At 52.0% G+C, this 136,289-nt stretch overlaps 7 protein-coding genes, 1 long non-coding RNA gene and 1 pseudogene across 30 annotated transcripts; 3 read left to right on the forward strand and 6 right to left on the reverse strand.

Moving 5' to 3' along the window:
- The first annotated feature begins 3,934 nt into the window (after window positions 1-3,934).
- On the forward strand, window positions 3,935-30,764 carry PRC1 (protein regulator of cytokinesis 1). 8 transcript variants are annotated; one of them, XM_072737330.1, is made up of 15 exons: window positions 4,002-4,173; window positions 14,380-14,512; window positions 15,166-15,288; window positions 17,272-17,505; window positions 17,582-17,752; window positions 18,558-18,695; window positions 19,227-19,374; window positions 20,273-20,409; window positions 22,611-22,706; window positions 24,223-24,369; window positions 24,565-24,675; window positions 26,427-26,537; window positions 27,502-27,678; window positions 27,995-28,036; window positions 29,618-30,764. In XM_072737330.1, the coding sequence occupies exons 1-15, from the start codon at window positions 4,163-4,165 to the stop codon at window positions 29,687-29,689; spliced, it is 1,851 nt and encodes a 616-aa protein (XP_072593431.1). In that variant the 5' UTR covers window positions 4,002-4,162; the 3' UTR covers window positions 29,690-30,764. The 8 variants fall into 8 exon arrangements, with proteins under 8 accessions (XP_072593433.1, XP_025856600.2, XP_072593431.1 ...); XM_026000810.2 differs by having other exon boundaries at window positions 4,014-4,173; window positions 18,558-18,707; XM_072737332.1 differs by lacking the exon at window positions 27,995-28,036 and having other exon boundaries at window positions 3,935-4,173; window positions 18,558-18,707; window positions 27,502-27,601.
- An 8,588-nt stretch (window positions 30,765-39,352) lies between these two features.
- On the reverse strand, window positions 39,353-46,149 carry RCCD1 (RCC1 domain containing 1). 2 transcript variants are annotated; one of them, XM_072737337.1, is made up of 8 exons: window positions 45,740-46,149; window positions 44,622-44,826; window positions 44,097-44,529; window positions 43,864-43,985; window positions 41,706-41,804; window positions 41,244-41,414; window positions 40,720-40,749; window positions 39,353-40,201 (listed from the first exon to the last, which is right to left on the reverse strand). In XM_072737337.1, exons 2-8 carry the CDS (start codon window positions 44,794-44,796, stop codon window positions 40,050-40,052), a joined length of 1,182 nt encoding a protein of 393 aa, XP_072593438.1. In that variant the 5' UTR covers window positions 44,797-44,826; window positions 45,740-46,149; the 3' UTR covers window positions 39,353-40,049. The 2 variants fall into 2 exon arrangements, with proteins under 2 accessions (XP_072593438.1, XP_072593437.1); XM_072737336.1 differs by lacking the exon at window positions 45,740-46,149 and adding an exon at window positions 45,173-45,311.
- A 494-nt stretch (window positions 46,150-46,643) lies between these two features.
- On the reverse strand, window positions 46,644-64,621 carry UNC45A (unc-45 myosin chaperone A). Of its 10 annotated transcripts, none has more exons than XM_072737318.1 (23): window positions 64,357-64,621; window positions 60,906-61,068; window positions 60,536-60,746; window positions 59,668-60,038; window positions 59,307-59,468; window positions 59,034-59,070; window positions 58,561-58,736; window positions 56,713-56,805; window positions 56,223-56,390; window positions 54,776-54,944; window positions 54,303-54,473; window positions 52,830-53,001; window positions 51,953-52,253; window positions 51,113-51,207; window positions 50,736-50,877; window positions 50,227-50,367; window positions 49,937-50,064; window positions 49,682-49,748; window positions 49,152-49,265; window positions 48,850-48,965; window positions 47,911-48,028; window positions 47,655-47,810; window positions 46,644-47,501 (listed from the first exon to the last, which is right to left on the reverse strand). In XM_072737318.1, the coding sequence occupies exons 4-23, from the start codon at window positions 59,671-59,673 to the stop codon at window positions 47,220-47,222; spliced, it is 2,814 nt and encodes a 937-aa protein (XP_072593419.1). In that variant the 5' UTR covers window positions 59,674-60,038; window positions 60,536-60,746; window positions 60,906-61,068; window positions 64,357-64,621; the 3' UTR covers window positions 46,644-47,219. The 10 variants fall into 10 exon arrangements, with proteins under 10 accessions (XP_072593419.1, XP_072593425.1, XP_072593416.1 ...); XM_072737324.1 differs by having other exon boundaries at window positions 58,561-58,882; XM_072737315.1 differs by having other exon boundaries at window positions 59,623-60,038.
- On the forward strand, window positions 62,397-64,056 carry HDDC3 (HD domain containing 3). Its single transcript, XM_026000798.2, has 4 exons — window positions 62,397-62,528; window positions 62,829-62,884; window positions 62,997-63,237; window positions 63,564-64,056. Exons 1-4 carry the CDS (start codon window positions 62,417-62,419, stop codon window positions 63,692-63,694), a joined length of 540 nt encoding a protein of 179 aa, XP_025856583.1. The 5' UTR covers window positions 62,397-62,416; the 3' UTR covers window positions 63,695-64,056.
- A 57-nt stretch (window positions 64,622-64,678) lies between the features above and the next one.
- On the forward strand, window positions 64,679-71,650 carry LOC140595472 (uncharacterized). Its single transcript, XR_011997103.1, has 3 exons — window positions 64,679-64,870; window positions 68,255-68,418; window positions 70,876-71,650. It is a non-coding gene; the product is annotated as an uncharacterized lncRNA (long non-coding RNA).
- Window positions 70,520-70,611, reverse strand: LOC112923524 (U6 spliceosomal RNA; annotated as a pseudogene).
- On the reverse strand, window positions 71,106-90,387 carry MAN2A2 (mannosidase alpha class 2A member 2). Of its 4 annotated transcripts, none has more exons than XM_072737311.1 (25): window positions 90,073-90,198; window positions 89,117-89,318; window positions 88,144-88,293; window positions 87,370-87,627; window positions 87,155-87,299; window positions 86,864-87,035; window positions 86,278-86,405; window positions 85,889-86,062; window positions 85,295-85,481; window positions 83,069-83,246; window positions 82,554-82,756; window positions 82,172-82,354; window positions 81,901-82,015; window positions 81,596-81,663; window positions 81,267-81,432; window positions 80,511-80,747; window positions 80,166-80,288; window positions 79,753-79,867; window positions 79,374-79,507; window positions 79,077-79,218; window positions 77,145-77,278; window positions 76,825-76,899; window positions 75,171-75,365; window positions 74,897-75,007; window positions 71,106-73,679 (listed from the first exon to the last, which is right to left on the reverse strand). In XM_072737311.1, exons 3-25 carry the CDS (start codon window positions 88,273-88,275, stop codon window positions 73,527-73,529), a joined length of 3,528 nt encoding a protein of 1,175 aa, XP_072593412.1. In that variant the 5' UTR covers window positions 88,276-88,293; window positions 89,117-89,318; window positions 90,073-90,198; the 3' UTR covers window positions 71,106-73,526. The 4 variants fall into 4 exon arrangements, with proteins under 4 accessions (XP_072593412.1, XP_072593411.1, XP_072593415.1 ...); XM_072737310.1 differs by lacking the exon at window positions 90,073-90,198 and adding an exon at window positions 89,602-89,792; XM_072737314.1 differs by lacking the exon at window positions 76,825-76,899 and having other exon boundaries at window positions 90,073-90,387.
- Window positions 90,388-97,947: 7,560 nt separating this feature from the next.
- FES (FES proto-oncogene, tyrosine kinase) lies at window positions 97,948-107,611 on the reverse strand. The gene is made up of 19 exons (XM_072737325.1): window positions 107,393-107,611; window positions 106,832-107,047; window positions 106,464-106,637; window positions 104,799-104,895; window positions 104,492-104,675; window positions 103,009-103,146; window positions 102,815-102,934; window positions 102,528-102,650; window positions 102,215-102,401; window positions 102,009-102,092; window positions 101,263-101,472; window positions 100,823-100,945; window positions 100,373-100,426; window positions 99,810-99,928; window positions 99,430-99,524; window positions 99,205-99,328; window positions 98,879-99,036; window positions 98,670-98,792; window positions 97,948-98,290 (listed from the first exon to the last, which is right to left on the reverse strand). Exons 2-19 carry the CDS (start codon window positions 107,036-107,038, stop codon window positions 98,148-98,150), a joined length of 2,463 nt encoding a protein of 820 aa, XP_072593426.1. The 5' UTR covers window positions 107,039-107,047; window positions 107,393-107,611; the 3' UTR covers window positions 97,948-98,147.
- A 795-nt stretch (window positions 107,612-108,406) lies between these two features.
- On the reverse strand, window positions 108,407-120,050 carry FURIN (furin, paired basic amino acid cleaving enzyme). 3 transcript variants are annotated; one of them, XM_072737326.1, is made up of 16 exons: window positions 119,871-120,050; window positions 116,005-116,341; window positions 115,504-115,602; window positions 115,300-115,395; window positions 114,823-114,951; window positions 114,638-114,714; window positions 114,254-114,342; window positions 113,564-113,736; window positions 112,741-112,953; window positions 112,178-112,278; window positions 111,955-112,058; window positions 111,749-111,866; window positions 111,466-111,645; window positions 110,935-111,059; window positions 110,715-110,825; window positions 108,407-110,546 (listed from the first exon to the last, which is right to left on the reverse strand). In XM_072737326.1, the coding sequence occupies exons 2-16, from the start codon at window positions 116,179-116,181 to the stop codon at window positions 109,957-109,959; spliced, it is 2,382 nt and encodes a 793-aa protein (XP_072593427.1). In that variant the 5' UTR covers window positions 116,182-116,341; window positions 119,871-120,050; the 3' UTR covers window positions 108,407-109,956. The 3 variants fall into 3 exon arrangements, with proteins under 3 accessions (XP_072593427.1, XP_072593429.1, XP_072593428.1); XM_072737328.1 differs by having other exon boundaries at window positions 110,719-110,825; window positions 119,871-120,011; XM_072737327.1 differs by lacking the exon at window positions 119,871-120,050 and adding an exon at window positions 118,632-119,321.
- Window positions 120,051-136,289: the final 16,239 nt, after the last annotated feature.

Below are 136,289 nucleotides of genomic sequence, written 5' to 3' on the forward strand. Positions count from 1 at the left end.
TCCCGCATCGGGCTCCCTGTGTGGAGCCTGCTTCTCTCTCTACCTGTGTCTCTGCCTGTCTCTCTCATAAACAAACAAACAAACACATACATATGTACATACTGAATATGTTTCACCTGGGTCCCCTTTTTAAAAGTCACTTTGCTCCCCATTTGTCAATTTTTATTTGAGACACTGGTGGGGAAATCTGAAGTGAGCCAAATATGCAGGCAGCACCCAAGGTGGTTCAGAAACAGGATCAGAGGCAAAGTTCAGCCAGAGGCTGAGAAAAAGGATTCCCAATGCTAAAGGTCATCCACTTGGACAGGTGAGCTAACGCCATGTTCTTCCACCAATGAGTGGAATGAGGCAGTCCCTGTTAGGCCAGAGAAGACAGGGAATTTCCCCGAAACAAAAAGCGTAGGCAGCTGCTTGGGAATATTCCTGAAAGTCTCCATCCTGAGGTAGACTAATCACCCTTGGCTCCAATTATAATCATTAACCTGGGAAATGAATGAGGGAGAAACTCCTCTCCTGTTCTCTGCAGATCTAACTGGTAGATCCCAGTGAGGCCGTGCAGACCTACAGGAAATCAGTCCCTTCCTAAATTTTGTAATCCAAATAGTTTCCAGTGGGTTAAAAGGCACACCAAGGGAAAGTCCTCGGGAACTTTAGAAGAGACAGTGCCTTGCTGTAAGAGTCACACGTTATTTTACCTTGCCTTGAAGAATCTGCTGACTTTAACCCATGGAAAACACTAGAACAGTTTTACAAGGGGGAAAATACTCAATTCTGCAGTACCAATCTAGAGAAGTCCCCAAGAAGGATGGTTTGTTTCCCACGCCGTGATCCTGGTAGGAGTCTCTTGCCCCATTTCTGTCCTTCTAAGCGTCAGTGGGTCAAATTTTTTCCCAATTTTTCAGAATGCAATCCAGAGGCGTCTCTGCTGAGGATGGTTGGTTTCTCATCTCGATCTCTTACTCTGTATCTGTTATAGAGAGGTTGACTACGAAGGTGTCCCTACAAGTCAGCTCTTGCCTAAACCAAGGTGTCCCTTCATTCACTGCCTACCCAAGGTGATAAAGTGGCCTAACATCTTGGGATCAGGAGGGATCAGGCCAGTGGGAGTAGTCACTCTTACCCACCTCCTCTGGATTTCCCTGAAAAAAAGGGACCTAATCATAGAGCTTAGAGAGATTAATAATTTAAATATTTTATTTATTTACTCATGAGACAGAGAGAGAGAGAGGCAGAGGAAGAAGCAGGCTCCATGCAGGGAGCCAGAGGTGAGACTCCATCCTGGGTCTCCGGGATCACGCCCTGGGCTGAAGGCGGCACTAAACCGCTCAGCCATCGAGGCTGCCCAAAATAGTGATATTCCTTTAAGAAGACTGAGAAAGCAAGCGAAACACCCAGGATCTCTCAGCGGGAGGCATGTGCTGCTCAGGATGAGGCTTCCTTGGGGTGTGACCCCCCCCCCCCCCCCCCCCCCGCCCAGTTTCCATCCTTTTTTTTTTTTTTGGTTTCTATCCTTTTATGTGTTTCAGAGACCCCAAGGCCACCAGTGGTAGCCCAAGGGCAGGTTCAGAGGGCTGGATTGCCAGTCCTTGGATAAGCCCTCCAGATTAAATTTCAGCTAGCAGGGAATCCTATAAATGACCTTATTCTTCAGAGGTCTCTTGCAAGAGCCCTCATCTTTGGTCATAAATTTGCTTGCATTCCTAGCCCCATGGAGCCTGATTAGTCAGGCCAATTTCAGTTATTTCCCCGCCTCACTCTTGAGGCCTTTCTGTTCCAATACCCGAGGTTCCATTTGCAAGCAAAGCCCTATCAGAAGCAAAACCCCTGAGTCAGGGGAAAAGCCAATTCAGAGGTCAAAAAATGGAAAGTGGAATTGGTTAGGGTTAGGACAACATTCTCTTTCTTTGGGGAAGGGGGATTGACTAAATTTTTCTCCAAAAGCCTGTCACCTGAGTCTTAAGACCAGCAGCCGCACTATTCACCTTTAACTGCCTGACAGGTGCCCGGTTCTGCTGTTTGTTACAAAAGGTTACCCGAAGGAGAGACATCTTCCAGAAAATACAGGATAGAGCCCACATTTACTCACCCTTTGATGGCAGGTCCCAGGTTTTGGCACCAAAATGATACAGGAGAGCTTGGTTCTTACGGAGTTGAAGAATGAATCTCCAGGACAACAGAGGGAGCAAAGCGATAGAGGTTTATTAAGCAAGATAGAAAATTCTCAAAAGTGAGAGGGGTCCTGACAGGGTTGCCACTAAGGGCTTTTATTTATTTATTTATTTTAAGATTTTATTTATTCACAAGAGACACACAGAGAAAGGCAGAGACATAACAAGAGGGAGCAGAAGCAGGCTCCATGCACGGAGTCCCATGTGGAACTCTATCCTGGGGACTCCGGGATCACACCTTGAGCCAAAGGCAGAGGTGCAACCACTGAGCCACTCTATGGTCTGTCTTTTATAGGGAACTGGTCCCTATGGTCTGTCTTTTATAGGGAACTGACCAGGAACTTGGTAAATTTCTTATCCATATCAGGGTGGATTTGTATACATTATGTCTTTATTTAGAACAAACATGGTGGATTTGTAACAAACAAGATGTTTCTTTGTAAACATCATGAGCACATACAAGGTGTTCCCTTCTCTCTGGTTAAGAGCTCCTCCATATTTCTCTACATCTGGGGTTTCTATGAGCCTAGTAGCCATTAAAGGGGAACACCCCCTAACATTTTGGAACTGGGGAGCCAGGATTTTTTGTTTTTTTATCTGTTTCCTTCGGATGGGTAGGAGCCTCTGGGGCCTTTTGGTGTCCTTGGGGTTTATGGGAACCCACAGATTCCTGGAAGCCTGACTCTAGACCCTTCCCTTATCTTTCCTACCTAGCCCTGTCTGCTCCTAACTTGTTCCTACATCAATATCATGCAACTGTGAATCACTGAATACAAAGTTTTATGTAAACATTTAGGGATGGAGCATATGTTCAGGGAAAAAAAGGATACCCTGTTGGGACCCCTCTCACTTTTGAGAGTTTTCTCTGAAGTGCTATTATCTGCTTAATAAACCTCTATCGTTTTGATGTCCATTTTTTTTTTTTTATTTTATTTATGATAGTCACACACACACAGAGAGAGAGAGAGAGGCAGAGACACAGGCAGAGGGAGAAGCAGGCTCCATACACCAGGAGCCTGACATAGGATTCGATCCCGGGTCTCCAGGATCACACCCTGGGCCAAAGGCAGGCGCTAAACCGCTGCGACACCCAGGGATCCCTTGATGTCCATTTTGAATTTTAACGTTTTCACCGAAAGAACTATGGCTAGCACATCTTCTTTTGTGTACCAATCATGTGACCTGGGCAAGTCCCTCAAGACTTCCAGAGACGGATCTCTTCCTACGTAAGAATGGCGATACTACAGAACGCGGCTGCTGTGGAGAGTAAATGGGATCGAGGTCTAGAAAGGTGCCCGGCCCGGGAGAGGGGAGCAGGGTGCGGCGTTCCTTCCCCTGCCCTCGAGGGCACGGCTTCCCGCACCTGGGGAGAGCTCCCAAATACCAGCGCCAGGCTTGCCACCTAACTGGGCGTGGGAAGCGACCTAAGCGCCAGGCTTTCCCGCAGCGCCAGCTCCTGCCGCAGGGCGGCCGCTGTCCCCACCCCTTCCCCGCGGCCTCAGGGGGCTGCGCGAACTTCAAAACCTAACTGCGCCGGACCGGGTGGGGTGGGCAGTGGGCAGGATCCCCGGCGGGGCGGGGCGGGGCGGGGCGGGGCGGGGCGGGGCGGGGCGGGGCGGGGCGGGGCGGGGCGGGGCGGGGCGTCCCTCGGGGCCGGCTCCACCCGGCGCATGCGCAGACAGCGACCTCCGCCGTCAGCGGGCGGGCCATCGCTTTCCACGCCCACCGCGGGAACCGCAGCTCACAGTCCCCGCGCGTCAGGACGCAGTGCGCGCCCGCGGCCGCCAGGGGGCGGGTCTTGGCGAGGAGCGACGGGTCTTGGCGCCAATCGCTGGGCTGCTCCGCCTTCGGGCTCGATTTGAAATTCCGCGGAGGGCTAACGGCTCGGAGCCCCGGCTTGGAGCGGGACTGTGGTGCCTGTGCGAGGTTGCTGTGCTCAGCTCCGCGTGGAGGAGGTCTGGGGCCTCGACGGTCGGCTGCTGGGAGCGTCCGCCATGAGGAGGAGGTGCGGGTTGCAGGAGGGTCGAGGGAGCGACGCCTGGCCCGGGAGCGGGGGGCCCCGAGGCGGCCCCGGGGCGCGGGGGGGTACGTGAACGGGCGCCGAGTGCAGCCGGGGCGCGGCCGGCGGGGCTGGGTGGCGCTGAGCTGGCGCAGGTGCGAGGGGCCCCGGCGCGGCAGGGCAAGGCCTGCAGTGCCCGGGCCCGGCGGGGGCCCCCCACACCCCGACGCCCGGGAGGCCCCGACGCTCCGAGCGTCCGCGAGCCCCGCCCGCCCGCCTGCCTCCCTCCGATGCTGCCTCTCGGCTCGGCACCCGCGCAGCCGCTCTTGGTGGGCCGCTCCCTCGCCTGTCTTTAAATAACGCGTCAGGTCGTTGATCCGCGAGTCCTCCGCGGGGTCGGACTGCCGCGCTAACGTCCCCGACTTGGACAGGGAGCCGGGTTCCCTTGGGAGTCCAGAAACTCCACTAAGGAGTCCCTCGCCACGCCGAATGTCCGCTGTCTCTTCACCGGTCTCTGCTCCGTTTTTCCCTCCGTAGCACTTACTGCCCTTTACTGGAAGGTTTGCTTATTTGTCACTTTTGTTGTTGTTGTTATTACTGTGTAAACTCCAAAAGGACAGAGATGTCAGTTCTCTAAAGTCATAATACCAAGGGTATAGGGCTTTTGTGTGGAGTGGTGAGAACGTTAGCCCTGCTTTTTGGAAGCGGTGGGTGAGGCACTGAGATGATTCATTACTGGTTGGTAGTTACTGGTCAGGCTGGTCATTCTGTGGCTGTAGAAGCTGCTGCTGCTGCTTCCCTGATTTCGAATTCTCATCGTTCTTTTTCAGGTGGCTTGCCTTCCAGAGAATGGAAAATGAGTACAAATCATGGTACCATTGTAAAAACAGCCAGGGTTTTTTGTTTTGTTTTTAAAGGTTTTATTTATTTATTCATGAGAGACGCAGAGAGAGGGACAGAGACACAGGCAGAGAGAGAAGCAGGCTCCATGCAGGGAGCTCCATGCGGGACTCGATCCCGGATCCCCAGGATCACGACCTGAGCCAAAGGCAGATGCTCAACCACTGAGCCACTCAGGTGGCCCAACAGCCAGGGTTTTATTTTATTTTAATTTTTTTATTTATTTATGATAGGCACACAGTGAGAGAGAGAGGCAGAGACATAGGCAGAGGGAGAAGCAGGCTCCATGCACCGGCAGCCCGACGTGGGATTCGATCCTGGGTCTCCAGGATCGCGCCCTGGGCCAAAGGCAGGCGCTAAACCGCTGTGCCACCCAGGGATCCCAACAGCCAGGGTTTTAAAATTAATGTCAGTAACTGCTGTTATTTATTTATTTTTAAAATTTTATTTATTTATTTATGAAAGACACAGAGGCAGAGACACAGGCAGAAGGAGAAGCAGGCTCCACGTAGGGAGCCCCACGCGGGATTCGTTCCGGGTCCCCAGGATCACACACCCTGGGCTGAAGGCAGCGCTAAACCGCTGAGCCACCAGGGCTGCCTAGTAGCTGCTGTTATTTCTATTAAAAAGAAAAAAAAACCCACATAATTTGCAGTTTTGGTTTGTGACTTAATTGAAAAACTTAGATATGTTTACTAATTAAGTTAGCTAAATTAGGAGCACCTGTGGTACCTGGGTCCTGGGATCAAGGGATACAACAGACTCCTTGCAGGAAGCCTGCTTCTCCCTCTGCTTATCTCTTGTCTCTGCCTCTCTCTCTCTCTCACTCTCTCTGTGTCTCTTATGAATAAATTAAAATACAAACTTAAAAAAATTTAGCCAAATTACTTTTTACAGAATTAAAGGGCATGAGATTTGTAGATTTCAGGCCCAATTAAAACCAAAAACCAATTATCTGTACAGCAAATGGACCACTAACCTCCAGTGGATAGGTGGGCCACTAACTAAAAGCACTCTGCAGATAGTTGTTAAAATGAAAAGGTTAACCACCCCTTGGATTCTGTTACTTGAACAAATCTTAATGGGCCAGTTGGAAGATGGGTATTTGGAATTAATAAATCTTCTAGTTCTCCAGTAGTTTTCAGAGAATTAAAAGACGTTCCACCCTTGACAACATTTATTCTGATTCTTGTATCATCCTGATACCTTTCTTTAATTCCTAAGATTAGCCTTAACTTTCAAAAGACAATTTGACTCTTCCCCAGCTCTACTGCCACCACCCTGGTCCAGGTCACCACCATTATCTCTTGTGTTCCACTAGCCTTTTTTTTTTTTTTTTTTAATTTATGATAGTGACACACAGAGAGAGAGAGGCAGAGACATAGGCAGAGGGACAAGCAAGCTCCATGCACCGGGAGCCCGATGTGGGATTCGATCCCGGGTCTCCAGGATCGCGCCCTGGGCCAGGCGCCAAACCGCTGCGCCACCCAGGGATCCCCTCCACTGGCCTTTTAACTGGTCTTCCTGCTTCTGCCTTGGCCTCCTGAAGCTTATTGTCAACACAGGAGCCACAAAGCTCCATGCCTTATCTTCTATTCAAAATCCTCCAGTGAGTTCATATTTTAGTGTAAAAGCCTCTACCTTTTTCAAAGGCCTCTGGAGTCCTAACTGTACTGTACTCCAGTCATACTAGAGTCCTTGCTCTTTATGGAACCTACCAGGCACCATCCTACCTCAGGCATTGGCATTTGCGGTTTCCTCTACCTAGATCTCTTCTTGCCCCACATCTTCCATGGCTTGATTCCTTGCCTTCTTAGGCCTTTGCTCGGAGATCACCCCAGGGAGGCCTTTCCTGACCAATCTTTTAAAAACTGCAACTCCCCTTTTCTATACCTTAGTACCCCTTTCACTATTTGATTTCTCTCCATAGCGCTTATTATGATTTAATGTAAGATTTGCTTATTTATCACTGTTGTTACTAGAATGTAAACTCCAAAAGGGCAAAGATGTCAGTGTAGAATCCCCAACACTTAAATGCATCTTACATATAATGAACTTTCATGTAGTTTTTTTTTTTTCCTAAGATTTTATTTATTTGACAGAGCCAGAGAGCATAAGGGATGGGGGATGGCAGAGGGAGAAGGAGAAGCAGGCTCCCCATTTAGCAGGGAGCCCCATGCAGAGCATGATTCCAGGATCATTACCTGAGCCAAAGGCAGACGCCCCTCTAGTATTTTTTTTTTTTTGAATTTTTATTTATTTATCATAGTCACAGAGAAAGAGAGAGAGAGGCAGAGACACAGGCAGAGGGAGAAGCAGGCTCCCATGTACCGGGAGCCCGACGTGGGATTCGATCCCGGGTCTCCAGGATCGCACCCTGGACCAAAGGCAGGTGTTAAACCGCTGCGCCACCCAGGGATCCCCCCTCTAGTATTTTTTTAATGAATAATGTTTCAAAAAAGTTGTAGGATACCTCCGTGCATTGTCTATGAATGATGCTCTTGGTGCAATTATATACTTACTGCCTATAGATTCAGGTAATTTCCTAAAAGGTACAAATTTGAGATTTTAGGTGACGCCTGGGGGCTCAGTGGTTGAGGGTCTGCCTTTGGCTCTGGTTGTGATCCTGGGGGTCCTGGGATTGAGTCCCACATCCAGCTCCCTGCAGGGAGCCTGCTTCTTCTGCCTATGCCTCTGCCTTTCTCTGCCTGTCATGAATAAGTAAATAAAATCTTTTTTTTTTTAAATGGAGATTTGGGGCACCTGGGTGGCTCAGTGGTTGAGTATCTGCCTTGGGCTCTGGTCGTGATCCCGGGATCTAGTCCCACATCAGGCTCCCCACCGGGAGCCCGGGATCAAGTCCCGCGTCAGGCTCCCGGCATAGAGCCTGCTTCTCCCTCTGCCTGTGTCTCTGCCCCTCTCTCTCTCTCTCTCTCTCATGAATAAATAAAATCTTTAAAAAAAAAAGATTAAAAAAATGGAGATTTTTGTTCTTATAACGTATCACCGAAAAGCTGAAGTTAGTTAAAAAATACCTCCCACAAAGGACACAAACAGATATAAAAAGGTCTAATTTAAAAAAAAAAAAAAAAAAAAAAGGTCTAATTTTTCCAGTCTCAAGAATCTGTCACTGGACTGGAAAAGATCTCAAATGGTCTTTTTTTTTTTTTTTTTTTTTTTTAAGATTTATTTTTATTTATTTATTTATGATAGAGAGAGAGGCAGAGACGCAGGCAGAGGGAGAAGCAGGCTCTATGCCGGGAGCCTGACGCGGGACTTGATCCTGGGACTCCAGGATCGCACCCTGGGCCAAAGGCAGGCGCGAAACCACTGAGCCACCCAGGGATCCCCTCAAATGGTCTTTTAAATGATTTCTTACCTTTTGCGTAGCATGCAGTTTGATGGATTTTAGTATATTCGTAGAGTTGTATAGTTATCACCACAGTCAGTTTTAGAATGTTTTTATCATCCTTTCCAAAACCCCACACCCATTAAAAGGTCAGTCCCTTTTCCCACCTTCCGTCCTTACCCCCCACTCCACACAACAGCTAATCTGTGTCTGTTTCTGTAGATTTGCCTATTCTGGATATTTCATATGAATGGAATCCTATGATAATGTCATTTGCGATTGGCTTCTTTCACTCGGCATAATGTTTTCCAGGTTTATTGCCAGATAAGATTCCATTGGATAGGTATATCACATTTACCTTATTCAGTAGTTGATGGCTATTTGGGGTTGTTTCTACATTTTGTCTATTGTAGAAATGCTGCTATGAATGTGAGTTTTGTGTGGGCATGTTTTCATTTTTCTTGGGTAAATATCTAGGAATGGAATTTCTATGTTAAATAGTAACTGTTCAATTGAGGAACTGCTAGACTGTTTTCCAAGGATATTTGCACCATTTTGTGTTTCCCACCAGCAGTGTATGTAGGCTTCTGTTTTCTCCACATCCTTGTCAATACTTGTTGCTGTCTTTTCTTTTAACGTTGTTTTTTAATTATAGTCATCTTGGTGCCTGGGAAGTGGTATCTCTTTGTGATTTTGATTTGCATTTCACCAGTGGCTAGTGATGTTGAGTGTGTTTTCACATGCTTATTGGCCATTATAGATCCTTGGAGAAATGTCTATTCAGATTCTTTTCCCATTGTGTTAGTTTTTTATTGTGTAGAAAAATGATCACTTTACCCTCTTGACGGTTTTACAGAGCTAGGCAGCACTGCTTATAAATCTATTTGTCAGTATGTGAGAGCTTATAAACCGAAGGTAGCTGGAAGTAAGTCATAATGAGCCTTTGTCAGGAACTTAAGGCCATTCCTTTTACATTTATTGAATAATCACTGTGCATTAGGGTCTAGTAAAATGAAGATGGATAAGATTTGGCAGTCCTTGCCCTTGAGTCTATGATCTACAGTGTGGATGGGGGCAGTGATGGAGGAAATGATGATGCGGAATCCATGGCTGTCCAGAGAAGGCGATGGCAGGTGGAAGGTAATGTATAGAAGCATGGCAGCATGGATAACTGAGTTCAGCAGTTGGTTGAGTGAGGGGCCTGTCCGGGGAATGCTCAAAAGTTGAGTTGGCTGGAGTATTAGGGAGTGAGGGGTGAGGGATTAAGAGATAAACCTGAAAAGAGGTTTTATTCTAATTTAACTTAATTTATTTGAGAGAGAGAGAGCACTAGAGAGAGAGCAAGCACGAGTGGGGGGTAAATGAAGAGGGAGAAGCAGGCTCCCCACTGAGCAAGAAGCCTGATGTGGGACTGGATCCCAGGACCCCAGAATCATGACCTGAGCTGAAGGCAGTTGCTTAACCGATTAAGCTGCCCAGGCTCCCCAGGAGAGATTTTTAGAAAGCCTTTCCTTTGAAGACAGTTGAACTGTTTCCTGAGGGCAATGGGAAACTTTGAAGGGAGTAATTTAGCAGAGGCCTGATTGGATTTTGTTTTCCAGAGAACCTATCTGTCCTGTGGAGATTGGCTAGGGTAGAGTGGGCCAGTTAGACTAGAAGAGACTATAGAGCACTCCCTGAAATAGTGACCCTCAGAGCAGTGCCCCAGGCTGGTCTGGTTTCACACCAGGGTTTTGCATTCAGATGGACTATGACATGACCACAGATTAGGTCTTGTAGGTTATTTTTAATAAAATACAAAGATTAGGATTTTGATTTATGCATTCTTTTTGTCTTAAAAATTGAAGTGTCTGGGGAAGCTCTGTGGTTGAACTTTAATTGAGATTAGAACAAAAGTTAATTGAAATTAAATAAATACCTTATTATTATTATTTTTTTTTAAGTTTTTATGTGTTCAAGAGAGAGGCAGAGACACAGGCAGAGGGAGAAGCAGGCTCCATGCAAGGAGCCCAATGTGGGACTCGAAGCCGGGAATTTGGCTTCACGCCCTGAGCCAAAGGCAGATGCTCAGCCACCGAGCCACTCAGGTGTACCGAAATAAATGCCTTAACTACCTGTTAACATTTCTTTTTTTTAAGATTTTATTTATTCATGAGAGACAGAGAGAGAGGCAGAGACACAGACAGAGGGAGAAGGAGGCTCCATGCAGGGAGCGTGACGTGGGACTCAATCCAGGGTCTCCAAGATCACACCCTGGGCTGAAGGCAGCACTAAACTGCTGAGCCACCTGGGCTGCCCCCGTTAACATTTCTAAAATGGAGTACAGTAGATTCTTTAAAAACACTTTGTTATCTGGGTATTGATATTGGCCATCTGGTATAGACAACTGGTGTTTGTGCCAAAACTTTTCTTCATCTAGGACAGGCAACCTTTAAATTGGGACTTTTTGGCTAGAGAAATGTCTTAGATATGAAAATATTAAAACGTATGAAGAAACTGCTGTTGTTGGAGATCTAGGCTGGTGGCTCATTGAACCTCCAGATAGACCCTGAGGCACAAAGGAGGCCAATGAGAGCTTCTAGTCCCCTCACAAGAAGAGCTTAAGTGATTTATTTGTTTTTAGGCTTCACTGCTGACTGGTGGCAAAGCATATCCACATTCTAGTTTCTCTGGTGCCAGAGCAGTGTCCTTGTTATCCATTTGTATCTATGAAAGGAGAGAAAATTTCTGTTCTGTGAGTGTTATGTGAAGCAGACTAATAGTTATCATTTTTATTTATTTATTTTTTATAACATTTATTTATTTATTTTTAATTTTTTTTAAATTTATTTATTTATGATAGTCACAGAGAGAGAGAGAGAGGCAGAGACACAGGCAGAGAGAGAAGCAGGCTCCATGCACCGGCAGCCCGACGTGGGACTAGATCCCGGGTCTCCAGGATCGTGCCCCGGGCCAAATGCAGGCGCCAAACCGCTGCGCCACCCAGGGATCCCCTAGTTATCATTTTTAAAGTAAACTTTTTTTTTAAATTTTTTATTTATTTATGATAGTCACACACAGAGAGAGAGAGAGAGAGAGAGAGGCAGAGACATAGGCAGAGGGAGAAACAGGCTCCATGCACGGGGAGCCCGACATGGGATTCGATCTCGGGTCTCCAGGATCGCGCCCTAGGCCAAAGGCAGGCGCCAAACCATTGCACCACCCAGGGATCCCTAAAGTAAACTTTTTTAAAGATAAAATACAAGGTGCCCAGTTAAATTTGCATTTCAGATAAAAATGTTTTAAAACTTTTTGTAATTGAAGAATAACATACAGAAAAGTGCATAAATCTAAGTGCAAAACTCAGTAGATTTTCAGTCAGCACACACCTATATAATCAGTGCTCCTTTTGGCCCTGTCCAGTTACCACCTCTGAAGACAATGGTGACCACCACCCTGACTTCTGAAAGCATACCTTAGTTTAGCCTGTTTTGAATTTTACATACATGGAATCACACAGTGATTGTGATTTTGATTTTCATTTCACCAGTGGCTAGTGATGTTGAGTGTGTTTTCACATGCTTATTGGCTATTATATATATTCTTTGGAGAAATGTCTTTTTTTTTTTTTTTTTTTTTAGATTTTATTTATTTATTCATGAGAGACACACAGAGAGAGGCAGAGACACAGGCAGGCTCCATGCAGGGAGCCCAAAATGGGACTTGATCCCTGGTCTCCAGGATCACGCCCCGGGCTGAAGGCATCACTAAACCGCTGAGCCACCAGGGCTGCCCGAAATGTCTATTCTTGATGCTCATCTTGCTTTTTTCATCCAAACTAAATTTCCTTTTCTTCCTCAAATTTTTTTGTTTTTCCATGTTTTGTTTTACCTCCTTTTTTTTTTTTTTTTAAGGTTTTATTTGATAGAATGCACGAGCAAGCAGGAGGGAGGGGCAGAAGGAGGGGTGAATCTTAAGCAGGCTCAGTTCCAAGTCGGGAGCCTGAGGCAAGGCTTGATCTCACAACCTGGAGATCTAGCTGAAAATCAAGTGTCAGACACCTAACTGACTGAGTCACTCTGGCGGCCCCTTACCTCTCTCTCTCTTTTTTTTTTTAAGATTAAGGTATAATTTATACAGAAAAATTGACTCATTTTACTTGTACTGTTGAATTTTGTTTTTTGTGTTCAGTTAGGTAATCACTAAGAACTAGGACCATTTTATCACCCTAAAAACGTTTGCTTGGTCCTTTGTGCAGTTGATCTTCTGCTCTGACCCCAGGCTTTCTTTCACTATAGTTTTGTTTTCCTAGAATATCATAAAATGGAATCATAGTATGTAGTCTTTTTGGACTTGACTTTTTTCATTTGGCATAGTTCAGCATAATGTTTCTGAGATTGATCCATGTTGTGTATTCATTGCTGTGTTACTCCATTGTAGGAATGTACTGTCTGTTCTGTTGATGTACATCTGGGTTGTTTCTACCCTTTTTTTTTTTTTTTTTTAAGATTTTATTTGAGATCGAGTGAGAGAGAGAGCACGAGTAATGGGAGAGGCAGAGGGAAAAGGAGAAGTAGGCTCTCCCCTGAGCTTGGGAGCCCAACGTGGGGTTCAATCCCAGGACCCTGAGATCATTACCTGAGCCAAAGGCAGATTTGTTTAACCGACAGAGCCACCCAGGCACTCCTGGGTTGTTTATACTCCTATGCTATTATGAGTAGTGCTGCTCTGATCATTCCTGTGCATGTCTTTTTTTTTTTTTTTAATTTATTTATTCATAAGAGACACAGACTGAGAGAGAGAGAGAGAGAGAGAGAGAGGCAGAGACACGGGCAGAGGGAGAAGCAGGCTCCATGCAGGGAGCCAGATGTGGGATTCGATCCCAGGACTCCAGGATCACACCCTGGACCGAAGGCAGGCGCCAAACCGCTGAGCCACCCAGGGATCCCCCTTGTGCATGTCTTTACTGCATACATGTACGTTTCTGCTGGACTTGCATGTAGAAGTGGAACTGCCAGGCCCAGCTTTAATGGAAGCTGCCAGCAATTTTTAAAGTGGTTGTACCAGTTTACACTCCAGACCAATAGTATATGAAAGTTCTCATTTTTAGATCCTCGTCAATACTTGATGTTTGTCTTTTATAACTTTAGCCACTCTGTAAGTCAGTAATTGTAACTTAAGAACAACAAAATTTGCAGGATGCCTGGGTGGCTCAGCGGTTGAGCCTCTGCCTTTGCCCCAGAGCGTGATCCTGGAGTCCCGGGATTGAGTCCCACATCAGGCACCCTGCAGGGAGCCTGCTTCTCTCTCTACCTATATCTCTGCTGCTCTGTGTCTCTCATGAATAAATAAATAAAAATCTTAAAAAAAAAACAAAAAATTGTAGTAAAATGCCAGTTTTATAGGAGCTTTTCACAAAGCATGCTCTTGTGTTAGGTGAGCGTTTATTTTGTCTGGTTTATCTTTCCTTTTTAACTAATCTCTACACCTAGCCTGGGGCTGGAACTCACTGTCCTGAGATCCAGAGTCCTGTGTTCTCCTGACTAATCCAACCAGAAACACCCTGTCTGGTTTTTCTTTTATCATTCTGTATTGTGCTATCATAGGTAGAATTGTTGATAAATCCCAGCTTCTGAGTATCATTGATACTGAATTTCTGGGGCATCTGAGTGGCTCAGTTGGTTGAGCATCTGACCTTTGATCTCAGCTCAGGCCTTGATCCTGGGGTCATGGATTCAAGCCCCATGCTGGGCATAGAGCCTACTTAAAAAAAAAAAAAAAGATTGAATTTCTACAATATAAGGTGATGGTGAATTTTACTTTGCCAATGTTGTGTTTAGGAGAACAGTGATTAAAGCTGAATGCTTGTTTTCAATTTGTTTTAGCCTGAGGCCACTGAGAAACTAGTATGTTTAGTTTCTATAAATCTTCCTTTTAGTCTGGAGGCAGTGGCTGATGTTACTGGCTTCTCTTTTGCTTTTCAGTGAGGTGCTGGCGGAGGAGTCAATAGTATGTCTCCAGAAAGCTCTGAATCACCTTCGGGAAATCTGGGAATTAATTGGGATTCCAGAGGACCAGCGGTTACAAAGAACTGAGGTTGTAAAGAAGCATATCAAGGTGAGTTGAGTAGTACTGGTCTCTTTCCTGTGGGACAGTAGTATGGATACTGATGTCTCATTGGAGATAGTTGTAAACAGACACTAGGATGTCACAGGCTCTTCCTGTTTGTTTTTTAAAAAGATTTTATTTATTTGACAGCACAAGTGGGGAGCCTGGCCGGCAGAGGGAGAGGGAGAAGCAGGGAGCCCAACATGGGACTTAATCCCAGGACCCCAGGCCATGACCTGAGCTGAAGGCAGATGTTTAACCAACTGAGCTACCCAGGCATAAAACCATCTGGTTTTGTTTCTGTTTAAGTTTATTCTTTTCTTTTTTCTTTTCTTTCCTTTTTTTTCTTTTCCTTTCTTTCCCTCCCTCCCTCCCTTCCTTCTTTCCTTGTTTTATTTATTCATGAGAGACACACAGAGAGAGGCAGAGACAGGTAGAGGAAGAAGCAGTCTTCCAGTGGGGATCCTGATGCGGGACTCAATCCCAGGACCCTGGGATCATGACCTGAGCCAAAGGCTTCGATACGCAACCACTGAGCCACCCAGGCACCCCCCACCCCCTCCATTTAAGTCCTTTCTTAAGAATTTGAAATTATGAAAGTTGGCTTGGGTTTTTTTCCCCTTTGGCCCCATACTTTTATGGGACTGTTTTCTCTCCCGTAGGATCTCCTGGATATGATGATTGCTGAAGAGGAAAGCCTGAAGGAAAGGCTCATCAAAAGCATATCCGTCTGTCAAAAAGAGCTCAATACCCTGTGCAGTGAGTTACACGTTGAACCATTTCAGGTATGTGGTGGGGCCTCTGGCTCCTGCTTGGGTCTGATATTTAGGAAGGAACTCTGACTTGGGGGTGCAGGTGAAAAGTTTCCTTATATAGAGTTCTGGCCATAAAAAGTGGGGAGAATATACCACCTAGTTAGTTCCAGCAGAGTAACTTTCACTTCTGTAAAGAGTTGCCCTCTTGAGAGATGGAGCCACTAATAAGTGTTGCAATGCTTTGATTAAAAAGAAGCTTCTTTGGGGCACCTGGATGGCTTGGTAGTTGAGCATCTGCCTTTGGCTTGAATCATGGTCCCTGGGTCCTGGGGTCGAGTCCTGCATCGGGTTTCCTGTGGGGAGCCTGCTTTTCCCTCTGTCTGTGTCTGCCTCTCTGTATTTCTCATGAGTAAATAAATAAAAACTTAAAAAACAATAAAAAATAAGCTTCTTAAAATTTTTTTTTAATTTTAAGGTAAACCTAGGTACAGATGGTACTATGCTATTCTTTCTCTGAAAGAAAATGAAAAGCATTACCTAGGAAGCAAAAGTGACTAGTGATATAAGGGAAAGTTGCCAAAAAACCTGCCTTTTTGGTTTTTTTCATACCACGGTTAGTTGCATACTACTGAACCAGCCAAACTGGCTACTTGAGAAGAAATGTCTCAAAAGCTGGAGTGTCTGGAGACTGTAGTTAGATTCCAAGCATGCATGACTGTCTGTGTACCAGGCTAAGAGGTTGGTATTTTGTGGTCCAGCACAAGGCAAGGTGGAATGAGGATGCCAGCAAGGATGAAATGAGTAACAGATAGGATAGAGGTCCAAAACGTGTCCCTGGTTAGAACCAGTAACACTAGTGTTGGGATCATAAAAATGAAAAACAGTGTGAAGCTTGGGGAAGTGATTAGAATAGCTGTGACTGCAGGGCCTCATGGCTCTAAGATTCTTGAGTCCCTCTCCCTGTTACAGGAAGAGCTGCCCAGGTATCTCGATGGAGTCAGCCTGGGAGGGAGGCCGCGTTCATTCATCTGATTTTAGTTACTTATTAGAGCATGAGTTGGGGGGTAGGGGTAGAGGGAGAGAGAGAAGCAGACTCCTTGCTGAGCAGGGAGTCCAGTGTGAGACTCAATCCCAGGACCCTAGGATCATGGCCTGAACCGAAGTCAGACACTTAACTGAGCCACCTAGGGGCCCCTGGGAGACCACCTTCAAAGGGTAAAGGATAATTCATACCTGGAAGCCAAGAGCAATCATTCAGACCATGACATCATAGGAATTTCTTGGAATCTACAGGAAAAATTATATATACATATATTGATCATATAGATAGATAGATTTTAGATGAATAGTTTCTTCAGTTTTTTTTTTTTAACTTTCAGTATGAAATTAGGTGATAAGTTAGATATACAGTGATATATTTCCCTTATTCATGAGAGACAGAGTGAGAGAGGCAGAGACACAGGCAGAGGGAGAAGCAGGCTCCATGTAGGGTGCCTGATGTGGGATTTGATCCTGGGACTCTGGGATCACGCCCTGAGCTGAAGGCAGACACTCAACCACTGAGACACATAGGCGCCCCAATACATTTTCCTTAAATTATGACAGTTTTTGTTCACCAATGTTGAATAAAATTGTGTAAATTTTTAAATCCTATAATTGCCACTTTCTCCCCGTTAATCAGTTGGAGTAGAGCAAGGACTATTAATTTTTATTGGTTAGGTGATGTTCTTAGGATTATTAGGATGAGCATCATATTATAAGCTAAATATACTACCCTGAAAACTCAAAGCAAGCTTTCCAGCCACTTTCTACCTCTTGCAAAAGTGCCCCTGGTACCTTTCCTTTTTCTTGACTTCTTTAGGAGATCCTCTTTTGTGCCATATTTTGTTGGCCATGAGTTGACTTATTTGTAAGTTTAACTAAAAGTCTGCCATCCTAGCTCTCTTCCGTTGTCCTCTTCATTTGAAGAAATCTACTTGGAACCTTATCACAATGGTACTTTGTCTCCTGCAGGAAGAAGGAGAGACGACCATCTTGCAGCTAGAAAAGGATTTGCGCACTCAGGTAGAACTGATGCGAAAACAGAAAAAGGAGAGAAAACAAGAACTGAAACTACTTCAAGAACAAGATCAAGAGCTGTGTGAAATTCTTTGCATGCCCCACTATGACATCGATAGCAGCTCAGTTCCCAGCTTAGAAGAACTGAACCAGTTCAGACAACACGTGGCCACATTAAGGGAAACCAAGGTAAGTGTTTGCATTCATACTTCATAAAAGTCGGTTTTAACTTTCCTGTAGGTACTTGTAATCATTTTTTTTATAGGCATCTAGACATGAGGAGTTTGTCAACATAAAGAGGCAGATCATACTGTGTATGGAAGAATTAGATCACACCCCAGACACAAGCTTTGAAAGAGATGTGGTGTGTGAAGATGAAGATGCCTTTTGTTTATCTCTTGAGAATATTGCAACACTACAGAAGTTGCTTCGGCAGGTAATGACTAATCACATTGTGGTCTGGGATCTCCAGTGTCCAGTGATTTGAAAAAACTTGACAGTTTTTTCCTTTAGTCTTAAATAAGCACTGTAAGTTAAAAGAGTGAGGGAGGATAAAGATATTAAATGAGGGGGTGCCTGGGTGGCTCAGCAGTTGAGCATCCCTTCAGCTCTGGGGGTGATCCTGCAGTCCCAGGACGAGTCCCACATCGGGCTCCCTGCATGGAGCCTGCTTCTCCCTCTGCCTCTCTCTCTCTCTGTGTGTCATGAATAAATGAATAAAATCCTTAAAAAAAAAAAAAAAAGATAGTAAATGATGCAACCTTTTTTTTTTAACATTTATTTCTGGCTCTAAGAATATGAAATTGAAATTTCGGATGAAATAATATTAGTCATATGAATGAGCTAGTGTTCTTTTTTTTTTTTAACATGTTATTTATTCATGAGAGACAGAGAGAGGCAGAGACACAGGCAGAGGGAGAAACAGGCTCCATGCAGGGAGCCTGACTGGGACTCAATCCCGGGTCTCCAGGATCACGCCCCAGGCTGAAGGTGGCATTAAGCTACTGGGGCTGCCCAGTGTTCAATTTTTTTAATTAAAAATCTAAATCCTAATTCTTGGGGTTTGAGATCCTACCATAATGATAGCTATACGGTTTGTGTTCCAAGTCATGAAAACACACCTCTTCACAGTCTAGTAAAAGTGCTTTTCTGTGTGGGTCCAGACATTTCTTTGCAGGAAGCTATAGGGCTGGCCTTTGTGTTGCTATCTTTGCCATAATCATTGGCTCTCCTTGCTATAGCTGGAAATGAGAAAATCACAAAATGAAGCAGTGTGTGAGGGTCTGCGAGCTCAGATCCGAGAACTCTGGGACAGGTTGCAAATACCTGCAGAAGAGAGAGAAGCTGTGGCCACGGTTATGACTGGATCAAAGGCCAAGGTCAGGAAAGCGGTAAGAAATCCAATGGGCAGAGGGTCAGCAGTCGCAACTAGTGTCACGTGTATTGTCTTTACCAGCGTCTGCCTCAAGTGAGCCTGTTTTTAAGGCAAGCATTAGACCAGGGTGGCCGTAGCCAGCTTATTATCTTCTCTCCTTTGTGTACATTTCTTAGGTTTCTGGCTCCCATGGTATCAGTGTTATAAAAAGTGTCTGTTGGGGCACCTGAGTGGCTCAGTGGGTTGAGCACCTGACTCATGATTTCTCTTCAGGTCATGATCTCAGTGTCATGGGATTGAGCCCCAGGCCCAGCACGGAGCCTGCCTGAGATTCTCTCCCTTACCCTCTGCCATTTCCCTGCTCTCATGCTTGCTCTCCCCACCCTCCACCTCCAAAAAACTGTTGATTTAACTCTGTAGCTTTGTGTTACAATTTTATTTGAATGGGTGGGGTGTGGGGCATGGACTTTTGAACTTTTGCCTTCCTATGTGAAAGCAAACTATGGCAAGCACCTTTACTAAGTCTCTGTTACAGCTGCAATTGGAAGTGGATAGGTTGGAAGAACTGAAGATGCAAAACATGAAGAAAGTGATTGAGGCAATTCGAGTGGAGCTGGCTCAGTACTGGGACCAATGTTTCTACAGCCAGGAGCAGAGACAAGCTTTTGCCCCTTACTATGCTGGTTTGTACAAACAGTGATTTTTTTTTTTTTTTTAAGATTTTATTTATTTATTCATGAGAGACACAGAGAGAGAGGCAGAGACACAGGCAGAGAGAAGCAGGCTCCATGCAGGGAGCCCGATGTGGGACTCAATCCTGAGTCTCTAGGATCAGGCCCTGGGCTGAAGGTGGTGCTAAACCGCTGAGCTACCCGGGCTGCCCAAAACACAGTGCTCTTGTGGCCTCCTCACTTGTCTTTATGAAGGCAGCCATTCACCACGTATTTCCTTTACTGAACAGATAGAGGCACCTTTTCAAGCCTTTTAGCATAAATTGCCATTCCTGTATAATTAACATTTGCAGATGCTGCTAGCAAAGGGTCTCTTGATTTCTGATATAGTAAATCATCACAGTCTGTAGTTGTGAGGCTTGTCTGTCAGGTGCTTACTCTGTGCCAGGCTCAGTGAATCCTCATGTCAAGAGGTGAGGACATGAAGGTACATAAATGTTCAGCAACTTAACCCAGAGGGATGTAGCAAGTGAATAGCAAAGCCCACATCTGAGCCCATGGAGTTCATTCCCAAGAGCTAAATGGAATTCTGGTCTGGCCTGAACTGAGTATGAGATTGTCTACTAAATTTTTAGACATTTTCTGTGAGCAGGATGGAAAGAAAGAATATGAAGGAGACCTAGAACAAGGTCAGAGATGCCCTAAAGCTTTGAGAGTCTTAGCCCTTAGTGCCCCTTCCCCAGGTTGATCATGTGATAGGGCTCGCTTTATCATCTGCAGTCTATACTTACTGCATGTGTCACTTTTACTATAAGGAAGAAGGAAGTTGAAATGAGGGACTAGTAAATTGGGCTACTAAACGCTAGAAGAATTTTTGTAAACTACAAACTACTGGGTCTGTATCTCGCAGAGGACTACACCGAAAATCTGCTCCAGCTCCATGATGCTGAGATTGTGCGGTTAAAAAACTACTATGAGGTCCACAAAGAACTCTTTGAAGGTGTCCAGAAGTGGGAAGAAAGCTGGAGGCTTTTCTTGGAGTTTGAGGTACCACCCCAGCTTCTGTTTCCGTGGAATCTATAATCAGTTGTTAAGGCCTGGCCTGCACAGAGCCAGGGTGCATTCTCCTTTGCTCTCTGCTAGGGTTCTCACACCCTGTCTTTATCACGAAGTCTCTGAATTACCACTAACTCCTCTGTATTTGTGAAGCTTGTACGTGGGACACAGAAGAATACCATCAGTGCCTTCAGGAAAGTAGCATTCCTTGCATGTAGGAAGTCCAGGGCAGCTATGGCTGTTTCACAGCCAGGGGTGCCCCAGGCTTCTCCAGCCCATGCATGGCTCCCCACCCACTGAGAGGTGGACATTATCCTCAGGTCCAAGGTGACTTTAGAACTCTTACTGTTGCACTTTGAGTATTGACCCTCCAGCCCCTCTGAGGGCTCTTCCAGCACCTCTGCCTGCACACCAGCTGCTGCTGAGGCTGGGGGAGCTGCTACCACAGATAAATTCAGGTTCTCCGTACCAAGGAAGGAGATAGTGAATGTTGGGGCCCGTAGTTCATAATATGCTTACATTCCAACTTCGTGGTCTTCTTAGAAAGTTGCCTTTCTAAGTGTTAGGGCACATTTCTATAGTCTGAATTCCATTTCTTCTGACAGACTTGGCACTCGTAGCTTCCCTCTGAACTTTTCAGAGCTAGGGGCTGGGACTTGGATAAGCCAGACGAGACTTGTAGGAGAAAGAAACTCACTCTGAGCTTGAAGAGGCCATTAGAGAATCAGTCAATCCCTTCAAAGTCACAGGCTAGAAACTAGGATTCAAATGGAGAGAGCTGTATGAGGTCTTACAGCTGCTTGAGAACAGATGTTCTAGCCCTCAGCTGCTCCTTAACTTGTGGTTGAAAGCAAGAAGGAAGGGTCTCATTGACATGCCAGTATTTAGGGAAAAATCAGAAACAAATTGCCATCCCCTTCAGTTAGTGTTTATAGGCATTCACCAATCAAGTGGTCTTGATGGGAAACAATTTCTTCATAAGCTTTGCCTCCAAATTGTCAAGATTGTTTCTGGTTTTCTGATTATTTGCTCTGCTTTTTGAGTGTGTAAACCTAATTTATATATACAAATTACAGGCTTAAATACCGTTGTGATACACTGTATACACGATACAGTAACAAGAAGTGGAAAAGAAGCCTAACACTTTACATTTTTACTTGCCCATTTTGTGAGTGTTGATTTCATAAAAACCAGATTATCGGCCTCTTAACTGGGCACATTTAAGCTGCACTGTCAATATGCCAGGAGTAAGTGGGCAGGTAGGGGTGCCACCCTAAGCCCTCCTGAGTGTATAGACCTCTCCCTTGTCCCTCCACGTCTCATTCCCTATAACTGACAGTCATCTTTGACATTAGAACCAAGGGAGGGAACCAATGACATTGTGCATTACACGTTAAAGCGTATATTATTATTTTTTTAAGATTTTATTTATTTATTCATGAGAGACACAGAGAGGGGGGCAGAGACATAGGCAGAGCGAGAAGTAGGCTCCATGCAGGGAGCCTGATGTGGGACTCGATTCTGGGACAACAGGATCGCACCCTGGGCTGCAGGCAGGCTCTAAACCGCTGAGCCACCCAGGGATTCCCTAAAGCGTATATTATTATTATTTTTTTTTTAAGGATAAAAAATATCCTGCTAGCAGGGAGCCTGACGAGGGTGTCGATTCAGGAACCCTGTGATCATGACCTGAGCTAAAAGGAGACAGTTAACTGATTGAACCACCCAGGCACTTCCTATCATACTTTTATTTTTAATTTTTTTAATTTTTATTTATTTATGATAGTCACACACAGAGAGAGAGAGAGGCAGAGACACAGGCAGAGGGAGAAGCAGGCTCCACGCACCGGGAGCCCGACGTGGGATTCGATCCCGGGTCTCCAGGATCGTGCCCTGGGCCAAAGGCAGGCGCCAAACCGCTGCGCCACCCAGGGATCCCCTTATCATACTTTTAGATTAAAAAGGAAACAGTACTTTTCCTACATGCCATTGGATGATCTTGCATATGCCCATAGTACTCACACCCCACTCTCTTCTCTTAGAACACCAGAGTTTCTCACCGCTGACAATGGATGGGAACATAAAACTGAGAGTCTCCTTAATATGTATTAGTTTGACAACTGGGAATCTTAGCAGAAGTAACTAGTCTGACTCTCTCAGGGCTTACTCTAATTAAAAGGTATTTTTCACAGAGAAAGGCTTCAGATCCAAGTCGATTTACAAACCGTGGAGGAAATCTTCTAAAAGAAGAAAAGCAACGAGCCAAGCTTCAAAAAACTCTTCCTAAGGTAATAACTGCCGCTGAGAGTTTTTGGTGCTTGGCTACAAAATACCTTTTTGTATATCCTTTGCTTTGAATTGTCTTGCCCCAGAACTGTCTTCTCTTCCAGTGCTTAGGCAGGGGTGGTAAGTATATACCGAGCCTTCCTGATGTAAGCTTTGAATATCACAGTTTATTGGCTTTCTATGGCTGCCATAGCAAAGTGCCACAGCCCGGATTGCTTAAACAACAGAAATTTATTTTTTCACAATCCTGGAGGCTAGAAGTCTGAGATCAACTATCAATATGGTTGGTTTCTTCTGAGGCCTCTTCGACTTGTGGATGATTTGCCTTCTCCCTGTATCTTCATACGGCTTTTTTTTTTTTAAATTTATTCATGAGAAACACAAAGAGGCAGAGACATAGGCAGAGGGAGAAGCAGAGAACCTGATGTGAGACTGAATCCCAGGACCCTGGGCCTAGGCCCTGAGCCAAAGGCAGATGCTTAACTGCTGAGCCACCCAGGCATCCCAACATGACCTTTCTTCTCTATGTATCTATGTCCATATTTTCTCTTAAGGTCACCAGTCATGTTGGATTAGGACCCATCCAAATGATCTTATTTTTTTTCCCCAAATGACTTCATCTTAACTTCATTACTTGTATGTTCAAAAAAGCCACATTCTGAGGTACTGGGGGTGGTAGGGACTTAAACACAAATTTTAGGAGGGTACAATTCAGCCCATAACATAGGCAAGCTTTTGAAAAAGTGCTGTGAGCTTCATTATGGTTTTTTTTTTTCTGTTTTTTTTTTTTGTTGTTGTTGTTGTTGTTGTTGTTTTAAGATTTTATCAGAGAGAGAGAGTGCACGGGGCGGGGATGGGGGAAGGGAGAGGGACAAGCAGACTCCTCACTGAGCAGGGAGCCTGACACAGGGCCCAATCCCAAGACCCAGAGATCATGACCCAAGCCGAAGGCAGGTACCAGCTAACTGAGGCACCCAGGCACCCCTCCTGTTGTCTATTTTAATAATAATTGTTAGCATTTATTGAATTAAGTACAAGATACTATTGCAGAATATTTTCCATTTATTTATTCATTTAGTTGTCACAACATCCTTATGGAATTGGTATCATTTCCATTTTTGTAGATGAGGAAATGGAGGCCCTGAGAACTTAAGTAACTTGCTCACCTTTTCATAGTCAATAAGCGGTAGATCAGGTCGGAACCCGGATAGTGGTGCTCTTAACATACACTGCCTATTTCATGCTGCTCATCTTCCCCAGTGCTGCCTCCAGCTTTAGGTGCCAAAACCCGAGTTAGACTATGGGTTCTTGCCCTTTCCCACCTTCATGTGTTATGAATAAACTATCCCTAGGCTTTGCTTCCTGGTCACTCTGACCTCTACCCATGTGGGTCTAGCAACCTGAAGTTCTTTTGGCTCATGGTGCTCTGGGGCGGCGTCTTCCTTTGGGAGAATCATTTCATTCAGGCTTTATATCAAAGAGTTGAAATAATTAGCATGTCCTTGTCTGTGGTCTCAGTTGGAAGAGGAGTTGAAGGCACGGATTGAAACATGGGAACAGGAGCATTCGAAGGCATTTGTGGTGAATGGACAGAAATTCATGGAGTATGTGATGGAACAATGGGAGATGCATCGACTGGAGAAGGAACGAGCCAAGCAAGAAAGAGTGAGCGAGCACAGTGTGGGACGAGGGGACAGTGGGATGTGAACAGCCCAGGGTCTCTGTCATGGGTGTGGGGTGGCTGAAGACGTAGCCCCGGGTATAGGGACTTGGCACTAGATTTCTGGCCCTGTTTTGTCCCATCTCACACTTGTTCCCTTCCTGAGATTTATCACTATTGCCTCTGACTTTGACACACAGCAACTCAAGAACAAGAAGCAGACAGAGACAGAGATGCTGTATGGCAGCATTCCCCGAACGCCCAACAAGCGGCAAGGCCTGACGCCTAACAGGCCTGGCAAAGTGCGTAAGGTAAACGTGAGGCTATGAACCGCTGTTTATGGGGGGTGTTGCTGAGGCTAGGACTCTTGGCCACATTTTGCCTTCTGCCCAACAGATGAGAAAGGGTTTCTTAGACCTTCTGGGTTGGATTCACCTAAAAGTATGAATGGAAGACTATACCTAAGGTATAGTAGCATTCAAAGGTTCATCCTGGAATTCCAACAAGTGACCATGGTATTCTGTGAAAGACTTTCTTGTTTAGAAAATGGAATATTCAGCACTCCTTAATCTCTAGAGCAGGAGCTTGGGGAGGATTTTTTAAACTTTTCTTTGATAAATGGAGTAAAGCATTACTTCCCTTCTCTTTCTTCAGCTTATATTTTATAACATATAGCTTAAAAATCACCTCAGGGGTACCCAGCTGGCCCAGCTGGCTCGGTCAGTAGAACATGTGACTCTTGATCTCAGGGCTGAGAGTTCAAGCCCCACATTAGAAGTAGTTTACTTTAAAAAAAAAAAATTGCCTAAAATAAACTCCAAGAGGATCATTGAAAATATCTGGTGTTTCCCCTGTTTTTTAAAAGTTTTTTTTAAGATTTTATGTATTTATTCATGAAAGAGACAGAGGGAGAGGGAGAAGCAGGGCCCTTGCAAGTAGCCTGATGGGGCACTCGATCTTGGGACTCTGGGATCATGCCCTGAGTTGAAGGCAGATGTTCAACTGCTGAGCCACCCAGGCACCCCTAAAAAGGCTTTTAAATAATGTATTTTTACAAACTAGAGATCACATATAATTTGTCTTTTCCCTACCTGGTATTGGTTGTGATTTTTTTTTTCATAGCATTAAACTGTCTTCAAACACATACACATTATTAGCTGTACATTCTGTCCTTATCATTTATTAAACCAGCTCCCTATCATTATTACATCGTGTTTTTTAGATTTTACTTAAGATTTATTTATCATAGTGTGTGCCCATGCTTTTGATCACAACCTGAGCTGAAATCAAGAGTCAGAGACAGTCCACTGACCAAGCCATCTAGGTGTCGGCCACCTAGAGTTTATTATTTTTTTTAAGTTTAGTTTTATTGAGTAAAATTGGCACATAAAGTATATGCTTTAATAAGTTTTGACGTATGTATACATTCTGAAACCATCATGAAACCATCACCACAGTCAAGACTGTGAATACAGCTATTGCACGCAGTTTCTTCCTGCCACTATGTGTTCCCTTACTCTCCCACAGTCCCTGGCAGCCACGGATTTGCTCTGTCACCACTGATTAGTTTGCATTTTCTAACATTTTATATAAATGCACTTATACAGAATGTATTCTTTTTTTGGTTTAGCTTCTTTCATTTAGCAAGGTTTTTGTGAAATTTACCTATGTTGTTGCATATTTAATAGGTCACTCCTTTTTATTGGGGAGCAGTATTCCCTTCCATGACTCAACCACAATTTGCTTGTGCCTGTGCATGGACACTTGGCTTGTTTGTGGTGTTTGGGCTATATTTATATACAGGTCTTTGTATGGATGTCTGCTTTCATTTCTCTTGGGTAAATCCCTAAATATGATAGATACAGAAACAAAACTGCTGTACCATTTTATAGTTCAATCCAGATAGAAATTGGCTTTGAACACTTACCATAGGTGTCCTCAAAGCTCTTAACCATGGAAACCTATATCTTAGACTCTTCCCTAATATTCCTTTCTCTGTAGTGTGGTGAGGGATGGGCTGCTGAGCATGTTATCACACCTCCATAATCTCTGTTCTTCTTAGCTAAACACTACTACCATGTCCAATGCTACAGCCAACAGCAGCATCCGGCCTGCCTTTGGGGGGACAGTCTACCGTTCCCCTGTGTCTCGACTTCCACCTTCTGGCAGCAAGGTTAGTATGCTCTGTGTACAAGGACATCCCCAACACAGCTCCAGCCCATTTATCCAGGTGTCCCACCTGTTGGTTCCAATTTCTAAGATCCCTGGAGTCTGTTTTCATTGAGATGCTGAGAGTGAGCTAGCTTATTTGAGAGGAAAAAAAAAAACAGAATGGTCATTCTGAACCCCATTAGTATCATGGGAATCACTGGGATGTGATTCTGTGGGCTTAGTTCAAAGCCTAATCTTCAGCTGCTGCTCAGTGTTGGCCTAGTGTGTGGATTCCAGTCCAGCGACATGACTGCTAGACAAAGTCGTGGTACTCTCACACAAGGAGAGGTGGGGAATATGTGCTAAATGTGTCTTTCAGGTATTTTACGGACTATGCTCAAAAGAAGAATTCTGCGGGATGCCTGGGTGGCTCAGTGGTTGAGCCTCTGCCTTCAGCTCAGGGCGTGATCTCGGAGTCACATCAGGCTCCTTGTATGGAGCCTGCTTTTTTTTTTTTTTTTTTTTTTTTTTTTATAAATTTTTTTTTTAATTTTTATTTATTCATGATAGTCACAGATTGAGAGGGAGAGAGGCAGAGACACAGGCAGAGGGAGAAGCAGGCTCCATGCACCGGGAGCCCGATGTGGGATTCGATCCCGGGTCTCCAGGATCGCGCCCTGGGCCAAAGGCAAGCGCCAAACCACTGCGCCACCCAGGGATCCCGGAGCCTGCTTTTCTTTCCTGTTTCTGCCTCTCTCTGTGTCTCTCATGAATAAATTTTAAAAATCTAAAAAAATTAAAAAAAAGAATTCTGCAAATCATTAAGAATTCTTTATTTTTTTTATTTATTTTTAAACCAAAAGTAGAAGATTTACAGACCCATGATTAATATAACGATAGTATCAGCCTTTGGCCATTTGCACATGTGCATGCACGTGTTTGTGGTCATTATAAGTATGATGGACAGATTTCTCTTTTCCCTCCAGCCAATCATCACTTCCACTTGTTTGGGGAAAAAAACACCCCAGGCTGGCAGGAACGGAGCCAACAAGGAGAACCTGGAGCTCAATGGCAGCATCCTGAGCGGTGGGTACCCCGCCTTGGCTCCCCTCCAGCGCAACTTCAGCATTAATTCTGTTGCCAGCACCTATTCTGAGTTTGCGGTAATTCACCTTTTCCTAATATCTACCAGTCTCTGGGGAGCACACAGTTGGGGCAGAGTGGGTATTTTCCCAAGGGCACCCAGGCTGTTAGGACAGCTGGAGGCTGAAAATCCCTTTCTTGTCTTGACCATGGCATGGGGTGGGGTGGCTTAAGGGAATACTTAAGAAGGAAGTTGGCAGCAGCAACTTGACATTTAACCTGGATCCTTCTGCCTAAGAAATACCATTCCCTGGCTGCAGGAGGTGACCCTCTGATCACTGGCCTGGTGCTCTCTTGGTGGAGTTCTTGGTAATTGTCGTAATTCTTTGTTCTTAGAAGGATCCATCCCTCTCTGACAGCTCCACTGTTGGGCTTCAGGTCTGTATGGCAACCCCTGCATGTCCCATGTCCATTTTCTAAACTGATCTGTCACGTCTGCTGGCTTAATTCCCGTCTGGGCAAAGGGCTACACTAACCAATAATCTCAGCTGTACTCTCATAGAGCGCTTTTTGTTTGTTTTTTTTACAAAGGAAGCAGGAATTCCTAATGTGGGCCTTAAAAATACTTTGACTCAAGTTCCAACAGCCTAACCTGCTGACTAATAAGATCACTTGTTCAGACTTGAATTGGATTCTCAGCCCTACATAAAGTCAGGCAAAGTTTTTTTTTTTTTTTTAATCACATATTTCACACTAGAAGACCTTCTCCCTCCCTAATTGTGATACCAGCGGCCTCCAATGTGCTGGAAAGGAGAGGCACCATCATGGGAGGGGAGCCCCAGCTGTGTGCTGCCTATCATGAGGTTCTTGGCCTGTGTGCTGATTATTTCCTGGAGTATATGCTTTACTAACCCCTTGGGGCTGAACTGCTAACTTCCTGTCTCCTGTGAGCTCACTGATGCTCGTTTCCTTGCCTCTACCTATTTTATACTACATTGAGCTGCTAAAGCATACATGTGCAGCACTGAAAGAGGTTTTTCCAGGCACTCTTTCCTAGTAACCTGCTCTGTCTTTACTAACACTTAATTGCAGTGCCCCTTTCCTAACTCCCTCAGCCTCTTCCCGTTGAGAGGCAAGACTGCTCCTCACCCATGGGGGGGTCATGGCCTTGAAGCCATCCTGCCAACTCTCGTTGCTGCAGTGACAGAGACTAGGGCACTTGCCCAAGACTAGAGTTTATTTTGAACGTTGAAACTAGCTTTATGTTACAGCACTTTTTTTTTTTTTCAAATTACATGATTGGTATGATTTTATTTAGAGAAGTGAATGTCGCTCTGGCTAGCTGACTGCTGGGCAGAGGGTCCGATGTTCTTTTGCTTGCTTGGTGAGCCAAACCCCAAGTGGATGCTATGGGGCTTAACTGTACCTGCTTATCTTTATGGCAAGACCTAGGGAGGGAGGTTCATCTGGTTTTGGTTGCTATGGCTGGTACTCCAGCAGGAAGCACGAAAGCCAGTAGCCTAACCTCTACTAACGTCTTTCTGTTTCTCTCTAATGGTCATGCATGCTTTACCTTCTTCTATTCCATGTGCTCCAGCATGAGATCAAATCACCAGCAGGTTACAAGGCCCTCAGCCCCAGGGATTGGTAGATAAATGGTCTGGCCCCTTGCTTTATAAAGGGCTCAAAAGACCAAAGGTTGTTGCCTGCCTAGCTTGACAACTCAAGAGAGTTGTGAAATGTAAGGGATTTCTCTTCTGTGAAGTTGTAACAGAATGCACTGGCTAAGGAAAGGGGTCCCAGGGTCCATGTGCACAGACTTAATCTATCACTAATAGAATGGTGCTCAAAGTCTCTCATCTTGTGTTTCTAACAAAACCTGTGCTGGAGAGGGACCTTGGTCTCAGACAAACAGCCCTCAGGGGACTTTGTGCTGACACTTAATTAACCCATGCTTACAAGGGTGGGGCATGCAGGAGAGGGACAGTATTCCCACTGACATTACTTATTTTTCAACAGCGAGAACTTTCAAAGGCTTCCAAATCTGATGCTACTTCTCGAATCCTCAATTCGACCAACATCCAGTCCTGAGAAGTCCTGATGAGTCACCCAGCTTGGCTTCCTGTGCCTAGACTAGATCTAATTATACAGAGGTGGCTTGATTTTTCTTGAGTTTAGGTGTGCTTAAAAATCTAGACAGGTTCCACTACCATGGGCCTAACTTTCAGAAGTGAATGAGTGTTAGAGATGAAAGTCCATCATAGGCTTCACGGGTCTTCAAAAATTTGATTTTGTTTTGACCCAGGAAATAACGTTAAAACCTAGTTTATAGCTGTCAGTGCAAATTTTAGCAGATGGAACCTAATTTCTCTCTCTACCCCATAATTCTACTTGCTGAAGCACGATCAAGGGCTTTTGTTGCATTTTCACCACTGTGTAGGAAAATGATTTTGCCCATCCTCAGGGTATGGGACGTGAAGTAATGTTGGCTTGTTGTACACTTATAATTGGTAATTAACATCTTTTTTGCTTAGGGATGTTCATTTAATGTGATAGCTATGATAGCTTTGCTCTCACCTGAGCTCTGTCTCCACCACACAGGATAGCCTTCCTCCTGATGAGGATGTGTAGGTGTCAGAAGTTGAGATGGCCTGATCTACTGCCAAAGAGGTGACAGGGAGGCTAGAAGCTCCTTTGTTAAATTGTGTACAGTTCTGTTATAGAGTGCAATGCCCTTTGTGGGGATGTGTGTACAAACACACATGCTTGACTGAACTGTTCCTTGAGTGTTCCCCCCCATCCCTGTGCCCACTGTGCTGGACTGCATCTACCCCCTGCAGGTGGCAGCCAAGTTGGGAGGCTGTTGGGTTGGGCCATTTCTGTCCTGGAGACCTGAACTTTGCACATATCAGTACTGGGGAGTTGCTCCTGCTACAGCATCCACATCTTCACTTTCCCTATCGATCACTACTGCTCTCCCCAAAGCACTATTTATTCTTACTCTGTCTGCCTGTGCCAGTACTACTGTCAGCACAGCCAGTGGTTCTCAAGAGCTTACCAGCATGGGTTTGGTCAGAATCAGCCATGCTGTTTATACATGTCCTGTTTTTAAAAAATATAAAATATATTCTTAAAAATAATTAAAGTGTATACTTACCTTTCAAAAGAATTCATTGTGGTATGATGAGTTTTTCCCCCCAATCACTTTTTGGTTGGTTTGGTCTGTGGAAAATAGGAAAGACTAAAAGAACATAGAAGAAATTTTTAGGAGTATGATTATTATATTCTTCCATGCATTTATTTCTAAATTTAAAATATTTATTTTGGGATCCCTGGGTGGCGCAGAGGTTTGGTGCCTGCCTTTGGCCCGGGGCGTGATCCTGGAGACCCGGGATCGAATCCCACATCGGGCTCCTGGTGCATGGAGCCTGCTTCTCCCTCTGCCTGTGTCTCTGCCTCTCTCTCTCTGTGTGACTATCATAAATAAATAAAAATTAAAAAAAATATAAAAATAAAATAATTATTTTGAGGAAAGTAGGAGAGAAATAAGTCCAACTCCTGATATATAAAGGCGCTGAAGTAATCCTAGGAAATTTCTGGTTGCATCGGTATCTGTCTTTAATAGGATTAGCTTTTATAGGGTGAGGCTGCCTGGCCTTTTGGTTTTTAAACAGACTTTATTATTTTTTTTAGAAAATAAACATTTAAAGTGTATACTTGGATACATTTTGGCAGAGTGTATACACCTGTGAAACACACAATCAAGTCCTGTTACCTTGATTTTTTAAAGGTCTTCTCCCAGTCTGTGGCTTCTCCTCATTCTTTTAACGGTGTCTCTGAAGAACAGAGATTTAATTTTGATGAATTCTGTTTTTCTTTGTATGATTTTTTTTTTTTAATTCATAGAGACAGAGGCAGAGACACAAGCAGGCACCGTACAGAGAGCCTGACGTGGGACTCAATCCCAGGTCTCCAGAATCACGCCCTGGGCTGTAGGCAGCGGTTTACCCCTGTGCCAACGGGGCTGCCCTGTTTTTCTTTGAATTGTGCTTTTGTTGTTCTAAGAAATCATTACCTAACCCAAGAGATAGTATTCTAGAAATTTAAAATTTCTTTTTATGCAAAAAGGTTTTGGATTATGTCTGTGATCCATTTTGACTTTATCTATGGGTACGGCTCCAGGCAAGACTTTAAGTTCATTTTCTTTGCACACAGATACTGAGTTGTCTAGCAACATTAGTTGAAAAGGCTGTTCTTTCTCCACTCCATTGCCTTTGTACCTTTGTTAAAAATCAAAGATGATTTACATCCATTTGTCCTATGTGGTCTTGATTATTGAAGATTTACTATTAATTCTTGGTTAACACCTGATTTCAATTTTATAACTTTTTAAAAAAAATCATTTAAGTAGGCTCACCCCGTGTGGGGTTTGAACTCAGGACCCCTGAGTTGCATGTTCTACCTACTGAGCCAGCTAGCTATTTATACTTTAAAAGTTACTTTGGCTGTTCTTCTAGGTCCTTTGCATTTTCTTTATTTGAGAGAGAACATGAACAGGGGAAGGGGCAGAGGGAGAAGCAGACTCTCCGCTTAGCAGGGAGCCCAATGCTGCCAGATGCCAGGCTCTATCCCAGGACCCCAGGATTATGACTCCAGCTGAAGGCAGATGCTTCACCAACTAAGCCACCCAGGTGCCCAGTCCTTGGTATCTTCATGTGAATTTCAGAATTAGCTTGCCAGTTTCTACAGAAAATCTACAATTATTGAATCTATAGATTATAATCTATTTGGGGTTTTTTGCCAGTATTTTATAGGTCCACGTATACAGATCTTTTGTACATCTTTGCCAGATTATTTTTGGTTCAAGATTTTATTTGACCGAAGGAGCACAGTAAGGGGAGCAGCAGGCAGAAGCAACAGCAGGCTCCCCACTGAGCAGGGAGCCTGATGTGGGGCTTTATCCCAGGACCCTGGGACAATGACCTGAGCCAAAGGCAGACACTTAACTGACTGAGCCACTCATGGGCCCTCTTAGGAATAAATCTGACAAAGTCTTTCTTTCTTTCTTTTTTTTTTTTTTAACATAAGACACAGAGAAGCAGAGACACAGGCAGAGAGAGGGGAGAAGCAGGCTCCCTGTAGGGAGCCCGATGGGAGACTCGATCCCAGGACTCCAGGATCATGTCCTGAGCTGAATGGAGGCGCCCAACCACTGAGCCACCCAGGCATCCCAAAAATAAAGGATCTGTTCTTGAAAAGACTTAATGGCAGGCATGTCTGACAAAGGCTTTAAAACAATGGCCTTACAGGTACTTAAAGAGCTAAAGGTGTGGAGAAATTCAAGAAAACGTGTGAACAAAACAAGTATCATTAAGGAGGTGGAAAACCTGAAAAGAAACTAAAAAACTTCTGGAGCTGTGAAGTCCAATAACTCAGAACTTCACCAGAGGGCTTCAGAGGCAGACTTGAGCAGACAGAGGAAAGAATCAGATACTGAAGAAAGGACAGTGGGGGTTACTGAGGCTGAGAAATAGAAAAAAAAAAAAAAGCACAAAAGTGAACAGAGCCTAATAGGCCTCCAGGACATCATAACCAGGACCAATATGAACATCATGGGAGACCCGGAAAGAGGAGAGAGAAAGGGGCAAAGAGTATTTGAAGAAATAATGGAGGAAGGGGCACCTGGGTGGCTCAGTCAGTGAAATGTCTACCTTGGGCTCAGGTCATGATCAGTCCCAGGATCCTGGGATCGAGTCTCGCATTGGGTCCCTTGCTAAGTGGAGAGTCTGCTTCTCCTTCTGCCCCTCACCTAGCTCATTCTCTACCTCAGAATATTTTTTAAAAAATGAATTTGCTAAAAAAAAAATGTAAAAACACTAATTGCAAGGGATACATGCACCCCTGCATATAGCAGCATTATTTACAATAGCCAATTATGGAAACAGCCCAAGTCTCCATCAGATTTCACTCATGTGGAATTTATTTTTTATTATTATTTTTTAATGATAGTCACACACACACAGAGAGAGAGAGAGAGGCAGAGACACAGGCAGAGGGAGAAGCAGGCTCCATGCACCGGGAGCCTGACGTGGGATTCGATCCCGGGTCTCCAGGATCGCGCCCTGGGCCAAAGGCAGGCGCTAAACCGCTGTGCCACCCAGGGATCCCTCATGTGGAATTTTAAAAAAAGCAAAAGAGGGCAGCCCGGGTGGCTCAGCGGTTTAGTGCCACCTTCAGCCTAGGGCCTGAGCCTGGAGACCTGGGATCGAGTCCCACGTCAGGCTCCCGGCATGGGGCCTGCTTCTCCCTCTGCCTGTGTCTCTGCCTCTCTGTATCATGAACAAATAAATCTTTAAAAATAAAGAGCAAAATATAAAAGCGAGAGAGAATTGAATCATCACAAGGCATCCTCAACAAGATTAATTAACTTGAAGCCAGCCATATGGAGAAATAAACCTAGATAGAAATAACCTAGATATAACCTAGAAATAACCTAGATAAAGGTAAATACATAGGCAATTATAAAAGGTCATATTGTACAATTAGCCTGTAACTTACTTTTTGCTGTGTGATTTAAGAGACTAATGCAAAGAAAACAACTATTAATGTAAAAGGTAGTTTCACTACCTTTGGTTTGTAACTCCAAATCTTGTTTTCTACATGATTTGGGAGACTAATGCGTTGTTCTGGGCACACATTGTATAAAGATGTAATTATAGGGCAGCCCTGGTGGCTCAGCAGTTGGACATCTGCCTTCAACTCAGTGCATGATCACAGGGTCTGGGATCAAGCCCCACATCAGGCTTCCTGCATGGAGCCTGCTTCTCCCTCTGCCTGTGTCTCTGCCTCTTTCTGTGTCTCTCATGAATAAAATCTTAAAAAAAAAAAAAAAAAAGAAAGAAAAAGTCCTAGAAACAGAAAAACTATGGAGAAAAATTCCTAGAAAACAGAAAAACTATGGAGACTGAATCTCAAAGATTTGTATTAAATCAGTAATCGAAAATCATCTCACAAAAGCCCAGCCCCTGAAGGCTTCACTGGTGAATTCTACAAAACATTTAAACATCTTTAATTTTAAGATTATTTGAGAGAGAAAGCACAGGAGCAGGGGGACCGACCGAGGGGGAGGGAAAAGCAGGCTCCCTGCTGAACAGGAAAGGAAGCTCAATCCCAGGACTTAGGGATCATGACAAGTCACAGGCAGATGCTTAACCTATGAGCCACAGATGCCTCTACCAAACATTTAAAGAACTACTACAATACTTCTCAAACTTTTCCAAAAATTGAAAAGGGGGGAATGCTTCCTAACATTCTATGAAGCCAGACAAAGATATTACAAGATAACTACAGACTGATATCCCTTTTGAACATGGATGCAAAAATCCTCAGCAAACTAGAAGCAAACAGAATTGAACAGCATTTCAAAAGGATTACACACCTAGGGACACCTGGGTGGCTCAGTAATTGGGCCTCTGCCTTTGGCTTGGAGTGTGATCCTAGAGTCCCAGGATCGTGTCCCACATTGGGCTCCCTGCATGGAGCCTGCTTCTCACTTTGCCTAATTCTCTGCCTTTCTCTGTCTCTCATGAATAAATAAAATCTAAAAAGTTACACACCATATCCAAGTGAGATTTATTCTTGGAATGTCAGAATGATAGAGGTAATTAATACACCACATGAACAAAATGAAAAAAAAAAAAAAAACCCACATGAGGGGATCCCTGGGTGGCGCAGTGGTTTGGTGCCTGCCTTTGGCCCAGGGCGCGATCCTGGAGACCCGGGATCGAATCCCACATCGGGCTCCCGGTGCATGGAGCCTGCTCCTCCCTCTACCTGTGTCTCTGCCTCTCTCTCTCTCTCTATCATAAAGAAAAAAAATATTAAAAAAAAAAAACCCACATGATAATGCAGAGAAATCATCTGACAAAATTTCATTATATATATATATAAAAAAACAATAAAATAGGAAAAGAAGGAAACTACTTCCACCTAATAAAAACTGTATATGAAAAATCCACAGCAAACATAATACTGATGAAAGACTGACTTTCCTCTAAGATCAGGAACAAGACAAGGATACCCACTTTTACCACTTCTACTTAACACAGTAGTGGAAGTTGTAGTCCGAGCCATTCGGCAATAAAAATAAATAAAAGGCACCCAAAATGGAAGAAAAGTAAAACTGTCAGATATCTTTTTTTTTTTTTTAAAGAATTTATTTATTTATTTATTTATTTGAGACAGAGAGAGAGAGGCAGAGACACAGGAGGAGGGAGAAACAGGCTCCATGCCAGGAGCCCAACGTGGGACTCGATCCCAGGACTCCAGGATCAAGCCCTGGGCCAAAGGCAGGCGCTAAACTGCTGAGCCACCCAGGGATCCCCAGATAATATCTTAATATATAGAAGATCCTGGAATCCACAAAGAAACTGTTGGAGTACATGAACTCAGCAAAGTAGCAGGATACAAAGTCAGTACAAAAAATCAAATGCAAAAAAAAAATCAAATGCATTTCTATATGCAAACAACAATCTGAAAAGGAAATTATAAAAACAATTATGTTTACAACAAAGTCAGAAAGAATAAAATACTTAGGAATTAACCAAGGAGGTGAAAGACCTGTACAATGAGAACTACAAAATGCTGCAAAGATGACACAAATAAATGGAAATATATCCTATGTTCATGGATTGGAACAATATCAATACTACCCAAAGTGATCCATGATTCAATACAATCCCTACCAAATCCCAGTGATTTTATTTGCAGAAATAGAAAAACCTATCCTAAAATTGTTATGCAATCTCAAGGGACCTCAAATAGCAAAACATTCTTGAAAAAGAAAAACAAAACTAGAGGACTCACACTTCGTGATTTCAAAACCTACTACACCAAGCTTCAGTAATCGAAACAGTATGGAATGGGCATTAAGAACAGACTATAGAGGGCAGCCCCGGTGGCCCAGTGGCTTAGTGCTGCCTTCGGCCCGGGGTGTGATCCTGGAGACCTGGGATCAAGTCCTACATCAGGCTCCCTCTCTCTTCCCTCTGCCTGTGTCTCTGCCTCTCTCTCTCTGTGTATGTCTCTCATGAATAAATAAAATCTTTGGGGAGAAAAAAAAAGACTATAGACAGATGGAACAGAGTAGAGAGCCCAGAAGTAAACTCTTGTATATATGGGTCAAATGATTCGTGACAAGGGTGTCAATACCATTCGATAGGAAAAGAACAGTCTTTTCAACAAATGGTGTGGGGGAAAACTGGATAATCACACCAAAAAGAAAGTTGGACCCTTACCTAATATCATATATGTAAACTAATTCAAAATGGATCAAGGACCCAAAACAATAAAACTCCTGGAAGAAAACAGAACAAAAGCCTTAGGATGACGTTGGATATGGCAACGATTTCTTTAATAGGACACCGAAGGCACATGCAACAAAAGAAAAACAAGTTGGACTTGATGAAAATTAAGTTTTTGTTCTGTTTTGGCTTTTTACAATAAGAGACGCTATCAACAGAATAAAAAGGCAATCCATGGGAGAAAATATTTCCAGGTCATCTATCTGATGAATATCCAGAACACAGGGAACCCCTACTAAAACGCAACAACAGGGCAGCCCCGGTGACGCAGCGGTTTGGTGATGCAGCGGTTTAGTGCCGCCTGCAGCCCAGGGCGTGATCCTGGAGTCCTGGGATTGAGTCCCACATCGGGCTCCCTGCATGGTGCCTGCTTTTCCCTCTGCCTGTGTCTCTGCCTCTCTCTCTAGCTGTGTCTCTATGAATGAATAAATAAAATCTTAAAAAAAATAAAAATAAAAAAAATAAAACTCAACAACAAAAACCAGATAATTCAAAAACAGCCAAAGGATTTGAACAGGCATTTTTCCAAAGATCTATGAATGGCCAATCAGCACATAAAAAGGCGCTTGACGGGATCCCTGGGTGGCGCAGCAGTTTGGCGCCTGCCTTTGGCCCAGGGCGCGATCCTGGAGACCCGGGATCGAGTCCCACGTCAGGCTCCCAGTGCATGGAGCCTGCTTCTCCCTCTGCCTGTGTCTCTGCCTCTCTCTCTCCCTGTGACTATCATAAAAAATAAATAAAATAAAAAAAAAAGGCGCTTGACATCACTAATCATTAGGTAAATGCAAATCAATACCTAAATGAGATAGCACCTTACAACCATTAAATTAGGATGGTGATTACTGAGAAAAACAGAAAACAAGTGTTGGGGAAGGATGTGGGAAAATCGGAACCTTATACACTGTTTTAGGAATTAAAAATGATACAGCCTCTGTGGAATACAGTATATAGGCTCATTGAAAAATTAGAATTACCATGAGCCAGAAATTCCACTTCTGAGTATATACCCAAAAGAACTGGAAACAAGGTCTCAAAATATCTGCACTATGTTCACAGCAGCATTATTCACAGTAGCTAAAACATGGAAGCAATCCAGTGATGGGGGGAACACAGGTATAGCTGAGGACAAAGCACAAGCCTGGGGCAGCACATTGACAAGTCCTTGAAACAGGCAGAGGGACATTTCTCTACTCTATGGACTCAAATGCCTCAATGTTAATACTTTGCTAAGTGCAAAAGGCAATCTCAGCCTGACCCCCAGGATCCTCTAAGTCTACTTTAACATATAAAAATTCCTTTAGAAATTTCCTTTATCTCTACCCCCCAAGATACTTGTTGGCGATCATCCCCCAAGCATATGGCTCACGGATACACATCTGAAGGGTCTCATGACTCAGGTTTTATTAGATGGTAAAAGTGACCTTGCCCCAACAATAGCTAACCTCCTCAAGGTCCTGGAAACTTTGCTTCCAAAATTCCTTAGAGAGTACCTATCCCCAAACCCCTCCCAACTCCCAGGGTAAATAATCAGCCACCCCCGCCACAGGCCTGGGGCAGCAGCTCTTTCTGTTCATGGGTCCTGTCCCCGTGCTTTAATAAAACCATCATTTTGCACCAAAGACGTCTCAGGAATTCTTGGTTGGTTGTTGGCTCCGGATCTCACCCCACCAAACCTCACCTGTATTTCAAAACTTCATCACATGCGTCCATCAACTGATGAGTGGATAAACAAAATGTGGTAAGTGTATGCAATGAATATTATTCAGGCCTGAAAAGGAAGGAAATTCTGCAATCTGCTACAACATAAATGAACCTTGAGGACATCATGCTAAGTAACTAAGCTACTGACAAAAAGATAATGTTTGACTCCACTTATATGAGGCACTCAGAGTAGTCAAAATCAGAAAGTTGGAAGGTATGACGCTGGTGGCCAGGGGGATTGGGGAGTTACTGTTTAACATGTAAAAATTTTTTTTGTTTTTTTTTTAATTTGACAGAGAGTGAGCAAGAGTACAAGCCAGGGCAGGTGGAATAGAGGGAGAGGGAGAAACAGGACCCCCGATAGCAGGGAGCCTGATGTGGGCTTGATCTCAGGATCATGACCTGAATTGATGGCACATGCTTCACCAACTGAGCCACCCAGATACTCCTAACAGGTAGAAAGTTTTACAAGATGAATTCCCTTAAGACGCCTGGGTGGCTCAGCGGTTTAGCACTTGCCTTCAGCCCAAGGCCTGATCCAGGAGTCCCGGGATTGTATCCAGCATCAGGCTCCCTGCATGGGGCCTGCTTCTCCCTCTGCCTGTGTCACTGCCTCTCTCTCTCTCTGTCTCTCATGAATAAGTAAACTAAAAAAAAAAAAAAAGAATTATTACAGGGGTCAATGGGAGTGTTGGCTGTACAACAATGTAAATTTATTTAATACTACTGATATACATACTTAAGAATGGTTAAGATGGTACATCGTTCTGTATATTTTAACTCCAGAAAAAATGACCAACAAAAAAAGAACATATAATGAGGTATATTCACACCACTGAATATTGCATTAACAGTAAAAATGAGTGAACTGCAGGGCACAGCATAAGTGGATCATATAGTGCTGAATGAAAAAGTGCCACAAAGGAGCATAAACAGAATGATGCCATTTACATAAAGTTGAAAGCAAACTAAAGTCTACTGAATACGGATGCATACAAGGGTGATAAAATTCCAAGTGAAAATAGGTAAGGAAGGATGACAACAATGACCCCTGCTGGTCCCCAATGTTGGCATGACCTCAATTACATTGGGTTGGGGGGGGGATGATTTAAAACCTATCCTCATCTGGGCCCCCCTCCCAGAGGTTCGGATTTCACTATGTCTGCAGGGCTGGCCTTGGGCCTTCCCTTCCAAAGCTTCAACAGGAAGACAGAACTGAAGATGAAGATGCACCTCTAAGGGGAGGCAAGAGAGCTGTGATTGGGAGGGGCAAATGCATGGCCACTGGGGTGCTCGCAGTGGTTTCCTTGGCTGGGGTGGGAGTGTCACTGGTGTTAAATGTTTAAGTTACTGTATTATACATTTGTGTTACGCCCTAGCTGTAGAGGTCAGCTCCCCTCTTTCTCCACAGCATACACGTAGGTGTTCCAGGGCCCACAGCTCACAGCCCTTACTTGGAGTTGCTTGTCTACAAAGTATTCCACACGGCAGGGCCGATCCAAGCTTGTTGTGTCCTTGTGGCCAAGCTGTCCATATTTACCTAAAGTGAAACAAGCCCCTTGGCCATCCTCCCCAAAGGCCCCGGGGGCTTCTCCCCTCCAGGAAGGAAATTCAGCCCATCAACCAAAGTGCAGGGCTTAAGCCACCCCTCCACTAGTGTCTGCTCTGGAAACTCAGGAGACCAGCACCACCGAGTCCTCATGGAGGCAATTGCCACCACCCACTCCAGGCAAGATACTCTTATAGGTTCTCTGCTCCTAATTCCAGACACTCAGAACAGAGATTTTTTTTTCTACCCAGTGCCAGACCAACAGATGTGTCATAAATGCTGCCTTATTATTCCCTTAAGACAATTTTTTAGAAAGATAAATGGGAAGTAGTAGTATCTATTTCTCTCCTGTGTGGTTGCTGACCTTTGGTGTACTTAGATCTGTTCTAGACAAGGAAATACACAGCATTTCCGTCCCAGACTTGCCAGTGGTCAGACCCAGGCCCCAGCTTCCACCAGGCCCCTTCCTCTCCAGGTCTGAGCATCATACAAGCAAACCTTCTACTTACCCCAACCCCAGGTGTAGAGCTCCCCAGTTCCTAAAACCAGAAGGACAGGAAGGGGCTGTCATGAGGCATTTATCTAGCAGGCCTGCCATAACCCATAGCCAGCATCTTTTAAGTGTCCTGAGCCCTGCTGGCTCAGCACCACATACTGTCTAACAACTGATCGCATCCGGGTAAAGGATCCAGATGGAGAAAGTTGACCTTCCTGTATGCCAACTGATTGGCCTGCATCTCCCAGCTACCAAGTTCGGGAGTCTGAGAAGCTGGACTGGGCAGGCCCCGACATCAGAAGAAGCAAACACTAGCCTCCCTGCAGGAGAGACCTTCAGGGCCTGACAGCTGGGGAGCTACTGTGAGAGCCCCATTGGGGTTGGGGCTGTTGTCGCTGAGGGAGGCGGCTGCTTATACTTGTCAAAGACACAAAAGAACTTTTTAAGGTAATCACACTCTTCTCTGCAGCACCAGCCCAGGAATGGGGTGAAGGGACTCCTGCTCCATAGTGAGCCAGCCCGCCTGGCCCCACTCACCGGTCACCACCGCTGTGTGCCGGGATCCACAGCTGGCCTTGACTGCATCTGCGCCCAGGGGAAGATCCAGTAAAGCTGGGAAGGGCTGGATGGCTATGAAGGGGGCCGGGGCTCCATCCTCACCCCTGGCTGTTCTCCTCACTTCAGAGCCATCTTCGTTCAGTCCACTGGCTTCAGAGAAGCAGTAAAAGTGAGGATGATAGTGACTGGTAACACGGAGCCCCGGCCAACACCTTAGCCACACAGTAACTCATCCCGCACAACAGTGGTGTCCAGTCCAAGCTGACACTCCCACCGGCGTCAGCCCTGCCGTACTCCCATCCATCCCCACAGCCCAGAGTGCTGCGGTGGGTCCTGGGGTCCCAAAGATGTCACACGCCCCTTCAAAGCACTATAATGTCTCAGGCCATCATATGGCCAGGAGTCAGGAAGGACAGAAACACGTGTAGAACTGCCTCTCACCTTCCCTCGGAATCGTCTTTGTATCCTCTGCCAGGCTCCTGGAGGGCAGGGCCAGCTGCCCTGATTCGTTCCAGCCCCAGATATAAATATCCCCAGTCTCTGAAAAAAAGAGAAAAGGGACCCATTAAACAGACCATGAACAGCACCCCCACTGTCCTAAGCCCCTGGATCCATCCAAAGGCCTGTAGACCCACTAGCTCCCTAGGGCATTAGTTAATGCCCGCCCTGTTCAGGTCAGTGGCCGCAGGCCCCCGCAGCTTTCTTGTCTCATAGGTTCCCTTTCCCCTCCAGTGCCTTCCGTCATCCTCTTTTTTTTTTTTTAATTTTTTATTTATTTATTTATTATAGTCATACACACACAGAGAGAGAGAGAGAGAGAGAGGGGCAGAGACACAGGCAGAGGGAGAAGAAGGCTCCATGCACCGGGAGCCCGACGTGGGACTCGATCCCGGGTCTCCAGGATCGTGCCCTGGGTCAAAGGCAGGCGCCAAACCGCTGCGCCACCCAGGGATCCCCATCATCCTCTTTTTTAAACCAAGTCTCTCGGACCTTCCCCTCCAGTTTCACTTTTTCCTTCTGTGGATAAATTGCCCCCTCCCCCCCTCCCACGAGTGAACCGGCCTAACACCATCTTGGACAAACCTGCCATGACCACAGCTCTGAGACCTGAATGAAGCCTTCTTCAGTCAGAGACTGAATGAAGAAGGAACAACCCCCAGACATACCTTCTTTTTTAAAAACCACACACATAATAGCCCTTAGCATCCTCGGGGCATAAGGTCCTGGGATTAGGAGATGGGAGTGACACAGAACTGCTCCCAAACATTCTCCTCCTGAGTGGTGACCACCCCCCCCCCGCCCCCCTCCCACCCCCTGCCCCAAGGACTCCCAGCCTACAGGGCTATAAAGGCAGGTCTGAGGGAGGGAGGTGCAGGCACAGGTGTCAGGCTGCATGTGGTCTTTGTATTTGTCTCCAGCTCCTTTGGAGATCATTTTGCATCAACTTCCCTTTCACGGCACACCCACCACACACTTCAGAAATGTACCCCCAGAAGTTCCTAAAGGCCTCCCTTTCAAGCCCACTGAGCCCACGACACCCCTTTCCTCAGGCCCCCTCACTGGTCCAGTTGAAGGCCCCTTCTAGCAGCTCTCAGCTTCCTTGCTTCGCACAACACTACATTTTGTTGGTTGGAGCAACGGCTCTCACGCAAAAATTCACTAATGACAGTAACTACTTTTTATCAAGTGTTTATGCCTGTGTTTTAAGCACTTTTCAAATAAAATCATTTAATTCTCCGAAGAACCCTACAGAGGGTTGTGGGAGGTTGTTTTATTCATGAGAAAACAGGAGGCACCGGGGAGGTTACATGCTTGGTCCAACCTGAGGGGCCAAGTGAGGATTTGAACCTTAAGAGTCTGCTCTGAAACTTCTGTGCTCCAAACACTACAGCAAACTTAAGACTTCACATTTCTTCCAACCTCGAGTGTGAGACTTCCCATCTGGCTCTCTTTAACCTTCTCCTCCCTTTCCTCCCTGTGGTTTTCAAGTCTGGCTGCCAACCCAGGTCCAATACGGGAGGCTGGGGGGTGGGGGTGGTGCAGGCACACCTGTTTATAAAGCTGCCCCCCCACCTCCCCCCTTGCAGCATAGAAGTGGCAGCCAGAGCCCCAGCCGCAGGCCCTCCGAAGACCCTCTGCTCCCAGCCCCAGCCAGCAGACTGGAAGCAGCCGCAGCTGGGTGGCCTGTGGGGGCTGGTGACTAGATCCCAAGTGAAGGTTGGCATTCTGGGCTCACCCTCACCACCAGCCCCCTCCTGTGGCAGCTGAGTGTCCTGTGTGAGCCACACGTCCCACCTGCCCCACTGCACCCTTTCTTCTCGGTTCTCCTGGGCTCAGCTGCCCTCACCCCTTCAAGCGCCCTTGCGGAGTGTTTTAGACAGAGCCTGGGCTGGAGGCCGAGGGTGGGACAGTAGGGAGCCCACGGTGGAGGACAGCAGACAGCGAAGTGACGTGGGAGTGGGTACCGGCCGGGCTGGTTAACGTGAGGTGAACCTGGAAGGAGGCCCGGCTAGGCTCCCTGCCACCAGGAGGGGAGAAGGGAGGAGGCTTGGGGCCTAGGAGGCCAAGGGTTGGTCGGCAGGGGCACGCGGTCACTCACCGCTCACACACACCGAGTGCCAGCCGCCGGCGGCCACCTCTGCCACGGGGAGGCCCTGCAGCGCCTCCAGCAGCCTCGGCTCCGGCTCGGCCTCCAGACTCCCGTGGCCCAGCTGTCCGTGCCTGAGCGAGGGAGGCCCCAGCACGTCTCCCTCCGGCCTCCCCCGGGCGGTCCTCTCCCCCGCCCCCTCGGCGCCACGTTACCGGCGGCCCGAGCCCTCCCCACCCCCTCACCTGCCCTGGCCCCAGGAGAACACCTGGCCCGCCTCGTCCAGCAGCAGCGCGTGCTCGGCGCCCAGCTCCAGCCGGCGGGCCCGCAGCTCCGGGGCCAGAGCGCGGCAGAAGGGCGGCCGCGGGCTCACGTAGGCGCGCGCGCCGGGCAGCAGGGGCAGCAGGGGCGGCGCGCCCGCCGGGGGCTCGCCGCGCGCCGCGCCCGCCGGGGGCTCGCCGCGCGCCGCGCCTTCCGCCTCGGCCTCCGGGCCCAGGGCGCGGGCCCACAGGGGCTCCCCGCGCATCGCCGAAGCCGGCGCCCAGGCCTGCAGCTCCGGCCCGGCCCCGCGCCCCGGCCCCGCGCGCAGCACCACGAGGAGCGCCTCCGAGGCCCACGCGTCCCTGCAGCCGCCCGCCGCGCCGCCCGCCGCGCCCGACAGCCGGACCTGGCCTCCACCTGCGGGGCGGGAGGGCGGAGAGTGGGCTGGGGAGCGGGCGCGCCTGGCACGCGGGGCCCGGGGCGGAGGGGGGCGGGAGGGGGGCGCTCACGGGTCACGAGGGCGGTGTAGCTCCAACTGGCGCTCACGCGGCGGACGTCGGCGCCCGAGCCGGGTGTCTGCAGCGGCTCGGGGCTGAGCACCTGGCGCCCGCGCCCGGAGCCCGGCGCCTGCCCGAAGCCGCAGAAACCGAAGCCGAACCAGGACCCGCGGCGCTCCTCGGCCATGCCCGGGCCGCGCGCTCTGCTGGCTGCCACCTGAACGGGGCGGGGGGGCGGGCAGGGTTAGGCATCCCACCAGACTCTGGACGAGTCTGGGCTGCCTAAACGGGGGCATCTGCCCCGTCCTCCCTCGGACTCAGGCAAGCTCCTTGGTCCGCAGAGGAGGCGCCGGCTAGGTAAGCCGCCCTGCCCTCAGCCGCCGTCCTAGGATTTGAGCCCCTCCAGCTCCCCGTGTCAGGCACGTTATCTCAGGTCATCTGGGGAACCGGGATTACCCCCATTTGGCAGACAGCACTCCCAGAGAAAGTAACCCTTATGCCATCACACTACTTAGGTCCAAGAGGGGCGGGGGGCTGAAATCTGGGCCACCGACTCCACGTACAGTGCTCTTCCCACCCGCGCAAAGCAGAGCGTTTGGGAGCCAGGGGCCGGGCGGGGTCCACGTTTTTGCCTCTGCACGTGGTGGTGCCTGTGTCCTTGGTCCGGTCACTTAAGCTCTGAGTCCTATTCACGTCGTTCGGTGCTGCAAAGGCTGGGAGAGGAGAGGGTGCCGTCTACTCTGTAGAACCGTGTGCAGCAGAGGGAAGCAGACGGTTCACACACCGGCGCACACCGCGAGAGGCGCAAGGTGAGCGCCTTGTGAAAGCCAGCACCTAGAGTTGATTTTTAAAAGTCCGGTGGGACTTACTGGTTTTCAAGGGACCTCACCTAATCATCGATTCGTTCTACAAGCATTTATCGATGCTGTACCGTCTGTCCCCCAGGGGCTCACACATAAATGGGGAGACAAAAGCACAGCCCAGTGGCTACAAAAGCAACGCCGCTTTCTCCGTGCAGCGTCCGGCTTTGAAGTCAGACACCGGGTCCCTCCTGCGGCCAAGGCGCCGTGACCGAGACCTGGGCTTCTAAACCGTTTCGCATCCGGTCCCAACCCCAGGGGCCCTCTGACCTTGACCCTGTGCCCTCTACCCTCCTCGGGCAGCTGCTCCGGACGGGTAGTCACGAAGGAGGAAAAGCGGGGACGCGGAGCAGCGGCCCAGGAATCGGCGGGAGGCCGCCGCGGAGTAAAGATTTGCAGAGCCGCGCCCGGTGCCAGGCGCCCATTTGCTGCCGCGGCCCGCCCTCGGCCAATCGCGGGCGAGGGCGGTGACGTCACCGCTCGGGGCGTGGGCTGGGCCGCTGCAGCCTCGGCCGTGAGGTGGGGTAACCTCCGGTGGGCGCGGGCCCGAGGCAGGGTTTGGACCGGACGTGGCCGCGGAGCTTGGGTTGGAATCCGAGCCGCAAGGCTGGCGAGGAGCGACTGCGGAGAGACGAGCACCCCGCCGTTCCCCGCAGCCCGCGACGACCGCAGCTCACCACCTACACTGGGGGCCGATGCCCAACCGGAAGCAGCCGTGCTAGGCGGGCCCGTCGGCGAGTCTGGCCTCCCATTGGCTCGGGACCTGTCACGCGTGCCCGCGAGCCAATGAACTTCGACCTGGGCTCGGCGAGCGTAAGCCGGCCTCTCGGCTCCGCCCCCGGGCGGTGGGGGAGCTCGCGCTCTCGCCTGGCTGCGCTACGGGTCTTTCCGTGAGGGAAGAGTAAGCCCTGGCATACCAGCCTCAAACGCAGGGCACCGCCTGAGTGGAGCCACTGGGAACTCTCAATATGAAGATGAAAGTAGGGGCGCCGGGGAGGCCCAGCCCCTTGGGAGCCGGCTTTCCGCCCAGGTCATGACCCCAGGCCCGGATATCAAGCCCCGCATCCAGCTCCCTGACGGGCGGGGAGCCTGCTACTCTCTCCCTCTGCCAGTGCCCCTGCTTGTGCTCGCTCTCCCAAATAAAATCTTAAAAAAAAAAAGACGAACCAGCATCTAGGAGTCCAAACCCATTTATTCCCATGCGACTGAATAGATTATTAGCTTCCTAGGTTTACCCCTGATCCTCCAACAGAAGTCAAAGCACTCAGCAGGCCCCAGGGTGAGGAATCCATTGGATTCCTTCCGTAGAGGTGGCTGTGCTGTGCTGTATAGCTCTGCTGTGCACTCAGGCCCGGCTCCTGCTCCAGAGCACGGGACCGTGGGAAATGCTCCTGCCTAGGGACGGGGTGCACATCTGAGTTCCACATACTTTATTTCCACATCAGTGCAGTCCTGCTCACAGGCTTAGGCGAAGCTCCTATAGCTGGTGAGAGTGCGTGACGGGCCCTTCCCAATGCTGGGAATGCACAGGGACATTAGGATGCACCTTCCCGGTTCCCAGCTGTCTATGGTGGTACAGGAGGGGGTCCTGCTGTGTGAGGCTGAGGCAGTGCTGGCAGAGCAGGGCCGTGACTGACCATGGTCCCGGGTTCGGCAGAGGACACTGAGGGGCAGCTACAGGGGAGAGGCCAGTGTTCAGCAGCCCAGTGCCTGGTAGCCGAAGCTGTTTAAGTCCTCCTCACTCCTCTTGCTAGCGTGTGCATGAGGCAGCCCCTCCCTCTCCGTCCTGGTTGGGTTTGATGAGCCCGTATTCCACCGCTTTCGCCAGGCAAGCCACAGCAGCTCTTGTGACAGGGCTCTCCTTGCCCTTAGCCAGCACTGACAGGATCTCCAGCACCTCGCTCTCCATGAGGGTGCCGGCGATTTCCTTGGAGGCCTCCACCATGTTCAGTGCCACCACGGCGCCCCGGTGTTGCAGCTCCTGGTTGGGGCTGAGAAGCAAGCCTTGCAGGATTTCCAGCCAGTGTGTAGTCTGTGGGTTAACAGAGCAGTGTCACCACTGAACAGCAGGCTCAGACCTGGCAGGAACACACTCGTGTGCCCTGGGATGCTCCCACCCCCCAGCCGCCACTGTGCAGGGAGTTCCCGGGCCATGTCCCCTCCTCCACCAAGAAAAGGCACTGACCACTTCGGGGATGCGGCTGCAGAGTGAGGGCCGCATGGAGGTGAGCATGGCCAGGCCCCCAGCAGCCGCCCGCCGCAGCAGCTCATCATCCTCTCCGCTGTACAGCACCAGCAGCTTCAGCCGGTCGTTGCCCTTGGCTTCAAAGAGGTCCTGTACCTGTGGCCAGATGAGGGGAGGGGACTGGGTGAGCTGTGGCACAGCCGGGCGGGGCACAGGTACTTCTGCGCGCCTGCCCATCACGACCACTTGCCCTCACCTCCTTGCTCATAGCTAGGTTACACATGCACTCTGTGGCTGCCCGGCGGATCATCTCGTGCTCCTCGAACATATAGCCCTCAATCATTGGCACAGCCTTCTCCTTCAGGATCTTCTGCCTGCAGGGCCAGGGTGGAAAGGCAGCACCTCAGAGCTCCTGCGTCCACCCCCCACCCTGCATCCCCACACAAACGAGCCCCGGGTCAAGGAGCCCTCTGGCGGCAACCAAAGACCCTCCAGCACCAGGTAAGAAGTACAGCAGTTTGCAGCAGGCCTAGGAGATAGCACGGGACGGTGGGAAATGCTCTAGGGTAGGAGTTTGGGGACCGGGAGGGCAGGTGACAGTGATGCTAACATGTAACTTTGAAGCACTTACTCTTGACACAGGACTTGGCACTGTCTACCTTAATCATCACAGCCCTACGACGAAGGTACAGGTCCACTTACTCTGACTACTTTGCAAATAAGAAACCAAGGCCAAATGGATAAAGAGCCCAGTGTCACTATGGGCACTTGGACACACTCCTGGGAGCCTGGTGCCATGTACTTGGTGCTTCTGCATGTATTTTCTCATTTAACACTCACTACCACTCCTGAAGAAGGTATGATACCCATCCGATCCACAGAGGGGAAACTGAGGTACAGAGCAGCACCTGTTTGCAGTTACACACTAGCAACCAGTGAAGTTAGGGTCTAAAGCCAGGAGGTCTGACTCCAAGGCTTGTACTGTCAGCATCCCAAGCCTGCCTGCTGTGGACTGCAGTACAAGTCCAATGTCCCGGGCTGTCTCCCCGGCTCCGGGACACAGGGAAATCCCTGTGAGCCTCAAATCAAGCAGGGACCAAAGGGTGATCTTCACACTGTAAAGTGCTGTCCTGAGGATGATGATCTAAACCCTCATGCCCTTGCTGCCCTGGTCTTGTGTCCTCAGGGACCTCACCGGAGCCTCTCGCTGATCCCCGCCAGGTTCGTGAGAGCCATGAGTGCCTCGAAGTTCTGCAGGCCTGAGCAGTTGAGGTGCAGCAGGGAGACGAGAGGCCGGACCACCTCATAGATCTGTAATACACCCGCCTGTCAGGGCTCCTCACCCCAGCCCCCCCGAGCCCTGCCAACCCAAATTGAGAAGTCACCCTCTCCCCACCCAAGGGCTCAGCAAAGCCACTTCCTGTCAGTCCCAAGAAGGAGCCACCAGCACATGTCAGAGGGATGGAGAGGCCAGGGCTGGGGCAGCAGGACACGTACCCGCTCACCAGGAAAAGTCATCTCTGGGTTGGAAGTGATGGTGAGCTTGGCAAGAGCCTGGGCTGCCTTCGTTTGCCCCACGTCAGTGCCTTCCAGGGCCAGCGGGAGCAGAGCCTGTGGGGACAAGCCGTCAGTGCCTGATGTAGTCCTAGAGGGTGAGGCTCAAACCACCAGTCCCTGAGTCCTGACAGTGGCATTCTCACCTCTCTCCTCCCCAAGGCCTGACGACACTCTCTGCCCAGACTCTCTTCCTCTCTCCCAGGCCTATCCTCAAGCTGCTCAAACTCTTCTGGAAACACTTACTAGGGACCAGCCGTGGCTTGTGCTGGGCCCTGGGCCACGCAGGTCAGTGATACGGGAGAAAGGAGACTTAGGATCTTGCTGGACACAAACCCGCCCCCGTTAGCATCACTCATTCAGCAGGAACAGTTCTGCAGGGCCCTCCTGCTGTTTTCCGGCCTCACCGCCAGTGTAACAGCCACTGAGTCACCTTTATAGCCCATCAGGAGGGAGTCTGTAAGCCAGCTTACCTTACCCCCACCTTGAGCCACCACAGTGCCACGGTCCTCTACCTCGTCCACCAAAGCCAGGAAGACCCTGCAGGGAGAGGGTGCAGGTGGGCATGCAGATACCCTGTGTCTGGACTCAGAGACCACTAGCAGCTACGTAGGTGGCCCCCCAGCTCCAAGAGGCCCAGAGCCACAGGACAGTCCCCTCTGCAGTTACCTCAGCAGCCTCAAGCCTTCAGGGTTAGAGAAGGTCTGGCTGTGCTGAGGCAGGCTCACCTAGAGAGCAGCTCCCGGCAGGAATTGGTTAGCACGGGGCTCTCGGTCTTCACCATGCATGTCATGGCTGACACCACGCCTGCCGCCAGCAGCTTCTTCACTCGAGCCCGCACGAAACCCGGTTTGTCCTGGGAAGGAGGCAGCTTAGCAGAGCGGCCCTGGCTGACCAGACAGGAAAAGGGGGACCCTCCTCATGGCACAAACTGATGGACAGGAGGCTGCTGCAGATGCCCTAGGTCAGGGGTCTGAAAGCCACAGAGGCCCCCATGCCCTCTTGGAGGCTTCCTCACCTTGGGATGCTGCTCAGGCACATGCTGCTTGGCGTACTTGGCCAGCTCCACCATCTTGGGGTCCGGCTCCTCATAATCGTAGCTGTTGGTGCAATTCACGAGCGCCGAGGCCACAGCAAAGAGCACTGATCTCTCCTCAGACTGCAGGGTGCAGAGGGGCAGTAAAGGGGTCAGCCGGGGGCAGAGCAGTGTGGGACATGTGCTGCCCAGGCCTCCCACTCTGCCCTCTTTGGAACCAGCTGGGCACCAGGATGGATGTGGCAAGCTCCCAGCACCCCCTGGCCCCAGACCCTGGGAGCTCACCACCCGACCTCCCTGATTCCTCCAAGATGCTGTTCTGCCCGATGCTGCTACTATCGCCCTAGAGGCCCCTGCCACAGAGCGGCCATGTGGGCTGCTAGCCCTCCTGCCTGGGGGCCATGGAGTCATTGCCCGAGACCTGCCAAAAAAGTCTGGTACATTCTAATCCTAGACTATTCCCCGATGATGACAGCAACCCACAGGGCTACCCTGCTGAGCTGGAACAAAGCCTTCAGGGCGGCCTCATCCTCCACAAACTCTTCCTTCACATCCGCGTCGAAGGTGAGGTAGGCCAGGCCCTCCACTGCCCAGCGCCGTGTGCCTGTGTCAATCTGGTCATTGCATAGCCACCTGGGGACATGGAGGGTAGGAGACAACCATCAAAACTCGGGGGGGGGGGGGGCACGGGGGAGAAAACGCCACAGGCTTAGGCATTCCCTCCACACACGCAGCAGTTCACATGGCAGGATCCAGGAGGGCCCACCTGGGGGAAATCAGGGTGGCGAGGAGGCCCCATCCTCCACCCAGACCTCCTCTGGAGGCCCAGCTGACAGGTGGGCAGCCACGGCAACACCAAATAACTCACTTTCGACACTGCTTGGCCAGTTTGAGAGTAGAGCCTTCAGCAAACTGCTTCATGCTGAAGTCTGTCCCTCCAGCCGAGCCAAGCTTACACAGGCCCTGGAAAAAGAGGTGAGAACCAGCCATGGGTCTGGAGGGATAAAGGCAGAGCTGGGCTTCTCTATACCTGGTATGGGCTCTCTCCCCAACATTCTGCTGGGCCCTCTGGTGGCCATGCATGGCCCTACCAGGTTCCCACCTAGAGCACAATCGGGGTGACCATGTGACACACCTCTGGGGGAGACTGGGTGATCCTGGACCCCAACCCTTCCAGACCTGCACTGGGATTTGCTCTGTTCCTTTTCATGTCATACAAAGAGCTCTTTACAGGTGTGTATAAAGCTAAGACAGCTAAGACGTGTGTGGGGAGGAGACACGTGCCTCAGGCAAGGCAAGATCCTTCTAGGAGGAGCCCAGGACTAAGCCCCCCAAGGAGGAGGACCAGCCTTTCCAAGGTGTGTGGCTGCAACAGGCTCACGGAGGCCAACCGGGGCCCAAAGCTCTAGCACCTGGCCGCCTGGAGCAGCTGGGCCAACTAGCCTGGCCCAGCCCTCCTCCTCCTGGAGCTTCTCCCACCACCTCTGGTAGAGGCAGCATGTGCTGCCCCACACTCTCGGGGGGACTCTCTGGACAAGCCCATCTCCCTGACTTGTCCACGACCCTGTGGGCTCATGCCTCTGGCCTTGACAAGGCCCTGAATACCTCATATTCTCACCAGCGTGTGTTGGAGCCACAGCCTAGGATACCAGCCACCCAATAACACCCCTGCCTGGTGGCCCGCCTGGCCTGGGCCTGCCCTGCTCACCACCAGCGCTCGTATTCGGATGCTGTCTTTCTCGCTGCGCTTGTACAGGTCCTTTAGCAGCGACACGCCGTTGGCGGTGATAAATGAGGCCCGCTTGGCCTTGCCGGCTGCATGGATGAGGGCCTCCACAGCCACTAGCTGCTCCTCCTCCTGCTCAGAGGCACACAGAGCGATCACGCTCTCCATGACGCCACTCAGCTCCAGGGCCCGGTTGCCAGCTTCACAAGGGCCCTGCAGGAGGCAGGACACCGTCTGGATGGCCCGCAGCTTCCCTGCCAGCCCGTGGCCCTCAAACCAGCTCCTGGGGGGCACAGAGTGACAGCTGTCACAGCACAGCCAGCAGAAAGGGACCCTTCTTCCCTCCCTTCCTATCCACTGGCCAGGCAGTTGTGCTCCTTGGGAAGGAACAGCAAGGAAAGCTGCTGCTGGGGCCCCTGGGACATTCCCTTTGGCACTGTTTGCCCATCTTCTCTCTAGGTTTCCGGGCCTCCCCTGATCACATGTCTGACATAGGTTACTCTCATTCACACCACCATTCATTTCCTTTCCTGTATATATGAAGATCTGTAATTGCTCTGCTTATTTCATGATTTGTCATCAGCCGTAAGCTCCTAAAGGGCAGGACTATCACACAGGGTCAGAACAAATACACAAAGTGCTCGGTATACACAGCACATGCTTGAGGACATTTGTAGTGTTGTAGAGCAATCTAAGAATAAGCATCCCTGGGGAGGCTACTCTGCAAAAAGAAGTGGGCCTTGGGACCACGCTGGTCTCTGTGAGGCCTGCCTGCAAACCTTTCACTACTGTCCCTCCCTGAGGAGTGGGAGCCTCAGTCGGTGCCCCTGGCAGTGGGCCGTGGGGCCAACGCCCTTACTTGATATAGTTTTCACAGAGTCGGTGGAAATTCTCCCTCTCGGCATCACACTTCAGGTCATCAAAAAGCTTGTTGAGGAGCACGGAGGCACTCATGCGGCTGTTCGCGGTCACTGCAAGCTCCCCAGGGGGCTCCTGCACAGAGCCCCCCACCTCCAGAATCTTTTTCAGGCCTGAAAAGACAGCAGGATGTCAGTTCCAACCCCACAGGCAGCAGGAGGAGGTTCCCTGGGAGGAGGGCACGGACACATGGTCACCTGGAACAAGGGTACCGGCATGGATAATTGCGTGCAGGGCAGTTCCAAGAGCCTGGTTGGCTGATCCCCTGCCTCCAGGGACAACAGTGGCATCAGGGAAGGGCCCAGAAATGAGGCCGCACACTGGCTCTGCCGGAGCGGCCAGATGCTCTGGAGCTTTGAGGTTCCTCATGTGTGAAACTGAAGGTGGGAATAACACCCACGTTTCACAGCATTATGGGGATGCCAAAATATAAGCACCCAATAAGTGTGCTCACAGAGGGGGGACTTGGCCAAACTTTCTCTATTTATCTTTTAAGGGCAAAGAGAAGTGTGAACTGATTAGTATATATGTGTGTGTGCATATATGTATATATTTAATACTTTTTTTTTTTTAAGTACTCTGCCCAATGCAGGGCTTGAACTCACAATCCCACGGATCAAGAATCACATGTTCCAGGGGTGCATGTGTGGCACAATTGGTTAAGTGGCCAACTCTTGATTTTGGCTCAGGTCATGATCTCAGGGTCATGATACGGAGCCTTGCAACATGCTCAGCAGGAAGTCAGCTTGAGATTCTCTCTCCCTCTCCCTCTGGTCCTACCCCACACCCCATGCACATGTGGGCATACACTCTCACTCTCTCAAGTAATAAATAAATCTTTAAAAAAAAAGCGGGGGGGCAGCCCGGGTGGCTCAGCGGTTTAGCGCCCGCCTTCAGCCCAGGGTCTAATCCTGGAGACCGGGGATGGAGTTCCACGTCGGGCTCCCTGCATGGAGCCTGCTTCTCCCTCTGCCTGTGTCTCTGCCTCTCTCTCTCTCTGTCTCTGTGTCTCTCATGAATAAATAAATAAAATCTTTAAATAAAATTAAAAAAAAAAAAGAAAGAAAAAGAGTTGCATGTTCCACTGACTGAGCCAGCCAGGCGTCCCAAGAAGTGTGAATTTATATAGTAAACTTTTCAGTATTTTTCTCGGAGTACAGAACTAATGCACGCTCACTGAAAACCACTTCAGATACAGAAAGCTGATCCAGCCTTCCCGGTGGTTGCAGGCCTCCCCAATGCACAAGGATATGCACAAGCTCCCGGCTCAGGGGTCTTAACTCTGTGTCCCTACAGATATAATGCAGGCCGCAGGGTGCACTGCAGGGCAGACACACAGCTAGGTACAGTCACCCAAGCAAGATGTAACAGATACGCTCAGCCTCCTTCTCCACCTTTAAAACTGATCACCTACCTTGGTCAATGACCCAGAGGGTGAGGCTATTGTTGGGGTCCTTAGGAGACTTTCGGGGCACTGCTTTAATCAGGAGGGTCAGAGCATTGTCACGGCCTTGGCCAGAGACCCCCACCTCAGTCAGTAGCTCCAAGAGGTTGCTGATAAGGATCTTTAGCTCCCGGGCAGGATCTGGCAACAAGAAAACATTAATAAGCCCCACAGTGGCTCAGCCCAACCTCCCCTGAACTTTCCCAATAGCCCAGGGAGACACAGGATGGGGAGACTTGCATCCTGGGCTCTGGGCTGGACTCCAGCCTTCCCTGTAGGTACCCTGGCTGCTTCGAATCTAGAGTAAAATACTGTCACCAAGCCATATTCCTGAACAACCTGTGGCGGCAAGTCTGGTCCCCAAAGAGCTGGGTCAACTGGCTCGGCCCCTTACCCTCTACGACCACAACAGCCAAAGGACTACAGTGAGTGCTTCTACTCACCTACGATGATGGCGCCTTCTTTGCCTCTGAAGCCTTTCTTGACGCCTTCCTTGAGGGCATCAAATATAACCTGCAGCAGGTGGCAGGCAGCCAGAGACACTGCTTGGTTTTCCACACCCAGGATAGAGACCACACGCCGAGTTCCCAGCACACTCAGGGTTGCCACTGTCTGGATGGGAGAAATGGGGACAGAGTCTCCAGTTGGCAGAGGGCAGCCACAGAGATCCCTAACCATGGGTTGTGAGTATGGCCAGAAGGGGAGAATACATTTGGGTGGAAGGACCAGCTCCAAGTGGAATCAAAGAGGGCCTGGCTGAGGGTGTGACCCGGGGTAACGCTAGGATTATTTTGTGGCAAACGCCTCTTAAAGAAACGTTCCAAAAAAATAAAAAAAAAAAGAAACGTTCCACAGGAATCCACCACTACCTCCCCTCAGCTCCAGTCAGAGGAGACAAGGAGCACAGGAGCACTGTGGCCCTGGGAGCAGCTGCTTTGGTTCATGTTCCCCCAGCAAGGGGCCACTGAAGCCTGGACAAGTTCCGTGGCTACAGGTCCAAGGACACCCAGTTCCTTTCCAATGCCCACCCTGAGATTCTGTCTGCAGTTTAGGGATGGGGACAAGCATGGAACAACAAGGCCTCTCTACCCCATTTTGAAGCCGGATATCCCAGAGGCTCACACTGGGATAGGCAGGAAGGCTGAAGAAGGTGGAGGGAAGTCACATGGCTTTATCATTCTCAGTCCTGGGAGACCCAGAAAGAGAGCCTGAGTTTGGCCTCAAGAGCTTTCACAGAATATCCCACGGCTCCATCCCTGATCTAGGAATCATGGGCACCTCCAAAAGGAACCAAGGGTTGAGTCCCTATCGCCTGAATCCAGCCAGCTCAGGCAAGAGCTAGGGCCCAGACTTTGCCAGGGAAGGACTGTTCTTGTGCCAAAAGTCGGTGGTGGATATGCCCCGTCTGTGCTAAGAGCCAGTTTGGGGCCAAGCCCCATATATCTGGTCCTGTCTCAACAGTACAGATGCTGTGGGTGACATCCCTGACCACATCACTGGCTGGAGGACACCCCTGCAGGGGATATACCAGTTTGATGGTTAGGGAATGACAGGGGCCCTTTCCCTTGCAACAACTTGTTTTTTACTGTATAGACAATGAGGGAGTCCAAATGAGGTGTGTCTGAGGCAGCTCCAGGAAAGCCTGGCTCCAGCCTACTTTACCTAAAGCAAGGGCTTAAGGTGTCAGTGGGCTGCTTTTGCTTTTTATAGGTCCCAATACATCCCAAAATCATGTTGGGGTGTTTTTGAGCCATTTTAGGTTTTCTTCTCTCGTTACATGTCTCCTATGCTCTGCCTTTGGTTTTTCTGGGAACATGGCGGGGGAGGGTGGGTAGAAGGGAGGATGGAGGGATGGACGGAGGTAGTAAGCAGACCCTCTGCCCCACCTACTCGGGACTGGTGCTCGGAGCAAATGCCGACCAGGGTGCGCAGAGCTGCCAGCATCAGGTCAGCCTCCCCAGTGTCCAGCAGGCGTTGCAAGAGCTGAACCCCATTGCTCCGGAAGATCTTCTCAGCCCCAGCATCCTCCCGGGCCAGCACCACCAGGTTCTGGGAAGCCTATCAAAGGAAGTGCCCTATGATGTGGATACAGCACACAGCACAGGCCAGGGCAAGCAGCGCCTCTGAGCTCTGGACCTCATTGCTTCCATCTGGCAGCTGAGTGACCTTGGCCATAAATTTAACTTCTCTGAACTTCGGTTTCCTCCAGTAAGTACATAAAAGGACACACGCAGGCCCCAGGCCCTGTAAGTTCTCGTTCAGGCTATGGGCAGCTGCTGCTGAGAGGCTCGCGGGCCAATGCCAGGTCACTGGGACAGCCACCTCAGAGCGAGCTGCGGTGGGGGTTCTGCCCCCCGACTCACTCTGTCCAGACCTGTACCTTTTGTTTCTTCTCAGTGCCTTTCTCTTGTGGGTCCAACAGTATCTGAAACATCTGTTCCACTTTGGCATCCGTTGAGGACATGTATCGCACCTATGAAAAACCAGCAAGGCATGGAAGAGGTTGCTCTTTCAGCCATAGGCAGCACATACTTATTTGCTCTCTTCTGCTCCTCCTAGGGCCTTGCTCCTGTCTCTGAGAGGCACAGCTAGGAAATCTGGGCTTTGGGCTCACACCACGCTACCCTGGGCAGGAAGAGACTCGCCTGGCAGCTTCACCCAAACTTCCTGGGGCTGTTTTCCTTTCAGAACTACTTCCTGCTTGGGCAGCAGGGGTAGTGCCAGTCAGAAGAGAAGGCACCCTGTTAGCCATGGGGCTACCCCCTCCCAGCAGCACCATCTATGTTGTGGCAGCACGGGTGCTCTGCCAATGGCACTCAACCAAGCATTGACACCTGCAGCAAAAGAGCCAGCAACTCATGGGGTAGTTCCTAATGCCACCTGGAGCTCCAGAATTCTCTTTCTGACAACTTTTAAAAAATCATCTGATTGAGCAAGATTGTCCTAGGCCCTCTCCCTCCCCAGTGTCCAGGGCATATACCCATGGGCACATACCCAGCACAAGTGCCAACTCCCTGCTTCCCCCATTGCATCCATGACAAATCAGTCATGCATGCAACATTCTGCTAGGCCCACCAACTTGCTTCCTAAGCCTTCTCAACCCAGGGCTCTAGGTAGCTCCTGCTGATCACACTGAGCTAGCATGGAGAGGAAACGATTTGCTTTCCTGGCTTTCAACCTTTCAGTTAGGTGTTTCCCATCCTACTACCTGCTTTCACTGTGCAAGCATTGTAACATCATGTGATCTGCTTAATTCAAGCTCGGCTGTGGTTCAGGATGGGCTTTACTTTCTTTCCTCCTAAAGTAACTTTTAAATATATGCACTATGCAAACAATGTCTCTTTCTATAATACAAAGTTAAGAGATGAACAATGTCTCTGTCTATAACATGAAGTTAAGAGATGAAGCAAAACCTCTTTGAAAAACTATCAATCCCACTCCTTTCCCCAGGGGTCACACTGTTACCATTTTGATGCTGTATCTTTGAAAGTATCTTTCTTCATATTTACACACCCAAGTGGGTCCACAGAAGAAACGTGGTACTGTTCTGAGGATGTACTCGGGTTATTTCAACATTAATGCTATCCTGCTATATGTATTACAGCATACTTGGCTTTTTTTTTTTCATTTAAGGACTATTCTCTCTCTGCATCTGTACACATGTATCTACCTATTCTCAGTAACTACAACATAGGAGTCTACAGCAAAGGTAGCACCTCATTTATTTGGCCATTCTCCTATTGCTGGGCAGTCAAACAAGTTCCAACTTTTTATTACAACAAGGCTGAAATAAACATACACACACCTGCTTGTGTACATGAGCAAGGCTTCTCCAGGAGAGATAGCAAGAAGTAAACGTACTGGATTCACAGGACACGCTCATTTAAAATTTTAAGAGATACATTAAAGTACTCCCTGGAGAAGCTGTACCAATATATGCCAACTCCAGCAGTCACAATCGAGCCCACCACTTAAGCATCTGGCTCCCTACTTTTGGCAAAGTGTGCAAACTTGAAAAGTTTGCCAAACGAACCATCTTGCTATTATTTTCATTTGCTTCTCCCTAACTACCAGCAAGGCTTAGCATCATTCCATAGGCTTGTGTGCCATCAGTAACTCCTGCGTTTACACCCTTTGCCCAAATCCATATACCAGTGTTCCTCTATCACCCGTCAATGCCTCTCTCTCTCTCTCTCTCTCTCTCTCTCTCTCTCGGTCATTCACATACCTTCTCCTGAATCTGGCCCCCAATGTTCCTCAGGGCCTCCTGGAAAACTTTGTTCTTGGGCTCCAGGCTCACACATCTCTGCAGGTCAAGGACAGCCTGGTCAAGGCGGCCCAACTTCTCTAGGGCTTGGCTGCGCCGGTAAAGTGCTTTGACGTCCCCTCCGTCCTTTTCAATGGCTGAGCACAAATGGGAGCTCTGTCAGCACCCATGAGGCCACCGTCTTCAGGCAAGAGCAGTAGTAGGGAAAGGTCTCGAGGGCCCAAGCAAGGAGGGGGGACAGATGTGGGGCTCAGTATTCCAGCCTCAGAAAAGGTGAGGGTAGCTGCAGAGAAGGAAACGCCCAAGAAGTGGGAAAGAAAGCAGGCAGAGGTGTTTTAAGGGCCACAGGGAAAGGAGAATGTGAAGGTGCAGAGGTCCCGCAGTCCTCACCCACCACTAGAAGCCCCACGCCTCCCGGTCCACCAGTCCCCTACCTTTGGATGCCTCGGTTTCTGCTTTGTCGTAATCTTCCTGTAAGAAAAGGAAAAAAGGAGCTTGAGAGGCTGGTCCTTTCCTTTTCAGGGCATTAGCTGGGCAGCAGGGCTGCTCTCAGGAGCCACTCTTTTTCCCACCACCGCGAGGCCTACAAGACGTCAGAAAAGTGTCGGTGGCCTGGGAAGGTGAATGGCCCAGCCGGGGCCCAAGCAGCAGCGAGACGGGCAAACTGGGCCCGGGCAGGGGACAGGCAGAGCAGCCGGCTCCCTCACCAGCTTGAGGTGGCAGGCGGCCCGGTTTCGGTGCAGAATGGCCTGGTCCTGGGGCGTCGCGCCCAGACCCAGGGCCTGAGTGTAGACCGTCAGGGCGCCCTCGTAGTCTCCGCATTTGAACAGCTCGTTGCCCTCCTTGCGCAACTGCTCCACCGCACTGGCCTGTGGAGGGAACGGGTGGAAATGTGGGGGTGGGCTCAGGCCAGGGCCGGGGAGCTGGGGGAGAGGAGCCGGGGGTCAGGGGCAAGTCCCATGGAGCCGGGGAATGGTCAGAGCAGGCGGGAAGCGGAGATGGGACGGGAGGATGGGTACGCACCCCGGGGGCTGCCGGCCGGGGCACGGGGGCGCCTGGACCACTCACAGTCATTGCGGGGCGGGAGTCCACGGCGCGCGCAGGCGCAGTCTCTGGGGCGGAGCGGGACGAAGCTCAGGAATCCGGCGTCGGCTGCCCCGCCCCGGCCCGCGTCAGAGGCGGAGGCAAAGAAGGGGCGGGGCAAAGGCGAGAGGGGCCGGTGGGCGGGGCGCCGGTGGGCGGGGCTCCGGTTCGCGGCACAGACCTGCAGTGAGCGCGCCTAGTCCGTTCCCACAGGGACCTGCAGGGGGCGCGCGGCGGAGGACGCCGAGCGCGGCCGGCCGGCGCCCCGACCGCAGCAGAAGTGCACGAGGTCGGCGGTCATCAGGGCCACGAGCAGCACGGTATAGAGGCTCAGGGCGAGGAGCGGGCCCCTGCCCCTGTAGGAGAGGGGACAGTCTCAGGGTGCTGGTCCCAGCCGCATGCTCGCTGCTGCGGCTGTTGGTTTACAGAGCCTCTGAGAGTCCGGAAGAACCTCGGGACACCCCTCTCCCCGGATAAATACAGGGTTAGCAAATAGAAATTCAGGAGGCTCACAGGTGCCGTGGAGCCATCCATACACAGATTCAGTTTTGAAAACCCCGATCATGATGGGTGTAATCCATGGACTACAAGATCCTCGCAGTTTGTCATCTGTCCCACCCCACCCCATCCCCACAGAGCATGCTGTGGCTCCCTGTTACCTGCCAACACAGCCCCCTGACTTTCCCTTCACGCAACTGTTTGTAATTATGTATTCACGCGACTTTCTATTTGAGGCCGGCCCCTCCACCAGTCTGTACGCTACATGCCTCCCGCCCCAGAATTTAAAAAACAGAGTTCCAGATGCTGGAACACCTGTCAGTGTCACAGGGGGTCTGGGGCTTCGAGTTCTCACCTGAGAATGGGTGGGGACGGAAGGGCGGACAGGTTGACCTGGTACAAGGCCTCAAATTCAGCCCGGGTGCAGCAGTAGCCCCCTGCAGCCTGCAGGTGGCAGCAGTAGGCTTCCTCCGGGGTGTCAGAGAGCCGAGGACAGAAGAAACCGGGGTAGTGGCGGCCATCAGCATCCCAGGTGGTCTGGCACAAGTGGGGGTGGTGGGCCAATGCTGGAGGGAGACAAGCAGGAATGGTCTACCCACACCCAACTCCAACCCTTCTAGAGAGTGAAAGGGTCAGCCATCATCAAAAGGGCAAACTCCCTTCCTCCCCCCCAGCTCCCCAGGAAGGGACCTGAAGAGGGGTGCCGGCAGAGGGGAGTACTATACCTGAGAGAGAGGTCGGCTGAGCAGGTGTCACCCAGTTCTGGAGGAGCAGCAGCCCTCCTGTCAGGCCAGTCAGCAACAGGCCCAGCCTCCTCTGAAAGGCCATGAGAGGTCATCTCCACCTCAGCCCTGGTCTCAGGAACCCCAACATCTCTCTAATCCATGGCTGCAGACAGTAAGGAAATAAAAATCAAAACCACAAGGCTCCTGGGCGCCATTAACACAAACCCAAAGCTTCTGTCACAGACCTCTAGAGAGAGATAAAAGTGAGTTTTTGTCTTCTGTTGGAAAATGTGGGGCCTGGGTCTCCCAGCTGCCTGAGGTTTTCTGAGCTGAACAGGAAAAAGGTTCAGAAGACTAGAGAAGTTGAGCCATTAGCCTGGAGAAGAGACAAGCATGTAGAACCAGAGATGTTTCTCTCTCCCCACTCTCAATTTCCAGGCTGCTTTGGAAGCCCTGGGAATTCTAGTCATTACATTTCAGGCCCCAGGGAGCTCAGTTACAGCGTTTGGAGCTTCCCTCCCTAACTTCTGCATCATGACAACCACAAAGACTCGCTGAAAAACAAGGGCAAGTCCTTCCATTGACTTTCCCCTTGAGCCCTTGTCTGCCTCAGCTACATAAAAGCTACCAATCTGATGGGAGCACTATACTTCGCAAACCGATTCACAGGAAAAGTTCTTCCGGGGTCTCCAGGTCTCTCTTACCCCTTAAGCCTCATAGATGCCATCTGCTGAGACAAGGAATTTCTCTAGAAGACCCAAGGCCCCCAGCCAGGAGTGTTCAGTGTTATCCTAGAGTCCATCGAGATCTGACAATGTCATCCTCCCAGGACAGCATGACAACAGTTATCATCTGAGGGGTCCCACAGCAGGTGCCTAGGGACTGAAGCAGGCACACTTACGGTACAAGAAAAACACACAGCACCTGAGAACACAGAAGACAGTTCTTGCAGAAACATCACTGCTGCCTGAGAGTCTAAACCTGAAAGCAATCAGGCAGGCTTCTAGTGTAGGCTTCAATTTCTAGAAGGTCAGACCCCAGGATCTTCTGGGCCCAAAGGTGAAGCTCCCATGCCAATACCAACCAGTCCCATCCCTGCAGGGAAAAACATTTTTAGAGCACTTTGAGAATTTTCAGAGGACTGACATTGAAGATCGTCTTTTTACAGGACGAGAGGATCCTCCTGGGAGAGGTGGTCTTTGACCCCGGGAGGCTAGGTGAACTGCCCTTCCTCCAGGATACCATAGTCCCCTGTGTCTTCCAGCCCTGGATCCAGCACACTGGGAGAACACTGTCTTATTGCTTGTGTGTCTTCCTCCTCCTTCCTCCTTCCTCCTTCCAGGGGCTGCGATGCTGAGGTAGCTCCCCACACCAGTTGCTCTCTCCGCCAGGGTATCCGCTCCAGAGAAATCTGTCAGGCTCCGCGGTCACTCCGGCCTCCGCGCGCGAGGGGGCGCTGTGGACGCTCCGCCTGGGCTTCCGGGACGTCGGTCGCTCGCCCCACCTGCGCGATGGGCTCCGAGGCCGCGCAGTTGGTGGAGGCTGCGGACTTCGCGGCTCGCAAGCACCGACTGCAGCGGCGGAAGGACCCCGAAGGGACCCCCTACATCAACCACCCTATCGGTGGGCGCACCGCCCCTGGAGCAGCCGCAGCGGCGTATAGGGGGTGGGGACCAGGAAGGGAACGCGGAGGGCCTCGGTCTCATTGAGCACCAGCTCTGTCCCAGGCTTTGTGCCGGGCGCTTGTTGTGTTTAAGCCTCACAACAACCCGGGGCGGCAGGCATGATTGTTCCTCTGCACCGCTGACACCCACAGAGAGTAAAGGTCATCTGGCTAGTGAGAGGTCACATCTGGCTCTGCAAAATCCACAACGCGCAGCCCGGGAACTCCCTGAGGTCTGACTTCCTGCTTTGCCCCGCCAGGTGTGGCTCGGATCCTGACCCATGAGGCGGGCATCACTGACATTGTGGTGTTACAGGTAACTCCCCTCGTTCTCTACTCGTAAGGTTAGGGTGGGTGTCAGGGGGCCCCACTTAGCCCCGGGCACTCCTTGGCTGGCCCACAGGGCTGAGTGGAAGCCTGTGCCCCAGGCAGCCCTGCTCCACGACACAGTGGAGGACACAGACACCACCTTGGATGAGGTGGAGCTGCACTTTGGGACACAAGTGCGACGTTTGGTGGAGGAAGTAACGGATGACAAGACTCTGCCCAAGTTGGAGAGAAAGCGGCTGCAGGTGGAGCAGGCACCCCATAGCAGTCCCGCGGCTAAACTGGTGAAGCTGGCAGACAAGCTGTACAATCTGAGAGATCTGAATCGCTGCACCCCAGAGGGTACGCCCCCCCCCCACACACACACACCCCGCCCCTGCTCTGAGGGAAAAGGGAGGGATGTCCACCTTCTGGAGGCACAGGTTGGTTAGTTCCTGTGGGGGGGGAAAAGAGCCCGGGCATTCTTGTTGACTCCCCAAACTAATCCTACTAGACCACTCTGTTCTTCACACCATAGAAGTGCAATAACGGGGCCAAGAGGGAAGTTTTCAGGACAGATCCCATCAGGAGCTCCTCTGGTGGCCCTGCACCAAGCCCTCCAGGAAGTGGGTACAATCCGGTGCTATCTTGGGTGCCATATGAGCAGTGTTATGTCCATTCTCGTCCAGGATGGTCTGAACGTCGGGTCCAGGAATACTTCGAGTGGGCAGCACACGTGGTGAAGGGGCTCCAGGGAACAAACCGGCCGCTGGAGGAGGCTCTAAAGCAGCTGTTTAAGGAGCGGGGACTGACACTCTGAGCAGGGCTGGGAGCCATTGGGGGCCGGGACCCCAACCTTGCCCTGGCCAGAAAGGATTCCTACTCTGGCCTTTCGGGGCCTCTCCATCTCCCTCCCTGATTGGTTCCAGCCCAGGTTTCAGAGGCCAAAGGACACCTGTTTCTTCTCACTCTGAATGTGTTCTGCCTACTAAGCTGAGCCCTGGATTGTGGAAATCAGATGCAGCCCGTCCATTCCTCATGCACCGACTGCCCTTTCTCCAGACCTCTGGTCTGTTTGCTCTTCTGCACCGGCCAACTCCGGCCCCTCAGGGACTTGGGCTTCTGGAAACACTAGATCATAAGTCATTATGGAAAATAAAGTGTTTTGGGTGAAGCTCTTAAGTTCTTGCTGCTCCTTTCCCAGCCTGCCGGGTGTGTGTGTGGGAGGGACTGGTAGGCGAGATACCTAGCCCCTCTGATGGCGTGTCCCCAGTGACCTCGGATCCCCCCGCCCCCCCCCCCCCACACCACCACTGACCCTGGTTTCCTTATCAGTCAGATAGGCTATGTAATTACTAGGGTTAGACTCTGCGACGTCCCAGACGGAGCCCGCACACGGGTGCTCAAGAAATGGTACTAGTCTTCCTCCATTAGAAAGTTGGACGGCATGACACGTTTTGGAAAGGAATACCACCTGCTTACCAGCAGCAAGAAACCAGGGCCGGTGTGGGCGGAGAGGGTACTGCGAGTTCTTCACACCCCCGACCGCTCCGGAAGCTCGCCGCGGTTCGCAGCCCAGCCCACATCTCAGCCCAATCACTCCGCGGTTCCTTCGGTTGCTAAGTGACACGAACTTCTGGGCGCCTCCGGAAGTGGCTCCGGAGCGGCCCCGCCTTCGGAGCCCTGCGGTGGGCGGGTTCGGGAAGACGCAGCCAGCCGCTAGGTGGTGTCCGTGTGCAGGGGTCAGCAGGTGACCGGAGCGCCGGAGGCTTATTAGCCCCTTGGAATAGGCGCACCTGGGAATGAGCCAGTTGTTAGGTCACAGGCCATCTCGTGCTAGATTACGTGTTATCTACCCAAAGGCCCCAGTGCAGTTTCTGCAGGGAAAAATGGTCAGGGGCCACCAGAAGGTGGCCTTCCAAGAAGGAAATGAGTTTCAGAATGGGGCCAGGTACACGGATCAGTGAAGTTCAAAGTTCAGTGTAATCCTCTTAAGGTAGGCCGGGATGGGGTATGTTTTGGAGAATTTTGATTTTAATTTTTTTAATAAATTGGGAGGTGATAGGATTACAGGGTTTTAAAAAACTTTATTCCTTACACTTATATATATTTACATAATAAATATTAATACATTTAATAGTATATTAGCAAATATACCTTACATTTTAATATAGTATATTTGCTAATATACTATTAATGTGTATATAATATGCCTGCAGTTTTTTATATATATTTATGTAGTATTTAATTACCTAACAAAACATATAATACATCTGCAACTTATAAGTGGCCTAAAATTGAGGTTTCAGGACATTTAATAAAAATCTTGTTACAGGGATCCTTGGGTGGCAGGGATATTGTTCTCATTTTATAGACATGAAATGTGAAGCTCAGGGAGATGAGAAGACTTGTTAATGGTCAAACAGATGGAGAAGTGATGGAATGAGGACCACAGTTCCCCTCTCTTTTTTCACACTATTGAACCTTAAAGTTTTTTTATTTCCTTTTTTTTGGGGGGGGGTAAGATTTTATATATTTATTCGAGATAGCACAAGTGGGAGAAGGGACAGAGGGAGAAGCTGACTTCCTGTTGAGCAGGGCACACGATGCAGGGCTCGATCCCAGGATCCCAGGATCATGAACTGAGCCGAAGGCAGACACTTGACCCACTCAGCCACCCAGATGTCCCTACTTTTTTTTTTTTAAGATTCATTTATTTTGAGAGAGAGAGAAGGAGAGAGAGAACAAGCAGTAGGCGGAGAGGGAGAGAAAATCCCAAGCAGACTCCTTGCTGAGCACACAGCTAGATGCAGGGCTCAGTCTCACAACCCTGAGATCATGACCTGAGTCAAAACCAAGAGTCAGCTGCTTAACCAACTGCACCACGTAGGCCCTAGGCCCTACTTATTTTTAAGTAATCCTGACACCTAACGTGGGGCTCAAACTCACCCCCAGATCAAGAGTCACTGGCTCCACCCACTGAGCCAGCCTGGCATTCCCTACTGGCTTTTAAACCAGACAAAAGTGATCATAACAGGTCAGCTCCAACCACGAGTCATGGTAAAGATCAAGACTGAAGTGACTAGTGAAGCAGGATTATGAGTCTGAGGCCTCTCTACATAACCTGTTTGATTTGAGCCAATGTAGTAAATACTTGGGTTTTTTATAATTAAATATTTTTTAAAGATTTTTTTATTTAAGAGAGAGAGAATGAGGGGAGGGGGGCAGAAGGAGAGAATATTTAAGCAGACTCTCCAGTGAGACAGAGCCTGACTCGGGGCTCAGTCTCACAATCCATGCATGAGATAATGACCTGAGCTAACATCGAGTCAGACACTTAACTGACTGAGCAACCCAGGTGCCCTTAATTCAATATATATTTTTTAAAAATCAGAAACTTAAATGTGGGAAGTACAGAATAAGAAACTTTCTTCCCCTGAGCCATTTGAGATTACAGGCATACCTCCAAGATATTGCAGGTTCCGTTTCAGACCATGACAATAAAAGCAATATCACAATAAAGCACATCAAATGAAAGTTCTAGTTTCCCAGTGTATATAAAAGTTATGTTTATACTGTAGTGTATTAAGTGTGCAATAGCATTAGGTCTTTAAAAAAAAACAGTGTACCTTAATTTAAAAAATACTTCGTTGCCAAAAAACCCCACTAATCATCATCTGAGCCTTCAGTGAGCTGTAATCCCTTTTGCTGGTGGAGGACTTTACCTTATTGATGATTGTTGACTGATCAGGGTGGTGGTTGCTGAAGGTGGGATAGCTGTGGCAGTTTCTTAGAATAAGTTTGCCACATCAATTGACTCTTTTCACTAATGATTTCTCTATAGTGGACAATGCTGTTTGATAGCATTTTACCCATAGTAGAACTCCTTAAAATTTTTTAAGTAGGTTCCATGCCCAGCATGGAGCCCAATGCCATTGCAGGGCTTAAATTCACAACCCTGAGATCAAGACCTAGGCTGAGATCAAGAGTTGGACAACTGAGCCACCCAGGCGCCCCTAGAACTTCTTTTAAATAATCTCTATACTCCATATGGGGCTCAAGTTTACAACCCTAAGATCAAAAGTCACATGTTCTACCAATTGAGCCACCCAGGCTCAGTAGAACTTTTTAAAATGAGAGTCAATCCAAGTTTATGTAATATTGTGAATCCTTTGCTGTCATTTCGACAATCTTTGTAATATCTTCACCAGTAGATCCCATCTCAAGAAACCACTTTGCTCATCCACAAGAAGTAGCTCCTCATCCATTCAAGTTTGATCGTGAGATTTTAGCACTTTAGTCTCATCTTAAGGTTCCACTTTGAATCCTAATTCTCTTGCTGTTTTCCACCACATCTGCAGTGACTTCCTCCATGGAAGTCTTGAGCCCCTCAAAGTCATCCATGAGGTTAAGAATCAACTTTTCCAAATTGAAATCCTGTTAATGTTGTTATTTTTCTTACCGTGAGCCATGAATATTCTTAATGGCATCTAGAATGGTGAATCCTTTCCAGAATTATTGCCTTTGCTTTTGGTGTTGTAGCTATAGAATCATTGCCACAGTATCATGGAGATTTCCTCCTGTTTTCTTCTAAGAGTTTTATAGCTTTAGCTGTTACATTTGGGTCTTTGATCCATTTTAATTTTTGTATATGGTATAAGATAAGCTTCCAACTTCACTCTTTTATATGTGGATATCCAATTTTCCCCACACCATTTATTGAAAAGACTGTCCTTATAGTACCTATTTTGGAGTATTTTGTCATAAGTATCTATCACTCTCTTTTTTTAAAATTTTAAGTCATTTATACACCTAACATGGGCCTTGAACTTGCAACCCTAAGATCGAGTTGCATGGTTTACTGACTGAGCCAGCCAGGCACCCCTGTAACTTTCTTTTTCTTTAGCAATGCTTTAGAGATTTATCCATGTCAATGCACATGGATGTTTAGTTCATTCCTTTAAACTATGTCATAGTATTTCATTATTTGAATGGGCAGTATTTTCTTTATGCATTCCCTTTTAAAAAAATATTTAAGCAAGCTCTGCACCCGTTGTAGGGTTGGAACTCACAACCCCAAGATCAAGAGTCCTATGCTCTACCAACTGAACCAGCCAGGCACCCCTATGCATTCCTCTTTTTCATAGGTTTTGTTTCCAGCTTTTTACCACACCACATAATGCTCCAGTGAACATCCTCATCCTCATCCATTTCTTTGTGCATATGAATCATGAGATGTGCTTTTATTTCTTCTGAACAAGCACCCCTGGAATAATATCTAAAATTATTGTGATCTAGAATTTTCATTCATGCTTTTTGAATTATAGTTTACAGTCAATACTTATTAGGGTTTATACACCCTGGATTTTTTTTCTTTCAGAAAAACACCTTTTTTCTTCCACTGAAGTTTTGTGCACTGCAAATTCTTAGCCTTCGCATGTTTGGAATGCCATTTCTCCCACTCTGAATAGCAGTGCAGCTAATACCAGATGGAGTTGGCAGTTATGTTCTTGCAGTCTGAATGTACTATTTCATGGACTCCAGGTATCTATTGATGCTAACTAGATGTCTGCTGTCATTTTGGTGGTCTTTTGGAATTTCTTTGTGGTTGATTTTTAGGGTTTTATTTGCAAATATATGTGGGTGAGGATTTTTTTTTTTTTTTTGAAATGTCCCTTTCTTGGAACTTGACAAGCAGTTTTCCTTCCGAGGACTCCTACATATCTATCTTCATTTCTTTCTTTTTTTGTGTGTGTGTGATAGTCACACACACACAGAGAGAGAGAGAGAGAGAGAAAGAGAGAGAGAGAGAGAGAGAGAGAGGCAGAGACATAGGCAGAAGGAGAAGCAGGCTCCATGCACCGGGAGCCCGACGTGGGATTCGATCCCGGGTGTCCAGGATTGCGCCCTGGGCCAAAGGCAGGCGCCAAACCACTGCACCACCCAGGGATCCCTCTATCTTCATTTCTGAAGAATGCACCCACTTTCCTTTTGATGGTTTCCTCTTCCTTACTCACTGGTCTCTCCTAAACACGCTACTAAACATTCTGTCCATGCTTCCAAGCCTATCTGCCATACTTCTTTTTCTTTTTTAAGATTTTACTTATTTGAGAGAGAGAGAGAGCACACACAAGTAGTGAGAGGGGAAGAGGGAGAGAGGGAGAATCTTAAGCAGGCTCCTCACGAGCACAGAGCCCAACATGGAGCTTGATCCCAGGACCCTGAGATCACAACCTGAGCTGAAACCAAGAGTTGGATGCTCAATCAACTGAGCCATCCAGGTGCCCCTATTTGCCATATTTCTTAACCTCTCCTTTATAGTTTTCTTTTAGCTCTGTGATGTGTTCAAGCGATTCCTCAGCTCTGTTTTCCAAATCTACAAGTGTCTGTATCGTCTGCACCAAATCCAGAGTTTCTCCCACACGTAGTAGACTATACTTCAATGAAGTATTGTTTGGGGCTGCTTACATTGTCATGTTTTGGCTTGCAGCTTCTTTGCTTCCTTGTCCTATGCTCCCTGCTTGACCTGGCTCTGCCCTCTCGGCATTCCTCGGTTACTCCCAGTCACCTATGTGTCCCACATGGACTCTGACGACCCTGCACTGCTCTCCTTCCCAGCTCATTCGCTTGAGCTGTGCAGCTTCCCATCTGCTCAGGGCTGTCTCTGTTCTCTCCACTCTGGGTCATAGGACCATAGGGCTACGCTCTTGCCATTGTTAATATTTCACTTACCATTCCAAGACATCAGGAATTGAGGAGGTAGTGGTACAGGGGTGCTCATTGCTCTGGTCCTAGTGCAGGTCCCTAGGCATGCTGACAGGGAGACCTGCCACCTTTCCCCCTCCACTGCAAGAGCTCCTCCAGGCTTCCACACTCAAAGCTTTGTCTTAAATCTTCAACCCCATCACATTTCAAGTGCTGGCAAGTCCTCATGTCCAGCTGCTTGGGTTTCTTGTGCCCACAGAATTCATGATCAGGTCAGGCTTCTTCTCAGGTAGGGAGATCCAAAGTCAGAACCCAGAATGGACAGAGACTCTTTGCAGATCCATTGGGTAACAACTCTTAAGAAGTCCTGAACTGATTTCTCACAGACCCTAAGTAAAACTGAGATTTGTTGCGAAGGATCTGGCCTCCTCCTCTATCACCTGTTCTTGCATGAGAACTGCCCTTAAAGTGTTGTACACATTTTTGTTAGTGAGAAGCAATGATATGTTTCAGAGAGCTCTATTTTGGTTGGAGAGCCTCATTCCTACTACCCAGACTGTGATGTTCCTCCTCTGTAGGTCCTGAGTGCAGTTAGCAGACCACTGTGATGGTGGGGTGGGTGGGTGAGCTTCAGCCTGGAGATGCTGTTCTTTCTACAGGCTTTGCTCTATGCCCACACCCTGGGGAGCTGAGTCAGTGCCTGGCTCAACCTGCACAGGAGAACCCGGTTCCTGCCCACTTGTCTATGGTTCCTTTTCTTCATGGGAAGGGGATAGTTCAAAGTGGATGGAGGGGTGCAGGAAGGAAGAGAATTCTACTTCCAGGGGTTGAAGTTGCTTCTGTGTCCTGTCCTGTTTTTTTTTTTTTTTTCAATTTTGATTTTTATTATTTTAAAAAACATTTAAATTCAATTTGCCAACATATAATACCCAGTGTTCATAAAAATATGGAATGCTTCATGAATTTGTAGGTCATCCTTGTGCAGGGGCCATGCTAATCATTCCAATTTTAGTATACATGCTGCCAAAGCGAGAACTCCTGTCCTGGTTCTAATTATGATTATAACCCTCAGAACTGAGGCTTCAGTGTCAGAGCTCCATGGTAAAGGGCTGCTGCTTGCCTTAAAATCATAGCCCCATTTCCAAATGAATGTGTGCAAAAGAATTGCTTGGAAGCTTGTTAAAAATGCTGATTCTGTGACTGCTACTCCAAGAAGTTGGTTCAGTAGGTTGGGCCCAGGAATCGGCTTTCCCTCCTACGCACCACAGGAAAGTTTCTTTCTGGTTCTTGTTACAGGGCAGTCTCAACGAGCCTTGGTCTCTGCTCCATGGGCCCTCATCCCAGCATCCAGGCATAAGGGGTGGCCCTTGCCAAGACAGGCCAACAAGCTGGACCTGAAACAAATACTTCTAGTGATTCTGGACCACACCTTGAATAACAAACGCTGCCTGAAATACTTTTCAAAGGCCAGTCAGTGTGGAGGATTAAAGATCGTTTCTGGCAGATGAACAATTTCATGATACATCTAAGACCTCCAAAGATAATAGCCTTTATTCTGCTAATTTCCTGGGGTGGGGGTGGGGTTCACAGAGTCTCCCTTATCATTTGATTACAAGTCATATGATACCAGCAAATAACACCTGCTATAATATAACTGCTCAGCGTCCTTTACTAATAAGATTACAGTTCCTGTTTATTGAACTCTTCTATGTATCTTATTTCTTCTACTACGATACAGACAGGATTCCACATGCCCTGGCTTGATGCTGGTGACAACAGCTCTGGATGACCTGGAAAAACTCTTGATCTTCCAGCAGCTGTGGAGCAGGCCCTGGGGACCCCAAAGCAAGCTTTGCTCCTGAAGTAATTAACTCATCAATATTGGAAGTGCTGCAAATATTTTCTCCCAATCTGTCATTTGTGTTGTACTGTGATGTTTTCCATCATATGTAAACTTTCAATAATTTTTGGTGGTAAAACATCTCTTCTCGTATTGTATCTTTTAGGTTTTGTGTTATGTTTAAAACAGAGCTTCCCACACCAGAGGTCTAATAATACCCTGTATTTTCTTCAATGAATTTTGTAGCTTAACTTTTTTGGTTTCTTCCCTCTGGAACTAATTTTGGTGGAAACCGTGAGCTACAGATCTAACTCTTACTTTAAGGGCCGGTTGTCTTAAAGTACTATGTATTAAGCAATCCATCTTTTCCCCACTTTAAATACTCCTTTCATCCTGCCAAATTCTCATCTGCCTGGGGGCCTGCTGGACTCTGCCTTTTGTTACATCTGCCTGCCCAACCCCACTCCAGGTCAGAGGGACCACTCCTGGCACTTGCAAGTTCTTAGGGCAGGCCACGTGCCTTCGACCCCCGCAGCGCTCCCCACCCCCGACTCACCATCATTCAGAATGTGTTAATATTCTCACATATTTTACTCTTCCAAATGAACTTTAGAACTCATCAAATCCCCAAAGTATCCAACTGCATTGGAATACATTGAATTTATGGGCTGATTCTGAGAGAACCGAAGTCTCTACAGAAGCATGTCTATCGTGTGTGTCCACTTACAGAACTGACTCTCTTAGATTTTGTATCTAAGATGTTCTATTGTCTGCAAATGATGACAGTTGTAACTTCCTTCTCCTTCGCCTGCCTGCTCTCCTGCAAGGGCAACAGTACCAGGGCACTGCTAAAAGGTAGTACGTCCTTGGCTAGCTTCCAACTTGTAATGGGATGCCTGGGGTGTCTGACTCTAGAATGTCAGTAACTGCTGGTTTATGATAGAAGTTTATCTAGATTAGGATGTTCCTTTATAATCTTAACTTACTAAGATTTTTAATGAGGGATAGATCTTAAACTTTACCAAATATTGTTTCAGCATCTATAGAGACTATCAAAAACTTTTCTCTATTAATTGAAGCTGAAATGAAGGCTGATGAGTAGTCATACTGCCTCCTAATTTATGCTACATGTCTCTAGTCTCTGTGCCAGGATTCAAACACTTCTGTAGAAGAAGGTATCAAAAGTGAAGCTTCATATCCTGACTATAGGGATGGGGCTGAAAGCCATCTCAAATTGCTCACACTCATGGGCGCCTCAGTTCCTTTCCAGGGAAAGGAAGTATGCCAGACCAAATGCCCCCCAGGATGGGAAGGAACTCCCAAGGGACAGTGGTGTGCAGAGCACAGGAAGTGAAGAGGGGTCAGATAGGATGGAAGAGCCCCCACGTCCCTGCCACCACCCCACATATCAACACACAGACCGACTGCCCATGATGAGATGGGGGTTTTGGTATCTGAAGTATTCTATGACCTCTGGCCATGAGATGGTCTCTACTAAGTCCCTTCCTGCCACACCACAGTCCCTAGCAGGGCGTGCAGGCCAGGAAGCACTTATGGTGGAGTCATCACAGGAAGCAGGGATTCCTCTTCCACCCCACTGCTAAGCCTGGGTCCCCATCCCCCACCTCCCAGCCATCACTCAGCTCCTGCTGGTCACATCAGGACAAGCAGTCCCTACGTAACCAGATGGCGCCCCCCAGAGCCAGCTCTTGCCTACAGTTACTGTGGTGCTGGGCTGCTACCCACTCAGCCTCCCCTACCTGTTTTGATTCTGATTCCCCTCCATCCCATTTGGGGAGAAGGGTGGGTGTTCGAGCCTGTGCCCAAGTGGGTGCTACTCAAAAGTCAAAGCAGATGCTGGCACCCCCCACTCTGGCCAAGGGCCCTCTTGTCACCTTCTCACTAGCGTCTGCCCTATCTACCCGACACTGGGTTTGGGGCTGCCACTGAACACAGAAGCAAGGATAAAAGAAAATGAGGGCAGAGCCCAGTGTGTCACAGTTCTGAGAGGTAGATCGGGACAGGATACCCATCTGGTTTGTCCAACCCGACCTTCTGTAAGAGGCAGTCTCTGTGGATGAACTTTCTTTTCAGGCCACAGGAAGCCCTAGCCCAAGCGGAGGCGAAAGGTGGCAATCTCCATGGGTTCCAGGTAGACATCAGTGCTGTTGGAGGGTGCGGCCAGTGGGTACAGTAATGTCAGGGAGGTCGGCTGCAGGAAACCTACATCCAGGCCATGGAAGAGGCTCCCCAGGGCTGCCTGTGGAGAGGAACATGGTACAGGGCTGGGCTGGGTGCCCACATGCTGCACGATGTGGCTCTTCCTCTGCATGTCTCATTACCTTTCAAAGAACCTTGTGGAGGCTCTGGCCCCTGTGGGCAGCATGGTGCCTACCTACACTTGTGAGTCTGTGTTTGACCTCAGGGGCTCACTGAGGTCTGCTCAACTTTGCAGCCGGCCCACAGAGGGCAGAGGAGGAGGCACTGGACTGAGCAGGAGCTCCCTGAGCACAGCGACTGCGTCTGGGTCCACTCTGGCCTCCAGGTGCCCAGCACAGGCTGTGGCTGGGGAGCATGTACCAGACTAGCTTATACCATGAAAAGAGCTTAAGGACAAGCAGCACCAGGCTTCTGGGGTTTTATTTCTGGTGTTTTCTACCTTGTCTGACAGCTGCCCCTGCTATCAGGGCACAAGTTCTCCAGCTGTTGGGCCTCGCCAGGAACTCACCCCCGCCAGGCCTTGCTTTAAAAACACTCATCGGTGGGATGCCTGGGTGGCTCAGTGGTTGAGCACCTGCCCCTGGCTCAGGGCGTGATCCTGCAGTCTCAGGATCGAGTCCCACATCAGGCTCCTTGCCTGGAACCTGCTTTTCCCTCTGCCTCTGTCCTCTGCCTTTCTCTCTCTGTGTCTTTCTTAAATGTATTTTTTAAAAGATTTTATTTATTTATGATAGACAGAGAGAGAGAGGGGGGCGGAGAGGGAGAGAGGCAGACACGGGCAGAGAGAGAAGCAGGCTCCATGCTGGGAGCCCGACGTGGGACTCAATCCCCGGACTCCAGGATCACACCCCAGGCCAAAGGCAGGGCTGAACTGCTGAGCCACCCAGGGATCCCCTCTCTGTCTTTCATGAACAAATAAATAAAATCTTTAAAACAAACAAACAAAATACTCATCGGCAGCTTCCCCTTTTCTCTCCCAAAAAGGTCCTGGAGGGCCCCCCACCCTCAGCCTCGCCCTCGTTTTCCACCTTACTGCAGTCTCCTCAAGCTCCCTAGCCTACCCAGCCTGGTGCCCTGCTTCCCTGCCCACACCTGGGCCCCACCCCCATCACCCCAGGCCCACCTCCCCCTGGCCCTGCTCCCCATGACCCCACTCCCCTCTCTAGGCCCCACTCCCCCGGACTGACCCCACCCCATCCCCTCCCCATTCCCCATGGATGTCCCTCCCCCCGGCCCCCCTCTCCCAGCCCTGCTCACCTTGCCTTGGCTTGTGCTGCAGTTGAAGCCCAAGTTCTTGGCCTCAAGGCCACAGTCAAAACCCTTGCGGTGTAAGATGAGTGCAGTCTCTGCCGAGGGCAAGGCATCATCCTGGTGACAGACACACAAGGGGTGGGGGGGAGGGTGGTGCTGGCACTGCTTGGGGCTCCCAGAGGAGCAGAGGGCCATCCCCAGAGGGCAGTACTGGGACCGGAGGCGCTGGGCAGAGAGACCCAAATCCAGTCCTGGAGGCGAGGGCTTCGCGGATACTCACCTCGGCCTGCAGGGTGCGCAGGTTGAGCAGGTGGAAGTCACAGGGCAGGGAGGAGGCCAGGGGATGAAAGGAGCGCAGACCAGGGCCGGGGAGCTGCCTCTTGGCCACAGGCAGGGCAAACACTGGGATATTCAGGTACATGGAGGTCAGGTGGCTGAGGAGGGACGGGTAGCTGCTGGTGCGGCCATCCTGGACCTGCAAGGTTGGCCCGAGGTGTGGGTGAGGTGGGGGTGGGAGCACACCCAGGTGGAGCAAGCCTCCCCAGTATGTCTAGAAGGCTCCAGGGCCCTGCACGGCCACTTTCCATCTCACACAACTTAGAGAGGACTATTTACTAGGCCACCTCTCCTTGGCCTTTGGAGGTTTTTGCTGATGTGACACTACCCTGAGCACCGTCTCCCATCACAGATTCTCAGATTCCCATCTCAGGATGGGAAACAGACAGACATGTGCCTCACACAGATGATGGACAGAGTGCCCTGAGTAATCCCGCAGTTCTGAGCACGGCCCTGTGTCCACAGCACTGGGCCTGGTCTTCGGCCCAGGGGTCCCCACGGTTGTATCCCCAAGGACTGCCGCTTCGGTGGCCAACCTGGACTTTCTCTAAGGCGGCCCCTTGTCCATATTCCGGACTTGTCCCTCATGCCACTCTCCTTCCAATCACTCAGAATCTCTCACTTACACCTCCCCTGACCTCTGCCCCCCACTCAGCAGTGTCCTCACCCCTACTCCACCCTCTCCCTACTGTGGCTCAGTTCAAGCCACCAACATTTCTCGCTTGAGTGGCCTGTAGACCATCCTCCACCTCCAGTCTCCCTGAAGATGCACCCACTCTTGCTGCCAGAGCGACAAGCTTAGGGCAGGGCCACTGTCGGGGTCCCTCACTGGCCTCCAATAGAGTCCAGACTCTTGGGTCCCTCACTGGCCTCCAGTAGAGTCCAACTCTCCTACCAGCTGTTCCAGGCAAACGACCTCTGACCTCATGCCAACCTAGCAGTGGCCACTAGAACTTTCTGCAGAGATGGAAATACACTAAACCAGCACTGAGTATAGAGTAGCTGCTAGCCACCTATGGCCACTAGACACCTGAAATGTGGCTGGTATTAATGAAGCCCTGAATCTGTTATTGTATGTAGTTTTATTATTTCATACATACTATTGTATGTAGTTTATTATTTCAAATAACCACATGTGGCTAGAAGCTATGGCATGGATAAGCCACTCTAGTCTGGCTGAGTGAACTCAGTGCTGTTCCCTGGTGTCTCCCACCTTGCCCTGTACCTTGCTCCATGTCATTAGATCAGACCTGCATTCATCACAGCAGTGTCTGGCTGACATGTCCCCCGGAAGCTGTCCTCCATCCCGTGGCTCACACCATTCTCTCCCTCCTCAATACCAGGGAGCATATTCCTAGTCTTACACACAGAGCATATCCCCCACCCCTCCGCCCGAGGAAGTCCTAGAGAGTAGGGCCAATAACGCAGGTGTTTGTGTCCCTTTCAGGCCTTAAAGCACAGCAAGTTCTCACTATCTCCTGAGCAAGTGGGACTGAGCCCCAGACACGGGAGCCCAAGGGCAGGCTCTGTCGTCCACAGGCTCCAACTCCAGTTACACCTTGCTAACGCTAGTCCGACACCCCATTGCTGGCCCTTACCTCAAGGTTATTGGTCCTGCTGCTGTGAAAGATCAAGTCCCTAAACATGGCTGCCAGTTTGGAGAAAAAGCCAGGCTGGTGGGGGCAAAGAAAGCCATGAGATGAATGGGGCTGGAGCAGATGGGGTCAGAGGACACGGGGGTGGGTGGGGGCACAGGTGACAGGAGGCTGTGGCAGACAGAGGTGCCAGGGTGCGGAGTGTCAGATACACCCCCCACGCCCCAGGAAAGCCCTATTCTCACTACCCCTGCCCACCTCTAGCTTTGCTGCCCAAGGGACCAGCCTGACCTGGTTCCCAGTTAGGGAGGCCCAGAGTTTACCTCACTGCCCAGGGTTCGCCGTTCCAACAGGAGGCGGAAATGGTTGCAGGTTCTTTTATTGTCCTTGAGCCCTTGGCCCAGACCCCGGTTGTCATCTTGCATGAGCCGTCGGTCCAGGATCACCTCCAGCTGGCCTAGGGAAGTCAACTGTGAGCCCCCAGCCCACGACCCCCACCCCCAAGCAGACAGTGGGCTTTGGAAGAAGCAGCCCAACCACAGGCCCCAAGGGAACAGCCTGGTGAGCTAACTGGAAGTGGAGCTGCTCAGGAGAGGAAGAGTTACGGGACCTGGGGCTGGAAGGGGTTGAGGGAAGGGTCAGCAACACAGAAGAGGAAACGAGGTCCAGAGAAGACAAGCGGGCGCTGGCAGTTTCCCACCCCCAGGCTCTGTGACTCAGGACCGAGGGCAGGCCCAGGAGTTCAGGCCAGGAGCCCTATCTGGACTGCCTACCTAAACACAGCAAACAAGCCAACACAACACTGCCCTGGATGGCCCATGGCGCCGGCTGCAGGGGCCCCAAGCTAGCAGCATGGGCAGACTTCGTTGTGAGTAGAACACAAGCCCCCCCACCCCTGTTCTACTCCGGGACAGACTCCAGTGCTGCCGCCTCATCTGTCACCAGGAAAGCGCGGACGACAGGCAGATGGCAAATCAGTCAGAAGCTCAAATTAAGCATCAATGAGCGCTGTCCTGGGGAAAAGACATGGCAGGTGACCGCCTAGGCCTTCTTTGTAAAACAGACTTGGGGAAGGGGCTCACTGCAAAGCTGACATATGTTGAGGTGAGGATTTTCCCCAGCATCTGTTTTTTTAAGAATCTGGAGGGAGTCCACTCAGGTAGCCCTATCCATCTCCCCAGCCCAACTGTGACTCCTGTTGTTCCTAAGCCTTTTTACCTAGAGCAACTTTTTGGGGGAAGATATACCAAAGTCCTAAAATGGACCCCTGCATATAAAACAATAATCTCTGAGCACACTGTTTCCCAGAGGGCAGAGAGAATCAAGTGGGGACACTGGGCTCAGCTGGTAATCGATGGGCAGAGACAGAGCCAGGCAATCTGACAGTGGGATGATCCTGGGTGGAGGGACACTCCTTCAGCAGGGAGTCAGGCCTCCACTGCCCTAGCCACAGCACCCCCATACAGCCTGGACCAGGCTCTCGGCTCAACCCCATATACAAATGCTCCATGCCAAACACGGCAGATCTGAAGGCCTCAGAGGCCACCAAGGACTGTTCACTTGACCCTGAGAACAGGGGAGCTGCCTCAGCTTGCCAACAATGCCCAGCTCCAGGCCAGTACTCTTCATGGCCTTGTTTTAATTCTTAAAAACACCATTCTCTTTTTTAACGATCTTTAGTAGAAACAGTATCTTTCTCCACTGCTAAATTTTTTAAAATTTTATTTTTAAAATTTTTCTTTAAAGCAAGAGAGCAAGAAATAAGAGAAAGGAAGAGAGAGAGAACCTCAAGCAAGCTCCATGCCCACTGTGGAGCCCAATGTGGGGCTCAGTCTCACAACCCCAAGATTATGACGTGAGCCGAAATTAAGAATCACTTAGCTGACTGAGGCACCCCTGCTAAATATTTCATTATAAACATCAAATGCACTTTTCCAACAGCCCTGCTTCCATCCCTAGCCAGGAGAAGGAGGCTGCACACCTCAGTTGCAAATCACCATTCAATACCCTGGTGCTTCTTAAAGAGACCCAACAGGACCCCCTGCCCCGGCCGCCTCTGCTAGGGCAGAGGGTGACAGCACATGTCTGCCTTCCTGCCATGCCCGTGTGTGACTGGCAGGAGCTATTAATGTTCTCCAAGTATGGAGGTGACTGTGGACTGGGGAGGGATGGGGCTCCCTGAGAAGAGAGGCCTTGGGGCAGAAGTGGGCTCTACTTCATCCTTTAAACTTCTCAGAGCCCTGCTCCCCACTCACCATCGTGCAGACTAGAGACACCCAGGGCCTGGGCAGTGTGCAGTGTGAGGCGGTTCTGCGCATCCTGGATGTAGGCCATGACTGGCATGGGGTAGAAATTGGCCTGCAGAGGCAGCTTCTTCAGATAGCGCCGGGGCTGCACCTGGAAGGGGGAGACCAGTGGATCAAGGGCATCCAGGCACCACTCAGGCCCAAGGGGTCCCGGGTCTGAAGGAGTCCCTCATCATCCTCGCCTCTGATTCCTCTTCCTCCATGCCCAGTGCCTGTGGTGTGTGGGCCCAGGGCCCCAGGAATCACCTGAAAGCCATTGAGGTCCGTGAAGAAGGCACCCTGGCTGTCAATGTCTGTGTGGATGCGCAGGGCCAGCTCCTTGTTGATGTAATCCCGGATGTCCACCAAGGACGACATGTCCAGAGACAGCCCCTCCACCCCTGGGCATAAGAACAGAGCATAAAGAGACCTAAGGGATGGGGCCAGGAGAGGTTGCACCCAACCCTTTGGCAGCCCCCAGCATTTGTGTAGGACCTTCACTCCAAGAGAATTAATGCCATCCCTGTCTCAAATGATCCATTTGTTGGGAACAGACGCACAAGCAGAGACCCAGCAGAAGGATGAGCATGGCATAGCCTGTGCAGCCCTAACCTCTGTTCTGACTGTCCTCATCTTCAGGGCTCACCTGGCAGATTATATAGCCGGACCACCTGGCGAATATGCTCGTAGTATGCCACCACCTCCGAGAAGAAAGGGCCTTCAGTGACACGCAGTACGGGGGGGTCCTTGGGGATATAGGGCTGGGGAAAGAGCAGGCGACAGCTAAAGCCACAGCACAGAACACAAAGCGGGGAGGTACCAGCCCAGCACTGGTAAAAGTACTTGTTTCCAGCAGGCTCTGGCCTGACACCCCTGGCTGAGCTGGCCCAAGGCCCCAGGTGACATTCCTCAGCCCACCCCACCTCCAAGAGGCAGCCTGCGCAAGGCCCCTGGCAGGCAGGGATGACCCTCTTCACTGCCTCAGTTCCTGTGGTTTCTTGGACCCTCTGTTAGCAGGGCTTCCCAGGGCCTGCCAGGTTTCTGGAGTCTTTAGGGTACCTGGGCCTCCCCGTCAGGCAGGAAGAGGTAGGCTCCACTCTTGTCTTTGGACGCGCGGGTGCCATAGATGAGGAACTCCATGTCCACCCGCTGCTCCTGCTCCTCGTCCACCCTTCGGATGCTCTGCCAAAAAACACAGCCCTGACCCCTGGCCCCACACCAGCATGTCAGGCCTGCCTCCTGGGAGGGCACAGACAAACTTTCCCAAGGAGCCAGCCCCACTTCCCTGTGCTGTCACCCGGAGACAAGACGGCCCAGTCTGAGGCCTGCTGCCAGCGAGGGGGTGGCTCAGCACTGCCCCCCCACAGGACATACCCTCCTCAGCCCCTGGCCTGGGCCCTTTACCTTGAGGAGCCCGGTAAGGCCTGAGAACCAGACCTGCATGTAGCGGTTGCTGAGGGCGAAGTCACTGGTGCCAGAGTCAATGACGCGCAGTGGGAAAGCGTCCTGCCTGCTGACGGCCAGCTGACGGCCATGCAGGTAGACACGCACAGAGGAGGGCAGGGTGCGGTGCCCATCGAGGCCCAGCTGCAGCTGCAGCACGCTGAGGCCCAGGGCCGGCAGGCGGATGGGCATAGATACCTGCTGGCACAGAAGGGGTGAGGAGGCATGGCCCACGGCATGGGCATTCGTTCTGGGCATTCCAGACTGGAATCCCAGGCCTGCGCCACTCACTCACTGAGAAGGTCTGATGGAATCCCTATACCTACTGGGGCCTCTGTCCCCCACCCCCGAAAGTGGAGGTGACCTCACTTGCCTCTGGTCAGACTTTAGGAGTCTCATATGATATCTGAAAAACTACGGAACGGGAAGCACACATTAAGCCTTCAATAACTACTTGCTGAAGGAAGGAATGGAAGGGCAATCCAGCCCCCACTTTTATTATTCCCTTACTACACCCAACTTCACCTTCCTTTCAGGGATGGACTCAAGTCCCAAGAGTGACTGTTCTCTGGGCAGCCCTCTCCCTAAGACCCCCGTCCCCAACCTGGGTAATAAGCAAGAGGATGGGGAGCTGGTGTCACAGGCAGAGTGAGGCCCTGGGGAGAGGCCACAGGTCAGCACTGAGGGTTGGGGCCCACCTCCAGGGCCCCACCTCACCTGGCAGACGTCAGAGACCATGTCGGTGGCAGAGCTCCAGTGTGCACTGATCTGCACAGCCAGGGGCTGGCCCTCCTCTGAAAGGACCCGCACCCGGGGCGAGCTGACCAACAGGGACACCACGCTCAGCCGCTCCTGTTCCAGCGGGTTGAAGAGCACCACATACCTGCGGGCAGAGGCAGGCTCACCTAGGAGGCCACTGCTCCTGGGCAGTGGAAACAGAACAGCAGCCAGGCCAAGAGTCCCGCGGCACTTGGACAGATGTGGGGGTGAGATGGTGTGGGGAGCCAGAGTGGCTTCACCTCTGCACCTGGCCCGGTCTGGCTTACCTGGGTGAGGAATCTAGCTGGATCACTGTGCGCTCCGGCAGTGTGTCGTGATTTAAGCGGGTTTCATCCTAGGATTAAATGGGTGGGGAGGGAACAATCATCACGGGGTTTGGCCTGGCTCAGCCAAACCCTTGCTGACCTCCCCTGCCCCTGACTGTCCTGGATGTGGACCACCAGCTGCACTAGGCACAGATCTTTCCCACTGGGACAGGAAGGGAAGAAGAGCAACAACCTCAGACCATAGTTCTTGGATGGGACTGCATGCACCAGAGAACGCCCTGAGCGGATTGAGAAGTGGGGCTCACCATTTGGAGGAAGGGTGCCTCAGGGTCAAAGTGGTAGGTCTCCTTGTCCCCCAACACCAGATAGTGAGCAGCATTGATGATTACTTGCTTCAGGTTGACAAGGGAGCGCAGAAGCCTGGGGGGGGGGGGCGGGGGGGGCAGAAGCAGGACCATGGAAAGGTGGCCACAGACCATCAATCTCTCTAGCAGGAAGAACCCTCGGCAGGTCTGCCCACTGACTGCCCAGCATGGCCTTTAGGACAGGATCCGACCGGGAGGAGAGGGCTCCCACCTGACGCCATAGTCAGCCACAACTGCCTCTTTGGCGGTGCCGGTGATGGCATCGTGGTGCTGGAAGAGGCCCAGGGTGCGCCGAGCTTCCGTCAGAAGGGCGAAGTTAGAGAGTGGGTACTGGCTAGCCAGTCCAGAGCGGCGGGCATGAGCTACAGCCAGGCTGTACAGAATCTCTGCCCCCCTGCCCAGAGAGAGAGAGATCAGTCTCTGCCCATACAACTCCCAGGCCCACCTTGCTAAGCTCGCCATCTTCTTTCTACCATGTCTCTGCCGGCCTTGGTCTCCAAGCCCTTCTAGTACATTCTGAGCCAATCTAGCTCCTCAAACCCCAGAGGCTATTCTACTCTCTCTAGCCTATAGGGGTGGGGAGTGAGTCTCACCGCAGGTGGGCTTCCAGGACCCGGTCCAAGCTCTTGTAAAAGGGCCGCGAAGTGTAGTAGCCTGTCCAGTAATGGTCCTCCCGGTCCGCATAGGAGAAGAAGTCCCCACTTAGCACAGGGAACCCTGGAGGCCGGGCCCCTGGCTCTACCCCTGTCTTCTTGTACAGGGCGTCGAAATAGTCAGAGAGGGTACCAAACTGGGCCTGTGGAGACCCCAAAAACCCACTCCCATCAGTTCCAGAGTTTCTAGGAGTTGTGGACCCCCAGGGCTGTGGCTGGGCACTAGGTGCAGGGATTCTGCTCCACACAGGCAGTCACCCCACGTCCTACCCCGCTGGACCCCTCACAGAAGCTGGGGAGCCTGAGAAGGAATTCTGACATAAAAGGGAGACCCTGCCCAAGAGTCAGGCACAGACCCCTGTCCTGGGGCTGGTAATGGGAGCAGGGAGCCTCTCAGGCCAAGCTGCAGCACTGTAGAGGGAACCCTCCCCACCTAGCTCAGCGCCCCCTCCCACCTGCACATGGAGGTCAGGCTTGCTGTTGAGGAAGTCAAAGAGCCGCTGGTAGTTAAAGAACTGGGCATCCCACTCCTGGGGCTTGTCATATCGGAAGTCGTCCCCCAAAGGCACCAGGAGGACGTTACTTCGGAAGAGCCGGGACTTCTTGCGATACTGGTCCAGGAGCAGCGCAGCCCTGTGGGGAAAGAGCCCCCGGCCCAATGAGGGGTCTCAGTGGCGGAGGGGGGGGGGCAGAGCCAGCCCCACAGACCCCCTGAGCACACCCACTAAGGGGTCCCTGCATCTGTGGTGTGCACACCTCCTGGAGGGGGAACCTGTCCCCGGGAGCCCAGAATTCTCTGGATGCTCCTGACAGCAGGGGGCTGTCTTTGTATGCTAGCTGCTGTTTCTGGGTTCTGCCTTCGGACCCGCACGACCCCGTACCCCTCTCCCCCCGTGGTTCTCCTTCAGATCCAAGCCGTGCCACACTCCTCTGTGCCTTCCCTCCTGGCTCTGCAAGCCCAGCCCTTCCATTACCCAGCGGTTGTCCAGCAGCCCCTGGGCCTATGGCCCTCATAATGCGGAGCCCAGCCCTGGATGTGAGAGGCCAGGGTGGATGGCCAGACCCCACCCTTTGGCTGGCTTGGGGTGTGGGTGCATCAGTGGGGGTGCTTCTGAGAGCCCCACGGTCATCCCTGGAGCTAACATCAGCCACCATGCGTGTTCCCACGCACTCGGTTCATGAAGTTCGGCAAGTTCTTTCTTCTAAACTTTTCTATGCTCTTTTCTGAGGCTAAGGGTAGGACCTTACATTGACACTGAAAAAATCACATCTGGTCAGATTCGACCCACATCACACACCAGCTGTTGACATTCTTTGGGATCCTGATTCTGACACTCCAGCTTCACTTTGCCCACCTGGTTAGCCTCATAGCACCGAAGAGCCCAGAATCTAGAGCCAGACTATGCCAACTTCACATGTATTAGGCTGAGTGACCCTGGCCAAGTTACTTAACCTCTCTGGGCCTCAGTTTTTATAAAATGAGAAGAACGCTTATACCTACCACCATGATGTTATGAGAATTAAAATGAACTAAATGAACTAATATATATTAAACACTCAGAACAATCCTTGGCACATAGCAAAAACTATAAATACACATTTGTCATTTTCTTTTTTAGCCATGTTACTAGTAAAATCAATAGAAAGACAGAGCCTTGCAGCCTTTCATTAAAGCCTCTTTCTCTTTTTAGACGAACCTAGTAATTGGCATATTACTGATACCAGAGTTCAACCAGTCACTAATCTACTTAACTATGCTGATCCAGCTGATACTTCTTTTCTCTGTTCTCAAGAGAAGATTCCTCCAATACCATTCTTCCCTAATTTATCAGCCTAGGGAACCCTTCAAAGGAGAAAACAAAGTTACTCTCATGACTTGCTCTCTGCAAACCTGAGCTGGCATCTGAAGGCCACAGCTGCTGCTTTAAGAAAAACCCTGCCCTAACAGCTCTAGATTCTTGCTTAGAACCACTATTGAGATTTCTGGGTTTCAGAAACAAAAGACCACTTTCTTTCCCCTTTGGTCACATGTTTCACTGCCTGGACATCATGGAAATCAGAGCACTGCAACACGAAAACCAGTTCAACTTGTTATATTCTCAAGGCCAGTTGGTTCCGGCTAACCCTCTGTTCTAGAACACTCTCAGTCTGCCCTCTCCCAGGGGTGTGGACTTCAGCAACAAAGACATCTTTGGGGTCCCTAACGACCCTCAAGGGACAGTGTGCCTTCTTTGAGGCTGGGGGCTCTTGAGCAGGACGAATGTGCATCTGAATGGGGTGCCGGGTCCATGAGCACTGGGGTTCCTGGTCAATCTCTAGCAAAGGCAGGATGTCTGCACTAAATGAAGGCATATTAGGTAAAGTGCATGGAACTTTATCTCTTTTGAGAATTATTCACTGCTGAGTCAGCCAACTGGTTCTGGCTGGGAAACATACTCATTTGGGAAAATAAAACCATTCTGGAAAAGGTGGTTCCTAAGGGCCATTCTAGTTTTCCAGGAGGCTCTGTAAAGGAGCTGCCACCCTAGTGGCTGCAGATCTGAACTCAACCACTGAGCCCACCCCCCATTTCACAGAGGTACAACCTGAAGTGCCTCCATGCAGTAGAGTCCTGACCAGGGCCAGGTCTCCTGGGTCCTCTATGTGGTAAAAATGGCCCAGCCCAGGCCGGGGACAAATACCTCTCAGCCACGTTTGCCTCTGTGATCGCCCGAGGTGGCACCTTCCAGGGGCAGTTGATGCGTCCACCAGGCAAGCGTTTGAAATCAAACTGGCAGCAGATCTTGGGGTCTGGGCCGCAGGTATGGGGCACATCATAGCTGTAGAAGGGCATCATGTGGCAGAAGATGTCTGTGCTAGAGTCTGAGTCTGTAGAAGACACACCAGGCAGTCAGCCACCAGCAGGCAGCCAGGGAGCTGGGCACGGGGATGGCGGCAGAGTGAGGATCTGCCCCAGCTACGGGAAGCTCTGACAGAAGATGAGGCCTGAACCAGACCTAAGGCTGCAGAAGATGTGCAGGCCAGGGGTGAGGACACAGAGCGGCTCTGGAGTCCTCCAGCACGTGCTGTGCTCAGACCCTCAGTATAGAAAGCAGGCTCTGTAAGAGGCCAGAGGTCAGTGTAATCCCCAACCTAACCTGAAGGAGAGGAGCACTTCTGGCAGTCTGCACCAGTGCTTGCTGGTCCGCTCTAAGACACTGGGTCTTATTTCTCACACCCCTGTCCTTCCCCAGTGAGAACTACTCCTGTGACCCCTCCACCCTACCTGGTCTTACCCCAGGTCTGCCTCCACATGAACTCCAGACTGTGGGTGGAAGCAAAGTGCTTCTTGATGGCATAATGCACCCTCTGAATCAGCATGCTGGTCAGGTTGGCACGGCGCAGCAGGTAAGGGATGGTGGGGCTGTATCCGAAGGGGTCCACAGCCCAGCCAGAGCGTGGGGTTGCACCTGGGAGGACATGGGAACCAGAGGTCCTGAACACCTCAGGACCTGGCCTTCTGGGCCTGGGAACCCATCTCCCTTCTTACCATTATGCCAAGCCCATGCTAGTGGAACCAGTCCAGAAAGAAACCACCCAGTGCCAATTCCTGTGCCTTACAGGACCCTGCTGTCCCCTGGGCCCAGCTGTGAGGGCAGACCCCCATTCCTGAGCCCAGACTCACCAAGGTTTTTCTCCAGCCACTGGTGTCCCTCGATGAGCTGGTCAATCAGCGCAAAGTAATGGGAATTGGCCTCATCTGGCATCACCCAGCCTCCTGTCACAATCTCCAGCTGCCCATTTCCCACCAGCCTAGAGTGAAGGACTCACTCAGCATGCAGCAGGGAATCTCTGCCCAGTCCTGTCAACCAGGAGATGCCAGGACCAGTGTGCACTAGCCTCACTAAGTCCGCTCACCCAAACCCAAGATGTACTGAACAAATGTGCACCTGCTTCTCCTTCCCTACAACCTCCATGCTGGCCCAGCCTGCCTCTCACTGGATCTCCATCTGCACTTCCGAGGGCCAGGCCTCATGCTCCTTCTTCATTTGTGCAGACACCTTCACGTGACTGATTTCTCCTGACACCAGTGACCGTCAAACCAGTTCCTGCCTTCTCACTCTCACCCTCTCTACTGTCACTCCTCCCTGCCCCACTTCCCCCTGTGTCTCCTTGCCACCTGGGCACCCACAGCTTGGCATCCAGCTGCTCTGGCACTCATCCCAGGACCCAGGCAATAGCTCTCCCGATCTTCCCCAGCAGGCACTGGCCTTCGGACGGCTGCTTTCTTTTGGGCATTGATGTTTTCCCACCACTTGGCAAAGAAGGAGACTTCCGCCCAGAGGAAGCGCCGCCGGGGGTCCTCCTGCAGTTTGGACACCATGCTGTTGAGGATGTGCTGGGTCTGCTCTGTGTAGTACTTGTCAAAGGTCTTGATCCAGCCTGGGGAGCCAACACAGGGTTCCCTAAGGATGCCAGCATCCACGTCTGCCCCTCACTTACCTTTGCCATCAGAAAGCCCCCTGCACAGCCCAGCTCCCGGAGCTCTGCTGGGTCCTCACCTGGATCATTGTGGGAGTGTGGTACCACGAACACCTGCAGGTCTTCAGCATCCCAGTCATGAGGGCTATAGGAGATGTCGAAGCCTTGCTTCCATACACCGCCATCCACATTGTCAAATGGCAGCTCCTCTGATATAGTCAGCATCTGCCAAGCCAGAGAGCAGCTCAGGACCCATCCACAGCCACCAGACCTCCCTGCCAGCGCTGGCCCCTACCTGCAGCTCTGGCTTCTGGCCTCGGCCCCCCAAAGCAAACTGGCAATCTTGAGGGGAGATGGAGAAGAAGCTGGGCCGGGGCTCTGGCGGCACCACCCAGGAGCCATTGGCCATGTAGTAGGGCAGCAGGGCAGGCGGGCCCTCTGCGTTGGCTGTCAGCTCCAGCACAGAGTCCTTGATGTGGCTAATGATTTCATGGTTCTCCTCCAACAGCTGCTCCAGCTGCTCAATGCGGTTCTGCAGCACAGAAATTTGGCTCTGCCAAAAGACCAGAAAGCAATCACCCACGGCTCCTTGTGCCACGGGGAGGCCCTCTGCATGGGGCCCACCACCCGAAGCCTGACTGTGATCCTTCCTTCCTCCTATGCAGGCAGAACCATGAGCCTATAGGGCTGGACAGGCTCTGGTCAGATAAGGGAAGATCTCCAAATCACTACAGAGGACTGCAATCCACTTGGGTGGGGAGTACTCGCATGCCTATTCTCAACAACTGGTGTGGCCTATCTGGAGCACTGCGCTGACTAGGACTGCATCCGGGCTTAGTGGGAAAGAATGCTGCAATCCGTTAGCACTGTCTGCCAAGAATTCAGGAGGACGGAGTGGCAGTACATGTTTCTCCTTCCTTCTTTCTTTTTGCTGTCATTATGTTTAATTTTGGGCTTCTAGAAAACCTGCCAATTGGGAAGAAATGCTCCTTTTCTGGGCTGACACTGACTCTCAACCCAAGCTCAGATGACTTGTATGTGAAGAGACCAGCAAGCAGGCATGACTCACCCGGGGGAAGTTCCCACCATTCTGGTGACGGGTGGGATCATGCTGCACTCGGTCCAGCATGAGGTAGAGTGAGAAGACGGCCACACAGAAGATAGCAGCCCCACACACTGTCACCTGCTTTTTCAGCTTCATACTGGCCCCCACATGCACCTGGTGGGAGGGACACCATAAAGGGCTCCAGCAGGCAAAATCCCTCTGTTCAGTCTTTCCACCAAATGCGCCCCAGGAGTTCCTGAGTGCTACTCTCAAGGCATGCTTATTTGCCTGACTCCAAAGGAAAACACATCTCTAAGCATCAAATCCCAACACTGGCTGTGGATCCTCCTCTCTTGGCTGAGACACAGAAAGCACCAGAAGCACATGTGGAGCTGGTCCTGTCTGGTTCTGAGGACAGCTCTGGCCTGAGGATGCAGAGGATGCTCCTTCCCAGGGTAATGCCATAAAAAACACGCCTGGCTAACAAACTTCCCAGCTCTGACTCCAGAGTTCTCCACATGACCTCCTGATTCTAACTAGTTTCCCACAGAGCTTGCCTACAAGACAGACACAGCCAGTCAGAGGTGGGTATCCAGCCTCTTTGGCCACGTGCTTCTAGTGAATAAAAGTGGCATTTAGTCTGATTTAAAGAAATGGACAGGAAAGCCTTTCTCTCTGCCCTCTTGGAGCAGAATGATGCTTGCAGAAAGAGCCCTGGCACAGCGTCGCTCTTTTTCTCATAAGAAAAAACAGAATGAGTGTAAAAAGCAGCAAGAGCAGCTTATGTTTCTAACATAAAGCAGGGCCCTGCGTCTATTCCCGGCTAGTTCTGACTCCTGCAGTGGGTAACTTTCAGCCTTTGCTTCTAGAGCGCTTGGGGAGACCCCCTGAGAAGCCGGCAGCGACTGGTGCCCAAGGTCCCCTGGCCAGGGAGAGGCTGGGCGACTCCAGAGGGCGGGCCAGTGCCCGCTGTCACCGCCCGCGGGCCCCCACTTGCCTGCTCGGGGGCGGGAGGCCGCTAGGTGCGGGGCCGCGCGTGGGCGGAACCGCCGCTCCGGAGACTGGCTCCCGCCCTGGGCCCGAGGAGCTCTGTCGCCTCTGCGCGTCGTGCCCTACTTAGAGCGATCTGATTCCTCTCAGAAGCCTCCGGGCAATATTTTTAGCCCTTGGAGGTTGGGTCTAGGCCAAAGTGGGTGGAGCTGCGGGGAGAGAGTTGGGTCACAGGGTGGGGAGGCACCTGCCACCGGTCTTCGGTGGCCCGCCGGCCGGCCGGCCCAGCCCCCTCCCGGCCCCCCGCCCGGCCGCGGCCCTCGCCGCCCCTCCGGGCCCCGGGGACCGCAACGACAACGGCCGGGGACGGGAGCGCGGGCCGCCTCCGACCCGAGGCCCCGCTTGCGCTCCTGCCCCCCAACCCGGCCGCGGCCCGGAGCGGGGAGGCGGCGGGCAGCCGGAGCCCTCCCCCGGGTCCGCCCGACGCGTTACCGTCCGCGGCCGGCTCCGCGCCGCTCCGGGCCCCGCCGGCCGAGCTGCGCCCCTCACATCCCCGGGGGCGGCGGCCCGCGCAGAGGCAGCGATGCAGGCGAAGGCGGGCGTCCGCCCAGCCGTCGCCGCCGGCTCCGCGCGCCGCAGCCGCGCTCCCGCGGGGCCAGGGCCGCCCTCGCGCTCCGCTGCGCCCGCCCCGCGCCGGCCCGTCCCCCTCCCGCGGCCGCCCGGCCGACCAGCGCCAGGGGCGTGGACAGCTGCGCCGCGCCCCCTCCGCGCCGGCCCCGCCCCGCCCCGCCGCCCCGCCCCGCCCCGCCCCCGCCCGCCGGCCCGGCGCCCCCCGCGCGCTCCCCGCCGCCGTCCCGGGGCGCCGGCAGCGGGGCCGCAGTGCGCAGCCGCAGCCCGGGCCCGGCCTCTGCGCGCTGCGGAGCCTCCGCGAGGGGCGCGCAACTTTATTTTGCTGGATCTTACCAGCGTCAGCGCATTGCCGAGCAGTGTAGGAAGCCGTCGCCTCCGTTTCAGCCGCTTAACGGGGAAGCCCATTTTCCGGGTCCGCTCTGTGTCGCCCCAGGTCGCCGTAACTTGATGCAGTTGACGCCTCTCCGGCCGAGGGGCACTGCCCCCGTGGGTGCCGGGCCTTGATCCAGATCCCTTTCCGTGCCCGCTACACAGTCAGTAAGAGATTATTGTCGTGGTGGCTCTCCTTTCGCTGGGCACCTGGGTGGTTCACAGTTTTGCAGCATCATAAACCACACCGCAGTGAACATCTCCATGCATTCCACATTTGTTTTCCTTTTATAGTATTACCTTAGGACGAATTCGCAGTAGTGAAGTTACCTGGCACAGCACAGCGGCTAATAGGGCCGTAAGATCACCACTGAAGCTGCCAGGTGGGCCTGCCACATTCCCGTAGCCTCAGCTGGTAAGGAGATGACCTGGGCTGTAAGGATAAAGACCCACATAACTGAAGGTACTTGACATCCTATTGCTCCTCCAAAGGATTGTGCTATCAGTTACTAACGAACGGCTGAGTATTGCTTACACGGGTTTTTGTTTGATTAACGAGATTTATATTGTCATCTCTGTTCTAACTCCCATCTCTTTCATTCCCGCAAACACTCTTCTTGGTTTATTTACAAACTGAAAGGCCTGGTACTAGGGTGTTAGACCTAGGCTAGGTTCACGGTCCCTTATGTCTTTCTGTTTTGCTCTGTGTTCTGGGAAATTTATTTTCCAATTGACTTTTTCATTTTGGCAATCATAATTTTCAAGAGCTCTTGTTTGTTCCCTGATGATTTTTTGGGGGGTGATTTTTTTATTTTTTATTTTTAAAGATTATTTATTTATTCATGAGAGATAGAGAGACAGGCAGAGACACAGGCAGAGGGAGAAGCAGGCTCCCTGTGGGGAACCCGATGTGGGACTCGATCCCCGGACTCTAGGATCACGCCCTGGGCCAAAGGCAGATGCTCAACCGCTGAGCCACCTAGGCATTCCCAAGGGGGGGGGGGCGTGATTTTTAAAAATGGAGGTATAATTTACAGTTTATGGTACAAGTCTTATGTGTGCAGCTTAGTTTTTTTAAAAAGAATTTATTTATTCATTTAAAAAGACGCACAGAGACAGAGACATAGGCAGAGGGAGATGCAGCCTCCCTGTGGGGAGCCTGATATGAGACTCGATTCCAGACCCTGGGATCATGACCTGAGCCAAAGGCAGATACTCAACCACTGAGACACCCAAGAGTCCCTTGTTAGTTTTGATAAATGTATAGACAAGTATAATTACCACTCAGATCGAAACAGAACATTCCCATCACCCCCAAAATGTTCCTCTGTGTCAAGAGGTCAAGCAGTCTCAAAGCACAGCACAGTGGCTAATAGGGCCATAAGATCACCACTGAAGCTGCCAGGTGGGCCTGCCACATTCCTGTAGCCTCAGCTGGTAAGATGACAAGTCCCACTGGATCCAGATACCTTTCTACTTACATAGACAGCAAAAGCAAGGCAAGCATGGTGTCAGCTTTCCCGAGTCAGAGACAGGAGTGAGCTGGAGGGACCGGAGGAGCAGCAAGGCCACAGGACTCTCTGTGGCTAAGGAGCCAACTCAACTACAATCAGACACTTTCATGGCCTGAAGCTGAGCTCTAAGTGGAGAGAGGGGCCAGATGGAAGGCTAGGAGGGAGACGAGAGGAGGCCTGGGGACTGTCCCCACTCTGCCAGTCTGCTCATGTCCTCTTGCTCCAGGGGGGATCCCAGGCCACATGTTGCAGAAGGAATCATAATGTGTTCTGTCAAGACTTGGATGGTTCCGTGGTCAAGCCTCACCTTTGTGGCCTGTCAAGAGCTAAGCAAGGTTATCAGGGTACTGGGCAGTAGCTGCTTCCCACAACTCTACTTCCTGCCACCCCAGCCTTTCATGTATCCAGCTAAGAATTATTTTCAGGAGCATAGCCACTCCATTGGAGAGCTAGATATACTTACTGGTGGGGGCTTGGACCAAATATTTCCTAACATCAGATGAGAGTGACCACAACTGTGCCTCCCAGTAGGATGATCAGGCCCACTTGGAGGACAGACCATAGTCAGGCTCCCTACTTGGAGAGTCAAACTGCTATGTCCCAGATACCACTGGGGATTGACCTCAGACCCACCCTATTTATAAGTCGAGAGATAGATCACTTCACTTTTCCTTATTGAGTGCAGCAAGAGGTGGTGGTAACTGTGAATATGCTGCCTTGACTGGCCAGCACAAAGCCTGGAGCAAAAGAATTGTCTATCATCACTTGTACTACAGAGTTTAGACTGGTTTGTATTTGGCAGGCACATATAGGCCTAATGTCCTCAGGCATAACCAGGGCAGCAGGAGAAACACCAGGTTAGGATCTCCCAGCCCTGGCTGTTTTTGCTGCTGTAGGTTCCAGCAGCCTGGTTTCCTGGAGGTAGGGGTGATATGGGAAAAGGAAGAGTAAGGGGGACTAAATACAGGGTTTGAGTCTCCTCCAGCCAGCTGAAACCTCTTTTCTCCCTCTCCCCAACCTTATAAACACTCTCTGAATGAGAACCACCCTTTTCTGGAATTGCCACATTTAGAAACCACACTGCCTTGTCTCAAGGGTGTGCTCTATTGGGAACTATTTTCAGTTGTCTACTTATCTTTTTTAGTTTCTCCTTTAAGAGTACCTTCCAGGGCGCTTGGGTAGCTCAGTTGGTTATGCATATGCCTTCAGCTCAGGTCATGATCCCAGGGTTCTGGGATCAAGTCCCACATCAGGCTCCCTGCTTCTCCCTCTGTCTTCCTGTTTCTTTTTTTAAAGATTTTATTTATTTATTCATGAGGGAGAGAGAGAGAGAGAGAGAGAGAGGCAGAGACACAGGCAGAGGGAGAAGCAGGCTTCATGTAGGAAGCCTGACTTGGGACTCGACCCTGGGTCTCCAGGGTCAGGCCTTGGGATGAAGGTGGTGCTAAACTGCTGAGCCACCCAGGCTGCCCTTCCTCTCTGTTTCTCATGAATAAATAAAATCTTTTTTTTTTTTAAAGTATATTCCATCTTTCATTGGCACCTGCTACCTGTCCATGATGCAGGGCATGAAATGTCCAGAGAATGCTGCAGGTAGTTTACCCACTGCTGAATGCTCTTGGCTATAAAGGCAGCGCCACTGTCTGATTGGATGTGTTTGGAGAACCCAAATATGCAACACTGCCCATTTAGGAGTCCTTAAATTGCCCACATCTACCATGTAGATGGGAACTGTTGTGCCCTCCCTAGAAAAAGCTGCCTAGAGCAGTCTTTGCCCAGCAATACCATTGAGTAGAAAGTAGGAGACCCATCTAGTCTATTCGTCATGACTAGCCAGGTTGGATGCCTGAGGCTACATGTGCCAGAGTTCTGTCATTCCACTGTGTAGCTAGTAGTCCAGGCATATTAGCCAGGCCCTGGGTTACAGATGGCCACCATGTCCTGTGTGACAATGGATCCAGGTGGCTATAGTTCTTACCTGGGTGGTACAGGTCCAGCCAGTGTGTTGGTTCCACTGATGTTTGTGGTTAAAGGGTCCTTTTCCATGGGTAGCCTGTATTAGTCAAGATTCCCCAGAGAAGAACCACAGGATGTATAGATGTGTGTGTGTGTGTGTGTGTGTGTGTGTGTGTGTGTGTGTGTGTGTGTAAAGGAATAAGCTCATGCAATAATGGAAGCTGGTAAGTCAAAAACCTAGAGGTAGACCAGCAAGGCTGGAGATCTAGAGAGGAGCCTTTAAGTCTGAAGGCTATAAGACTAGAGACCCACAGAAAAACCAATGTTACAGTTCAAGTCCAGAGGCCATCTGCTACAAAATTCCCTTTTGGTTGGGGGAGGTCAGTCTCTTGTTCTCTGCAAACTTTCGGCTGATTGGATTAGGTCTACCCACATTATGGAGGGAAATTTGGTTTGCTCAAAAACCATCAATTGAAATGGCAGTTGCAACCAAAAAAGCCTTCACAGAAACCTCCAGAATAATGTTTGACCATGTGTCTGGGCACCATGGCTCAGCCAAGTGGACATATAAGATAACCATTATGCTTCCCATGGGTTGTGAACAGGGACATGTGTTTCATGAAATCTTTTGTCATAATGCACTTCCTACTGGAGTTAGGATTGGTGGCAAATCACGGGAGAATTCAGGTAGTCCTGTGGTATCACTGTAAAGATGCCTTGTAAGCCAAGCCCATGAAGGCAAGCTGATTTTCATCCTTTGGTTAATGGGATACTAAAAAAGGCATTAGCAAGCCATGTCCACCACCACATACCACGTGTCTTTAGTCTGTGCCATGAACTCTGTGATTTGTAATAATCTGTGTGGCACCACAGGCAATTGGCCTTTGTTAGTGGCCATTCGGGGCTATTATAAGGTGGTATGTTCTTGAGCACCCTTAAAGCTAGGAGTTCCTTCAAGACAGTAGTTCCCCTCCTCATACCCATCTCCTGCTCTGCTTCAGGGTAACCACTTGGCTCCATCAGAACAGGGGACCACTTGTCCCTATCCTTTTATTTTATTTTTTTAAGATTTTATTTATTCATTCACGAGAGACACACACACACAGAGTCAGAGACACAGGCAGAGGGAGAAGCAGGTTCCATGCAGGGAGCCCGACGTGGGACTCAATCCTGGGACTCCAGGATCATGTCCTGGGCTGAAGGCGGCGCTAAACTTCTGAGCCACCTGGGCTGCCCCACTTGTCCCTATCCTAATGACAATACCCTGATCATGACATTTCCCCGTTGGGAACATCCCTTACAATCTCCCCCTACCCTGGCCTGAGGTGCATTATCTTGGTCTTTGCCAAGGCTTCCACTCTGTGGTAGCCAAATAGTTTCCCAAAGCCATCCTCAGAGAACAGCCTGCAGCCTGATGGTGTTGAGCAAATGCTCAAGTGCACTTTGGGTGATTTTTTTTTGTTATCTAGGCACTCACGATCTCCATTATGAATCTCCATCGGACTCCCCACAGGGAGCCTGCTTCTCCCTCTGCCTAAGTCTCTGCCATTCTCTGTCTCTCATGAATAAAATCTTAAAAAAATAAAAAAATAAATCTTAAACACCCCCCCCCCAAAAAAAACACTAATGGAACTCATTTGGGATCAGGAATGATGGTCAAAGACAACCTGTTTCTGATGTCACCAGACACCTCAGCACGAAGTAGACACTAAGTGGGGCAGAGTTCTTTCCCATACTTTTTTTTTTTCCCTAAAGATTTTATTTGAGAGAGAGAGCAAGAGAGAGAGAGCACAAGTGGGGGCAGTGAGGGGGCAGAGAGGGAGAAGCAGGCTCCCTACTGAGGAGAGAGCCTGATGTGGGGCTCAACCCCAGCACCCTGGGATCATGACCTGAGCTGAAGGCAGCTGCTCAACCAACTGAGCTACCCAGGTGCCCTTCTCTCCCATACTTGACCTGATGTCTATAGAAGCCTGTCTCTTCTCCAGAGAGAGGTTTTGACCTTGTCAGCCCCACACTAGGTGGCAGATTGGCCAGGTGGTCAAGTAGTCCCTGAGCCAGTGTGGTGGCCAACAGGGCCACAAGAGTCACTGTTGCAGTTACAGGCCCCATAGACTGCCACATTTCATAGACTCAGCTAGGAAGGAGATGACAAGTCCCATGGATCCAGACAGTTTTTTAGTCACACAGAGCAAAAGCAAGACCAGCATGGAGCCAACTTCTCGCAACCCTAGTTCCACAGGATGACATGGAACACTGGAGAGACTGGGACAGGAGGTATGGTGGCAGGTCACTCTGTGGCAAAGGAGCCAACTCTAAACCACAACCAAGCAGTTACATGGCCTCAAGTTGAGCTCTTTGGGGCGAGGGAGCCAGATAGAGAGCCCTGCACTCAAGTGAAACTAGAAAGAAGGGATGAGGAACGGCCTCACTGTAGTCTTCCACAGACGGAATCACTCACACCCCTCAATACCCCTCAGACATGACCACAAGGTTGACTTCTCTATAGCTTAGTCTTGCCTGTTCTTGAACTTCATAAACTGGAATTGTAGGAATGTGCTCTTTCACGTCTGGCTTCTTTACTCAACATATCTTTGAGATTTGTCAATGTTGGTATTCCCGCCGGTGGTCTGTTCTTATCACTAGAGAGACATTTGGGTCATTTCCAGTTTATTCTGGTCCTAACCTTGCTCTCCTGGAATTTCCATCCCTCATTATACTAGAACCTCACATTTCTTAGGTTCTGCTTTCTCCATTCTTTCTCTCTCTTTTTTTTTAAGATTTATTTATTTAGGGGTGCCTAGGTGGCTCAGTACCTGCCTTCAGCTCAGGTCATGATCCTAGGGTACCGGGTTCGAGCCCCATGTCAGGTCCCCTGCTTAGCAGGGAGCCGGCTTCTCCCTCTTCCTCTGCTTTTCCCCACTGTTTGTGCTCACTCACTCTCTCTAAAATAAAGTCTTAAAGATTTTTCTTAGGGACGCCTGGGTGGCTCAGCAGTTGGGTGTCTGCCTTTGGCTCAGGACCTGGTCCCAGATTTCAGGGATCAAGTCCCGCATCGGGCTAGTGCATGGAGCCTACTTCTCCTCCCTTTGCCTGTCTCTCTGCCTCTCTCTGTCTCTCCCATGAATAGATAAATGAAATCTTAAAAAAAAAAAAAAAAAAGAAAAAGAAAAAAAAAGAAAAAATTATTTAATAGAGTTAAAAAATTTTTTTTAAGATTATTTATTTAATCATGAGAGACACAGAGAGAGAGAGACGCACACACACAGACAGAGAGACAGAGATGGAGGCAGAGACACAGGCAGAGGGAGAAGCAGGCTCCATGCAGAGAGCCTGATGTGGGACTCGATCCCGGGTCTCCAGGATCAGGCCCTGGACTGAAGGCGGCGCTAAACTGCTGAGCCACCCGGGCTACCTCACCCCCTGCCCCGTTTTTTTTTTAATTAAAAAATAAAAACGATTTTCATCTCGTTTCCTCCTCACTGTTGCAATGGGGGCAGTGGCTTGCAGAGACTCACCACATCCTACCCAGAAGCAGAAGTTCCTTGGTTCTGCTTTTGATCACTTCCAATGGATATAGTCTGACTTCTTAGTATTTTTTTCTTAATCACACTCTACCTGATTTCCTCTTGTGTACACAAGTTATCATGTTTTTAACTCCTTCAAAAATAGATATGCGCTACCTCCTCAGCTTTCTTGGGGGATGGCCACTTGGCCTCAGAGTTGTTGTTTTGTTTTTTGGTGTGAGAGATGTTTGTTCCTACCTCTTTGTCTTCTTGCCCTTCTCTGGTGCTGCTGGGAAAGTTTCAGATGATTCTTATAGATTTCGGGGGATCTTTATGGACTAAGAGGAGGTGAGGGCTCCCCGCTCTGCTACCCTATTGTCTTGATGGGCCAACTCCCTGAGAGGATGTTCTTTCTCTTCAGCCACCTCAGTGCCCTTTTAGGGAAGCACTTTCCCCAACTCCCATCTCCTCTCCCCTGAATCTTCTATGACTTCTGCTCACCACATAGCATCAGCTGCTCCCTAGTGTTTATCGGCTAATGACTTTTGAATGTCAGTTGCCAGCCTTTGCTTCCACCTGGGTTTCCAGACTTCTATGTCACACCTACATCCCCATGGGCCCCTCAAACACATCTCCAAACTTCCCATTCCTCCTGCAGCTCTCTCCTCTGTCTGTGACCCTTTCAGGAAAGACACTGCCACACGTCAAGAACCTAGCATCTCTCCCTTCCCCATATCTCACAGACCATGTCAGTTTGGCCTCATGAGCCCTGCCCATCTCCCTGACCCCATTCCCCATGGTCATGGCATAGGCCCCCGGTTCTTCCTCAGACCTGCCCTCTGGAGGGGTGCACATGCCAGGAGCACTCAGTGGGCACAAGTGGTTTTATTATTTCCGCCTGGAAGAGGAAGCCCAAGCAGAAGCAGGGCTGCACAGCTGACCGAGCTACATGCCTGCCGGCAGCACTGATGCCAGTGTCCGGGGCCCGGGACTGTTAGGAGCCATCCAACAGTGGCAGCCAGAATCTTGCCCACAGAGGCCTCCAGCTTGAGAAGGGGGCCCAGCCTCACCGATGCCGCTTCCGGATGCTCTGCAGCTCCTGGTAGATGGCGCTGAAGCTGGGCCGCTGCCCGGGCTCGTAGGCCCAGCACTGCTCCATGAGCCTGAACACAGCGTCAGGGCACAGCTCTGGGCAGGGCAGGCGGCCCCCTGTGGGCATAGGCACAGCACAGCAGGTGTGAGGAGTGGGCATGGGGACCCCAGCAGCCACCTTGAGTCGTAGACACTCTCAAGGGCCCTAAGGACACTGAGGTTCTAATCTCGGTCCCACTGTGTGTGACCTCTGCAAGCCTGTCTTTTCTGGCAGCAAAAGGGATACAGTAAGGCCTCCCTCACTTGCCACGAAGAGTAAATGGGATGGTGTTGGCCTGGCACACCTGGGGGGCTCCTGTCATGGCAGCTCCAGAATGACCATTGCTCTGCCCCAGGGGGTGGTCAGAGGACCTGGAGGAGCCCAGCGGGAGCACGGAGAAGCTGCTGTCATGTGGGGATGCCTCACCTTTGTCTTTTTTTTTTTTTTTTGCCTCACCTTTTTCCACAAACTCCCGGGTCTGCTGATTGCTGAGGTTGGGGTAGGGGGAGGCTCCTAAGCTGAAGGCCTCCCAGAGCAAGATGCCAAAGCTCCACACGTCACTCTCGGAGGAGTAGCGTCCTGCAGGGAGGCAAGGTGTGAGGGGGCCGGCTGGTCCACTGGCCAGAGAGAGGGCCCTGCAGCCAGAGCAGGTGAGGCCCAGGTACCGTAGTTAAGGGCCTCCGGTGCCGTCCACTTCACAGGGACTTGTCTGAGGCCCCCTGAGGCTGCATAGATGCCATCAGCTTCTTCCCGGGACATGCCAAAGTCGCTGATCTTCAGGACGTTCTTCTCCGTCACCAGGCAGTTCCGGGCAGCCAGGTCCCTGGGTGGGGCGGACAGGGCAGAGGCCCAGGCTCCAGGAGTAGCCCTGAAGAAAGCTGCTCTCCCCGCCCCCCCCGGCCCCCGGCCACAGGCAGACTCCAGGCCTGGAGCAGGTGCCTGCAGTGAGGAAAGCAGGAGGGCGGCGATGCCACTGGCTCCCCTCACTCACCGGTGGATGCAACACTTGCTCTCCAGATACTCCATGCCCGCAGCCGCGTCCCCCACCATCTGCAGCAGGGTCTTCATCCTCAGCCGGGCGCCCTCTGTCCGCAGGAAGGTCAGGAAGTCGCCCCCTGGGGGTGGGCGGGGGAAGGGCAGGGGAAGCCTTGGTAAGCCTCTGGCAGAAGCCTCCTCCTCCACACGCGCCCCCTGGAGACCAGCTTCCTCTGCTCACCCTGCACGAGCTCCATGACAATGTAGATGGGCTGCTTCTGGGTGCAGACGCCAATGAGCCTTACGATATTGGGGTGGCTGTACTGCTTCAGGATCCTGGAGGGTGCCGCCACTTAGGAGCCCACCTGGGGGAGCCCCGGGAGCCCCAGGGGCACCGAGGGAGGATGGGAGAGGGCAGCACAGGAGAGGCCAGCAGGCCTGGCTGTGTGACCTTGGGGGCGTCACTGAGCCTCTCTCCCTCAGCACTAAGCAGGGTTGTGGGGGGGACGACCACTTGCATGGTGAGGCGCCACGAGGGAGCAAGTCAAGCGCTTTACCTCATGCCATGCATGGAGGAACCCTTTGCATGTGGAGCTCTGGGATCATTACTTTATCACCCACCTCGCTTCCTGTAGAAACTTGGCCTTGAGGTCAGGTGGGAGGGTCTCTCGGCAAGATTTCACCGCCACCAGAGTATTGTCGGCCCGTAGACGTCCACTGAACACTTCACCAAAGTTCCCCTGCAATGGTCTCAGGCTCCTATCAGCCTTCCCTGGACCATGGTCCTCTTCCTCACTCCCAGGGACTGATCCTCATCTTGTCCCTACCCTCCTCAGACAGCTCAGCCATGCTCCAGAGGTGTTTACCCCTGGGTGGGGACTGGGTGCACATGAGCTAGGCAGGGAAGGTGACCTCTAACTTGCCACCTTCACAGAGAGAAGGGACACAGAAAACCCAAATTTCTCTTTCACTTGGGTTGAAAAAGCATTCTTTGTCTTAAGAAAGTGACTTTTTTTTTCCTTAACAGGTATTTTATAGCTCACGTGACCAAAGCATGTCTCCCCACACATAGGAGAGCAACCTGGGGAGAAAGGGCCTGGATGGGGTGAGGGCTTGGGGGTGGGGGGCAGAAGTAGGGGAGGGGAGATCAGGCAGCCAGGAGGCTGGTAGAGCACTCAACTCACCCGACCAATCTGCTCACCCAACACCAGGTCCTCGTGGTTTAGCACCCACTTGTCCTGGGGGAGGGAGGGGTTGGGGGTCGGAAGTCAGTGGAGGAAATGTGTGCTGGGCCCTGCAAGGGACCAGATGTCCCCCACCAATGCTATATCTTTCATTTCTTGGCACCCCGGTTTGTTGGTCTGAAAAATGGGGGTTAGACAAGATCAGGATCACACTTAAACAACTTTGGGGACCAGGCAGGTGCCCTCACTGGGGGAGTGTCAGCTCTGAATGTACATGTTTGTGTTCTATGGACTGGTGAAAGGCCTTGGGATTCCAACCATAGAGGGAAGCTGGCTCTCTGAGGAGTAAGGAATCACTTTGCACCCGTTTATAGACAGGAACCTGGGAGACCCTGCCTGCCTGGACACCACGTGGCACAGGTGGCATGGTCGGGCTGGGCACAGGCTCACCTTGGGCACTGCTCTGTTGAGGACAATACCACTCTTCTTGGTGAGGGGCTGCTGGGAGCGCAGTAGGTGGTCGATGAGCAAGGGGATGCTGGGAAAGCCATCCCCTTCAAGTCGGTACAGGTTCTGTAGGGCAGGAGAACCCAGGATCAGCAGCCTCCTCTGCTGGGGGGGCCCTGAGCCCTGGGAAAGGAGGGGACAGGAGGTATAGCTGGTAGAAAAGGTGCTCTCTGCTGCCGTGCCACAGCTTGGAGCCCTTCACAGGGGAGGACCCACGCCAAGGACTGTGCCTCTAGCTTGTTGCACGGACTGGGCATTCTCTGGCAATTTTCACCTCTGCCAAGGATGCATCTACTGTGGCAGCATCTTCCTCCCCTCTCAAGACCATTCCCCTGCAGAGTGGGGGGCAGGGCAGGGAAGGCCTGAATCTAGGCCCCACTCACGTCGGCGGACTGGATGATGAAGTGCCGGGGCTGGCCATCCCACAGCACAGACAGCACGTACTCCTGCTTGCCCTGGCTCTCCCGCACCAGGAAGTCCCCGGAGTGTGTCAGCAGCTCAGACACTTCTGCCCGTGGGATTGCTCCATGGTACCACAGCTGCTCATGCAGGGGCTTCTGTACCTCTGGAATGAGCTGCAGTGGTGGAGGGAGCTGGCCAGGGCACGGGAGGGGCAACAGAGGGGAATTCAGCAATTCGTCCAGGGAGGCCACTAGGACAGATGGGAGTCACGGGGTGGGGGATTCTCTGTCTCACATCTACCCCTCTAATGCCACCTGTGTGGCATTAGAGCCCCTGGAGCAAGCAACGGACTCACCCAGTCTTGCTCTAGACAGAGCTGGGAGGGGAAGCCCAGGCTGGTGACCTCAAACTAGGCTTCTGCCTTTTGCTCCAGGCCCCAGTTATGCAATGACTCCCAGGGCAAGAAGAGCCGGGAGGTAACAAGGCTGTAGCACACAGTGGGGTGAAGAGGAAGAGGGTGCTGGCTGACAAGATCTGGGGACATACGTAATCTGGAATCCCAGGGAAGACAAGGACTCCTCTGGGCAGAGCCTCCTCTCTAGGGCAGCATGATTAACCCCAAACACCCTGGTGGGAGGGTCTTAGGGGGTACAGGTCTGAAATCTCCTAGCCTGGCCCACCCCAGAGAGGAGGACAGAGATGCAGGCCCAGGCTGGGTTCTACTCACCGAGAACTTAGGGCGGAAGATTCCTGAGATGTGGCTCTTAAGGATCTCCAGGGTGGGTGTCCTTCCCCCTTCTCGCTCCTGCTCCTGAGGCCAGGGACAGACGTCAGCGGGTGGCCAGGCTTGGGGAGGGGGAGGGCAAAAATGAGGAGCGCGCCCCGGGGCGGGCAGGCGTGGCTGGCAGCGGCGGGCAGTGGTAGGCAGCTCACCGAAGACGATGTGGAGTGGCGGTCATCCTGTAGGAGCAGCACGGGCGGTGGTTCGCCAGGGCCCAGCTGCTCCAGCTTGGTCTGCAGCAGCTCCTGCTGGGCCTGCAGCTTGGCCTGGGTGCACAGGGCTACCTGCAGCCCCTGAAGCGCCTCCTGCAACACCTGCTTCTTGGCCAGCAGCTGCACCCTGCAGATGGGGCGGGAGGGGGGTGGTGTTCAGCCCATAGCTGGCAGCCAGCAATGGGTCAGGCCAGCTGACGAACTGACGAGACGAAAGGCGGGCTGCGAGGTTGCTGTGGGCGAACCCACTCACCGCTCCCGGGGATGTGTGTTCTGTTCTTCATTCTGGAGATCGCGCTGCAGCTGAGTGACCACCTCTTGCCGGCTAAGCACTGTCTCGGTGGCCACAGCCAGTTCATCTGTCACCGAGGTCAGCCTGCGCCCAAAGGAAGGGCAGTGTTAAGAGTCACACCCCTCAGATGCATTCCTGCAGAGCCAAGCAAGCCTGGCCACCTGGCTACCTGGCCATAGTTCTACAGAGCTGGCGCCTGCCCCTGGATACTCCAGCCCACCCCAGTCTGGTGCCCAGCCAACACGCACGTGTGCTGCACGCTCTCCACAGTCAGCTCATTCAGCTGCAGCTCCCCTGGCTCCAGTGGTTCGCCCTCTTCAAGCAGTGACTCATCAAAAGTGACACAGGGTGGGATGTCAGGTGCGGACCTGCAGGAGGATGGTGCCCCGTCAGTGAAAAGGCCAGAAGCCCTGGTGCCCAGGGGGAGCAAGGAGGGGCTTACCCATACTGTTGCAGGAAGCCTTGGTACTCGCTTTCAGGCTGGATGCGGGCGACAGCTGCAGCCATCTCTAGGTGAATGGCCGCCACCTCGTCCTGCACCAGGCTGCTAATCTCCAGGTACTCCTGCAGGATCTCCTTCCTGCCCCCAGACAGGAACCCTGGTCAGTGGGGCCTCAGGCTGGGCAAAGCCGGGCAGCTGCGGACCCCTGGCACTGGGTTTGTAGTAGTCAGCCCTGGAGTTGACCCTCCCCTTCCCCTTCATCATTTACCAGCCAGATGACCACAGGCAAGTTACTCAATGTCTCCTTTATCTTTGCTTCCTGGTGCATATAATGATGGATGGTGGGCATTGTGATAAGGACCCAATGGAGCTAGTGTGCAAGCGTGTGGTAGTCACGAACGGCGGGGGACTGTGGGGCTCCGAAATGTGCACAGGCCTTTGACATGCTGCTGGCCCTATATCTATGTGTGTAGTCCTCTAGGACCTCAGCCTCAAGCAGCCACCTGCTTACTCGAACATCCCAGTGGACATCTCTTAGACACTCTAACTCCATGAGTGGAAACATGAACTCTGATTCTTGTCTCCTGAACCCGTTCCTTCCCTCCCTGACCTCGTAAGTTAGCAGGAACTCCACCTTCCAGGAGTCCCCTGGACTCTACCTCACACCTCACTTCCAGTTCATGAAGAAGAGGCCCCAGCACCACCTTGGGAGCATACCTAGGAACCAGCACCCTGGCCCAGTGGCCACGGCCTATGGTCTGCACTCTTCCAACAGCCCCCTGCCTGGCCCCCTGAAGTCTTTTCTCAACACAGTAGCACCCAAGACCTCACAATGGCTTGCTGGTCCCTCCATCACCCAGCAGCCCCCCAAGCCCCGGACCAGTCCGGCCTCACATCTGACTCTGCCCTGCCCTGCTACTGCCTGGGCTACATCAGTGGCCCTGCTGGTCCTGGATTCCAGGCACGCTCCCACTCCAGGCCCTGTGCACTTGCTCTTCCCTCTCTGACTGGTCTAACTGCAAACACCCCTCAGTTTGCCCTGGTACCTCTGAGGCTTTCCCAGAGCACTCTACAAACAGCTGTCCCTCCTCCCGGCCCACCTTGCCTCCCCATTGCCCTTCCTTGTTGGATTTTTCTCCATAGTACATAGTCTCACACATGCTACCTATGGGCAGGACTCTCTTTTCTCTCTCCAACAACACGGGTGAGCCTAGAGAACAGATGCTCCTGTCTTGTTGTTCTCTGTTGTCCTCCAGAGCCTAAAATGGGGCTCCATAAATATAACGAAACCTTGCAATAAGGGACCCTGGGGTCACACGATCCAGATATAAGCTGCTGGGCTCCAGCCAAGTGTTGGCCCAGGGCCTGTTCTCCCAGGATGATGTGACCATTCTCACAGGACCAGATCCCCTAGACCTGGCTTCTGGGCCTGGGGGCAGGGGTGAAGGGCTGTGAGGGGGGCAGGGTGGGGCTACGGGCTCACAGGATGCAGGCCATCTCCTGGTGCAGGTCTTGCAGCGACTGGAGTAGACCAGGGAGCATGAGCTGGTGGTGGTGCTGGTGGTGTAGCTGCGCAGCCCGCACGCCCAGCACGTAGCGGTTGTGGTGAGCAAAGAGCTTCCACAGGCTGCGTACATACTTGTCCTTGGCCTTGTCCCGATCCTTGTCTGCCAGGTGAGGAGAGGGGTGGTGGGTGATGGTGCAGAGGCCTGGGCAGGAGATCTGGGCATCTGTGGACAGGTCATGGCTGGCTTGGGATTCCCCCTCTCCCAGAAAGGAGAGCCACAAACCTTTGCTGGCCTCCTGGTACTTGCGTCTGGCCTGGGCGCTGTCCCGTGCCAGGACTCGGTACTGGCTCTTCAGCTTCTCGATGTCCTGGTTGTGGGTCTGGGAGAGAGGAGAGGTCAGTGTGGGGGCATGGGTCTCCAGGGCACAGGAGATTTCCGCCCAGCACAGGTCCTGTGGTTTTGGCAGGCTGGGCATCTAAGTCCATCCTCTGGGAAAGGCCTGGGGGCCTCTGGGGCCCAACCCCTGCTGCTGAAGTTAGGGGAGAGGAGCTGGCTTAAAGACAGGCTCCTGGGGGAGGCAGAGAGGTGGGCTGGGCAGGCTATACCTGGCCCTCCTTGACCTAGAGTGATCTCTGGTGGCAGGTAGGACCTGGCTGCAGGGACGTCACATGGCCTGTGCAGTCTCTCCACAGAGCTCCTCACAGAGAAGGGCCCGTGCTCGGTTTAATGCTCTGCTGATGCCATCTTGAAGCTCTGCACAATTTTTTCACAAGAGGCCCTGCGTTTTCATTTTTGCACCGAGTCTTGCAAATTATGTTCCTGGTGGCAGGAACAATGGATGGTCAAGACCAAAGTTCTTATCCAGTTCCCCTGTTGACATGCTGGAATCCTTTGGGTAAGTCCCACCCCGTTCCTCAAAATCTTAGTTCCCCCACCTGTAACAAACACCGTGAAGGCTACACAAACCTTTCTTTTAAAGGGCCAGATGGTAAACACTTTAGGCTTATACCGTTACTGCAGAAATCACTCAGCTCTGTAATAGCCACAGGGAAAGGGGTGCCTCAGTGGCTCAGTTGGTTAAGCCTCTGCCTCTGATTCAGGTCATGATCTCAGGGTCCTGGGATTGAACCTCATGTCAGGCTCCTCATTCAGCAGGGAGTCGGCTTCTCCCTCTCCCTCTGCCCCCTCACCTTGCTTGCACTCTCTCGCTCTCAAATAAATAAAATCTTGGAAAAAAAAAACAGCAACAGGTAATATGAAAATGAACAAATGGGTATGGCTGGGTTCCAATTAAAGTACCCATAAAAGCAAGCCAGCCCCTGAATTGCAGGGGCTTCCGAGGAGAGGGACAGCGGGTGGCCACTGGCCACCAGGGGCCGCTGTGGCTCCACGGTGAGGCTGGGTTTGGCACAGGTGGAAGGGGTGTGGTGCAGGGGTTGCTGACCAGCACACGAATCTGGAGGCTGAAGCAGCCAACCAGCTACAATCACACAGCCTCTAGACCCAGCAGCAAGGCAGGGCAGGGTTCGAACGCAAGTGAGCTGACTTCACACCTCTGTGTTAGGGAGTCACACTGCTTGCTGCCTGTGGTGTGTCCGCTGCCTTGAGAGGAGTGCGCCCAGGCGGATGGCAGACAGACTAGCCCTGACTCCCCTCACTGTCTCTCAGACCTCAGAGCCAGATCCCACACGTCTTGTAGGCGACGGCTGGATCACTCTCCTTACTCCCAGCACTTTCCTTGGGCCCATGGTCAGGTGACAAAATGTAGAATGAGGCCCTGCCACAGGCCAGCCCAAGTGCAGGGAGGAGGAACGGAAGCTAGGGCAAGCCTGCGGTCAGGGACTTCCACTTCCCCCAGTGAATCCAGGGGCTCTGTGCAAAACCAGCCCAGTTAGTCTCAGGCTTCGGGCAGCAATGGCCAGGTGGAGCCTAGGCTCACCTACTCACCTTGGTGAGCTCCTGCTGCAGCTGCTGCCACTGCTCGCTGTAGGTCTTACGCAGCTGCTGCCGCTCGCGGATCAGTAGGCCTAGCTTGCTGAGGGGCCCTGAGTTCAGATCCTCGGCGTGTTGCTTCAGCAATCGGCTCAGGCCCTCCGTCTGGCTGGTGATCTCTGCCCAGGACTAGATAACATGGGACAGGCGAGACAGGGGATGGGCGACAACGGCTCCCTAGCCTGGGCCTGCCAACTCTCTGACCCTCCCTGGGGGGGGTTCCAGGAAAGGAAGGGGGGCAGATATAACTGACACCCACAGGAATTCCTCAGTGGAAAGCAGGAAGGGGATGAGGCAGCCCCGGAGGCCCACAGAACCCCCACCTGGCTTATGAGGCTGTTGGGGCCAATGCCCCGGCCTCCACTGTCCTGGAGGGACATGTGGTGCAGCAGCCCTGCGTATTCCCTGTCACTCTTGACACGCTGGGCCATCCACTTCCTCATGCCCTCCAGAAGCCGCAGCTCAGCCTCCTGCATCTGCTGTACTGCCCCGTGGCCCTGGGTGCTGCAGAGCTCTGAAGAGAAGCCCATGGTGCTATCCTGGGAGCAGAGGAGAGCCCCACTCTGGGTAAGGCAGCAGCTGGGGATGGAGGGGCTGGCCCTCATTGCTTCCCCTGCCTGGGGCCAAGGCCTGGCGCCAGGGTCCCCTCCCTCCCCAGGCCCTGCTCCCCGGCACCCTTCCCAGGGGCTCGGGGTGCCCAGGACCCTCCTCCGGGCTCCAGGCAGCCGCAGCCCCAGCCCCAGCGGGGCCCCTGCCCTGCCGCCCGCCCGCCCGCCCGCGCCCCACCCGGGAGGTGTCCCCTCTCCCAGCCCGCCGCCCCCGCCGCCCCCTCCTCCGCCGCCCCCCCTCCGCGCGCCCCCCTGGGCCTCGGGGCGCCCGGTTACCCGCGCAGGCCGCTGCTCCGGGGCTGCCGAGGACGCCTCGGGGACGACTGCGGCCCGACTGCGGCCCGACTGCGGCCCGGGCGACCCTGGCCAGTTCCTGCTACGGCTTCCTCCTGCCGCGGTTTCAGTTGGCCGGCCGGGGCGGGCCCGGAGAGGGGAAGGGGCGGGCGGGAGGGCCGGCGCCCCCGACGCCTGCCGGCCCCCCTGCCCCGCGGCCGCGGAAACGGAAGGGAGGAGGGGGCCGGGAAGAATGGCCGCGCGGAGAGCCGCCCGCCCGCGCCCCCGGGGCCTGGGCAGCGCTGGGGGGGGGCGGTGGCGCGCGGCCAGGACGGGGAGGGGGAGGGGGAGGGGCGGGGGCGCCTGCCCCGGGCCTCCCCACCCCGTCGGATTCCCCAAGGAGAGCCCAGGCGCCAGCCAACATTTGAATAAAAATTCCAAGTAAATATCCCGAGGAGAGGCCTCCTTCTCCGGCGCAGGGCGCAGGGCGCAGAGCGCAGGGCGCAGGGCGCAGGTCCCGGAGAAGCGGCCACCACTCCCCTACCCTACCCCAGGCAGGGGCTTCTGTCCCAAGGGAAGCCCGGGCAGAGGAGGGGCCCCGGCCGCGAGTGGACAGGTATGGAGTTTCCTGAGCGGACACTGGCCGGCAAAAACCCTCCATCGCGGTTGGGTCAGGCCCCACCGTAGACCTCAGCCTCCCCGCCTAGGGGATCCTGCTGGGGGCGGGGGGAGGGGGGGCACCCCAGGGGGTGGAAGCGCTCCACTTGTCCTACTCTTGGGGCTCACACGTCCCACACCCTGGGGCCTGTCTCCAGTTGCACCCTCCTTGCACAGCCCACTGCTCCCCAAAGGGGGCCCTAAAACTCTGTGGGAGAGGAACTTTGGCGACCTGACTTGGGCCCACTGTTGAGAGGCCGGTGGGACAGGCTAACTGGCCCCCATCCTGGCTCCGGTCTCAGCCCGGAGGCAGTCCCGGGGTCCTAGGAGGAACGACATCACCACACAGGAGACCAGGCCTGGTTTGCATAGTCTGCACGTTTAATCACTTTAAAACCTCTAACATTATCTCGTGTCCATTAAATAGAACCAACAATGCTGGGCCTGTTTAAATTACAAGAAAAAAAAAAATCACTGGGCTCCAACCCAGTATCTTACAAAATCAGCCAGGCTGGCCACAAGGGTGGGGGGATGGGAGAGAAGAGGACACCCCTGGGCAGGTGGCTGGGTGCCAAGAAGGGCTAGGGGAGAGAAAGAAAAGAGGTCTCCCAGACGGGGAGGGGACTGATTGTCCTAATGGGAGGGGTGCGAAAGGCACGTCAGAAGAGGGGGACTTAAGGGGGCAGAACAGGTCAGTGCTTTCTCCACAAGGGCACAGTGTTGGAGGGGGCTCAGTGCCACCACCTGCGCACCCCTGGCACTTGGAGAACCAGTGACCCAAGAGCCCTTGGCACAATGAGCCCCATCTAAAACACGGATGACAGCCTGCCCCTCCCACCATGATCCCCTTTCCTAGGGCCCACATGGCTTGCCCGCTGGCCTCTTCAGGACTTGGGGCTCTACTCCTCACTCCTCAGCAACATGCTGCAGCCCCCCACACCTCAGGGCCAGGGTAGCCGGGGGAACAGCAGAGTGGACAGTGGGTGTGGGAAGGTGGGTGGTCCAGCTGCTACCCCCATTAAAAATACAAAAAAAAAAAAAAAAATCAGCATCTAAAGTGAAATAATCACAAAGTGAAAATATATCCTCAAACAGCCCCTGAGATCCCCACAGGGGAAAGCAGCATTGGGTGGGAGACGGGAGAGGCCGGCCAGGCCACCGTCCCTCCCCACCACCCACCCAGGGGCTCCGGGACTGTGAGTGCCAACAGCCCAGGCAGCCCCGGGCTCAGAAAACAGGGACTTGGGCCCTGGCGGGAGGGGAGGGGGCCCGAGAAGGTAGGGCAGTCAGGACACCAGCACGGGGCTTGGCGGGTGGCCAGCTGTGGCGGAGATGGGCAGAGGGACATACGACTGCGCACGCACCCTGGAAGCACCTGCCTTGCCTCGGTCCCTTCCTTTGATCACCGATTCCTCAAGAGGCTCACCAGACATGGGGGACAGGGTCGGGGATACGAAAGCCCTTGGAGAGGTGGCCTCCTCCTTCCAATATCCCCTCGGCCAGCCTCCCTGCTGCCTGGATGGGGACCATTATTGCTTTAGAGGAACAGGGAAGGGACAAGAGCCACAGCCCGGGTCACGATCCCGAAAGAGAAGGGCTGACCCTCTTCACTCTGCAGGGAACACTGGCTGGGGCCTAGACCTCAGAAAGCTGCCCTAAAGGTTCCACTCCTTTCTCCACACAGAAGAGGTGCTGGAGGTGGGGCGAGGCCCTTGCCCGCCCCCCCAGATGTTCCTGGGGCCCCACCTCCGGCAGCCAGGTGGCCCAAAGGTAGGGTGGGAAGGCAGTCTCTGCCCCTCCTGCCTCCCAGCTGGGGTCCAAACCCAGTCCCAAGATTAAAAAAATACTTTGGTGAATTAAAAAGTGCCCAAGGAAGGGATGGGCTTGAAGGGGCAGGCAGTAGGCGCTTGTCAAAGGGCGCTCTGGTCTTTGATAAAGGCGGTCCTCTCGCCCCGGCCCTCGTCCTCTTCTGAGTCAGATGGGCACTCTTCCTGCCAAGCTTCGGGGGGCAGCCCCTTATAGGATATGAGGCCACGGTCCATGGTGTACACCTTTACCCCCCGGAAGCTGAAGCCTGAGCGCAGCTGCAGGACCAGGAAGACAGTGACGAAGACCAGCACGATGAAGGCGCAGCTGAGGCCAGCCACCACCTCTGGCAGGTGCGAGGGCAACAGGCCTGCCCGTGGCCGGGGCTCTGCCTCCACCTCTGCGGGTGGCCGGGGCGGCTGCTGCTGGGGTGACTCGCGGCTGCTCTGGCTCTGCCGGGAGCACGTCTGCTCCACGGGGTCCAGGGAGGCATGGCTGGGGCAGCTGAGGCAGTCCGTGGGGGCCAGCCCCTGGCATGTGGCACACGAGGTGTGGCAGGGGGCACAGACACTGGCCCGGATGATCTCCACATCGTTCTCGGTGCTATAGTGTGTGTCGAGGACTTGGGGAGTGAAGCCTGATGGGCAGTGCTGGACGCAGCTCTTCTGGTGCAGGGAGAAGCCTTCCTCGCACACTGCCAGCATGGGAGAGAAGGTGGGTGTCAGCCAAGCTTTCAGCCCCAGAGTTATGGTCATCCTAAGGGCTCTTCAAACCCCTTCTCCGCCTAGCACTGGGCTTTGGGACAGGTCCCCTCTGTACCCCCCAACCCTAACCCCAAACCCCAACAGCCACCACTACTGACCCACACAGGCCTGGCTGGTTGTGAGGGTCTTGCAGCCACTGCTCTCGGGAGGTGTGTGCAGCCCCTCAGGGGCTGTGCCGTACAGCACAAGGGTGAACTTGGTCAGTGTCCCTATTCCAAGGTAGGGGAGGAGGAAAGAGGGGTTAGGGAGCACTGACACCATGCCCAGAATCCCAGAACCCACCAGCTCCCCTGCCCAGTCCTCAGGCATCCCTGGTACCATAGTTGTTGGCTTCGCTGGTGTTTTCAATCTCCAGAACCCACTCGCCAGAGGGGTCCTCATCCCAGGAATGGGTTGTCATGAAGGCCCAGTCATTAAACCCATCTGCGGAGTAGTCGTGAGGCCTAGGGGAAGAGGGTGTCCGTGACTGTTGGAGGCCTCTGGGAGACCCCAGCCAGGGGACACCGAGGCCACAACACATGGACCATATGCCCTCCTCCAGCACAGCACCAACCCCACTGGGCAGGAAATGTCTATTGCTGCTTTCCAGTAGGCCAGATGTTCTCAGCCAGAGGATTCTGGAAACATGGAAGGTGCTTGCTGCGCATATGCAGGCACACTACCAGCATGTGATGAGTAGAAGCCAGGGATCCCTTGAGTGTAGGACAGTCTCATAGAACAAAATCATCCGTCTCCTAAAGTGCCACCAGCACTCCCAACGAGAATGCAGTGGCTACTAAGACTGTGATAAGTCTAAGAATGTGTGAGTGGGAAGGACCGGACAAGCTGGGCAGGGGAGAAGACAAGCACCTGGCGGCCAGCAGGGTGGAACGGGTGCCCATGGGGCTGACCAGGTGGATGGCCAAGTCGCCACGGCGATTGTAGGACAGGGTGAGGCGGGCCTGTGCATGCTCCAGCCGTGTGATGTGGCTGGGCTCCCCCAGGCAGGCGGTCACAGTCTTCCGCACCTCCAGCCGCTTCCCGATGTCCCTGTACAGACAGCAGCAGGGACGGTCTGCTAGCCTGCCCCAGAGGGCACTCCCTGTAACCCTCAGGCCCCACCCGCCCCTCCCAGCTGGGGTCCAGCCCTCACTTGGGTTCAGTGAGGATGTCAATGATGCATTTCCTCTGGGGGGGCACCGTCGTCCAGTTCTGGGCCAGGGTCACCATGGCACCTGCGTCCAACAGCCCGTAGCCATACGAATGGCTCACTGTGGGGCAGGGAAGGCAGGGTCAGCTGGGAGGCAGAGGGCCCCCACCTTACCCCGGTCCAGTGCACCAGGCCAACCCTGTCCTCACCTTTCCGGCCCACACCATTGGTTGCCCAATCATTAGCATTGAGGTGAGCTGGCTTTGAGGTCTGTACCACCAGGTGCTGCATGTCTCGCCAGGTGAGGTTCTTACTGCAGAGGAAGGACAGGCCAGGGCTCAGTCTCCTTAGAGAGAAGGTGGAGACAAAAAGGGCTGCCCTGCAGGGGGCGCTGGTGGGGACAGGGTTGCTCCTCCGTCCCCAATGACTTACTTGGCTTCCAGGGTGAGAGCGATGATGCCAGCAGCCAAGGGGGCCGAGGCTGAGGTGCCCGTGTGAGACTCGGTACACTTTTGACGCAAGTCCGTGGTCACCTACCATGAGAACAGTGTTGGGCCTGTGATGGGTGCAGGGACTAGGAGGCTGCCTGCCCGCAGGCCCAGAGCACCAACAGACAGCAGGGGAGCCAGGGCCAGGACACCTCAGTCCCAGCTGCTGCCTCACTCACTGGCTGTGAACAGACCAATGCCTGGCCCTTTCTGGGCCTCAGTGTCCCAAGGTGCGAGGGGTTGAGCTCCAGGCTGGAGACTATTCAGGGCCATGCACATCTTTAGACAGAGTCTACACTTCTCAAGGGTTTCAGACAGCCCCATGACCCCATTCTCAGTCCCAGGGAGTCCCCCAGCTCCCATTCCGTGAGGCCTGAGCCACCAACCCCTGCCACTAGTGGTCTGGAAAGCCCCTGCCCCTCGCCCCCCGAGCCAGCAGGCAGCCCTATCTTCAGATCCTCCCACCCCCCTGCCGCCAGCACCCCCCTGAACCAGGGTGGGACTCACGATCTGCTTCTCGTTCTGGTTGCCACTGCTGTAGGTGCTGGCCAGCGTGGACGAGCAGGCCTCACTGTACCAGGGCACATTGCCGAGCTGCGTGGCGCTGCTGATGGACAGCGTGTAGATGCTGTTGGTGTAGCCGTCACAGTTGCAGCTGTCGTGCTCGCGGCCCCCGTTCCCCGAGGCCCACACAAAGATGGAGCCCAGGCCCCCGCGGCCCTGTGGACAGTGTGTGCCAGGGTCACTGGCAGGTGGGGCCTGGGGGAGGCCTGGCGGGAGGGTGCTGCTGCTGGGGACTGGGAAGGCTGGGGCTCCATCCCCAAGGGCCCTTCCTCCACACCCCATGAGACCCCTGCTGGGTCAGGTGCTTGTGCTGGACAACAGACCCGGGCTGCTACCAAAATGTCCAGACTCGTGATTTCCAGGGGCTGGAATGATGGGCGATTTTTCACTTATTTTTCTCTTTTTCTGTACATCTAGTCCATTAACATTTTAATAAATATGCCTTGTGTAAAATTAAAGTGTAACACAAGGGACGCCTAGGTGGCTCAGCGGTTGAGCGTTTGCCTTTGGCTTGGGCGTGATCCCGGAATTCCGAGATCGAGTCCCACATCTGGTTTCCTGAATGGAGCCTGCTTCTCCCTCTGCCTGTGTCTCTGCCTCTCTCTGTCTCTTATGAATAAATAAAATCTTAAAAAAAATTAAAGTGTAACACAAGAATAAACAAACAAAAACAGGGAAACACAGGGAGAAAGCTAGGAGAGACAGTGCCCAGCCTGCTGGAGAGGCCAAGCCGGGACACCTCCTGAGGAATCCCGTGCCTCCGCACCTGGCTAACCCCCCGGAAGAAGGCCTCCTCGGCAAGGCGTGCAGGTCCATCCACGGTCTTGCCGTCATCCTCAGGACCCCAGCTGGCACTGTAGATGTGGATGTGGTTGGGATTCAGGCCCAGAGAGCGAGCCTCCACTGCGTCTGTCACCTCGCCGTCCAGCATGCGCACCCCTGGCCGTGGAGGGGGGTGAGGAGAGGGATACTGCGTGGGTCTAGCTTCTAGGGGCACCCCCCCCCCAAAGCACACCCAGCCCTGCACCTAGAGGACACGCAGGGGAAGGCAGAGGCCAGTGCTGGGAAACCCTGAGCCCTAACTCCCTGGCCTGCCTCTGGCTCTCCAGGGTAAGACCCCAAATGGAGAAAGAGAGAACACATCCTGCCTTCAACCACATATCCTGGCTTAGAATGAGCCTCTGCTTTCCTAGGGGACCGTGATGATCAAACCCTGCCATGTAAGATGTCAGAGGATTCAGGGAGGCTCCTGCTAAGAAACCCTCGCCCTGCCCCACAGCACAGGGCCACCAGCACTTGTGGCCTGGCTGAGTTGTCAAAGATTCTCTAAGGAACAGCCGTGTGGTCAAAAGGATCCCCCGTGGCAAAGTGTCAGGCACTGGCCAGACGGGAAGCAGCTAGAGATCCCACTCGAAGGGCCCTCCCAAAGGACAGGGCTGTCAAGTCCCACACCCACCTCCAATGCGGGCATTGTAGGCCACGCCAACACCACAGACACCGTTGTTGGCCACTGCGGCCACCTCGCCTGCACACCGTGTGCCATGCCTGCCGGGACCAACAGCATGACATTAGCAGCGGAAAGAACATGGCAGGTGCAGCCTGAGGAATAGGACGGATCAGCATCCCCCTCCCCCACCAGCCACGATCACTGCCCCACCTGTGTGTACCGTCCCCTCCCACAATGTCCACTCTGTGGCCTCCTCTGCTCTGAGCAAAACTGGAGCAGGACTATGGGAACTTCAGCCTACTGGGGGAGCAGGTCTTAACCCAGGATCAACCCTGCTTTCTCAGTACAAGAGAAGAGAGGTAAGGCAGGGGCCAGCGGCCTGCCATCACTTACCTATTGTCATTCATCTGTGTGTACCGAGGCTGGGGGTCAGGGTCCTGGTCATTAACATCAAAGCTGGCCCCAGGATCCTGGAGAGGACATGGCCATCATCAGGAGCAGTCTGACTGTAGCTGGCAGGGCAGGACTACCAAGACACCCCTCAAGAGGGATCGTGCCTCCCTCCCCCACCTCCTCACATAATTGCCTGCCAAGTCTGGATGGTTCTTCTCGATGCCGTCGTCCAGAATGGAGACCACAATGCCATGCCCCGTGTAGCCCTGAGCCCAGGCCTCCTTCACATTCAGGTCCCGCTGGGTGACGCCAGACTGCAGAGACACCAACCCCAGCACTCCAGGACTTACAGGATGTGACTGGTTGTGTGAGATTAGGGGGACCCCCGAGGAATCCCTTCACTGCCCCCAAAACCTCTTTCTCCATCTGCCCCTGCTCCTGCAATGCTAGCCTTGGTCAGCTGGGTTCCATGGGAGTGTAAAGAACTCTGAATGGGCAACCCCCAGGCTTAGCAGGAAGGGCTGGGGAGACAGGGCTTGGCAGACAGAAAGAGGAAGAATGAGGGGAGATCTCCAAGTCAGCCTCATTCTCCCATGAAAGCCCTCAGTGGCCAGATGGATACTGCCAGGGAGGAGGACCCATGACCTGAGGAAGCAACGTACCAGGTACCACTGCTGGGGAAATTTGGGGTCTGTGGGCTCCTGGTACACATCCCGTTTGATCCTTCGCTTTGCCACCTGCTGCTCCAGCCACTGCACCTGTGACAGAGGGGGGGGGGGCGTGTGGGCAGAGGAGGGAAGGCCAGGAGAGGCTCCAGAGAGGGGGAAGGGAAGGGTGGCAGCAAGAGGGGCTGGGGCCGCACTCACTTGAGGCTCCCTCTGCAGCCGGCTGTGCCGCGGGCGGTGAGGCGACAGGGACCGCTTTGTCACCGCTCGATGCCAGAAGTGGTAATAGTCGCCGAAGATCTGCAACGGAGCAGGGAGACTGAGCTAGGCTTTCCATCTGTCAGTCCCTGGGGAGGCAGCGGACGGGGGTGGACAACCGGGCTGCAAGGGGAGGCTTGCAACGGCAGGGGGTGGTAGGGCATCTGTTCCCTGCCCAGGACCCCGCGAGGAGGTGCAGGGCACGGAGAGGGACTCACCCTCCCTGGGACAGTCTGCTCCTCCGAACAACCTATGTCAGAAGCCCAAGAGCGGGAGGAGCCACTGCTCCCATCCCCCTTGCCACCCAGAACGTGCCTACTCCCCAGATGGCCAGAGAAGATCAGCCACAGCTCCTGGTCCTGGTGCCTGAACCCCTGCCCTCACCAACCCCACCGCAGTGATGAACACCCTATGCCTAGGCCAGCAGGCAGTCAGAGCACCTACCTGACCCAAGTTGAGGAAGCCGTGCTTGCGTGCCAGGCTGTCAGCCACGGCTGGGCCTCCGGGAATGTGCACAGCCCAGGTGTTGGTGTAGACCTTCTGGCCACGGGCATCGGCTGCCAGCAGGACCAAGGCTCCTGCTGCTGCTACCACCCATAGCAACCAGGGCCTCAGCTCCATGGGGGGGACAGGTGGCCGGGACCCCGGAGCCCCCGTCTCCTTGGCCTGGTCACAGGGCCTCGGCTCCTGCGTGCCTGCTCACTGCCTGTGGCCCGGGGCTGACTGGTGGGGGCATGGGGCCGAGCAGGGCAGGGCTGTGAGGGGAGGAGGGCTGCCGGCTCTGAGGGAACAAGGGAGGAAGAGGGGGAGACAGTCGGTCACCCCAGCCACGTGCTAAAGCTGCCTTCCCACCCCATGGCTCAATCCAGGCCTGCAAAGGGCCCCGGGGGAGACAGGGGGAATCCAGCTCCCCGCCAGGTCAGCCAGCCAGCCAGATGGACGGACCCCTCCACACACACACACACACACACACACACACACACACGGCTCCTAAGCCTCCTTCCACACAAGAATACGGAAGTGGGATGAAGAGTATCAGGCTTGAGTCATCCAAAATCAGAAACAACAACAGAATAAATGTTCACCACAAAGTAAAAAAGACACGGGTTATAACGCAGTATGTCTACACATGACCCCATTTTGTTTTTAAAGAACTATTTATACATGTATACTTATATATAGCCACAAAACAAAATCTGGAAGGACACATGCTGAAACGTTAACGATTCTCTCAAGATGGTGATGATTACAAATAACTGTTATTTTCTTCTTTGTATCATTATATATTTTCCAAATTCTGAGGTACATTTTATAAAATGTTGGCTTCTCAAAGTTTTTTAATGGGTGGTGTCTACACAGCTCACTAGGGTTTCCTGGCCCAGCAAAGCAGACCCAGCCACAGGGAGTTACCTGCAAAGACCCACAGCCCCTGGGAAGAAACACTGGGTGACCCTCAGAGGGATGGGGTTTTGGGGGCCAAACACAGATTCCCCATGGCTTCACCCAGACTGGTGACCATCAGCAAAGTCAAGGGCCCAGCCTCTTTTAGGCTGTTTCCTGGGGAACACTGGGGCCGCCAGCCCTGCCTGAAGTGGGCCTAGGTGCAGAGGCCCCCAGCAGCCCCCTAGCACTCCACGCCCACCAGCCTTGCGTAATCTGAGCCCAGGCAGCCAGGGCAAACACTGGCTGCTGAGCCAGGAGCGCCAAGGTGAGGCTGAATCAATAGTCTGCGTGTTGTTTTTCCTCCTTCAGCAAACAGACAGCAGGACCTCTCTGCCCGGGGCCACATAACTGTCCCCACATAGGGCCCCTGACTAGCTAGAAGCCAAGCCCCTGGGGTGGGGAGAGGCTGGGGGAGGCCCCAGCAGGGCTGCTGGAGGTATCCTGTCTCAGTGCCAAGCTCATTGAGCAGACAGCCTGCCCACAGGGCCCCGGATGCCCCCACCACTCCCAACCCCAAAGGAGGCCACGCTACCACACGGCAAAAATGAAGCTCCCCAGCTCACCCAGGCAGAGGGAAGCTGGGCAGGTGGCCTCCTCACTGGGAAACCTTGCTTCTCCAGGGGCTCCCCTCAGCCACGACCAGCCTCCCTGGCTGCTCCTACTGCAGTCCCACCCTGCAGGCTGGGAGGGACTCAACACACAATTCCCAGAGTATTTTCAGTTTACACCAAAATAACCTGACAGCTGATGGCAGGAGGCATCCACAGTACCACTCCTCCTCACCCTGGATGGGGCAGAGTCCATGGGGCTCCAGGACAGGCCCATGATGCCTTGGGCCACCAAGTTCTGGAAAGTCAGTCTTAGCAATGGCTGCGTGGCCAAACGTAGGTCCTGGGGTGTGAAGAGACCCCAAGTGCCTCATTTGATAGAGGATGTGGGGCTCTGAGGGCAGAGCCAGATAGGAACAAAGCTTCTTCTGCCCACTGCAATAGCCACCACATGGGTGTAGATGGCAATTAAGCCGCCCCAGACCATAGCGCTGTGAGCTCCGCCGAAGCCCCCAAAACCAAGATGGGCTCATCTGGGTCCAGCCCAGATTCTAGCATATTGTGAATGGAGCTGCAGCTGCTCAGCATTAAAGGTGATTAACCAATTATTTAATTACCCTGCAGCACCCAAAGAGAAAGCAGGCCTCAGGACAACCCAACAATCCCCCAAGAAAGGGCCTGCCTCCCTTGGCCCAGCATCCCTGGCCATGGTGAGCTGTGGATATGACTTCCATAGAGCCCTGAAGCCCCTGAACAGCCCTCCCTCAGCATCCCGGAGGGAGGGAAGATCCCTACCCACTCCCCTCCCAAAAGAGCAGGCGCTGAGAACAATGAATGAATGGGCTTCTCCCCACCCCCATCCCAGACTCTGACTCACCCTCTGAGTCCCAGTTTTGCTTAAACCCCCCAGGCTTGCTGTATTTCATGCCCCCTCACATGGGACTCAATGTCCCCCTCACATGGGACTCGGCTCTGTGCTGTGGGCACAGAGAAAGCTGGGAGTGCTCTTTCTGGCTGTGTTCTAAGGTCTCCAGAACCTCCAACACAGATGACCACTCTGAAGCATCAAACTGAACCTACCCCCAGGTCCGGCTGCTGTTTCCCAGGCACTGAGGGTCTGGTGTGGATAGGATCCAGTCTCTCTTTCCAGCAGATAGCAAGCCAGGTCCTGTTACAGGCACCCTGGGGCTCCCCTGAAATTCTGATTTCCAGTCCTTGCTCAAACTACTCATTTGCTGTGTGATCTCAAACAAGTAACTTCCTCTCTCTGGGCCTCAATTTCCCTGGTGGTAAAAACTGCTAGACCTGAGATTGTCAAACTTTTTTTTTTTTTTTAAAAGCCACATAATCCTTTTATTTAAAAAAATCAAATCTTAGGTGGAAACCCCATATAGGAAACAGTAAAATTTGGGCTGCTCTGGTTGAGACACGTCAAGCTTGGCTACTCTTTCTGCACTGTGTCCACACCTGGCCAGCAGCTGCCCAGCCCTCACCAGGCCCCAACACCTGGGCTCGCCCTCACACTTCCCAAGTCAAAAATAGAATTCCCACACCTTCCCCGGGCAGAGGGTCTGCGCCCCCCGGCCCCTCGGGGCACGCGGAGAGCAGGTACCGACCAGGCAAAGTGACTGCTGTCAGACCTGTCTGGCAGGCAGGCAGCCCGCGGTCGGGCCACCCCACGAGAAGCAGGGGCCTGAGCCAGGCCGCGGCGGGAGGTAGCCCCAGCAGCGACCCGCGCCCTGAGCCAGCCCCGCGCAGCCCGCGCAGCCCGCACCTGAGCCTCGGCCGCCCAGGTGTGCGGGCGGGGGCGAGGCCGGGCCGGGAACCATCCGCTCCGCGGCCGCGGGGCTGGCGGGGCTGGCGGGGCTGGCGAGCCGGCGGCGGCCCGCGGAGGGGCGGGAGCGCCCGGCGCCTCTGGGATTCCCTCCCCATCCCGCCCCCAGCGGGGGCCCCGCGGACGCTTCCTGAGGTCAGAGGGCTCGCCCCGGCCCCGAGCGGAAAAGTACCGGCACCGGCAGGGCCCGGGGCCGAGGCGGGCCCGGCGCGCTCAGGTGGGCTGCGGGGCGCCCTTCCTGCTCCCCGCGGCTCCACCCTCGGGCCGGCCCCCGGGCCGGGTCCCAGCGCCCGGCGGGCAGCGGCGGCCGCGGGGCCCGGGTCAGCACCGCCCCGACCCTCCCCGCCGGGGTGCCGGGGCGCCGGGGCGCCGGGGCCGCGGAGCCCACTCCCGGCGCACAGCGGCCCAGTCCGGCCGGCTCTCCCCGGGCCCGGCGCCCGCGCGCCCCGGCGCGCCGCCTCCCCGGCCCCGCGCCCTCTGCTTACCCGGGGGAGCCCAGGCGGGTAACTTTTCCGGGCGAGCTCCGCGGCGGCTCGGGCGCCCCTCGGCCGAGCGGAGAGCCCGGCGGCGGGGGCCTGGGCTCGGCGCCGTCCCCGCGCCCAGCAGCAGCGTCACCGCGCGGAGGCGGGGAGGCGCGGCGGGCGGCCTCGGCCCGGCCCGCGACCAGGGCAGGGCTCGGCCTGGGCTCGGGCTCCAGCGCGGGCGGGGGCAGCGCCGGGCCGCGGCGACGCTGCTTGTTTACTCCGGCCGCTGTCAGCGGCTGCGGCGGCCCGGGCTCCTCCTCCTCCGCCGCCGCGCCCCTCCCCCTCGCGGCGCCACCTCCGCGCTCCCGGCCCGCCGCCGTCGCCGCCGCCGCCGCCGCCCGCCGCCCATGCCGCCCGCGCCCCGGCCCGCGTTCGTAGCTCCGGGCCCCGAGCCCAGGCCCTGCGGCCTTCTGGGGCGCCCGCTGCCTCCGGCGCCCGGTAGGGGCAGGTAGGAAGTGGGGCCGGAGATCCCAAAGCCCCGGCGGCCGCCTGGCGCGCCCCCACCCCCACCCCCACCTCCCCGGCCCAGCGGCCCCCGCCCCCGCCCCCGCCCCCGGCTCTGCGCCTCCGGAGCTCCCCGGGCGGGCGGGCGGCCGCGGAGCCCGAACCCGGACCCTGGGCTGGGGCTGTCGGAGGCTTGAGGACGTGCTCAGTGTCGGCTGGCTTGTGGGCGACCTGGCCCTCTCCCCACCCACCCCCACGACCGCCCCATTCCTGAGCCGTGATTTGGGCATGACCAGGTTGAGTGTCCTGGGGTGACCGACCTGGGGTAGCCCCCTCTGAGGTCAGACTCCAGCGAGGCGGGGCACACCTTCCCAGGGCCTACTGTTGGAGGACTCACGACTGTTTGCATCTATATAGACAGGTGGATAAGCTGAGCCAATAGCCCACGCCTTTTACTTTTTTTTTTTTACCTTTTTTTTTTTTTTTAACCCCAACTGGGGGATCCCTGGGTGGCTCTGCGGTTTGGCGCCTGCCTTTGGCCCAGGGCGCGATCTTGGAGTCCCAGGATCGAGTCCCGCCTCAGGCACCTGGCATGGAGCCTGCTTCTCCCTCCTCCTGTGTCTCTGCCTCTCTCTCTCTCTCTCTCTCTCTGTGTCTATCATAAATAAATAAATCTTAAAAAAAAAAAAAACCAACTGCAGGGCACTTTACATTACCTCCTTCTTACGTACATTATTTAATCCGCATAATCCTTCCAGGCTGACATTATTAATCCCATTTTACAGATAAGGAAACTGAGGGGCCAAAGTTAAACCATTTGCCCGAGGTCCCCCAACTAGCAGGCCTCAGAGCCTGGATGAGATCTGGGGCTTTAGCGGAGCTCGGATCCAAGCTACTTGCAATATACCAACCGGCTCCTCTCCCTCCCTGGGTCCCTGCCCTAGAAAACGTCTGTGCTACTTGGCTGAGGCCGCCACTGCTTGAGCTGAGAAAAAAAAGGGGAAATGTGGCCAAAAGCTCCCTGGGCTGGGTTATTCCAAGGTCGCAGAGCAGTCTCTGCCCATCCCGTCCTGCTCCCTGTGAGATTACCTGGCCGCACAGAATTATCCTGTGGCCTCCTTAACACAGGGGGTAATGGCAAAACCCAACACCACCCGGTACTTACTATGAGCCAGGTGCTATTCTCAGCTCTTTCCATGTGTTAACTTATTTCTGCCTCCCTGCAACCCCCACGAGGTGGGTACAATTTGGCACCGTTTATGTAGCACTGTCTACATTTACCGAAGAGGAAACTGAGGCCCAGAGACTTCAAATAATATACCCGAGGTAACTGTGTGGCAAATCAACTGGCAAGCCTGGGTTCTGATGCCTGTGGCGCTTTTTCATCCTCTGCCACCTTAGGTTAACTTCATTCTGAGAGCCTCCATTTACTCCTCAGTAAAGTGGAGATGATATTCAGCTAATGCGATGATGTACCACTTGAACACCCTTTCGAATGCGGCAAAAACTGGAGCCTCAGGTTACAACATGAGGTCCTGAAAGTCTGGACTTAGGAGCTGAGTCTGGTTCGCTGCTCTCGGGCTCGGGGTGGGAACTTCCCTCCCAAGAAGCTGAGACTCCATATGGGCCACCCTGGGGTAGCCCCACCAGCAGCAGCCACATTTGGGAGAACAATGCTTGTGCAGAGGGAGGCAGGAAGTGAGTCATGGTTCTTCCTCAGTCCGTGAGCAAGAGAACCCCATTGAGGGGAAATTGGGACAGGGCTAGCCCCACCTAGGCTCGGAGTCCCCTGGTGCCCTTCCCTCTTGTCCTCTGGCCTAGAAGAAAGGTCAACACAGAAAGAAAGCTATTCTGGCTGCCTCCAGGGGCCCCACCCATCCCGGAGGCTGGCCCCAGGGGACTGCAGCGGGTCTCAGGAGGAGGAGGAGGGGCTAGCCCTGTCTCAGGTGGCTGCCACCCCTGCAGCTGCCTCTCCCATCCCGCCTTTGGCATGAGGTGCAATTCTTTAGGCTGCGTTGCTCAGAGGTGCATCACTTGAGGGAAGGAGCGGGGAGAGGATTGAGCGAGTGAGCACCTGTCCTTACTTTGCCCAGAGCATCTTTGCCCCTGTCTCTATTTGGGAGTTTCACAAAAATGTATTTTAAGACACTCCTCTGCCAAGAGCTCGGAAGCAACCCTCCTTGAGATGAGACTCCTCTAGAGAGAATCCCACCTTGCCACAGCTGGTGACTGTTAGCCAACTTCTTCCTTTATCTCCCCCAAACAAGTCCTGGGGGCATGTATTATTCTTTTGATCACACCCAATGGTTTATACGAGGAGGCAACCGAGGCGGAGGCCGGCTGTAAGGCCTGAGAGAGCTAAATTGCCCCCAACTTAGGGCCTTAAGAGCCCTAGGGTCTCAGGGTCCGGTTCACAGTTTTACAGTTTTACACAGCAGTTGATAGGATGGTGGTGCCATGTGACAGAAACCTGCAGTAGGAAGGCCTGGGGGTGGGGGTGGGGTGGGAGGGGGGAAACAAGGCCTGATGGGTAAGTCCTGAGGGGCAAAGGGGCTCTGAAGGGGGTTGCCACCTTCCCAGCAAGGCTCTCAGAGGGAGGATCCAGCCAGCCAGGCCTCCCTTCATCTTAGAATTGGGGCCAATCAGCGAGGCTCCTGAAAACAACCGAGGTCTTAGGTCTTGTAGCTCTATCCACCTAGGCACTCCCATGTCCCCTGGAGTGCTCTGGGGTTTCTCTTCTCCCCAGATCTCCTCCCCACTCTCGGGCACCTCAGAGCCCTCCGCAGCAGCACCCACACCTGGTTTTAATCAAGATGTCCACACCCCTTTCGTACATGCATGGAAGGGCACATGACAAAATGTAACTGGTACCTTTTCTGAAAGGATGGGATTTTAAGAGCTTTTTGTTTTCTTCCTTTTTGCTTACGTGCATTTTTCAGGAATGTTTACGGTAACTTTTATAATCAAATAATTAAATCTTTAAGTCATGCAAATTGAATAAAGCATGCCCATACTTCACCAGCTAGCACCAGAACACCTGGGATCCGTCCTGAGCACCACCGCAGCCGGAGCAACAGCCAGGCTCCTCCTATCTGGTCATAGGGCAGGGCCTATCCAAGTTCTGGCTGAACCACTTTGGGAAATCCTCCTTTATATGACAGGGAAACAGGGTGTCTGTGGGTGGGGGGAGGAGCCAGAAATGATTGGGTGGTGACATCTGGTCTCTCTGGGACAGGATCCCAGCATGGCCAGCCCTCCTCATTTTCCCAGTTATTGGGGGGGTGGGGGGGATTGTGCTTACCTTTGCCTGTGTAGCCACATCCCAAAGTCATTTACCGGCTTAATGGCCTCCCTCTGCCCTCTGTGTGTCTTCTTCCTTGACTTCTGGTACCCGGCCAGTGTTACCCACTATTGGGCACCTAATAGATGCTTTGGGTGCAGTCCTACCTGGCAGACATTCACTGAGCACCTGTTGAATGCAGGGCCCTGGTGCCTGAGAGACCTGAGTTCCTTAGTGCTTGTCCTTGGGAAGCCAGAGACCACGTCTGCTAAGGTTGGAAGCAGGTGCCTGCGAGCACATCAGTGTTTTCGAAAATCTGCACCCTCCTGTGTCCTTGCAACTGCGACAAACCCCTGCTCTTCCTTCTCCTTCCCAATCCAGAAAAGTTAAACTGTCCATTTTCATGACTTCTTGTTCAGTTTTCCAATCAGTTTGTCACCCGGAATGGGGTTTTTCAACTTCAGTGCTCTTGATACCTTGGGCCATCAGATCATTCTTTTTTGTGGGGATTGTCCTGTGTACCGTATGATGTTTAGCAATATCCCTGGTCTCTACACACCAGGTGCCTGTAGCACCATCACCCCATCGTGACAGCCAAAAAACCATCCCCAGACACCGTCTAATGTCCCCGGGGAAGAGGGGGGCAGAGCCGCCCCCAGCAGAGAGCCACTAGTCCAGAGTGAGGAATGGGAATGGTGCAGGAGGTGGATGGTATGCCAGGGTTCAAAGCAACAGGAGTTGACAGCTGGCAGTAAGGGAGAAAACTGCCAGACTCCAAACTCCCTGGCACGGCAGCACAACAATGGGGCCATTTAGTATCCAGGGCAAACAGTCCTATGTATCTCTCTACAGCACCTCTTTAGTAACAGCAGATAATACTGCATCAAGGAAAGAACAATCATATTGATCACACTGTTGACTAAGGTAGGGAAGACAGCTTTGCATTAAATATGTATTTAGAAAGCAGATTGGACCGGGCACCTGGGTGGCTCAGTGGGTGAGCGTCTGCCTTTGGCTCAGGGCCATGATCCCTGGTCCTGGGATCGAGTCCCACATCAGGCTCCCCACAGGGAATTTGCTTCTCCCTCTGCCTAAATGTCTCAGTGACTCTCATGAATAAATAAATAAAATCTTTGGGGAAAAAAAATAAAGCGAATTTGGTACCGATGGACAGACCTCCATTGTGTTGAGGGTTCTATGGGTGTATCCAGATGTCAAAATGGATCAGTTTGTATGCTTTTTTTTTTTTTAAGATTTTATTTATCTATTCATGAGAGACACAGAGAGAGAGGCAGAGACATAGGCAGAGGGAGAAGCAGGCTCCAGGCAAGGAGCCCAACGTGGGACTCGATCCTGGGTCTCTAGGATCACGCCCTGGGCCGAAGACAGGCACCAAACCGCTGAGCCACCCAGGGATCCCCAGTTTGTATGTTTTAAATATGTGCAGTTTATAGTGTGTCAGTCATATCTTGATTAATCTGTTTTTAAAGTATCTTTAATTGTTGAAGTTTTCCTGGTTAGAAGGCATTATTTTGAAAGTTTACTAATATGCCTGTTTCCTGACTGTGCCAGATAAATTGGGGGCACTTAAGATCAGTGTAGTACTTAAGAAAACAGAAGGAAAGACATCATGGGCCTCAAGGCTGGCCTGAGAAAGGAGAGAAAGCCAACGTGAAGCCAGTGAGAGCCCAGCCCCCAGCTCAGAGGAAGTGCTGGAGTGTTGGCCTCAGGTGATGCTATCAAACCAATGTGTCTGGAACCATATGATCAGGGGCTTGGGGAAATGAAATGACAAACTGCTGGCTGCCAAGAAGGGAACAGATGATTCTGGACCTTATGGACTCCTCCACTAACTTTAATCGCTAAAACAAACATTGCTGAGGAGAAAGTTGGTTAATAACTGGAGGAGAGCAGGCACTATTGCTCAGAGGGGAGCGGCACCCCCCCACCCAGGAGCAGAGAGCCAGTATAGGAGCCATTGACACATTAAAGGCACCAGCGCTAGTGCCCAAGGGGGTGCACTTGGCAGGGTGGGGTGCTGGAGATGAACAGGAGGGAGAGCCATTGCAAACAATGAGGGACTTTGAGAGCTTTTTTAGCTGATGGAGACCTCCAACCAAGGTTCTCAAGAAGCCATGAGTGAAGCGGGGGAGCAAGGAGAGGACTCCAGGTGAGGATAAGGTATTGGGACCATGAAAACCTGTGTTTGGAGGGTTATTGTACACCAGGCATTTCATACATTTGTGCCTTAGACATTGATTGAGCACCTGCTGAGGGCAGACTCTCCTCCAGTGCTCCAGTTGTGGTAAGGGAGGCAGACAACAGTAAGCCAGGTTGTAGGAGAAGTTCAGGTCATCGTTAGGTACTCTGGAACACAAAATAAAGAGGGTAATGTGGTTATGTCAGGGGGACGTCTTCCTGAACCACATCTATGTGGGCATCCTAGCAAGTGACTTGGCAACAAGGGCTGCTTTGAGTTAATGCCTGAAAGTCACAGAGCACTTGTTCACTGATGCCGTGACCATGCTAAGCGCTTTATGCTGGTTGTTTCATTGTTCAGAACACCCCTGAGGCAGGCTCTGTTATTATCTCCATCTTACAGATTAGGAAACTGAGGTCTAGACAGCTTGCTGGGAGTCATAGTTAAGAAGAGGGAGACCCACGATATGAACTTAGGGACCCGTAATGGAAAGCCAACATACTTAAACAAACCACTCAGCTTTCTGCTTCTAGAAGTGAACCATGGCTGAATCAGAAGCCAGGTTCCCTCAGGCATCATGGTGCAGGCTGCCCGGCTGTGATTCACCTTTGGCTCTTCCTTGGACAAGGCCTGCCTGCCTGTGTCCTCCCCACCATACACACTGCTGATTCTCTAATGTGTGTCCGGCTGAACTGCTGAACTGCCCTTCCCCCACACAAACCTTGCAAGACGCCTTCCAGGTGTTCTGGTTATCCATCCAAACCCAGCTCTGAATGCCCCCCAGGCAAAATAGGTCACCTCCTGGGGCCCCAGTCCCCTCCTCTGTAAAATGGGATAAAAATCTATCCAACTCATCAGGTGATGCCTGTAAAGTGCTCAGCACAGCACCTGGCCAGAATCGATGGCCTCTGTGATTAAGTGGCCTCCTCCTCCTCCTTTCTGAAGCAGGAATGCTCTCCTGATGCTTCTACATTGGCCTAAAACCAGGCTTTCAGGCATGAAATCTCTTGCCTCATTGCAGCTCTTCTTCTGGGGCCATCAGACTAATTTTTTTCCTAGACAGGAGCGCTAGTAGCCTCCTCATACTGCTGTCTGTGCTCAAAGCAGCCTTTGGTATGGCCTAGTCCCTGGGGTTCCTGCAAGGTGACTTGTACCCATTCTGCAAGCTATCTGTTCTTTTCACCTCTTATCTCTGAGTTCAGAGATCAGCAGAGAGTCCTGTGAGACAGTGCTTCCTGACTCATTCACATCATGACATGCAGAGTATGTGGGCAGCCCGCTGGGGCAAATGGACCAAGCAGACTGAGACTGGCAGGGCCTTGCTGGCACCTGCCATCCCACACCCTGACGCCTACTTGGGGGTTGGGGGCTATAGAAGCCGGTTCAGGCACACTAGAGGACAGTGCTTCCTGAGGGGCACCTGATGGTCTGGCCACATAGGGGACAGGTGGCTATACTATCTCCTAGCATTGGCCACAGCATTGTGCTTTCTGGGCTTTCTCGTCGGAGGGTCCTGCCAGGGCTGTTCTTCCTGACCTTCTTGTTGTTTAGAGAGAAGAAATACTTCCAGATAGTATTCTAGAAAGATAGTTCTCCTGGGGAGCAAGAAGGCTGTTTATCACCAACAGCATGCTTCTAATCTGAGCCACATACGTTCCCTTTATGGGAAGGAGACTCCTGCAGCCTCCCCACTGCTGATTGAGGTAAATTATTTGTGTTATATTAGGTATATATTCCTTTTCACTGTTCTTATGCAGCCATCAATCCAAAATGATTCAAAGGTCAAAACTGTACAGAAAAATACACAAGGGATCCTACATCTGCCCCTTCTGTACAGTTCCCCTCTACACCTGAATACCAATTTTTATTAGAGCTGATTTATCCTTCCAGTGTTTCTTTCTGGAAAAAAAAAATATATACATACACATTTTTCTCTCTCTCCATGTATATTCTTATATGCCCCCTTATCAAAAGGTAGCATATAACAATTTTTTACTTAGCAATACATTCTGGAAAAATTCACATAATACACACAAACAAAACTACAAACTCAATACAATTCAAAATGAACATTAGTCTGAAGGGAAGGATGATGTTGTTTGGCTGAAACCAATCGCTGCTTGCGGGGACATGGGACCAATGAGAGCAGAGCTCCTTTTGGGTTTTGAGATGTCTACGGATGCTGCCATGTGCTGCGGATGACTCAGTTCTCCCACTACTTTTCTCTATTTGAATTACTGCAATACTTCTGTTTACACAGTGGGTTGTTACATCATTTGGCCTTCACTTGGCTTCAACGCATCATTTACGCATTAAATCCGCCTCTGTTCTTTTCTTGTTAGCCAGCAGCAATTAAAAAGGACTGCTTGATGCCAACACAATCATAAACACAAATGCAAACTCCAGCAGTGAAATCCTGTGTCAACAGTAGATTGTAAGGTGGTCAGGCCAATGGTAATGGTGATGAAAATACTACAATGGCCAACACCTCACTGAGTACTTGGTATGAGTACTGCTATGCTCAATGCTTTACATGCATGGTTGTATGTAATCCTCCAAACAACTCTATAAAGCAAGAACTACCCATTTTACAGATGAGAACATTTAGTCTTGGAAGGATTAAATAACTTGCTCTGGGTCAAATACATGTACAGGAAATGGTGAACCCATGTCACTGACCCCAATGACCACTAAGGGCTGATGGCCGGTGCAGGAAAATTACTAAGCTCTTTGCCATCAGATCCTGGGTAATAACTGCTTGCCTAGGCCAGGCCCTGCTGTGCTAGCCTAGGCAGGATATATGGGGGCTGGAGCAGAGGGCAAAAGGAGAATGTGAGGGTTGCAGTCCCCAGTGGGACCTGGACTCCCAGGGGATCTTCTCCTCCAAGTCCTGGGTGGAAAAAGTGTGCCAAGCCTGTATTGTGACCCTGCCTTCTCTCTCTCAGTATTGGAGTGAAGAAACACAAGCCAAAAATACCAGTTAGAAGAAAACGATCTATGTCTACGACTGTAACAATGACACGTTGTCAGGTCCTGGCGGAGGACTGAGTTCTAAATGTTCCTGTGGAGTCCCTGGCCAGCTCTGCTGGGCCAGGGCTGGACAGTGCAGACTCTGTGGTCATCACCTCCTGATGGCCTCCTATTTACCCCAACTCCTGCCCTGTCTCACTTCACCTTTTACCCCTTCTCCTGCCACTGCCTGTTTGTTCTTTCCCTGTCCTGGGCCTGCCCTTGCTTCTCGTAGCTCCAGCTCGAGGAGAGAAGGGTGGTCAGTTTGGCCTGGAGCCAGAAGCCTCCACCCAAGGGACCAGGTCATGGGGCATGTCTGAGCTACACAGGCTTCTGGGCAATAGGCATCGATAGTTTGATGAGAAAGAGGACAACTTAGTGGAGTCTTCTCAGTGGCTGCCCCAGGGTGGGTGGGGGTTTGGCCTCCAAAGGATCAGGATACTCAGTGTCGAGCAGGCCGCTGGGCTGACTTACTAGAAGGTTCATATAACAAATGCCTGGGTCCTCACCACAACTGGGTATTCCAGCTGTCTGCCAAAGACTCTTTCTTGGTGGGGGTCCTGAGAGGTGCTCCCAGGCCCAAGGCAGCCTGGAAGAGTACCCATCCATGCTCACCTATGCTCCCTTCCTCAGATCCAGGCCTGAGGATACTGGTACCCTGCCCCAGCCCCCACTGGGCCCAAGGAAGCCCAGCCCTCTCTGTTAAGCCTCTTACCAAATTATGTAGTAATTTGGTTTCCATTTTCCTACATCAATATAATCGCTTGTAAAACTAAGTTATCTTGTCTCTTTGGCTCCACATGACATGCCAGGCACTGTTTGAGTTCCAGAAATGCTGGTGCCATTGAGCGGTTCCCAGTGTGGTCTTCACTTGGCTCTCCATGATTGGATCTGGATATTCATCTGGGTTGGAGCTTCTACTAGAATCCAACCTTTTGCTATTTAAAAAAACTCGGCTTCTTGCATTACCAAAGCCATACACAAGTAAGCACCCTTTACTGTAGCCCTGGGCCTTCCTGACCCCATCTCATCTCCCATAGGTCTCCACCTGGCTCATTTGGCTACAGTGCACTGGTCTCCCTGCTATTTCTCAGTCCCTCCAATAGCCCTCTTACCTCAGGGCCTTTGCACTGGCCATTCTACCTGGACTTCTCTTGCACAACACCCACATGCCCTAGCCTGGCCATCTCTCTCAGGACTTTGCTCAAATGTCACCTTCACTGTCTACAGTATGTTAAAATGCAAATGTAGAGGGATGCCTGGGTGGCTCAGTGGTTGAGCATCTGCCTTTGGCTCAGGGCATAATGCTGGGGTCCTGGGGTCGAGTCCCGCATCGAGCTCCCCGTGGGGAGCCTGCTTATCCCCCTGCCAGTGTCTCTGCCTCTGTGTCTCTCATGAATAAATAAATAAATCTTTTTTTTTTTAAGATTTTATTTATTATTCATGAGAGACACAGAGAGGGGCGGGGGGGCAGAGACACAGGCAGAGGGAGAAGCAGGCCCCATGCTTAGCCGGATGTGGGACTCGATCCCGGGACTCCAGGATCATGCCCTGGGCTGAAGGCAGGTGCTAAACCGCTGAGCCACCCAGGGATCCCTAAATAAAGAAATCTTAAAAAATAAAATAAAATGCAAATGTAACACTCCCATCCTCCTTTTCTTGCTTCATCTTTTCTCCATAGCACTTTTCAACATTGGACAGGTTCTGTCTTCTTGAATTTTTTTTTTTTAATTTTTATTTATTTATGATAGTCACACACAGAGAGAGAGAGAGAGGCAGAGACACAGGCAGAGGGAGAAGCAGGCTCCATGCACCGGGAGCCCGATGTGGGATTCGATCCCGGGGCCTCCAGGATTGCGCCCCGGGCCAAAGGCAGGCGCCAAACCGCTGCGCCACCCAGGGATCCCCTGTCTTCTTTTTACCTGTTTGCTTGTTGCCTTTCCCCTCCTCCACTGGATTGTCAGCTCTATGAAGGCAGGATTTTTATCTGTTTTGTTCACTGCTTGTCCCCAGTGGCTACAACAGTGCTGGCACATAGTAGGTACTCCATTAATATTTGTTGAATGAATAGTTTCACTGTAGAAAACTTGAATCTATATAAAGACACGAAGAAAAAAATAAAAGGTGCCTAGAATTTCCAATCCTTCCAACTGAGCTCCTCATCTTTGGAGGCATTAAAGTGGAAACTGAGTATTCATTTGGTGAGGAGCTGTGGGAGGGATGTATGCACTGGCTGGCAGTGAGATTCCTAATTTCAGGAAAGTTTTGGGATCCTGCAAAATGTCCTCCACCACTTGAAGGCATTCTCTGCAATCTAGAGCCACTGACCAGCACAGGACTTTCTCCTTGGTCCTCAGCAGTGGGTGGGGAGCCCTATGACCCAGAAGGCCTGGGGAGCAGGGTGGAGCAGAATCACCTATCAGAGCCAAACAAGACTGTCCCAGGAGGAAATGCAACCGAGACCTGCAAATAGTGACAAAGGTGAGATGAAGCCGATCCAGATACTCACTGGCCCGACTCATTTGAGGAATGTCGGGCCATCCCCACATCACCAGACGTGTCCCAACTATCAGCCACAATGTCTGGAGTTCCATCATTAAATTTCTGCTTTTTTAAAATGCACTCATTGGGGGGCACCTGGGTGGCTCAGTGGTCGAGCATCTGCCTTCGACTCAGGTCATGATCCCAGGGTCATGGGATTGTCGAGTCCTGCATTGGGCTCCCGCAGCAAGCCTGCTTCTCCCTCTGCCTATGTCTCTGCCTCTCTCTGTGTCTCTCACGAATAAATAAAAATTTTTTTTGTTTTTTTTTTTACGAGTAAATAAAATGTCAAAAAAATTAAATAAAACGCACTCATTGGGAGGGTCACACATTCTGCTGTGTCACCCACGTAAATCAGGTACGAAGTGGCATGTCAGGCCCGAATGCATCATCAGGCAGTGTGAGGTTTGGTCATGGGGATATTTAGAAGCAGGGGCACTGCCAGGAAAGTAGGCAGCCTGAGGGCCCTGTTTTCCATGACAGCAGTCCCCAGAATGGAAGAGCTAACAGAGAGCAGTATGATTTCACAGATAAACCCCAGCGCAGGTACTAGAGCCAGTTATCTGGGACAGGAAGTGGCTATGGCAGGAACCAATGCAAAATCCCCTCTCAACAGGGAGTTTGTGTTCACAGAAATGGGGTTATTGGGGCACATCACCTGTGGGGAGCATTTGGGGAACTCCTTGAGGGTTCACTTGGGACAAGACACTTGGAGGATGCCAGGTATGGCAAACACACAGCACACGTGCCACCACTTCTTTACCCTTGCCCATGGCAGACTTTGCTAATCCATCACCACACAGCTGTAGAATCCTTCTCTCTACGGTGTTCCAGACAGCTGCTGCTGATCTGTCAGCACTCGCACACAAGGCAAAACGTAAATGCTGTCTATCACTGCTGGAAGACTGCCCTTGAGGAGGAAGGTTGGAGGGCAAAAGGAACATCTTCACCATGCCTGCCCTTTGAGAGTCATGGGGTTAGGATTCCTCAGATGAGGAAACCAAGGCTTAGGGAGTGAGACCTGGCCAAGTTTAGGCTGGACGTTATTTTTTTTTTAAACCTAGTTTATTTTTTTTAAAGATTTATTTATTTATTTATGATAGACAGAATGAGAGAGAGAGAGAGAGAGAGAGAGAGAGAGGCAGAGACACAGGAGGAAGAAGCAGGCTCCATGCCGAGAGCCCGATGTGGGACTCGATCCCGGGACTCCAGGATCGCGCCCTGGGCCAAAGGCAGGCACCAAACTGCTGATAGGCTGGACGTTAGCAGGAAGAGGTGGAGCTCTGGTCTTCCCACTCCTCCCCTGGAAGCTGTCACCTGTAATTGCACAGTTGGTCCCGGAGACAGAGTGCACGTGTATGTCCTCATGCCCATCCATGTGCCCAGTGGAAATAAGCCATTCTAGCCCTCCGTGTCAACAAGTGCAGAATGGGAAATCCCAGGGTACTTGGGTTGACCTTATAAAATGTGGACTTTCTGGGCTCCGTGAGTCAGTGGGGCTGCAGTGGGCAGATGTTGGGGAGGCCCCATGCCCGGAACATGGCTGCTGTCTTTAATTTCCTCATCCATTAAGTGGGGATAATGATACCTCCCTGCTGGGATGTCACAAGAAAGGGATGAACTAATTCTATAAAGTGCATGGCACAATGACCTGCACATAGCAGGTGCGGAGGGAAGGCAGCTGGGATCACCTGAGGACTTTTCCAGCTGCGAGAGCCCAGCCCGTGACCCACAGGTAGGTGTGGGAAGCAGGCCACCTCACACTGGCTCTGCAGTCTCCAGAGCTAATGCACCTCGGCCAAACCTGGAGGTAAGAAAATTGATTCCTCCTGGACCTGGGGAAGGCCAAGAGGGATGACAGGGCCCTGTGTGCAGAGCGGCCCAGAAGTCTCCAAACAGCTGCCCCTGCTGCCCACGTTCCGTGGTGGGAGCTATGGACAGGCAGAGCTACGGATTGGGAGCTTCTGTTCGTGGCGAGGACTCCCCCTGGGGCTGGGTGGCTGGGGCCTGGACAGGTAGATCAGTGAATCTCCTGCTTGGAAGCCAGTGCTGGCAAGCAGAGGATGTCACTCTGCCAACCTCTGGCTTCCCAAAAGCCCATCCCCGGGGACCTCAGCTCCTGTGTGCCCACCCACATCACCCAGGTGACACTGGGAATAGGGACTTTGGTGCCCCTGGGTGGAAGAAGGAAAGGAAGAGCAGACTTTGCCTTGTCTATAGAGGTTTTTTTTAATATTTTATTTATTTATTCATGAGAGACACAGAGAGAGGCAGAGACACAGGCAGAAGGAGAAGCAGGCTCCACTCAGGGAGCCCAATGTGGGACTCGATCCCCAGTCTCCAGGATCAGGCCTGGGTAAAAGGCAGCGCTAAACCACTGAGCCACCAGGGCTGCCCTGTCTATAGAGTTTTAAAACAAAAATATGGCCCATACTGTAATTTTATTTTATTTTTTATTTTAAAGATTTTGTATATTCATGAGAGACAGAGAGTGAGGCAGAGACACAGGCAGAGGGAGAAGCAGGCTCCATACAGGGAGCCTGACATGGGACTTGATCCCGGGTCTTCAGGATCAGGCCCTGGGCTGAAGGCAGTGCTAAACCGCTGAGCCACCGGGGCTGCCCCACATACTGTAATTTTAAAAGAAAAAAAGGGGCCTTGTTATAAAATAGTACGTATAAATGAAGTTTACCTATAGGCACTGAAACACAACCACCCAGCAGGCTGAGAGCAGCTGTCCAAGATGGGCCTGAGGCTGGATTTTTCATTTCTTCCTTGGGCCTGTCAAATGTTTCGACTGTGAATAGGATCTGCTTTTATCCTCAGAATAGCAACAACGAAACCCACTACCTTTAAGCTGTGTCCACGAAGCCTCCCGTTTAGGCCCCACTGTGAGCAGAGGGCAGACTTCCTGAAACTGCCCTGCCCCTGTGGTCGGTGTCCCTCCCCGGGAATGGGAATGGTGAGATCTGGTTCTCTGTCCCACGGGCTGGGGTTGGGGGTGGTCACCTCCTCCCTCTTGCTCAGAGTTCGGATTCAGTCCTCTCATCCCCCCGTCCTGATGGTGGCAGAGGTCCTGCCCACCCCTGAGCGGGCCCACTGGTGGAATTCTGGTTTTGGCCCACACCAACCGGGGGGCTGACTCCTTGCCTGCCGGGAACTAGGCCAGGCGGAAGGACATGGTAACAGGCAACAGTGACGTTTCTCCCACTTCCTTTTACCTGCTCATTGCGTTCGCTGCTGAGTCAGGGTCCCTTTGAGGACTGACCAAAGGATGTGGCATGACACAGCAGGATGTGGCGATGCTTTGGGTGGGCCCCCCGAGGCCTCAGCAAGTAGTTCCAAGGAACATGAGAGCAAGAGCAGAGACACTATGTCCCCTTCTATAGAACCACCTCCCGGTCCTATAGCTGGTTCTCTGCAGCATCTCCTCTTGGACCTTGGCCACAGGCCTGCTCCCCAGATCCTCACATTTGTGTGTGCACTTCCACTAAATGCCCAATCACTGTAACAACCTGAAATGTCCCCCCCCTCCCCCCCAACGGTTTCCAAACACTCCGTAGAGTTGCAGTGCTGGCCCTTGGTTGAGCACCTCTGAGCTAACTCCCCATTCCTCATCCTCACTGATGATGGGCCGCTCACATGGCCCCACTCTGGGCAGGGAGATTTAGGAGAGGTCTTCAGGATGAAGAGATTTTTCTGAGAGAAGGGACAAAGATCCTCTGTCCGAGCTCCCAGACCAATACCAACAACCACACACATCTGGGCTTTTCCAGATGAGAAAAACAGAGCCACTGTTCTCCCATAGGTTCTGAGGGTTGGGTCCTCAGTTACCTGAAGGATGAATGCATTCCTAACTTCTACACGTGGGGAAACAGAGGCACAGAGAGACCGAGTTGCTCACCTGAGGTCCCCTTCCTGGTAAGGACTGGGGGCAGAATTTGTACCCAGATGCTCTGGGTCCAGAGGCCCCACATGTAACCCCAGAGTTGGGCAGACTCTGCTTGCCCCTGGAACTTTCAGCCTTGTCTTATGGGCAGGGTGTCTGAGTATCCTTTTCTTCCCTGGAGGGGAGGGTTCATTCCTTCCATTGGATTCTCAAAGGGCCCACAGTTGACTGAGGTCCCTCCTCCCTTTCTTTTGGTCCCACTCAATTTACAGATAATAAAAGGTAAAGCCCCAGGAAGGACTTACCACATTGGTGACCAAGCTGAGATAATCAGTGGGCCTCCCTGCAAATCATCCCCCCCTCCAAAAGCAGCCTCTGTGGGGGGCCTCCCTGTCTCTTGTTTTGTTCAGAGGCCTGAGAGACTCCTAATCAGCACCTGCTGTGACTCTGCCCCGACTCATTCCAGTTCTAAATATGAATATTTTCTTCTGTCTACTGTCTACAAATGGCCACAGAAATGTCTCCAGTCCCACATGGCCTGAGACCTTGCTGCATGCCCACAGGAGGTGGAGGCCATCTCCTGTCTCTGTGAAATGGAGCAGCCCTTGGTGGCTGCCTTGATGAAGAAGCTGTGGCAAGGGCTTCTGCGCTGTGCTTCCACAGAGATGTCGTCATAGAGATAAAGTTGGACCTCTCTCTCTCCTAGTCACTCCTGACCTTTGAACCCATGGCCATGGTGCAAGGAAGTCCTTGGCAGGCCCCACAAGGAGGCTCTGGCCAAGGCCAAGCCAAGATCTCTGCTGATTGAACACCCCACGGGAGTGAAGGGCCTTCGGGATTCCAGCTTCTGCTCTCAAGTCTTCCAGCTGAGGCCCCAGGTGTGTGTGTGTGGCAGGGGCAGGGGGTGGGGAGCAGGCACAGCTGTCCCCTCTGCTGGGCCCAAGTCCAAATTCTTGGCCCACAGACTCTGTGAGGTCAGTAACTGTTGTTACTCTTGTGAAGGGGAGACCCCCTACG

The sequence above is a fragment of the Vulpes vulpes genome, chromosome 14 (genome assembly GCF_048418805.1).
Source record: "Vulpes vulpes isolate BD-2025 chromosome 14, VulVul3, whole genome shotgun sequence".
In the NCBI taxonomy this organism is placed as follows: Eukaryota; Metazoa; Chordata; class Mammalia; order Carnivora; family Canidae; genus Vulpes; species Vulpes vulpes.

Excerpts from the sequence above, each read along its gene's own strand:
- RCCD1 (XM_072737337.1), bottom strand. The coding sequence starts at position 44,796 with ATGGCCGAGGAGCGCCGCGGGTCCTGGTTCGGCTTCGGTTTCTGCGGC. Across the intron at positions 40,750-41,243 it reads GCACACAGCGGTGGTGACCG|GAACTGGGGAGCTCTACACC; the intron begins GTGAGTGGGGCC and ends TTCTGGTTTTAG. Across the intron at positions 40,202-40,719 it reads GCTCTACACCTGGGGTTGGG|GTAAATATGGACAGCTTGGC; the intron begins GTAAGTAGAAGG and ends GTTTCACTTTAG.
- PRC1 (XM_072737329.1), top strand. Across the intron at positions 14,513-15,165 it reads TTGTAAAGAAGCATATCAAG|GATCTCCTGGATATGATGAT; the intron begins GTGAGTTGAGTA and ends TCTCTCCCGTAG. Across the intron at positions 22,707-24,222 it reads TTCAAAAAACTCTTCCTAAG|TTGGAAGAGGAGTTGAAGGC; the intron begins GTAATAACTGCC and ends CTGTGGTCTCAG.
- MAN2A2 (XM_072737311.1), bottom strand. The coding sequence starts at position 88,275 with ATGAAGCTGAAAAAGCAGGTGACAGTGTGTGGGGCTGCTATCTTCTGT. Across the intron at positions 87,300-87,369 it reads GCCAGAAGCCAGAGCTGCAG|ATGCTGACTATATCAGAGGA; the intron begins GTAGGGGCCAGC and ends CTGGCTTGGCAG. Across the intron at positions 79,508-79,752 it reads CCGGCTATATAATCTGCCAG|GGGTGGAGGGGCTGTCTCTG; the intron begins GTGAGCCCTGAA and ends TCTTATGCCCAG.
- HDDC3 (XM_026000798.2), top strand. The coding sequence starts at position 62,417 with ATGGGCTCCGAGGCCGCGCAGTTGGTGGAGGCTGCGGACTTCGCGGCT. Across the intron at positions 62,529-62,828 it reads CTACATCAACCACCCTATCG|GTGTGGCTCGGATCCTGACC; the intron begins GTGGGCGCACCG and ends TTGCCCCGCCAG. Across the intron at positions 63,238-63,563 it reads GAATCGCTGCACCCCAGAGG|GATGGTCTGAACGTCGGGTC; the intron begins GTACGCCCCCCC and ends ATTCTCGTCCAG.
- UNC45A (XM_072737315.1), bottom strand. The coding sequence starts at position 59,673 with ATGACTGTGAGTGGTCCAGGCGCCCCCGTGCCCCGGCCGGCAGCCCCC. Across the intron at positions 56,806-58,560 it reads GGGGCCAGATTCAGGAGAAG|GTGCGATACATGTCCTCAAC; the intron begins GTATGTGAATGA and ends GGTTTTTCATAG. Across the intron at positions 48,966-49,151 it reads TGACTTTTCCTGGTGAGCGG|ATCTATGAGGTGGTCCGGCC; the intron begins GTACGTGTCCTG and ends GGTGTATTACAG.
- FURIN (XM_072737326.1), bottom strand. The coding sequence starts at position 116,181 with ATGGAGCTGAGGCCCTGGTTGCTATGGGTGGTAGCAGCAGCAGGAGCC. Across the intron at positions 112,279-112,740 it reads ACCAGAACGAGAAGCAGATC|GTGACCACGGACTTGCGTCA; the intron begins GTGAGTCCCACC and ends TTCTCATGGTAG. Across the intron at positions 111,867-111,954 it reads CAATGGTGTGGGCCGGAAAG|TGAGCCATTCGTATGGCTAC; the intron begins GTGAGGACAGGG and ends CCTGCCCCACAG.
- FES (XM_072737325.1), bottom strand. The coding sequence starts at position 107,038 with ATGGGCTTCTCTTCAGAGCTCTGCAGCACCCAGGGCCACGGGGCAGTA. Across the intron at positions 99,929-100,372 it reads TGGGTGAGCAGATTGGTCGG|GGGAACTTTGGTGAAGTGTT; the intron begins GTGAGTTGAGTG and ends AGACCATTGCAG. Across the intron at positions 99,525-99,809 it reads AAGTTTCTACAGGAAGCGAG|GATCCTGAAGCAGTACAGCC; the intron begins GTGGGTGATAAA and ends GGCACCCTCCAG.